The sequence below is a fragment of the Chelmon rostratus genome, chromosome 17 (assembly GCF_017976325.1).
Source record: "Chelmon rostratus isolate fCheRos1 chromosome 17, fCheRos1.pri, whole genome shotgun sequence".
Taxonomy (NCBI): Eukaryota; Metazoa; Chordata; class Actinopteri; order Chaetodontiformes; family Chaetodontidae; genus Chelmon; species Chelmon rostratus.
In genome coordinates this window covers 2,549,782-2,693,960 of record NC_055674.1, presented here as the reverse complement: position 1 = coordinate 2,693,960, position 144,179 = coordinate 2,549,782, and the positions used below count along the sequence as shown (strand labels likewise).

The 144,179-nt window shown below is 44.4% G+C and overlaps 1 protein-coding gene across 4 annotated transcripts; it reads left to right on the top strand.

The window, feature by feature from the left end:
• Nucleotides 1-65,539: 65,539 nt before the first annotated feature.
• LOC121621388 (protein shisa-6) lies at nucleotides 65,540-139,940 on the top strand. Of its 4 annotated transcripts, XM_041957828.1 has the most exons (8): nucleotides 65,540-66,099; nucleotides 71,686-71,843; nucleotides 79,565-79,660; nucleotides 80,090-80,158; nucleotides 130,340-130,402; nucleotides 131,569-131,589; nucleotides 133,452-133,610; nucleotides 139,336-139,940. In XM_041957828.1, exons 1-8 carry the CDS (start codon nucleotides 65,540-65,542, stop codon nucleotides 139,938-139,940), a joined length of 1,731 nt encoding a protein of 576 aa, XP_041813762.1. The 4 variants fall into 4 exon arrangements, with proteins under 4 accessions (XP_041813762.1, XP_041813764.1, XP_041813763.1 ...); XM_041957830.1 differs by lacking the exons at nucleotides 79,565-79,660; nucleotides 80,090-80,158; nucleotides 130,340-130,402; nucleotides 131,569-131,589 and adding exons at nucleotides 115,508-115,521; nucleotides 129,966-130,012 and having other exon boundaries at nucleotides 65,543-66,099; nucleotides 133,456-133,610; nucleotides 139,336-139,543; nucleotides 139,577-139,940; XM_041957829.1 differs by lacking the exons at nucleotides 80,090-80,158; nucleotides 130,340-130,402; nucleotides 131,569-131,589 and having other exon boundaries at nucleotides 65,543-66,099.
• The last annotated feature ends 4,239 nt before the right edge of the window (nucleotides 139,941-144,179 follow it).

Here is a 144,179-nt window from a genome sequence, read left to right as displayed (position 1 = left end):
GTGTCACAAACAGCAACAAGAACAACAAGCTAACAAGATCTCTGACAGCCAAACAGAGTCTACAGCCATGCTAGCATGTCTGTGAGCCTGTACTGATAAAGCACAGCAGTGCTTTGAGCTAAATGCTAATGTCAGCATGCTTACACACTCACAGTGACAACACTAATGTCAAGCAGCTAATGTTTACCATAATAACTTAGCATGTTAGCATGCTAATGTTTGTAGCAGGTAATGTTCAACATCTTAACTTAGCATGCTAGCATGCTAACATTTATAGCAGATAATGTTCATCATATTAACTTAGCATGTTAGCATGCTAGCATTGGTAGCAGGTAATGTTCAACATCTTAGCTTAGCATATCAGCCTGCTAGCATTTGTAGCAGGTAATGTTTACCATAATAACTTAGCATACTAGCATGCCAACGCTTGTAGCAGGTAATGTTCAACATCTTAACTTAGCATGTTAGCATGCTAACATTTATAGCAGGTAATGTCCATCATATTAACTTAGCATGTTAGCATGCTAGCGTTTGTAGCAGGTAATGTTCACCATATTAACTTCGCATGTTAGCACGCTAGCGCTTGCAGCAGGTAATGTTCACCATATTAGCTTAGCATGTAGGCATGCTAACGTTTGTAGCAGGTAATGTTCAACATCTTAACTTAGCTTGTTAGCATGCTAACGTTTGTAGCAGGTAATGTTTACCTTACATTTATAATGTTCTATGCTAGCACATAGCACAAAGTCCAGCTGAGGCTGCTGGGATGTGATTAGTTTGCAGGTATTTGGTCGTAAACAAAAGTGTTGGACACACTGATACTTTGACCTGCTGATGGCGCCAGATGAAAAGTTAAAGGATCATCCTGAGGGGGACAAAACCTGGTTCTTGGTGGCGCTAGAAGTAAAGTCAGAGGATCAACCAGCGGCAGCAGGATTCATCCTGTGGGGACCACGACAGTCTGCAAAATATTTGTTTTGCCATAACCACAATCTTTCCCTGACATTGCTGTATTACTGCAGGAAGTGACAGTCACTGAATGTAATGCAGCATTGCGTAAAACCGGTGCTGACGTTCTTGTTCTCGACACGGTTGTGTGATCCGGGTTTCTGGGCTGAAGTGTTTCAGTAAACCGGCTGCTGACGTTCGTAGAGGCCGATTCTGCAGAGCAAAAACAGCTCTGAAAGGAAAACGTGCAGCTGAACAGCTGCTGTTCCAGGCAGCATTCGGACACCACTCACACCTCTGCGAGGTCCCATTTTACTGTGGAGGGTGGGGACAGAGCCGTTCAGGCATGTAAAACTGAATTTGACCTTGTTGCTAACACGGTAAACTCTGTCATAAAGTGGGACTGCGTCGTATGAAAAGCAGCTTCACCACCTGGAAACAGTTTCTCCAGAGAAGCTAAACTCCGGCCGTCGCTGCGCTGCGCTCCTCCACCTTGTTAAATCCATTATACTTGTTGATTATCCACTAATTAGAGAGTAAATGTTGCCTCAGACTCTGAGGCAGTAAATATGGACAGTGGTGCCATGCATGTGGAATTGATTTCCTGCTCTCAGCGTCCAAAGGATAACAGTGACGATGAATTATTCAGAAAGTCCACACCTCTCAACGGATGACTGACCTTTCAGAAGGACTTTAGCTGCGCTTGTTAGTACCTGACTGATAAACTCGCAGCTTTCAGGGATGATTCCCGCCGCGAGGTCGCCCGTCCTCGTCTTCGTACATTCGCTTTGGCAGGTTGCGGAAAACTCAATTTGCAGTGAAAATCCGCATCGGCGCGAGAGACATATCGCATTAGATCCGACTGATTGTAAACTCATTACTTAGATGCAAATTGAGGCAAACGAAATGAGTTTATCATTTCGGCTACGCCTCCGGATCCAGACCGGCAGAATATTCTCACAGATGAAGCCGTCGTTTGTGTTTAGGCCTCCGAACATTGATCCAGTCGTAGAAACTCGTCTCCGCTCGGGGAGAATGTTCCTATAAATTACAGAGTCTGTCTGTGAAAACAAACGCAGCACTTCAGTTCAGACTCATTTGTGCGCTCTTACATTGAAGAGGCTTGTTATTTCATCCCATAAAATCCCTGGCCATGTCAGTATGGATTTTATTGTTCAGCAGCTCCTCCATTACTGCTCTTTCTACCACTTTGCTGCAAAACTCAGCTCTTAAAAACAACAGAAAAGCAATAAAATCGGGGAAATATTGTCTGCCAGAACAGAACAGGAAACTTTCACTTCCCAAGATTTTTAAAACCAGCGGAAATATCTCGTCTGAAAGAAGTTTTGTGCTTGTCAGCGAGGATCAAGCAGGTTTATGACTCTGGAAGTTCTAGTTTCTCTAGTAACTCAGAATAAAGTCTGAGTAAGAAGATATAAAATCTCATTAAGGTAATTAAGGAAAAAACGCTCCAACGTAAAGAAGATGTATCCTGTCAGACAAACAAATAAGCATCTATTGGCTTGATTTCAGATATTTCATCTTAATTAGATTTCACTTAGTGTGTCTCTGTAGATCGCCTCAAGTGCAATATTCCAACCATCAGTGTGAAAGAGAATAAAACATTCGCCCATTGCTCACGCTTCCCTTTCCAAGGACGACTCCCAGACCGCCGCGTGGAGACGTTTCTGCCTTTCATGCATCTCCGAGCGGATGGAAAAGCATCCAAACGGCGGCGATACTTTGATCGTCTGTTTGTTTGTTTGTTTGTTGATTCTCTTCTTTTCCCTCTTTCGCTTTGAATTGATAAACCATCTGCTCCCGTGACACTTCAGAGCGGAGTGTCACCGTGGCAGCGCTCACATTCTCACAGATGCTGCTGTCAGGCTGCCAGCCGGAGATCCAGACGCCCGTCCTGCTGCAGACGCCGCGTGAGTGTTTACCACGAAACCGTCTGTGGCGTCTGACGGGTGGATGCAAAAACCCCGACAAACACAACCTGCGCGCTTCCTCAGGCAGGTTTTAACTTCCTGAAAGGTAATTTATTTCCTGACTTTGTGTGTAAATCTGCTGACACTCTCAACTGTTTTCATCGTCAACAAATCCTCCAAACTAAAATCAGCTGAGTCTTCTAACAAGTGTTGAGTGTGTATCGCTGCCTGGTGGGTCTGAGAGCTCCATTACTGTCCAGAAACACATGAATGAGCCACATGTTCATTCATTACCATGAACACGACGTCCTGCTGCCAAAAATACTCACAAGAGCAGCAGACGTGGATCCATCCGCTGCTGAAAATAGTCCCCAACAAATGCACCATTTCCTGGAAACCATTAATGTTTTTCTAAAAAGTTTATTTGTGAAATGTTCTGGTCTTCGGCAGGAACAAGAGCCACGTTTGTGGTGGCAAAACTGGGACATTTTCCAGCCATGTTGACGGCAACAAACCCGGGTGTCTTAAGCCAAAACAGGATCTTTTCTAACCCGAACCATGTGGCTTTCCTGCCTAAAACTAACCAGCTCTGAAGCACAGCGTTGTAGCAACGTCAAACGTACAGAAATGTAAAGTTTAAAAGTAAAGAAACAAAGTTTGAACTTACAGAAATGTACATTTTCAACATATCGGTAGTTTGCAGAAATGTACAGTTCCAGCATTTATTGTGCCGACTGTGCTTTTATTTTATGAGGTTTGTTGACAGTAAGAGAAGAACAATCTTACAACATCTTCATGTTATTTTTCATGTAAAGTGACCAAAAAGCACAGATACATTTTAAAGGGGAATGTATGTTTAACTCTGTGCTTCTGGAGTAATCCTGCCTTTAGATCTTGTGCACTCACTGCTGCAGTGGTTTGCAATTCTTCCTAAATGTATATTTTTCATTAAAGGGGCCGTACAGGCAGGCGGGGGTTTATTAATTCCTTGGGGAAGTGGCAGCATAACTGCAATCACACATGAGTCACAAAGCAAAGAACATGAGAACACACAAGAGGAAAATAAGAAAACCTAATATTAAAAACATGAATAACTGAAATCTTAAGTAGAAACTGAACTCAAACATAATATTGTGCACCTGGTCAGTGCAAGTCTGCTGCATGCTGTTTATTGCCTTTTATTGGTCCTCCTCACAGGAACTGCATAGTACAGTGCATAGAGTACACAGTTATGTACAGGTACAGTATGTGAAATAAAGGAACGTGTGTACATGTATATAATAAACAGCATTTTACAGCTTCAGATTAGATCAATGAGGATCATCTATAAACAGCAAAAAGCTGCAACAGCCACGAAAAACAGGTGAAAGAAACAGTCGGAAAATGCGACATGTCGTCAGATTGTTGCAGCTGCTGAAGTAATGAATTTAACGAGGCTGTTTTGTTGCATTATTGACAGAACCTGATGTGAAAACAGTCATTTTTTAACGTATTGGGCGTCCAATCAAGGCTGTCAGGTTTGTCCGTCGTTCATTTAATTTGACTGAAGTCAGAGTCTCCGCGCTGTCAGTTTATTACACCTCCTGACACGGAGGAGAGATTTCCAATAGAATATGAGCTCATTTTAATACTTCATGCCGCTCTCTGTGCTTTGCTAATTTCACAGCCTCTTGTGCACACTGAACTCTACACACACACGTATTCTGTAAAGAATAGTCTCGGTTGTGGGTGTTATATTTCCTCAGTCACGGAAGAGGTGAAAAGGGAGAAAGAGGAGAGCCTGCAGCCCTCAGCCTTCCCTCTTGTAGTGTAAATGTTGTCTGAAGTGCTGTTGAGCTGCAGCATGTTTGTTTGAATTGACAAACGCCTGTTTGGATGGAGGAGAGACGGAGTTACATGTTGCAGCGTGCTGCGAGCTGCAGGGTGTTGGGGTGGAGGTGGCTGCTGCGCTCGGGGTTAACTCTGCAGAACACAATAGCTGCGCGGGGAAATCTGCCTCTTCTTCCATTATTCAGCCGCCTTCCTTTGAAATTTGGCTTATGTATGATTGAACAGGGCTTAATTTTAGATTGGATTTTCTGACAAGAGCACTTGCTATTTTAAGTCCCAGCTCCGGTCAGACTGGAGGAATGTATGACGCGGGGGGCGGCAGGTGAATGACATGGTTAATATGCTCTCTGCATGGTCAACCTGAAGAGGAGCGCTGAGGGAACAACGACTGAGCTGCGGGAAGAAGGATCGATCGAAGCGTCAGCTCGTGTAAATATTCATGTCAACGTCGCAGAAACACACTGACGCAGGAGGCTGTACTAGAAACTGTAGCAGGCAGGACAGCGAAGCGTTTGACGTCACGCGGGTATCAATCCAACACGAGGTCGTGGAAACAAAAGTCCACGTTAACTATTTATTTCATCATTCTTACGTTCACAAATCTGTTTTATATACGAGTTTTTATCACTTCTAAAAACAACTAAACCATAACTGATGATTGATTTTGATTTTTTAACTGCAACTTTAAGTCCCAGATTTCTGCCTCCTGAACATACACTTTAAAAATCTTTTAACTTCATAGCATTTAGGAAAAATAAAATGTTTTCAGGCTCGGTTCATCCTCACATGTTTCAGTACAGTCGCAGGACGAGTGCAGATCTCCACCGACCACCATGCAAACCAGCAATTATACACAGGAAATAAATCTGACAAGCCTGGAGGCACGAGGTGTCAGGACTCAAAATACAGGCTCAGACACCACAGCGAGGTTTCAAAATAAAGGAATGATTTATTAACAAAAGGCGCTCAGGATAATAACAACAGCACATACAACATATGGCAGCAAAGTTCAAACAAAAGTCGCTGAGGATAATTTGGTTAATAATGTAAACTCAAAAAGGGCTCAATTGGCTAGAAACAAAGTAACAACAGAATCAAGATTAATGCTAGAAAAATACTAATAATCAACAAGGACTTACGAAAAAGCACTATGAACAACAAGGAGACAAGGATCAAGAATGATGGATAAATCACGGCTTGGTACGAGGACATGGCACGAGACAATCTGGCACAGGACAAAGGGAGACGCGGGCTATATATACACGAGGTAACAAGGAACAGGTGGAGACAATTAGGGCGGGGAAGACAATCAGGCGGGAAACACACCGGGAAGTCAAGGGGCCTGAAACGAGAGGAGAGTTAGGTTTCACAATAAAACAGGAAGTGTAAGCGAAGACATGACGCTCGTGAACAAAAACACTTGACAGATCTGACGAGACATGACAAAATCACTGAAGCGAGCGTGACGTTTCTGATCATGAGGGAAACTGTTGTGCAGCAGTAAGAAATACACATTACCAAAATATAAACAGGTTAATGTGTAATTAATATGTACAATATGAACTCTGAGTGCAGGTAAGTGTATATGTTTAATCACAGTTATGTCCCGTACGTCAGAGGGCTGCTATGATCCAATAATAATAATAATCCAGAGAGAACGAGAGCTTAAACACAATGAATTGGTTGATATTATCAAGACTAAAGTCAAAGGATTACAGAGGAATACGGTCATACACAAATATAATTAAAGACAATCAAGTGGAAAAGGAGGATTTAAAATCTGAAAGTAAGATCAAAACCCTGGAAGCTCAAATCACCCTTGATGGGAAAGTGCTCATCAGCATCCATCATGAAACAGTCCGGCACATCAGAAGGATGTGATCAACGTCAAACACAGCGAGCCTCCGCGCCGGATCTGGATCTGCTGCTGTGTTCCGGCGGGATGAGGAGTCCGAGTCAAGGTTCAGTCTGACGAAGGTGTTTCTTTTAAAAGCCGTGTGCTTCGAACAGATGAGGCTCCAGATCTTTGTCAGTCAGGGACAGAATAAAATGCACCCACTCGCTTTTTTTCTCATGAATGTTTTATAGTGTGATGTTGACGCACAAATGGCAGATTTAAAGCGTTTTGCAAGATAAAAGCAGGTTTATTCATTTGCTTTTGGCCACTCTGAGGCACCACATTAATCTGTTTTACAAAGTTAATTCAGCTAACGTGTTCATGTTAAATCCTCTGTGGGCTGATCACTGCGATTGCACTCTTTTCACGTTACCTGCAGTCATTTGATCCACTGCTGGTGTAAACATATTGACTTGTGCATCCTTAAATATTCATATTTAACCCCTGTGGAGGGGCGCACATCCAGTTCTCGCGCAGTGTTGCAGCAGCAGCAGAAGCCACTTGATTCTTGAGTAAACTCGGGCAGGTTTTCAGAGCTGGTGGAAAACTTTCATCATCGTCATGATTGATTCAGCGTCAAAATGTTTCCTACGCGTAAGAAAACCAAAATGTGAAGGATGAGGAAAGGTGAAGCAATCGGCAGCTTTATCTGCGTAAACAAGGAAATGTTGAGGTCAAGTATTCACACGTTATGACTGAGATCCTTTATTCCCACGAGAGTCTTCTACATTTCATCTAAAGTGGCGTCTTACTGAGACAAACGTCGGTCGCCACAGACCTCAGTGATGGTTTCAGCACATCCCCACACTTCCACTGCTTTCCTCTGATTTCCTCTGCATGTCACAGACATGACTTATTTATGATTTCTCGGCTAAGGAGAGGGAAAGAAAATGAGATTCGAGGCTGAATGCCTCAGAGTTCAGCACACCTGCCTGCAGACGCTCTGCAGAGGGCTTCGAGACGCCGTCTTCCTCCGCACGCTTTCGTGTTTAGCTCCATATTTCTGACCATCGCTGCCTTTATATTAAGAAAAACCCACAGTACATTAATCCTGAGGATTGTTGGCCACCAAGAAATGAAAGGAGGCAAAGGAGGGATTAGAGTAAAAACACACCTGTAGGGTCAAACTGCTGTTTATTAAAATGAGATACAGACATTATGGCTGCTGATACGACTCAGCTCCGTGTGTTGATCCGAGCCTCAGCGGTGTCAGTGGAAGCTGTTGAGCAGAGCTGCTTTTAATGAGCTATTTTCATCAGAGCCGGAGAAAATGCTCACCACATTTCACGTTTGACAGCGAGCCAATAAAAAAAAAGTTTTGCCTGAAAAAGATTTAATTGCTGGATACTAAAACGTATCAAATATCCCAAATGAGAAATTTAGTACGGCATGTGTGTGTGAGCTCCTCACTATCAGCACTTTTAATTCACCCACGGGATTTTATAAACACAGTAAATTTGATGGAAGTCATATTTGGCAAAATGTTCCCGTGCAGCTCCGGTAACCGTTTCCTACAGTTTCTCCCCTGAGCAGAAATTTCAGAGGCTGATTTCAGCAGAATTAACCAGATTAGATTCAGAGAAACATCGCACGGTTTTTACCTGCTGGCTACAAAAAGAAAATAACTGAAACATTTGAGTAAGAAATGAGGACCCGAGTCTTTCAATTACAATCTAATCATCATCGCCCTCATTATAAACAATACTGAGCCTGCATGTGTTGTATTTCCAATGTGCTGAATATGGAGGATTATGTGGACCTGAAGCAGACGATTAAAAGCTTCTGTTGCAGGCGTCGACCGCCGGAGGAGGAAGAGGTGGCAGGAAGGTCTGAGGTCGAGCTTTCAGGAAGCAACTCTGCAGACTTCATCTGTGTCCCGGAATGATTTCTGAACGACCTTCAAACTGGAAAACAAGCCTGCAGTCCAGCGTGATGTTGATCTGTCCCTCTGTGACAGGAAGTGAGGGACAGAGGTCCTCAGACAGATTTGAACAGGGATCTTTTGGTTTGTTGGTGTCCCAACGCTTCACAAAAGATGATTTCTAATGACGCTCTTTACTCCCTGACCTTTAGTCTGACACCACAGTCAGAAGACGTGAAGTTAGATGAAAAAACATCATCGTTTGTGAGTCAGATTGATGTTGAATATGTCTGTATATGTATTTGTGTGTGTGTGTTAGTAATATTTCTGAAGTTGTTGCAGCGAGCAGCAACAAGGACACAATACACATGCATCAAGGGAAAGAAATACCTGTGCAGCACACACACAGTCAAACTCTGTCCTTCATGTGACACGTGTAACACTGCATGTAAAGAGTCTTTCCAGTGTGTTTGGTTTGAAGCAACAAACATCATTATCGATGAAAACGTTGGTGTATTTATTCCACCATGTATTAATTATATTTATTTACAAAAATTGCCTTTTATCATCATATCAAACTTCCAGCAGTGGTAAATTGCAAATTGCTACATTGCTTGTTATTGAGATTTTTGAGATATGAGGTTTTTTTTGTACCAGGCTGTAAACATGTTTATTTCTGCTATGAAGTTGGACATTTTAATATGGACGCCTCAAGTGGCCATTTGAGGAACTGCAGTTTTTGGTACTTGGCGTTGGCTTCAGGTTGCCACTCGTCAAACACGTCAAGCTTTCTCACATCTCTAGCATTGATCCAGAGGTTGAGCAGGTTGCAGACAGTCTTCGCTGCACCAACAACAAATATGTTATAATATAATATTATAAGTTATAATAAAGGATTTGGGCCAGGGGCTTTTGCAGGTTTTCCCGTGTTTGCGTGGGTTTTCCTCCAGGTGGTCTGGTTTCCCCGACACATGTATGTTACTTTAATCCTCCTGTCAGTGCTCTGGACTGAAGCGCTGGCTTAGAACTGGAGTTATTTCCCGGGCGCTGCACTGCTCCTAATACTGAGGCCGGGTTAAATGCAGAGAATGAATTTCAGGGATCAATAGAGGATAAAAACTTAACAGCTTGCACAGACGACGTGTGTTTAACCATTTTGCGGAGAAACACTGAACCGCTGACGTCTTGTTCCTGCTCTGACCTTGTTGGTGGCATGTTCAGAGCTCCCAAACGTTCAGCATTATTACGCCTGATAAGAGCAAATTGTTCTTGTTGACTCAAACTAAGCGACGATGCAATGAGTTAATCACTGCGGGTAAACACACAGCCCGTATCTCTCGATCCAACCTGGCGAATCAGAAAAAAGGGGAAACGCGGCAGGAAGCGCTTTCATTTCAGATAGTCATCGTCCCTCTATTTGAAGAGACCAAAGATTGTCACCTTCATTCTGCGGCCGTCACCTGTCAAACACCTCCTCCACGCCCTCCACGCTGACATCGCCCCTGCTGCGAGGCAGAGACGGGTGACGATGCTGGGTGTTGGTGTTGGTGGTGGTGGTGGGGGTGACGCTTGCTGCTGTCTGGGAGTTATTGTGCGTCTGTGTATTTCTTTTATTTTGGAGGAGTTTGTTGAGCGTCCCCGTCAAATTCTGCCCCCCCCCGGAGGACGCTCGGGCACTGGCGTGTTGACAAGAGCAGCTGCCTCAGTCAACCCTGCGCACTGATAAGAAGCAGCACATCTAAAGACTGAATAATGGCCTGCTGTCCTCACGCCGGCAGATCACTCCCATGCTGCAGGACAGCAGGGGACAGGCAATCAGCGCTCAATCTCTGGATATCGAGAACAGGGGAAAAAAAGGGGGTTCATGCAGGAAGACAGCAGGATGATGTGTTTACAATGACATCCGGGATACATACAGCAGTCTATGTACGCCTGTGGTGCTTTATGTACTGATGAGTTCTCACACATGAACTGCACATGTGCACTTCTCAGGAGTCCACGATAAAACGTTTCATCGCTTCAACTTTTAAATCCACCTGTATCGAAGCATACTTTTTCTTCTTTTGGCAAGAAAGAGTAAACCCCTTATCTCTGTCCTTCAAACGTCTTGCAAACAGGATTTGATGGACTAAAGCTCTCTGGTCCAGGAAGCAGAAGTGTTGCGAGCGCTGATGAGCATCGTTCCTCCTGCCCGGCTGAAGAACTCATCTCTGAAACTCCCTCTCTGCACCAACACGCTCACCCGCCGTCTGCCTGCAAATTATCAGCGGATGACAGTTTTATAATTCTGCAGGGATGATGAGATTATGCTGCACAATCTAAGTTAAAGCTTGTGTGAATATTGCATTCAAATATGTTTGTATCAAAAGTGTCACATTGACTTACAGTTATTTCCTGCCGCCGTTTTCTGGAGTGCAAAGATTTTAGGTTCATTTACTCTGTGGAAATAAATTGTGGAAGATGTCAAGTCTCGATTGGAACCATATCAGACATTATGAGGAGTTCCAGTGAAAGCAGCTTTTGTGGTTGCATGCAGCCGGTTTGTGTCTGTGTTTAAACTGAATTTTCCTCCATAACACAAATCAAGTTCTCTCCTTTCTTTTCACTTTTGTCCTTTCATTGTCCTCCACTGTGGACTCAGATAAACTGGCAAAATGTCAAAACATTTGTCTCTTATAAGATGTACTTTTGGTCACTGCAGTGCTGCAAAATCCCCGTTTAAGAGCTCCAATGCACCAGAGTGACATGATGCTTTTTGTTTTTTGTGCTGAAGGTCATAAAGACCAAGGCTGTTCTTTCTGAATTTTATTCATTTATCTTTTGTGGTCATCAAGGAACAAAACTCCATCATGAAATCCACATAAGAGCTGTTTCCTCAACATCACTTAAAAGTAAACATTTGGGGTATGCTGAGAGAGGAATACATAATGATATGTAATTATTCTGGGAACTGCTACGAGAAAACAAAACATGAAAACTTAAAAGTCTGCAGCCCTGCTCGTGGTCCTGTGAGGCTGTGATGCTCATTAAACAGCAGAAAAACAAACCTGTTAGATGCATGAAAAGCGTGTGATGGAGGGGAAGGAAAGGTCGTGTTAATGGCTGCAACAAAAGGGTTTATCCTCTGGTGAGCTTTTATGTGTTTAGAAATTTGCATTTTAGTCTTACTTTTTGTTTTGAGGAAACAACTAAAATACTCAGTTTCATGGTAATCCACTTATTCTACTGTGAACATCATCAACATCATCTTTTGGAAAAAAACAATGCCACCTAAATCGAAATGGTTCATCCTTTTGGGAGCATGATGTGATATCATGACAATCCATCTTTTATATATTTTGAGATATCTTTCATACAAACTTGAACTAATGCTCACGCTAAGTGAAAGGACATGTCAGGGGGTTCATCCTCTCAGGACCATGATCATAACTGCAATTTTCAGGCTAATGTATTGGGATTATTTTAGTGTTTACAGAAATTATGACCTGAGAATAGAGCAGAAGTCAGGGTGTCCTCAAAATAACTGGAGTTAATCCTCTGGGACCATAAACGTCTGTACATTAAAAAACAGCATCAGGTAGTCCCCAAATGCGCTGATTCTCATATCATTAACTGTTGAAATGCTTCGATTCTCTAAACTCAAAGCAGCCATTATCATTCAGCAGTCCCATTTGTCTCATGTTATCATTTCGGAGATGTGGGTCACGCAGAGGTCAAGGAAACAGCTGCGAGAGTAAACCAATGTTTTATTTAAAGCCCCGTTAGTTCAAGCTGTGAACGTCCTTTTGCTTCCCTGTACAGCACAGAGATAAAACCGAAAGCTAAGAACAATGAGAAGGACTTCTCTCAGTTTGAGCCTCAGCACATTCACAAATGGATTTCCTGGTCTTTAACCCAGCCGCTGTAACTGGTGCCTCACTGACTATTTTATGTGCTTTTTGTGTGCAAGGAAATGTAATTAACTGAGCTGTGAAAGGCCCAGATAGTTTAGAGCAGCCGGGCGAACCTTTACTGAACTGACAGAAACAAGTGTATTGTTTGATGAAGTCTGGCTTGATACAAGTGAGACTATTTCTGAATATCAGCTGCAGGTATTGCATTAATACCTCACAGAATTGTTATTCATGAAGATGAGATATTAAAAAACACCATGTTTTAGCCGAGTTCACATGTTTTGTTCCACTAGCTGCAGGGCTGATGCATGGACATAATGTCCAACTACCCAACACTATGCTCCAAGGGAGATATCTCAGCAACTGCTGCCTTTGATTACATGTTGGGTTCTTGTTGCATTTGACATTTGAATTTAATGTGAGTGAAAAGTTCTGAGGATGGACAGGGTTTGGACACTTTTCTCTGATGCCACATCAAGCCAGAATTCACAGTGTATGACAGAAACGTCAAAATCCAAAATGAAATGCTTGGAAATTTACTGAGCATATTCATGCAACACAGAGGATGAACCCTTTGCATTTTAAAGAGTCTATGAGCCAAAATGTCAATGCAGTACACAAAATAAGTCAAAAAGGCAAATTTCAAGGATGTTTGCTGAGTGTGTTCACATTAGATGGCAGAGCAACCCTGTCGATTTTTATCATTGAGTGTCTTTCCATCTGGCACCGCCCTCCACCCCAAACAAGGCCTGCCAGCTTTTGTCAATGAGATTCAGAGTTCAGTTTTATTTGTCCATTTGCCTTAATCATGTTAAAAGTTGTATTTTGATTGACAGCTCAGTAGTAGATGCCAAATTGCGGAACAAAATGAGAAAGTTGATCTCAATACGTATGAAAGCTTGGATGGCTGTGTCCGTGTGTGCTTCTGCCAAATAAAGCCGAGGCGTTTTGTGCTTCGGCGCTGGTGCTGAAATGTGCCGATAAGCCTATATAACCTACATAGCTGTAAGATAAGAAAAGATCGGATAAGATAATCCTTTATTAATCCCACAGCGGAGGAATGTGCAGTGTTGCAGCACCAAAGGGGAGAGTGCAACAGTAAGAAGGGTCAACATCTGACAAGTAAGTAAACAATAGTTCACATTATTGCACACAGGGATTACTGTGGACTGATGTTGCACATGAGTCAATGAGTCAGTTTGGGCGTGTGTGGTCTACAGGCTGACAGGAGCAGGAAGTAGTTCTCCTTCACACACTGCAGGTGAAGCAGCATGTCACTGCCGGAGGTGTAGTATCTCCCCTTCACACACTGTGGGTGAAGCAGCATGTCACTGCCGGAGGTGTAGTATCTCTCCTTCATACACTGTGGGTGAAGCAGCATGTCACAGACGGAGCTGTAGTATCTCTCCTTCACACACTGTGGGTGAAGCAGCATGTCACTGACGGAGCTGTAGTATCTCTCCTTCACACACTGTGGGTGAAGCAGCATGTCACAGACGGAGCTGTAGTATCTCCCCTTCACACACCGCGGGTGAAGCAGCATGTCACTGACAGAGGTGTAGTATCTCTCCTTCACACGCTGTGGGTGAAGCAGCATGTCACTGATGGAGATGTAGTATCTCCCCTTCACACACCGCGGGTGAAGCAGCATGTCACTGATGGAGCTGTAGTATCTCTCCTTCACACACTGTGGGTGAAGCAGCATGTCACTGACTGAGATGTAGTATCTCCTCTTCACACACCGCAGGTGAAGCACCACGTCACTAAGGGAGCTGCAGTAGTTCTCCTTCACACACGACGAGTGAAGCAGCATGTCACTGAAGGAGATGCCTATGCTGTTAGACAAAGCAGTTAGACTTCATATCCAGCATGTTGTTCTTTCGACACATTTGTATTGTGGGGCCATAATAAACTGTGCAGACCCTAGAAGCTTGCCAGGCTTTAGACCTTAATCCCCTGCTCAGCAGAAAACTGTGTTTTCATTTCCTTTTGGAATTGAAATGACACGATTTGTTGGTCTCCAGTGGTCGTCGGTTCCCAAATCATGAATGGCATCCTGTCACATGTCCAGCGTGTGTGTGTGTCTGCATGACCAGGTGGTTAATCACATGGTGAAGATGTTATTAATCAGAGGCTTCAGATCTTAAAGGGAAGGGCCAGCCCCGAACGACAATATAAAAGAGCTGACTAACGGATTGAAGCTGTAAAAGTTAATCCTCAGGTGATCCCTGCGGAAGGTTCTTGTGGACGAGGTTGACAAAATGTTTGCTCATTACAGGAGGAATTTTACGCTCCGATACAAAGCAAACATTCCCGCCTTCCCACTTCGCTGCGATGCATTTCCTGTGCGGCGTTATCGATGAACTGTCGCTAAGTATCAGTCAGGTACAGAAGACACGATCAAACGCTCGCCACGAAACGACTTGGCCTCTGTGATGATGCATAGCCAGCTGCCACAGTCGCTGTTTATTCCTTATGCATAATTCATTTGAAATGTATGACCCATAATTCATTCTCTAACCATTAATGAGACAATGCTCATTATTTTCCCTCTGCTTATCACGCAGCCTCACAACAAAACAAAATCAATCTGCGTCACCACCTCCTGTTTAGGTCAGGAGAAAAGGGCCAAATATTGCTGAGCTCCGTGTCTTCGCTCTGTGTTTAAAAACCAGACGCCGCCTTCTGTTTGGAGCACAGAAAGAAACCAAGTGATCAATCTGATTTTTAAACAAAGCCAGCCTGTTTGGTAAGTATACGGGGACACTGATCTTCTCTAAAGGCTGGAATGAGGATTCAGATCAATAGCGGATACTAAGAGGCTGCAGCAGCCAAGACAAATGTTGTTTCTTCTGGACGAGTCTCATGCACCATTAAATACTGGAGCGCAAATCGCGGGACTCGTGTTTCATCTGCTGAAAACTGAAAACGCAGAATGTTCTTTTGAAATTGTGGCCCGGCCATCACATCAATGTCCCGCTGACGGTGGAGAGAAAGTTGCATCTGTATTCGGAGGCAAACGCAGCTCATTACACGGGAGCGAGGGACAGACTGTATTTTTCCAAGGGATTTTATTTGGCTTTAGTGTCACTGAGACGCACCAAATATGGCGTGCTCGCGGTGGTGTTTACTGCATGTAACCGCATGCTGCGAGCTGGTCCTATTGCACATTCTGCCCCCGGCGATGCTAAATCTGTTCACAGCAGAACATACAGAATCAATAGACAATCAGGTTATCCAGTTGTTTTCCCTCAGTTTGGTAATTACTACCTTTAATGCCTTGCAAGGCTCCAACATAGGAGTTTTTGTAATCCTCTATATGTCTCTGAGCCAAGAAATAAAACATTAAGACACAGCGATGTTAGTTTTTTCCAGCTTTATATCTGCACAGACTTTTCTGAACTAAAATCTGACCGGAAGATTGGGACCAAATCCCCTTCCTGCGTCTTTGGTGGATAACTTTTCTAGGCTGGGATGCTGACATTTGCAAGACATTTAGGAAAAGTGTCCCCAAATTCCAAACTGTGATGTGTTTTAAGACATTAACGGTGGACTGGGAGGAAATGTGGGGATTTGTGTGGACCATTAGGTGCTATAACAAAACCAGCGAGTGTATCTTTGACAGTCTGTGTGTAATGAACACTTCAAAAGCTCGGACGCTTTGTTAATTTTAATGACTCGCGTCTCAACCTGCCAGGTGGATGCAGAGGAATGAGGGAAAAAAGACTTTTAAGAGCAATTCACTATTGAAGTTAGTTTGGAAAGAACACTGAGGATTAATAAGTAATTCTTCTTCTACTAAATCAATCAGTGCCTTTCAACGACAGCATCGTTTGGTTAACTTTAGCGCCACCATGCTACCAAAACCTCCAACTGCACACATGAAAAGTCAAAATCAACACAACATCTAAACATGTTCTCCAGAGGACGAACCATCTCCATTTTGGATGCAATTCCACCTTAAGAAGTCGGTTTGCACACATGATCTAATCTAATGTGACCAAAACTTACAGAGCAAATGTTTGTTTTTGTATTATTTTAATAATAGCGACAATTTGATGTAGCAGCTGTCGGCTGTACACGAGAGTTTAGAGCTGAAAACATCAGTCAGTTAATCATTTAGGGATGTAAAGAAAGACAATTAAAGGAAAGAAAACCAATCAGCAAATAGTTTAATGTTTGATTAATCATTTTGTTTTTCTACTGATGGTCGGACAAAACGAGCAGTTTGAGGACACCATCTTTAAACTATGATTTCACAATTCTGCAGACCAAACGGCGAGTCAATGACCTGAGAAAATAACTGAGGAGTTTTATGTTTTCATTTATAGAAACTGACACCACACACATTTGGATTTGATGATGTTAGCGACGCTCCTCTCATGCTAAAAACTCAAACTGTCAGAGTGCGCTTCCAGTAACATATGTGCCCCCGTTCCCAGAGCCCTCCTCAGATTTTAACCCCAGCCTGAACCCTCTCTCTGTGGGCTGTGACATCTGCCGTGCCCCGGGCTGCCCGGGGAGGGGGCTGTTTTTGGAGTGATGGCTGATACGGTAGGTTGATCATTTCCCTAACAGGATGTCCTCCACAAAGTCAAGTCACACTTCAGTTTCCAATTTCCCTCCTCGTAAACAAGCGTATGCGCGAGGCCGGCTCTGGCGAGGTGAGCACCGTGATGCAAATGCGGAGTGATGGCGAGGGCACGACGATGTTAATTGAAAGTCAGACTGTGTTTCCAGGCTCTAGAAGGAACCGTCTCATTTCTACTTAACCCTCCCCCGTAACTCAGCCTAACCCCAGTCTTTATCGGGACACTCTTTCAGGTGACCGTCAGGTGGAAAAACAACTTCCTTCTGCTGCCTCTCCAAGGCTGCAGGGACACTCTAACAGCTTTATCAGCACTTTTAGACCTCACAGGTGATGGTAAAGACCACAGCATGTGTTGGAGCGGTTGTGATGGACTGGCAGGACACAGTCTCTCATAGATATTGATGCTAAAAATCATGTCTTGTCTTGATTTCCAGGTGAGAAATTCAAAATAGGAAAACTAGTATTCATTTTGACACAAATAAAGACATCAGAGACTGAAAAAACATAAAAAAAATCTTACTTATTTTATAAATGACACAATAATTATAAGAGGACTCCACTAATATATCATTGTACTGCTATAACATTGTTTGTCAATGCTGCAATCAGTGCGGCAGAACCAGAGGTATCGTCTTTTTTATGCTTCCTTGCCAAAACCTGGTGCCTACATTACCCAGAATGCAACATGAGCACCAACAGTTGGGCCAGACATTTGGTTGCAGCTGCAGCAGAGTTGAGGAGAAGCTGCAGAGCTCCGGAAAACTTTACACCAACAGTTTTATTTATTTTGCATCCGACTCAAGTGACGTCACTTGAGGATATTTTTCAGACGTCACACAGCGCCCTCTGGAGGCGCGAAAGGCTTTACACTTCTTCTTTAGTAACAGTACGCAGTAGTGCTCCCCAACACCTGTAGCAGACTCTGATGTGTGAAATCGGTGCAGTCCCTCTTTAAAATATTTTAAACTCACTGTAAAATCCGACATGTTCAGAATCCAGGCAGGAAGTTTATTATCGGAATATCAATAATGATAAATCAAGTGAGGCAGAGCTCTATATTTTTGCATCCTGCTTTTGGTTTTCATGCATTGCTGCCGAATAATGTAAAGCATCCCATCAAACAGACAACAGCAGCTACAAACTTCACATCTCGTTATGTTGATGCACGCAGAGCAGGAGCTGGTTAAATAAGCCAGTTGATGAAAGTCAATCGCACATTTAAGTTTATTCTCAGATCTCCGTCGACAGCTGTGGATCTCTGTTTGTCTGATTCCTGCTGGGCTGAAATGCTCTCACCGCGCTGGAAGAGGTTTCCATTCAAAAACAAGGTTCAAGACTCAATTACAAACAGAAACTGCATGATAATATGGGAAAGAAATCTTGCAGATCTAGCATCCATCCAGAAATCATCAATCATGGCTGTCTGCCAGCGTCCCCCCCTTCTGCCTCGAGCCCGGCCGTTCTCTCCTCCGGAGGCATCTCGTGGATTCGGCGCCTGATAGGCTGCGGGGCTGTAATGACCGTCCCCAGGTGTTTCACGTAGATCTGTCTCGTATAGTTCTCCTCTGACGGTGCATGTCGTGCACGCAGCTCTTTGATTGAGGCCCGAAATTCTGCCGAGGATGATTATGTCGGAGGGACAGCTGCCAACTGACGGAGCTTTCAGCCATAGAGGCGGCAAATGTGGAAAATAACGATAAAGCTGCTCTCTTCTCCACGTGCACGTGCTAACACTCGTACGCCAGACCTGCCCGAGCATCCCGCAACAGATAACGGCTCCCACAGACGACAGAAAGGCCTCATCGTTCAGGGGAAAAGTCGTGCTTTCACCTCGTTTCATAGAATCCTCATATCAATGTGTAGCTGATTAGTAGAGTTGATTAGTACCAGTCATTCTCACCAGGATGCTGAAACTTCTGGCTTTAAAAACGTGTTTTTCGACTGTGCCAGAAGGAGAACAAATATCCTCTGAAATCCTCAAGATGGACAAGGAAAACAAAGATAAGGAAACAGCTCAGGGTACAAAACAAGCAGACAGTTCGTAGCCTTAAAATCCAGAAGAACTCACAGCGGTTCCAGTCTGTGGTTCACAGTAATCCTGTCAGAGTTTCCAGGAGAAACGACACCTTAATATCTCATGTTGGACAATATTGGCTTTAGATTTGCATTAAATGTGTGTGCTGTCATGTAAATATGGACAGGTGTGTTGATTTGTGAAGATTTTCCTCTTAGACTTGAACTATAATGTATGTTTTGTTTAGTTTAACCTAATAAAAGAGTTTCAAACAAGCTTCTCTCTTCTTAAAGGTCTGTACATCAGTGTTTTTTATCACTGCAGATTTTATTAGGACACGCCCACCATCAGCTTATCGACAGATTTTCTACATTCTACCACATGGCTGCAAACTAGCCAATCAGAAAGAAGCATGAAGTGAGATTTGTGATTCACAGTCTTCTCTGGTTTGAAAGGAGACTCTCACACTTTGATCCATCATATTCTTTGATAAACAGTTGAAGCTGAAGCCTGTTCATAAAAACGATGGTGGAGAAGTGAACTGCGATTCCCATGATGCATCTTGGCAAGAAACATCAAATGACAGAGCTTAAAACTCTGTGATGTGGCGGCTGGAAGATAAAGATTCTGGTTCTGATTCTGAATCCTCAAACTCTCCTTCGCCGGATGCCAGAGGTGATTTATTTATTTCATTGTACTTTTACTCAGTGCTGTACTTCAGTACAACTCGACTTCACTCGAGTGCTCAACTTCGTGCTTCATCTTTGGCGCAAACATTGTACTTTTTACTCCACTACATTTAGTTACCAGTTATATTTTCCATACCTTTCCTGTCCAGTGAAAACCAGGCATCTCCAAATTTGGTGATTTTGAATGTTTGTGATAAATTGAGGGATGAAGTATTCCTTCATTCTCCGACTTCTTAAGATAAATGAACTATTTAAAGATCCAGGTCTCCTCCACAGCGGCGGCCACTACAACTGCCAAACGTCCCTCTCTAGAGCCAAAGTTTGGTTTGTCCTCTCTGGGCTACTGTAGGAACATGGTGGTGCAACATGTCAGAGCTCATTTAAAATTCTCATTTCAAGGTGATTATACACTAATGAAAACAAACTAATGGATGTTATCTTCCATTTCTGACCCCTGAATCCTCCACAATGCACCTTTAAAACCTTTATTTATTTAGTACACAACGTAGTTCACATGAGCTCAACCTGAAACAGCTACAGCAGCAAAATGCAAAAAAAACAAAAAAAAAAACCACACACACATTAATGCAGCAATGCGTTTTTATGCACAAACATCAGATATAATAGAAAAACACTGACAGGGAGGTTTTAAATGCATGACTTTTACTTGCAGCAGAGTATTTTCAAACCATGGTTTTTTTTACTTTTACTTGAGTAAAGGACCTGAATACTTCTTCCATCACTGTGTAGGTGAACCCATCCTTTACAGTCCTCTGCAGAAACCCCTTTAGGGCTCTGCAGCACGAATCTGCAGTAAGAATTCTGCTGCAGCAACATCTGATACCATGCCTGGATTTCTTTTTCATTATTCTTCTAATACGTCTTCCATAATGTGCACTTCAACAGGAAACCTCCAGAAAAATACAGTGCACACGCTTTTCCTCCAAAATGAGGATGTGTGTGTGCAACAGGTTAAATCACCTGAGCCTCAGTGGCGGTGAGAAATTAGGTGAAGGACAAACTGTGAATTGTGATTCATTGCTCGCCCTCACTTCATCCCTGCTTTGAGCCGGCTGAAGAAGTTAAATAAAAAAAGCTCCACTAGCTTTCAGGAGCTTGTTCTTACAGCCCTGGTGTCCTACTTAGAATTCGCTGTCAGTACCCCGGCGCCGGGGCTCCGTGTGCAGTCAGCTGCTGCCGATCCGGTGCCGCCGCGTCAAACACACACTGTGCTAGTCATTAGTGGAACAACGGCTGAGCCTGATGATTAAGCCGAGTTAAGATTTTCAAAGAAATTTCTACAACCGAGAGAGCAGAGAAGCGGTTTCTTGGCTTTATGATTAGACAAGGAGCAGCTCTGTTTGAGTCTGCGTGCCTCCAAAAAGGTAATTAAACTGCGTCGCTGATTAATGTCAAACACAGGCAAGGTGATTTGTGACTGTGATGTTTTTTTTTTAATGCCACAAACTTATTTATCTCTGACAAGCTGTGCACAAAGAATGAGGTGGAGGCAGGTTAAAGAGTCCCTGCGTTAGACTGAGGACTCCTGCATCATGCTGCCACTCTGACTGACCGAGGTTCCCTGAATGCAAAGTTAATAATAAAATGAAAGACCACATTGAAGGTAAAACTTTCTACTCAAAGCTGCACTAATCAATATTTCATATTAACAATGGATTCAGTGACTGTACTTAATGTGAAAGAGGTCGATGGCAGTGACAAACCCACAGAGAGTAATCACTGAACTCTGGAACATTCCAGAGACTTTCAGCTCATTATTTTGGCTCATCTAGAGATTCAAAGCTGCCTATCTTTGCTGCGTGACGTCCACGATTCTCATAAAATATCCACTGTGAAAACGATCTGTTGATCGTCATACCATAACATCATACCAGAGACCAAAAACCGAGCTGTAAGAGAGTGAAGACTTCCATTCATCAGGTGGACACAAGCGTGCATGCTGCTGCAGAACCACTGCGTAAATAAGCAGCCGTTTGCTAACAAGCTCAACATATCGGCTTAAAGTGACTGTGAGTCAATGGTCAACTTTGAGTCAAGTCAGAGTCACAGCACGTGTGAAGGAGTCCTTCGTTTCCTGTACGTTGCAGGAGATCTGCAGCCTTTGCAGCTCATTAAAAGAACTGAAGGTGAAGGTTTAATCTGCGTGAACTGAACCCTGAACCTGCTCTTGTGAACTTGAAAACATTGTTGTGGCTGGTTGATGTGACGTTAACTATTTTTTTTACAGTAGCATAGAAATATTAAAGTGCAAATACATCAAAGCTGTAATTAACCACAGTTCCTAGTTTATTTGGCCTAATTTTGATCTGTTTTTATGTCTGTTCACTCTGTTTACAGTGAACATGTTTTCCAGAAGAGTCTGAGAGCATGTTGTGCAGAGGGAAATTTGTTATTTTAGGTTATATGAGTAAAGTTTACTTGACTTGTGCACTTTAGACACTTATTAAATAAATGTTTTAATGTCCACCTGCAGACCTGAGTCCTAACCTGAACGCTCCGTCACCTCTGCACCGCCTCCTCAGGACTTGTCATACATCTCCATCGTAATAATTACACGACATTTACCGCTGAGCTTCTTACCCCGGATGGGTAACACCAAACACACCGAGTCACATCATTAATTGCAGTAAGATGGCGTCCGGTGAAAGGAGTGACTTTTAAGGTTGGCTGTCTCGGTTACGTCGCCACGCTGTGCCGTGGACTCCTCACATTTTCAGACCTTTCTGTTAGAGGAGCCCCTTCACAAAGTGTCAAAAGATTTCCCAGCTGCGGTGCACTAAAATGAACAAAGTGCTCACCCGCTCCCATTAGCTGAAGAATTTCTGTGAGTCCGTGACCCTCTGGGAGGCCTGTCTGAAGAAGAAATAGCTCTGCTAATTAAGTGAAGGGATAGTACGCCGAGTCAAGAGTAGTGAAGCGAGTGGACATAAACTTTGACTAAAAAATAAAAGATTTTGCTGGGGAAGCACTTTCTTTTATGGAACCCGGGGGTGAAGCAGAGCAGGAGAGTCCCGTAACGTCTTATTGTCAGCCGGCTCGAGTGTCGGTTTGACAGCCACGCAGAGGACCGCGGGGGAACGCTGAGGCGGCCGCTGCGGCGCCTGCAGCTGATTAACTCCAATTGAGGACTCATTAACATTCCTGCCGGATCATCACATGCGCAGTTGTTGATGAAAATCAGTACTGACAAGTCTATAATTATGGGACACTTCTGGATCGGTCTGGATGACCGACTCCTTTCAGGATGAGGGCACGAAGAGAAGAAAACCACCGGCTCGGAGAGATGAGGGCAAAATGACATCTGCCGACTTGGGCCAGTTCCCATTGATTGCTTTGTCAACATGTAATCTCAGTGTGGCGTCGCGAGGGGAAGGTCGTCCAAGTGGGACGGCCCAGGGGAGACTGTGCATAATGCAGATAATGTAATAACGGCGGCGGAGGAAGGGGAGCTATCGCGCTCCTTCGCCGCTCTCCTCCCTCTTCGCGGTCCCGCTCCACTGCCCTTGTCGTCGTGTCTTTTCCCTCTGTGCTCCACCATGTCCCACTTTCACAATGGGCAAGATTTACCACTCTGCAGACGAGGAGAGCACACTTCACCGAGATGAAGGCTATTTATTTTCCCCCTTCAGTGCCTGGCAGATTGAGAGCTTGATATACAGGTTATCACTGGTGTATCTAGGTTTCCTCCGCTGAGGATCACACTTGCAGCCACATACTGTACTCTAGCCCAGTTCTATCTGGGGGTTGCACTGGTGCCTACATTCTGGTGATCACTTGTGTGTGTGCAGGGCTGCAGATGTGGAGCTAGAAAGGAGAAACATGGCAGATAATAAAATATTCAGCCAGAGTGATGGGAGGCAGCGACAGGAGCGTTTTGAAGGCCTGCCATTCGTGTTAACTGGGCAGGAGATATTGTTCATTTGGAGCGCCGTGATGAACAGATGTCCATGCGCAGCCTCCCTGGCAGCGGCTGCTGGAGTCGACAGATGTCCTGGACCTTGTTCCACCTTGGACATCGTGCTCAACACCACCTGTGTGAATCTCACCGCTAATTGAACATCTACATCCCACTAATGGCCTCCGCCGCCGCTGTTAACCAGCTCCTCATGTCTCCTGATGTCGAGCAGGCGCAGGCTGTTCCAGCTGTGGAGCACCTCCAGGAGAAGACAAAACTTCCTGATGCGGCGTGCGGGGGGAGGCGTACCGCAGCGCTGCAGAGCGGGAGGGGGAACCCCCTTGCTGGGGTTTGGCCAATGAATATCACAGGCCAAAGTTACAAAAGGAAAGGGAACACTTTCTGGCTTTTCTGAAGCCGTCTGAGAACTTTACTCTCACTGCTACTGAAACATATTCATCCTTTACTACAAGAGCTAAAACCTACAGAAGAATGTGCTATTAAACATTCCTCAGCTATGAACGGTCACAAGGCATAAAATTCATCTGTTTTGTACAACTAACAGCTTCACTCTCTCAGCATCTTATCATTCTGTTGTGTTCGGGACGTTTCTGGGCTCCAGGTAGCCACCAGGTGCAAGACCATGAGCGGCACACATCCAAGAGGAAGCTGGGAAAATGGCGGACAAAGCGCTGAAACGGCACAAACACAGCGAAGCTCACTGCTAAACGGGAGCGAGTCTGGCGAGCACTGACGGAGAGGATGGGGATGAAGAGCGAGGTGGAGTTGGCCTGTTAGCTTTGTTAGCTTGCAAAAGCATTCAGCTGTTCCATGACATCAAATGTATCGTTCCTGCGGGTGCTAACAACACTAACCTTCCACGTGTTTGCTCACTAATTATTTAATTTGTAATTTCACTACTTTTACTCTATTAGACGCTTTATTTTCTTTTGAAAGAGCTTTTATTGGGGAGTTTTTTTCTTACCCGAATCTCAGGTCGGGGGTCAAACAGTGTCGGATGTTGTACGGGTTGTAAAACTCACCTGCAGTGACCTCAGCACACTCCCCGTCACCTCTGCACCTTCTCCTGGGGACCTGTTGTATATCTCGGCCAATAATCACATGACATTTACAGCTGAGCTTCTTTCACCAGCATGAACACACACACACACACACACACACACACACACACACGCTGCCCGGCAGACAGGAGTGTCTCTTCAGGTTGTCTGCTGAAGTACTGAAGCTGAATCGGATCTAGCAGGATCTGGTCCCTGCCTGATCATTATTGTGAATCAATCTGATGTTTTTTGCAGAGTCTGCATTTATCATCATCCTGCTCGCTTCACAATGAGCGAGCTGCTTGTTATTTCTGCTCTGTAACTCCTCTTGATAAGCAGAGGATTGTTCGACATCCTATTCAGCCGCACAAGGAATGATTTTTATGTAAGAATTCATCTGCCTTATTAAAAAATGGGGTGAATTTCAAACATGTGCCCCCTCCTGCCGTTCGGACCTGCTAACGCATGACATTTTGGGCACGCAAGCTTCCCGTTAGCCACCTACTGTCATCATCTGTCTGACGAACCAGAGAAGTTACCGTTCAATTGGTGACTTTCAATCCCGGTTAGTGAGAAATATGGCAGCAGCCCAGGAGTGGACGTGATTTACGGCGTTGCGGTAGATGATTTGGTGGTGGTGAGCACAGCTTTTATGGAGGATCCGGCCCGGTTTGACAGAAGCGGTACCTCGGGGTGATCTTGTACTTCTGGCAGATCGGCTCAGAGGTGGCAGGGCAGAAATATGAATGTCGTCGTCCGCGGTTGTGCAGCATATCGCATTAATAAACCACCTCGATGCATCATTCTCCGGCCCCCTGGCCTGGACCGCCGCCCAGAACAAAGAGATTGAAAGTCATTTGAATCAGCGGCGCAGAGCAGAACTTACATGAAATGAAAGCTACCGACTGCGCCGCCGGTGAATACCGATCAGGCAGAGAAGGCCGTCACAGCGATTGGTTAAAAAGATGGACACTGAGAGGCGGCTTGTTCAGGTGGAGAAAAAAAAACACGCACATGCAAAATTCATCCTGCAGCTTCTTCACTTTAAACTGTCAGAGTTTAGCTCACGGTGGATTTTTGGGGGATTTGACCCTTTAGTACTTACATTTATGAGCTGAAAGGCGTCTTGTTGAGTTCAGATGTTTATGTTTAGTGTGAAAACCGTTGGCAGGACTGTGTGTGTGTGTGTGTGTGTGTGTGCATGTTGGTCAGCATCTCCACAGTGTGCCTTTAACCCTATAATGCCGTAGGTATCATATTTGATACATGCATTTCTGAAACGTTTTGCATTACCATGTGGTAAAAACTTTGCTCAAAACGATACAAACAAAAAAACATATTTGCAATTTTTTTATTAAAAAAATGTTAAAGGGCCAAATAAAGTCTTCAAATAAAAAAAAATGGAATTTTCTGTCCATTAGGGTTAAGTTCCTAATTTCATTTGCTTTTGTTTTTCTCGCTGCAGGTTCTCGTTTCATCGCGACTTTTATGCTTCGAGACGCTTTAAATGAGCCTGTGTGGCGTTCTGTACACGCTCCACCTCTTTCAGGACCAAACATGCTATCAGACCACATTCACCATTACTCCCTGCAGTTTGAGAAGAATGATTGGCTTTTACATTTTCTTAACTTTCTCTAATGTTTTGCTCTCATGCTCATCTCATTCAAATACTCTTTGTAACGTGGGCCACAAGCCAACACGTATTGATCTCACCATGAAAATATTCTTTATCATTCTTCGTGTTGCTCGAGTCTTGACCTCCTCACGGTGCTGTTTTTCTTAATCATTAGAGAATAAATGGTAAAGTATTACGTTATATTCGTAAAGTGACAGAGACTTTGGAGGATTTATCCAACCAGCAGCCCTTTGATTACTGACACAGTGACATGAAAAATACATTTTCCAACTTGTAACCGTCCCTGTGCATCTGCTCATTCACCTTTTATTACATCGCCTTTATTTATGGCACAAAAAAATCAGCATTTTGATATAAAATCTCAGGCTCAGGAGCAGTTTATTAACATCTCCAATCAAATGTGATTTGGGGTGACGAGCTAACTTCCGTCCCCTGGGTTTAGCTTTTCGTGGCACACGCTCATCTGTTTGTGCTAATAGGCTTTAATTGGCCATTTTAGCACATCCTCATCTGAAACTCGTGTTAAACTGTGCTGGATATCTTAAACAACAGCTGCTGGAGCTCAGACACTCGCGGTTCAAATGCGCCGCACTGTCAAATAAAAACATTATCCTTGTACCCATTGAGTCGGTTAAGTGCACTCCTCGCACTGTTTTTATCTTATCCATCGCGTCGATGACTTCCACAACAACGGCAGAGACGATGAAGTGCGCTGATGCTGTGTTTTTATTCCACAAGTACACTGAAGAGGAAGTAGCTAAAGTCTGAGGAGCTAATTGCTCCGCGAGGTCCAAGAAATAATGACTGCTCCAACACAGCCGGCCTGCAGCTGTAATAGGCTCTTTGATGGACTTCAGGAACAAACACTCATTACATACAGTAGATCAGCTGCACGTATGAGGTGATGAATGTGTGTGTTTTGTATTTAACAAATTATTTTCTCTATGATTTATTCATTATGCATTTTTGCCGCTTCAGTCCTCATCACAGTTGTTTTCGCTGAACACTTTCCTCTGCGCAAGTTCTTAAAGTCGCAGCTCCACATTTAATCGTCTTGGGTTTTCTGTCTTGTCATTTCCTGTTTTATTTTGAAAGTCTAATTCTCCTCTCGTTTCAGAGCGCCAGTGTCACCATTGTGTCCGCCCTGATTACCTGTTGTCTCCACCTGTTCGCCATCACCCTCCATGTGTTCAAATAGTCTGCGTCTCCCTTGTCTTGTGCCAGAGTGTCCTCCAAGCCTGTCTTTGTCCAGAGCCACAGCAATTAACCAAGTCAGCATATTTCCTCTTTGAGAGTGAGTAAGTTTCATAGTTTAGTTCTTGCCTTCTTGTTCTTTGTTTTGTTCGTTTTGTGCCATAGTCCTCCTTGAGAGAGTTTTTTGTTTCTTAGTCATTGTATTGCATAGTTAAGCTTTTGCCTTCTTGTTCTTTATTTTGCTCGTAGTTGTGTCGTAGTCCTTGATTAGCAGTGGCGTGCACAGACTTTTTGAAGGGCAGGGGCGGAAAGGAAATAAAGGGCACATATAGCGTGTTTAGCACGCGTTTTGGCTCCCAAGAGGGCACTTTAGCACGCGTTTTGGAGTCCAAGAGGGCACTTTAGAGCACGTTTTGGCTCCCAGGGGGCACTTTAGCACGCGTTTTGGCTCCCAAGAGGGCACTTAAGCATGCGTTTTGGAGTCCAAGAGGGCACTTTAGCGCGCGTTTTTTAGGCGGTCGCCCCCCCTGCCCTGTCGATGAGAGTGTTTTTTGTTTCTTAGCCATTGTTCTTTAATCTGTTCAGATCCTCTTTTGTTTGTTCTGAGTGAATTTAAGTTTGCTGGTTCTCCAGTCTGATTTCCTCCCTTTTGGAGGGTTTTGTGTTTGATGGCCTTTTGAGCTTCTTCCTCCCTCGGGAGCGATTTTGTTATCTTTATTTTGTAGCTCTAGTAATCTTTTCCTTATCCTCCATTAGGAGCGTTTTTTGTTATCTTTATTTCTTTGCTTTATTTAGTGAGCATATTCTTCCCCAGATAAAGGAATCACAGATTAATTTCATAGCCTGTTTGGTTGTCACTCATCTAAGAGGTCTGGGTCTCGTGATAATAAACTTGTGTGCTGTGAAATCTCTGCATCCGAGTCCTCTATCGAGTCCCGGCCTGACAGCTGAAGCCGAAACGGCTCTCCATCGAGTAAAGTCAGGAAACGTCGATGTCCTCTTTCAAACGAAGCTAAAGTGATTTCAATGACCGAACAGCTCACAACCTCGCTGAATTAACACAAACCCTGTTTACTAAACTCTGATAATCAAACTAAACGAGCTTCTTGGAGTAGCCGTTCGTCACAGACTTAATTAGCGAACGTTACACTTTCAGTGAGCACAGAGCAGCTGGTGAACTATTTATTATCAAATGATTCAATCCAGTGAAATTAAAGCGAGTCAGAAAGGAGCTTGTACTGTTCAGCCGACTTTCAACTTTTCTGTGCTTTAAAAAGTCCTGTTCTGGGCTCCGGTACATGATTCATGTCTCCAAACAGAGCCACAAAAACCTCTTTCAGTGCAGCCAAAATGGCCTGCCGGCGTCAGAGATATTCGGCTCTCGCAGCCCTTCAGCTGATTGCATCTCTGCTTTTTGGTTTCGCAACGCGCTCCTGTTCTGATGTTTCTCAGGCCGCCAGCTGCGCATCCTGCCATGATGTGGTATCTCGCTGAGAGAGGATCCCAAAATTACCAAAGGTTTTATTTTTTTATCCATCCATCCAGCCCTTCTTCCATGCCGCTGCTTTGTTTTCCAAACTGACAAACATATTAGAGCTAATTGAATATGACCCGCTGACAGTTCTCTGAAATAATGAAGCCTCTTTCCCTCACATTTTCTCCCCCAGGATGGCCTCCCTCTCCTGCACTTCGGTCCACATCAAAGTGCCTTATCAGTGTGGAATCTGGGGCTGAAGGAATTATTGATCACACTGAGAGCCCGGGCCTCCGTATTTACTGCTTCTGCAGCGAGAGACGGTGTTATGGAGCCAAAAGCCATGCTTTCAGAGCGAGGAGACAATGATTGGACGATGCACGGGGGGTTTTTTGGTATGTTTTTTTTGTCATTTTACTTCATTTTATCTACAATCAGGGTGCATGAAAGGGACTCCAGAAATCTGCGAGCAGTAATGGAATCCATGCTGGACTGCTTGTAAATATGTTTGATTATTTGGCTCTAAAATAGCCCAAACTGAGCTAATAATTAGCTTCCACCTGCAGCTCGAACATGAGATGAAAGTGAGCCAAGATGTCTGATTTGACTTCTCATACAGCGTATAGTGTGAAAAGTCATCTGGTTTAGTTTTTTGAGACCACTGACAGCTCTTCCTGTGAAGACGCATTTCCACCCAAACTAGCCTGAACTTCATGTCCCAGGAGCTGTTTTTACAGGAACTAAAAGGTTCCTTCAGCCTGTTAGTCTGTTCCAAAACGTCTGAAGCTCCATGAAGACGAGGCAAATTAATCCGCTGACCAATGAAAAAGCAGCGTCCGCTTGTCATTTTTGCATGAGGCAGCAACGATGACGGCCTGGACTTCGGCGTCGGTCCATCTCTTGTAGACTTTCTTCTGTAGCTCCATGTTAATGTGTCAAAGCACAATCAGTTCCTCTTCCCTTAACTTTATTTTGATCCCTGCGATCTTACCACTACTGTTTGTTTTGATATTTTATTATTATGTATATAGTTTTTTACTGCTTGCTATTTCGATATTTTATTATATATAGCTTGTTCTTACAGTCACGGCACACTTTATTTTCACTGTCATTTGCTTTTGATATTCTTATTTTGATATTCATTTAGCATTTGATATTCTTTTTTGTGCAATACTTTTACTACTGTTTACTATTTGGCTATTTTATTATTATGTATATAATCTTTTTACTGTTCGCTATTTTGATATTTTATTACGTATAGTTTGTTCTTTATAGTCTTATTTCACAATTTATCACTTATTTCACTGTGTGTAATGCTGCTGCTGCACTGCAATTTCCCAGCTTGGGATAAATAAAGTCTATCTATCTATCTATCTATCTATCTATCTATCTATCTATCTATCGTTCGTTCCTTTGTTCCTTCCTTCCTTCCTTCCTTCCTTCCTTCCTGCTGTGGAAACGTGGCTTAAATCAGTTGATCCAGAGATTTCATACAGCCAGAAAATAAAACATGGTCCCCAGAGGAAGATCCATGGCTGTGGTTCTGTGAGCTGCAGAAAACAGGCTCCTAATGTGGTTTGTGCAAACCAGCAGACCTCCAACATGAACATCAAGACATCATCATGACCATTTAGCTTCACGTGACGGAGCTAGCATAGCATCAACAGTTTTGTATCTTAAAATCAAACCACATGATTTCTTTTCCTGTTCAGTGACTGTTCATGGTCCCCAGAGGACGAGCCGTTGTCTCTTTGTTGACCTTCCCTCTACGGCCACCACCTTTAACAAACATCTACTTGTTCACCAAAAATATCAAAACGAAACGGGCAAAGTGGAATTTACTGAGCTTCCCAGAGGACGAAACCTTTTCGCTGTGGACAGCCTGCATGATTCCTCCTCTTCACCACCTCCGCTGTCACCCGGAGTGATGAATCTCTGCCTGCATGAGCGGCTCTTTAAGACGCCGTGACCCCCGCCTATACTCTTGGAATTAACTGCTACCTTTAACAGTGGATTTAATTTGCAAAATGTACAAAAGGAAAACTCGATTACTGTCATAGATGAAGAAATATTTCATGGCAGTTTGGGAGAAATCTTTATTACGAGCAGATTTAAAGGCAGAGACGTGCTGTTGGTTATCGGTTTGACTGAAACATCTGCTGCGTGCTTCAGCAGCGTGTTTATAACGATGCCGACTGATGCTTCCACGCGTGCTGGATTCATGTGGTCCACTGCCATTTGTTTATAAGTGCAGGTCGGCAGAAGAGGCCCTTGACACCTCAGAGAGAAATGAAAATGTAAATCTGCAGATGATTAGCCATACTGCCGGCTGACGAGGTATTATAATGGCCGTCAGATCATAATGAGGTTATGGTAATAGACTGCAGTGATATACCTGTCTCTTGCTTTATGATCCTATTAATTTCAGGCACTTCCTGCAGATATAAATAGTTTCAGCTTTGAATATTTTGTGGTTTTACACGTAATATCACACTGTTGGTTATTTCTTCAACGACATGACGAGTGATGTGAAAAGAATCCGTTCAATAGCTTTTCACCATGTGTGGGCTTCAAGACTGAAACTGGCCAAAAGCATCATTTGACAGCCAATAATTGCGTGATATACAGATATTGATTGCTCATCAATACGAGGGCCAATTTGAAAAACTCAAAAATCTAATTATCATGCAGCAACACGGACCTACAACCCGTGAGAGAAGGAGCGGACTCAGGAGGAATCTGCAGAGAAACAAGCTTTTTTTTAATGATTCAGCTGATGTTCGTATCTGAACTCTGTGTATTCTGTGCGAGAGCCGATGTGGCTCAGGATCCCCCGATATGTCAGCTGGTTAAGAAGCAGGGCTGGTAACAGAGAGGGTTGTGGGTAAAATGCTGTCTGCATCTGTAAACAATCTCTTGGACAAAAAGACCAGAGTCCAACTGAAAAACAGGAAAGTGTACTGTGTGCCATGTAATGTTTATATCCAGATTACAGAGGAGCATTTATTTATACGTCCATTGATTCATGCATGTTGTCATCTGTGTTTCGGCATTTGACAAAGAAATCATTTGAAATTTTGTTTATTGCAAAAAAGTCACATTTTGACAAGTTTTTGTTTCTTCCATTTTCATGCCATTTTGTGCAGTTGCACCATCAGATTTAATATAAGCACAGGAACTGAAGGCCTCCACACTCTCTCTTTCTACTACCTACCACCTGTCCGGCTGTGCTTTCTCTCACTTTCTGTGGACAGAACATGTATTTGCATTTTAAGATGTGCTTACGCCATAAAAAATTCATGAGTCCAGACCGACTATTCACACAGAATCCAGGAGGACTTCGGCTCAGACCGGCACTCACAGCCCCGCGGTCCCAGACGTTTTGTCCACAGACGACATCTTTTAATAAGGGATGAGACCCAGATTGGAAACAGTGGATTCAGAGTTAGGAGCATGGTATCAGGGTAAAGCAAGAACGACTTGAGGATGATTCAGAAAATGTCACACACCACCCTGATTTACTTCTGTTGTGGAGAAGTGTAGTATTTGTGGATACTCTGGGCAAGAGAGAAGAAATACGAACTGTTCAGTATCTGTAAAACCTGAGAAATGTCTCGGCCACACAGCAGAAATACTTACAAGACAGTGTCAGAATGAAAAGCAGGCTTCCTCTCACAGGGGCGTTTTCAAAGCTCTGCATCTTGTTTTATTGATTTACAATAAGGCCAATCATTAGTCAATCAACCTGCCCTTCCCGCTGCCCTCGTGGCGCCTGCGCTCAGTAGGACAAACCTCTCATCAATCCGGAGACACGTCAGAAAATATCCTCCTGTTGTCATCGTAGCTCACTTTGCCTTTGACGGCGATTATTTGAACTGTTTTTATTTCAACAGGCGGGAAAGCAGAGAGGCGTGAGCGCTCTCCGGAGCACATGTCTGCAAACATGGCAATGAACTTTAAAAGTAATTTATTCAGCAGACAGGAGCTGCGAAAGATTGATGTTCATATTTCATCCATCAATGGTTTTCATAATTCACCAGCCTGGTGGACGGGTGCTAGTCAGAGCTTGTCAAGCAAGCTGTGGCAAGTACATTCTCAATTCAGCCGGCTTATTGATAATCAAATCTCGCCAGTGAGGATGTCTTGGGTGCATTATGATCAAGCAAACGTTTGTGTCGGGGGGACAGCTGAGGGGAAAAGGCTGCGATGCCAACATGCACTCGGTGACTCTTCTGCAGTCAGACAGGAAGCCTGAGCGCTCGAACTCTGCGAGCATCGATCGCCACGATGTCACGTCTGAGCGACAAATGTCACCAAAGATCAGGCAGAGGTGCGATCGAGTGCATCGATAAATAACACAGGATTGTGAAAATGATCTGAAAAACGTGCATTTAACTCCCAACATTTCCATTTTTCATCAGGATTCCTGCTGGGGGCGCTTCGGCACTGGCTAGGTGATTGTATCTTAAATAATCGGCCGAATCCTTCAAAGGATACGAGACCAGCTGGTGAATCAGTGCAGAGCAGCTCGAAGTGCAGTTCACAGGGATGAACATGAACTAGTTCACGTTCAGTTCTTTTGTGCTGTGTTTTAATGAGCTGCAAAGGGTCTAGTACACATACTGTAGTACTGTGCTTCAGTCCAAGTTGAGGTACTTTATGCAACTTTATACTTTTACCTCGTTGCATCTCAGGGGCAAATTTGTGCTTTTTACTCCATTACATTTGTCTTGCAGCTTTAGTTAGTGGTTACTTTTCAGATTACATGGTTCTTACAGGACAACGACGCTACAAACATATGATGATCTTCTAGGATCTTATATGTACATTTGTCCAAGAGACAAATTAGCAGACACTGTTTGTGCTGGACTTTTAAATGAAAAACAATATTCAGGACGAATTAGTCTGCTATTGTTTAATATTTCTACTTCATTACAAAATTAATGTTATTTTTTAAGTTTATATCAGCGTGAACAGACTCTTAAAAACATGGAAAATCAATAATAATAACTAGAACAAGACAATGCTCCCGGACCTCCACTAAGGAGGCGGTCAGTGATCAATATAAAACCCACAGCTCACCGACCGTCCACTGAACTGCTGAACACAGTGGAGCATTTCGCAGCTTAGGAAGCAGATATTTCTCTTAGGCGTTGGTTGAGACCAAAACAGAGCTAAAACAGAGTGAGTATTGAATTTGCATTCAAGTGTAATGTTTAATGAGTTTAAGGTTAATTCGCACAAAGTTTTGGCTCCTGGATGGTGAATCCTGCTGACTTTGCTGATCAGGCACAGGTTGACAGTTTTGATTTGTTTTTTTTGCAAATCAAATGACATTCCCAGCAGCCTCTGTTGGACTTTGAGCTTTGTGTTATTATTAGCAAGTGCGGGAATGCTAACATGCTCAATCTAAAACAGTGAACATGCTAAACTTTCAGCACAATATCAGGACAGTCTGTGAAATAGTTACAAAATTTAATCTATAAATTTGTGTACATGGAAAATTATTTTTTTGTTTGTTTGTTTTTTTGTGACTTTCAACCTTTTAAGACCGAACATAATTTGAAGAGCAACAAACTCTGCAAACGGAGGAGGCCTGGGTGGTTAAAACAAACGCAAGAAACTATGAGTCAAAACATCATCTTTACTGAAACATAAAAAAGTAGTTTTGGTGCCCAAAACTGACCAAACTGCAACCAGCAGCTGTAAAGTTTCGCATCAGGCTTTTAATTTGAAAGTGTAACTGGATGTTGCATATTGCTAACTTGACTGCAGAATGAGAACGATGGCGAAGAGACTTCCTGTTGAAATACTTTAGTTTGAAAGTTGAGCGTCACGAAAAAAACGTGTCCAAGTTCGAGAATCCCATCAAACTTTGTGACTGTTTCACAAACTGCTATCAGACTGTGCTGAAACATTACACCTGCGTAGCATTAGCATGACCATGTTAACACACTAACATTAGCATTTACTGCTAGCATTTAAGTGCAGCCTCAGCGAGCTGGCTGTTGACTTCTTTTAATCTCAACATGCTCTTTTTGAAAAACAATCTTAAATAAGCATCGATCATTTTATCAATTAGGAAATATTGTAAGAAAACTGGAAAATCTTGTGTGGAAACAGAGATAAACAAAGAAAGCTTGCTCATTTTTTTTGTCGGCATTAATGATTGATTTCGCTCTTATTACTTATTTACTTATTTATGTATTCAATTATACGTTTGACTAATCAGACTGCCAATCAGTGTCACCTCTGGGACTCTGGTACGACCTACAGTGACTTGTCACTCGCAGGTAAAGCTTCCTCCTGGCCTGATATCACTAATTTCAGGTGAATTATGAAGCAATTATAATTCAGAAAACACCAAATTGGTTATTTTCCTGCTTTTTAATTTGCATCAATTGAAATTCTCTGATTGACATTCTGCAGACGGTCTTAACCTGTCGGCCATAAATAATTATATAAAAAACAATAATCAAAATGCAAGGAGGCTCAGGCCTGTCAGTTAATATTTAATGAGCAATATGCAGTTTGCGAAGAGGAAAATGGAATTACTGATGGAATTGTCCCCCCCCCCCCCACTAAACTTCATAAAGGGCAGCGAGGAGACGACGCTTCTCCTCGACTAAACCCGGACGCTGTAAAAATGAGAAAACTTTGCAGGGAAAGTTGGACTTTTTCTCTCTGAGAGAACCGGGGTCACCGTTCAGACTCCAGCTGAAGCAGTCCGGGTTTGAGCGTCACATGTGCACCAACATCCTGTCTGCAGCAACCAGCAGGTCTCCAGCTACCTGGGGATCCTCACGCATGAAGCCGGCTCGATGCGGTTCTCCCTGACGTTACAAATGTTCTGCCCGGACGCTTGTTTCGATTCGTAGCCGGGCAGATGAATTCTCGGCGTTTGGCCGGCTCAGACAGTGCACCGCCTCTCCACGGCCGCGGCTGACAGCTTATCATGGCCCACGAGTTTTGTTTTCCTCATTCTTCACAGCTCTGACAGGGACGGATGTCTCAGTAAGGCTAGGAAGACAAATGTGACAAATCCAGACCATCGAAAATCCTGGAAACTTAACTGCCAAGTACTCTCTGGATTTCCTACTGACGGCTTTTATTTACTGCTGCAGACTGCATCGATATGTTCTCACTTTACTGTTACAAGATGCCGACTTTTAACGACAGAACAAGCGTCCACGTCCTTCACTTAATCAAAAGCATGAGTACATAAATGTGAAAAATACTCCATTACAAGTACTGAAGCACTGTCAGCGAGTAAAAATACTCCAGGCTTGGCAGGAGAACGAGTTTTTCTACATCACATTCAGTTCAGTGGTTCCCAACCTACAGGTCGGGCCCCTCCAAAGGGTCACAAGATAAATCTGAGTGGTCCAGAGGTGATTAATAGGAGAGGAAAGAAGAAGACAATCAGAAATTAGAAATATTTACTGTAAATGTATCTAATCTTTGCATTTTATTCGCTGCATGTTGTAATTTTATGTCTCTTTGGTGGGTTAGCGTTGGGTTGTTCACAGCTCAGACGTCTGAATGTGACAAAAAGCTCTGGATGCTTGTTTCTAAGCTTTTCACATGTTTTTAATGTAAAATCGTGAAAATTAACTTCAACTACAGCTGTCAGATAAATGTGGGATAACAAGGGAGAGATGGTAACACTACAAACAGTGAAGTACAATACTTGAGTAATTGTACCAAATTACTTTCTCTGCTATTGAAAGCTTCTGTCTGTGCCAGTCGTCATGGTGACGGCAACTCTGGTTCTTTCAGAGTAAAACAGTAAAAAGTTCCTCATACTTTTTCTTTCCTTTCCTGACCGGCATTAAAAAGACATTTGTAGTTTTCAGAAGGCGACTTTATCAAAATGTCCAGTTGTTGAACACCAAACGCGTGAAATGTTTAAGTTGGTTTACTAAAGTGAAAGCGGGCTTTTATTTTGACACAGCCTTAATCTTCCACCGGCCGGCTGTGATAACAAAGCAGTTTAAGGCTGAAGGCGTGATGGGCTGCAGCTGCACTGTGACTGTCCTCATGGACAGAGAGCCTCTGTTACAATGCACTCGAGACCATTATGCATTAGACCTGTGAAGGAGGCCTGCAGCAACTTCTCGAAGCTTAATTTGCATATTAATTCTTGCTGACAAGCGTAGAGATATCCGGCATGAAATGACTCAGAAAATTAACCCGGTGAATTTCCTAATAGGCTGCTAGCATGTAAAAATATTACAAGTTAATGGAATTAACCTTAAGTCCCTTTCAGGCATCCCAAACACTTTGGAGCAAATATTAGGACACAGATAATAGCTGCTCAGGATTTTGGTGGTTTACTTTGAGTTCTGCTCGTCTGTGTCTGTGACATACTGGACTTTCACTTAAATTTGTAAAAGTTTGATAGATTTTCTGCCTCTATTTCAAGTTTCGCTCTGTTTTTGGTTGCCAGATTTGATCGCCGTCATGACGACCATCAACAACGCTCAGCTGATCATGGATGTTTTGGTACTTAGCTTAGCTTGCAAGCTAACAGCATACAGGCTAAATGACGCTGTTCCAGAAAAACAGGAGTGGTCCTTGCTCAAGCTCTCCAGAAAACCAGTTCTGTTTTCCTGTAAAGTATTAGCTTTAGCGGCTGTGCTAATGATTGGATCTGAGCGGTGAATGCAAACGAGGGGCGAAGTGTTGCACTGGGTGGACGGGTGGGTGGACGAAGACGAAAGACATGTGTTTGATGGAGCAAAGTTAGAACAGTAATTTCACGTCTTTCTAGACACACACTTAGCTCGGTGGCTGCCGATGCTCGCTAGTTTATGGCTAATTTATAGCTATTCTGGCTGTGGTCCAGTGGTCAAACTAGCACAAGTTTGAGATTTGATGAAACCCTCGGTGGATCCGGTTGCTTGTCCTTTTTGAACCAGTTCCACAACTGTTTTCATAGCTTAAACCAACAAAAGACCAACCTGTGACCTGCAGCAATATAATGTAATTACTGCTTCATAATTAAAGCGTAACGTGGTGTGTTTTGCCCTTTGCTTTTTAAACTGGCACTAATTTATACACTGTGGCAGATATTGTGCAAAGAGCCATTGTATTAGCCGTGCTTATTACGCCCACACATAGCTCATTCATAATTAAGCTGCATATCTTAATAGCTCCAGCTGAATTGTCTCACTTTACTGTGTGGATTTTTTATGGGAGGGAAGTGGAGGTTAAGTGGGTCTTACTTTATGTTTCATCCACATTGGCGTGTTTGATGACTTAGTAGCTGGAATGTGGGTGAACAATCTGTTAACAAGAGTTGTCATGAAATCATAAAAGCTTCATTTGGTTGAATGCAGCCGGCTGTTAAATAAGTCGAGGTGTTTTCCGGGCGATGCAGCGCTCCAACATAAAGCCTCCATTGTAAATATGAGATGTTTTACCGAGCATTACCCAGTGCTTGTTTGTGCATCCTGCAAAGTTACATTAAAGAGGGTCTTTCTCAGCCTGGAAGCTCGAGATGCATCAGCATAGCAGTGGCCCCGCATGTGATTACTATGACTGAACGTTGGAATGGAGTAATAGAGTAGGAGGAGGGGAACAGCCTCTGGGCCTCGTCCCAGCATTCATCTCTCTGCTATCGCTCGGGGAGAGTTGCCCTTCAAAGCTCTCAGAGGGTGAAGCTGAGAAGACACGCCGATGGATAAAGCCGGCGGCTCTATTGCGCCTGTCATCCAGCGCCCGTCGCCGCATGCTTCCTGGAGCAGCGATAAAGATGGATGAGGTTGCCTCGCAAGATTCCAGCCAGCCACATCACAAGTCAGAGTGACGCTGATGGAGAGCTTGTTGAAGAAGATAGTGCTGTCTGTCTTATACAGGTGTGTTTACACCCCCTGTTCTCCATATGGATCCTTCACCAGCCTGACATCAGTACTCAATCTGCAGCTGCTCCTTGATGCAAAAGGCCTGAATGTTGCGTCTGCTGGTAAAACTGCGCTTTCACCACAGCGGGGACCAGTAATATGATGTAATTTAGTCTCCTTTTAAAGATTTCAAGGCACCAAAGGGTCATCTGTGCAAGGCGAAGCTGCACGATGCCAAAAAATGAGTCGTACCTCTCTGTTGCAGCTCCAATTTGGGTGTAATTTCACATAAACGTCTTGACTATTGCGTCCGTAAATGACCACATTATTGTCCTCTTCGTAACGTAGGTGGTTTGATTTCTAAGCGTATTTTGGTCCCCCCTCAGCCAGCCATTGGTTTCCTTTCATTTTGCTGTGATGTGCAGCTAAAGAGTCAAACACTCGGGTGGAATCAGTCATCCGTCGTACTGAACATCACGTCTGCTAATACGGTTTAAAACATCAGCGGCTTCCAGCTGCGTCACTGGACACTGATGTTGTAAGAAAAACATGTGGGGGGGGGGGGGGGGGGGGGGGAAACAAGGTTTTTATGATAAGGCTCCACCTCAGTTCAGTGGAGGTCAACGGAAGTTAATTTGTGGTGTTAATGTACTGAAAAATACAGTCAAAGAAACATATTTCAATAAACAGTAATGTTTTATTTATTTGTGTTTCAGGTGGGCTGAAACAATATTTAAACCTGCAATAACTGATTTATCTCACACAAAACTGATATAACAGCACCTTTTTGTTTATATGTGAGCTTGTCTTTTGCTCATTTTCACATCCAGCTGTTACGGAGCAACAACAATATGAATTTGGAGTTATGTCTGTGTCCATCTGATGAATCTAAGTCCAATATTCACTCTGTTTTTGGTCTCCACCGACTCCTGAGGGAAATATCTGGCTGTTTAGCCTCTAATTGCTCACCGGCTACTCGCTAACTGTCTGCTTGCTGTCTGCAGGTGGTGTTCGGTGGATTCCGGAGCTCCCCGCTGTGCCTGGAAATGATGCTGCGAGAGCGAACTGAAGCAGGAAAGTCGTGGTCTGCAGATTCAGCTGATGATTCTCTGTAATGTATAATTCTCTGTTATTGCTGTTTTAACTTTATGCAGCAGGTTCGTGCCACAGAATTCATTCAGGGGGAAATGCTTTCAACACAACTGACCAAACTCCCTCCACTGAGGAAGACATTGAGACGCAGCTGAAAAAAGCTAGTAAGCAGACTTTATCTTAAGATGTTTGGTTTAGGTTAAACCGCGGCGGTGCGCTCTACGACAGGCTGAACGATTGTTAGTTAGTGGGCTGATTCATAGTGGCTGTAATTCACCGCTTTATCATCTGTAACTGAACTCTTGTGAAATGCCTCTTGCTTTATTTTCCTCTTCCTTCTTTCTTCCTTAATAAAAATAGCATGAGGCTAAATTACACAACAAACTAGTTTTCGCCCAAAGCACCGACGGGGTCCAGAGCAGCTGTAAGTGGCCACTGAGGGAGCTGAAATTTGTATCTGACAGAGACCATTAAAACAACGATTTTAGAACACATTTTTTATGACTTCCTAACTTTTATAGGGAAAGAAAACAGTAGAAAGCAACAAGAAACAGAATAACACAATAACTTCCACGCTGCTCTGCTGGAGCAGTGCCTTGCTCAAAGGCCCCTCAGTGTTGGTAATGAGGAGGGGGTGATGTGTGCGCTGTACTCAGCTTATCAGAGTTGGAATAAGGATGACTGGAAACACTTAATAAGCAGGGTACAGATCATAGACTTCAGTAATGCTGAACTAATGGATAAAGGATATCATGAATTCAACAAATCACTCTGACTTTTTATCACCAGCTAAATAATTTAATCTTGATCTAATTTACTTCAGACATGAATTGATCTGTGATCAAGTTTCAGTTCCATACAAGTTTATTTATATAGCTGTTTTTATGTATTTATGTCTATTATGTTAATGTTGGCATCTGACCATCTTAAATTAAAGAATAGCTTCATGTTTCTCTGGAGGTCTGTTCTGTATCATGAGGGTCTCAGATGAAGTTTCACGTAATTCATTCATTAAATCATCATGAGTGCATTAGTGAAGCATTAAGCATCCGATTTGTGCTCTTATTATAAAGTGTTAGCAATTATTCTTCTCACTTTGTTATTAGAAAAGCAGCCGTGGACACTGACCGAGCAGCTTTATCTGAAACGAGGAGCAGTTTGCTGATTGGATTTCGATGGTTTATTAAAGCTGTTTCTGTAAATATTGTACGAATGGTCGAGATGATTGTTTTCTCTGAAATACAAACTGATCACAGTACTTTAGCACTGCGCTGGCTTGCTGAGAGCGGCTTTGTTTCTGAGTATATCTGTGTGTATACAACACATTCCTGCCTAATAATGAGGGTGCAACATTATTGATAAGCTGCTTTCTGTCCACACAACATCTGGCCTGACCTCGTACTGCAGAGCCAACTAAATAAGACTGAATGATAATGATGTTTTTACTGGCCCCAGCGCCCACATTAATCTCTATGAGCAGGTGCTCACACAGGCAGGCCTGTGTTTACCTTTGGTTTGTTAGCATTGTGCGAGTCATCTAACTGCTGTCTTGGGGGAGGCTTGTTTATTCTCCTCACATAATGCACTGTGTGCTGCACTCCGGAGCAGAGCTACAGACCAGCACTTGAGACGGACAAGAGAAGGCAACAGTCACATGTTTGTGACATGTTTTTCTCCTGTGCAGGCATGCATGCTGTGCTGCAGGCGCAAATGGTAGAAAAGAGAAATAATTGTGTTTTTTTTATATACTGAGGTTTGTAAAATACGTCAGGATGATAAAACATATGTCATTAATTAATCTGTGATATCAAAAACACACCTGGGCTGCAGAGGTTCATGTGTTCAGTGCATGTAATGACTGATACCATAGAAACCTAATGAGTCGTCCACTGCACATTTCAGATGGCTGCAGTTGTTTACTGTGTTTCCATGAACGACAGCTGTTGTGGAAGCATTTCTGTTTGCTCTTCATCCTCTTGTTCCTCTTCCCTCTGATCAGTTTTCTGTCTAGTTAACACACTCCAACAGTAACAAGGCTACTGTTTTGACACTGTAAAAAGATCTCTTTGCACTTCAAGGAGGACAATGAGTTTAGCAAGGACGCACTTAATTAGAATACAGCATCTAAATATGCTTTGATATATTAATGGATACAGGGTTTGTTAGTAAAGGTCTGTGTTAAAAAGACGAGCTGTCAGGGCTTTCTGAGCTCTCACAGCGAGTCCAGAAAGGATCTGAATTAACAGAGAAACTGCTGCTCCATCTGGTCCTGCGGCTTTTTCAGCAGCAAAGAAAGTCAATGGTCAAGTCTGTAGCGTCTGGAGTCCAGAGCGAAGAAGAGAGCAGGGTTTAAAATGCCCTTTTCTTTTAATGCTAATTTCAAACCTTCGTTTCAGCTTCTAGTAGTACTGGCGTAACAGAAATCTAATAAGGAAGAATATTTACTGTGAATATATATTGAAGGATGCAGATAAAAGTCAAACCAACAACCTTTGTGTTATTAAATTGCTGAGCTGGGTTATCTGCAGCAGCGGTCGGGAGCATCCTCTGCATCAGAGTTAGTCTGTAGCTGCTGGAGCCCAAAGTGAAGCCTAAGACGACAAGATCAAACCTGCTGGACAAAACACATAACTATATATATATATAATATATATATAATTAATATGTTTATGGTTCAACCTTTCTGATATCAAACCATCTTCTTCTGCTTCTTAACCAGCTGAAGCATCGGAGCTACTTCAGCTCTCACACAGAAAATAATCACGTGGAGTTCAGCTCGACATGAATGCAGCCTGCGACACTCACATGAGTGTGCGTCAATGTGCGACTGTCATTCTTCAGTTTTAATGTACACTTTCAAACCATCCAGACGTTGTCGTTCATAGTTCTGCTTGTGTTGTCATGGTGACCGCAGAACCGTAAACCTCCAGCCGCTGGAGAGGGGAGGGCAGGGTGGAACTGTGTGCCTGTCCTGGTTCTGCCAGCTCACTGTGACAAGGAGCCACATTAATCAACCCCGTCCAAGTGGACGAGGGGAGAGTCCAAAATTAACATGTCACCAAATTTAGCCCGCTTTCCCCTCGGCAGGAATACCCTGTCCCAAATATCCGTCTCTGCAAGGAGGCGAAGAAACCCTTCACTCGTGTTACAGGTTTAGCTAATAATAATTTCTGGTTTCTGGTTGAATTGGGAAGGTGTTGAGAAGAGGAAACTTAGTTGGAGGGACCTGTGGAATATGGAGGAAGGCCGTATTAAATTTCTGATAGGGGCGACATACGATGTGTTGCCAACCCCGCAGAACCTAAGTCTCTGGGTACAGGGCGATCAATCGTGCCCACTCTGCTCAGGTACAGCAAGTTTAAAGCACATTTTGTCAGGTTGTAGAATTAGCTTATCACAAGGCCGGTATACATGGCAGCATAATCAGGTGCTGAGAAGCTTAGCCGCAGGCATTGAGGAGAGAAGGAAGCAGGTGAATTCTGGAAGTTCTAGAAAGGAGAGGTTAGATGTGCAGTTTGTTCGAGAGGGGGAGAAAAATAGAGCTGCTAAGTCAGGGAGAAAGCAGGGAGGTGGCTGCCTGGTAGGGGCTGATGATTGGCAAATGCAGGTCGACTTGGGAGGACAGCTAGTTGTGCCCCAGGAAATAGTTTATAGTAATCTGAGGCCAGACATTGTCTTATGGTCCATGAGTAAAAAGACTGTGTATTTTATTGAGTTAACAGTCCCTTGGGAAAATTCAGTGGAGGCAGCTTATGAAAGGAAGAAGACTAAGTATGCAGATTTAAAGACAGAATCTGAGCAGAGGGGATGGAAGACCAGGGTCTGTCCGGTTGAAGTGGGGTGTAGAGGTTTTGTTGCAGGGTCAGCTGTTTCACTGTTGAGGGAGCTGGGAGTGCATGGGCAAAATTTAAGAAAGACAGTGAGGGAGATGTCAGATGAGGCTGCTAGGTCTAGTCAGTGGATATGGATCAGGAGAAATAATAGTAGTTGGGGGGTGAAATAGGGACAGTGGGGGGGCAGGCAGAGGACATGCATGCCTAACCCGGCAAGAGAAGAGGTTAAAGTCTGAACAAGACACCTCTCCTCTGCTCTGCTTTCCCCGCCCCATCTTCTCGCTCTGCCAATAGGAAGAGAACCAGGAAGTTTAGATAAGGTGGGGGTGTGGCCAGCTAGAGTCTCTCTTTGGGACCATGCGGCCTGTTCAGGTGAGTTTGCGTGGTAAGACACAGAGTTGGCTTGTTTTTTGATCTTTTTGGTTGTTTTCCTGTTTTGTCTGCTTCTTGAAGGAAATGTTAGGGTTTGTTTTCCTGCTCTGTTTGCTTTTTGAAGGAAATGGTAGGGTTTGCTGCTTCTTGAAGGAAATGTTAGAAGAGGCTGTTAAATCTAGTCTGTGGTTTAGGCCTCCACCTTCAGCACCTTCTAAATTTTCCACCCCCTACCCGAACAAGGGTCTGTATCCAATCCCTACTTTCATCTTTTGACTCTACCTCTTTATTTTCTATCCCCTACCCGAACCAGGGTTTGTATTCCCACCCCGCTTTTTCTTGGTGCAGTTGGTGAGAGGCAGGGGTAGATGATGGTAGTGTGGCAATCGGCAGTTACATGTGGCATCTAGGCCTGTGGTAGCATTGTAGCAGCTAACAATAGCTAAAGCGGTGAGAGTATGATAGTATCTTAGCAGTTAGTATTGGTAGCTAGCAATTAACATTAACAGTATAGGTGAATCTAGCGTTATTGTCTTCTTCTGTTCCTCTTAGCAGGTAGCGGTTAGCACATAACATTAGCTAAATGGTAGCATCGGAACTGTATTGTCTTCTTCTGTTCTTCCTAGCGGTTAGCAGTAGCATTAGCAATAGTTAAATGGTAGCATCGGTACTGGCCACTACCTGGAGCATCTCTGGGTCAGTTGAACGTGGCGGTGCTGTTTGGATTGTGTAGGAGCAGTGTGAACTGGCACTAGGGGGGGTGACTCTGGGACGCCGGAGTTCACTGCCTAACCTCCTGGAGGTGTAGTGGGACTAAGTAGGCGAAACACTGTTGAAAGGAGGTTTCCACCTGATGACCCCCAGAGACGTGTTAGGAATCACTGCTCTTTGGCAGGTATAGAGGCAGATTAGAGCTCCAAGGTTCTTCACTGAGAATGAATCCTCTTTTTGAGCACAAGTATCTTGTGTTTAAATTAACTGGCACAAGAATTGTTTGGGTTACACGTAAAATATAATTGCTGAGCATGTGCTAATATAAGAAGGTCATATTAATTTATGATGAAAAGCTAATTAAACAGACGTTAATCTGCTATAGCTGATGGCTGCGGGCAGGAAAGGTCCACACACCTCTGCAGGAAACAGCCTCTTTTCATACAGGGACACAATGGAGCCCGCTGTATTGATTTGGTATTGCTTCAAGACACAGAAAGATCTCCGCCCTTAGCTTGGTACTTTCTTTTGAGGGGAGAGCACTGCAGCAAATCAGATAACATTGTTAGAGGGTGAGACGGAAGGATTACCCAGTTAGGAGGCAGCAGGGAGGGAGTTTGCGCCGGCGATGCTGTGATTTGGCTCTCATCTGCAGGCCCCTGCTCTCATCCCGCTGCCCGATACAAGATGTAATTTTGTCACACCAGATTGAGCACCTCTCCGTCGACCCTATGGGCGGCCGGCACTCTGTTAGCTACGGTGACAGAGAGTGCTGCCATTTATCAGCCCAGGCGATTTCTTAAATGAGGACATATTGGCAGGTGCCCAAGCAGCATGAGACGTCGCCGGCGGCCAAGAGCGCTGAGGTGACGGCGGACATCGTCTGTGGCTTTAATGGCGGAGGGAGGCTCAGAATCAGTAAATGTATGTTTGCAGAAATTTGCATTCGCTGCATTGTCACAATACTGCACGCTGAATGCATTTAAATTAGACCCAAGAGTGAGGCCCTGAAAAACAGACACTGTAGAAATACAAATGATAAACAAGGACTGTCACGCAGGAATATTTCATCGTCTGTCTGTTCAAATATGATAACAAGACGTTTTTTCTGTATAAATCATTCAAGTTGGCCTGTTATCAATTATAATTCTTTTTGCTAAGGATGCAGTATAGCTGCAGTCAAACAGCATCACCTCGGCCACATAATGAGAGATGGGACAAGCTCGCTGATTAATTTATAACAAAGAGTCAACAAAGGAAGAGCACTGTATATCACCTGGTGCAGACAGGATACGTATGGGGTCTAAATTATATTTGTTGAGGTACAAACATAGATGGATTACCTCTGTTCCCAAACAGTAAATTAAAATGCGGCATGTTCACCTCAGCAGGTGCCTCCTCCTGCTGCAAAAACTTCTTCTTCCTTTAATTTATTTGCTCATTTATTTATTTATTATTTCATTTAAGCAGGCAGCAGGATGGAATAATAAATCGTCCTCTTTGGTGGTTGGTTAAGACTCATTAAAAATCTCTATAAAGCATTGGAGCCAACTGAGACTGTGTACCATGTGAATAGCCTGCAAAATAAATATTGTGCCTCAGCCATATTTTCTTTCAGGGATTTACATTAATAAGATAGTGGGTGTGCAGTAATCAGCTAATGGCAAGCCTGGCCAAGGAGGGCTAATAGCAGCGAGGTTGTGTTACAATTAGCTGGTGATTGCAGGCAACAGCTGAGACACTGGGCTTCTTCGGAAGAGGAGGAGGAGGAGGATTGAGACTTTTGCTTTATATGAGAACCCATTAAAGATTCTTGTGTTTAAATGCAATGCCTCCCCCAATTTGTTAGCAAAACGAAGTACAAGACAGAATTTGCAAATGGAGCATCTGTGATCTCCAACATCTGGATTTCAACAACTCTATGATGGCCGGTGGCGTGCCCAATTGTTGAAAAACGCGTGCTAAAGTGACCCCTGGGAGCCAAAACGCACATTAAAGTGCCCTCTTGGGAGCAAAAACGCGCATTTAAGTGCCCTCTTAGGAGCCAAAACACACGCTAAAGTGCCCTCTTGGACACCAAAACGCGTGCTAAAATGACCTCTTGGACGCCAAAACGCGTGCTGAAGTGTCGCCTGGGAGCCAAAACGCGCACTAAAGTGCCCTTTTGGATGCTAAAACGTGTGCTAAAGTGCCCTCTTCAGTGGCGAGGACATGCTATATGTGCCCTTTTTTCCTTTTTGCCCCTGCCCTTCAAAAAGTCTGTGCACGCCACTGATGATGGCTGAAAACTCGATCCGTCCAGCAGTGAACAAACAGTCTGGACAATAAGTGCACAATAATCTCACGTTGGTTTTGTTTTGTGGATACAGCAGTAAAGAAATGGCCGTTCATTTCCAGACCTGTCACATCCAGGCCTTTTAATACAGCAGTTAAACAGAGAACCTGTGAGCAGAGGACCTGACCTCTATTCAAAAGGACATGTAAGCCCTTGCAATAGAACAGCGAGTAAAAATAGCAGCCTCCTGGTTTAGGAGGTTTTCTTAAAGTCCTCCTCGCACATCGCTGCGTTCCTCCAACACTTCTGACGGAGAAAAGCTGAAGATCTGACCGGATACCCCGGCTGTCTAATGCATTGTAGGTATTCAGAAGTAAAGATAACACTGAATTAATGTTTGCATGCGAGTTGGTCAGGTTGCTGTTCTGTACCCAGTCGTAGCAGAAACACTTAAAGGCTGATACACTGGCAGCTGCCCACCAGTGGTGTCAACATGTCAGGATGCTGTCCTATTTCCCAGAATTTATTAGATGTCTTCGCCACAAAAAAGCAGCAATTTTATCAGATAGCCTGTGTTTAACCTAATTTAACTTAATTTCTAACCATATAGCGGCTCTGTATTTACGCCATCTATCTTCTTATATTTTGTGTATCTATGCTCATATTTAGGCTGTGTGATATATGTTGAATGCATGTCAAACCCTGTGTAATGTCTCTGTTTGCACTGAATTCCTCGGTTTGGTTGTAAGTTGCCGACTGAAGCAGCATATCCTCGTTTTCTGAATTTCTGAAAACCATCGGTCGCAATTAGCTCGATGTTCACACAGCTGCAGACTCTCATTGGCTGTTGTTGGCTGTGGACATGACACGGAAGATCCTAATTGGTCAAGCGAGGCGTCAGTTGAAAGGTCAGCGTGCAGCAGCCGTTTTGAAACCAGCATCACCCACAGGTAGAAGCTTGCTGGAGTTATGACGGAGAAAACGTGGGAGATTAGCTCGTCTGCGGGCTAATTTGAAGTGAAGCAACGTGTTTTCATGGATCAGATAAAGACGATGAATAAAATCAGGGTCTGCAAGTGTGTGAAGAAGAATAAGTGGAGGAAAGGGCAGCGCAGAGAGAGGAGATATGAGCAGGGAAAAGAAATAAGAACTTGTCTTTAAGTGTTTTCCCTCCTTTTTGTGAATGAAAGCTGGAGGCCACAAGGATGTCACAGCTACTTCCTGTCAGCAGGGAGCGAAGCTGATTCCCTTCTTCTCAAACCTTCAGCGTGGCTTTAAAGACCTTTTTGGACCTGACCTCCTTAGACCCCCACATTAATGCGGATCATGAGGATCGCTGAAAAAACCTTTGTGGTCACGCTTTCAATTTAGCCATTAACACAACGAGTGCATAAGAGTGCGTCTTAACGACGATCCGGGCCAGCGGGGCTATAGATTATACAAATCTCTAACCTGGACATCTGCGACACTTTGGCTCTGATTCGTTGATCTTTATTCTCCACAGTAATTGAGGGCAAGACAAAGTCGTCTAATGTCACACCTCCAGCTCACCGGAGTCGAGGCCGGAATGGAATTAAATCTATTATCTTTGCATACATTAATTATTAAACGGTTAAGTTAACTTTGTAATGTTTGATTTTGCTTTATGATGTTTTCCTCCTCGCGCGGCACCAGCGGCTCGGCTCAAATCACCAGCGAGAGTCGAGTCATTGCAGGAGAAGTTTCTCCTGTTTGATCGCTGCTTCCAGTTATGGACGAGGAGACGAAGCGGGGTTAAGACCCACGAACGCCCAGCTGAGCTGAGCCTTTGCCCTCCGCCGGACAGCAGGCGAGGATGTTTCAAAGACTCGTCTTGTTTTGTTGTTGCTGCTCGTCTCTGGACTGTTTTCTCTTCAGTTCCATCTCCAGAGGGCCGTTCCAGAGGTGGAGGAGGTGCGAGCTGCGGTGCCGCACACCCGCCTCACATTAAAAGACAGCGAGCCGTTGAATTTCTCCCACAGCCCCTTTATGGTAGATTAATGATTTATTGCTCTGACTTCTCGCTCTTCTCATCTTACTTGGAGGGGGCCAGTTTAACAAGCTCGCTCTTTTTCTCCCCCGGCCTTCAGATAGTCCTCTCTCACAGAGAAATGTGCCATGGTGCCACTGTGTGCAGCACAGCTGTGACCCAGTTCAGAGACTTTTTCACCAGAGCGGCCTCAGCGGGGGAGCAGCGAAATCCAGCAAGGAAAGCGGACCCGACGGGCACGCTGCTCCAGAACCCCCAGCCCGGCTCCTCTCCACGCTGGTCTGCATGCTGATACCCACACAGGGTAGACGAAATAACGCAAACACAGAAAGGGGTCGTTTAAGGTTGCATGGCAATTACCCCATAGGAGACGGAGCATTTCCTGCACAAACTTTAGGGGGAAAATCGATGATTTTCTCAGCTGTTGTCGACCAGCGGGGGGGGGGGGGGGGGGGGGGGCATCCTCAAACAACTTTCCAGTGTCTGCCCGGAATGACAAAAGGTTTGCCCGGGGCCGAAACCAACATTAAAACCCATTTATTCCACACGCTGTGGCGTTCAGTGCCGCAGGAAGCCATGAGCGAGACAGGTCCAGCAAACAGGAAGTGGAGGGCGGAGAGGTTGACGTTTGTTGGCCGAGCCAACAGGGATTTTCTTTGGTTTAATCTCGAGACCGCTGCACCTGTTGGCCGGTTTCTGACAGGAAAATCTGGATGAGCTGATTTTACAGAAACATTACTACTCCTGTTGGTGTCTTACAACCGTCAAATGCAACTGACTTGCACTCAACCTGATTTAACACCTTTGTACCAGAATTATGGCAATAACTGATGATAAGTAGGACATCTTCTGGGCCAATTAAATTGACCGTATTCCTCCACGTTGTTGCAGAGGCTTTCCTTCTTCAACCTGTGCTGGTTATAAGGTCGACTCTTGACGAGACCATCGCGGTTACCTCCATCCTCCATCTTTGGTCCCGTCACTCAGAGAGAAAACACCGTTTTCTGATCAGAACGCCTGAACTTTTTTCCTCTTCCGAGTCATTTCTCTGATTTTAGAGATATTTAGACTTTAAATACTTCATCTTTTATTTGAATGGCTAAAAAAAAAAAAAAAAGATTTCAGGCCATTTTCTTATGCATATGTATAATAGATGTAAAGACGACACTGAGCCTGCCGCTGCAGCTCATCTTCACACGTTGTATTCGCAGTAGGTGCAGATTGAATTCATCCTGAAAGCTGCTAAATTTTTCCTATTACTAAACTACACATTTAGAGGATTGTGCGACCTTTGGGATGCATTCTCTCTCTCTCTCTCATCGCCGGCTCACCTATATATTTATATGACATTTACTTTATTTATTTACGAGTTGAGGAAAGAACTTTTCAGAGTGCGCGGCGACTTCTGCAGCCATTGTATTAAAGCTGCAATAACCTTCAGGATGTTTCTCGGTGATTATGGGCGCTTTGGTGCTGCACCGGCATCATAGCCATAATCCCAGGGAAGAACATCCTCCTGGGTATTTTTGCTAGAGGCAACAACAAACTCATAATCAATACAGTTTGAGTTTACACCACTTATTTGGCTGTCTGAAGCTAATAGAAGCAAAAAGTGTTTGCATCCGCTTCTAGATATGGCGAGTTTATGTCTCTGTCTCGCCTCTGCAGCCAAATGTGCCAAATTTAATCTGATATAATCTGAGTACAGCACCCTCACATATGCTCGCATTTGTATCCCCTTCCCATCGCGCTATAACTTGAGTTGCATGTAATTTCATTGGAGAGGCAGCAATCATCTGCAGAGCGACAGGTGACAGTATTTGTGTAAAACAATATTTTTTTCATGGTTATTTCTTTGGGCTTTTCATACACTCATGTACAGAAGAAGAAAACCCGTTAGTAGCTTTAGCACACAATTTAAAGGTGCATTTTATGACAGCAGCTGATAGCCATCTTAATCTTTTACTATCATAAGATCTAAATCAATTAGTTCTAAGCGAACCGCCTTCTCTTCCTTTCCAAAGCAGTGAGTCGTTTTAATCTCCTGGATGTTTCACTCTCTCGCGTTCTCTCCTCTCTTTATGCATACAGATGGTTTTTCCTTCACTAATTTATGTTCTGCAGTATTAGACTCTCTGAAATAGCTGTGAAATGGCTTTTTATTAACTTGTTTTATTCACAGCTCGATCTGTTCAACCTGCACAATAACCTTCAGTCTCTGCTGAGTGTAACCACCACAGATCTGAGACTCGACAAAAGTACTTTCACTGTGTCGCAGTCTCAGTTTTGAGCATATGGTGGTTTTTTTGGCAGGTGAACCGTCATCACAGGCCGAAGCGGCGAGATTTTCTCCTCTAAACCTCTCGGATTGTTTCGTGTTTTCGTGTGTGGCTGCTGAAGGTGTGAAGACGTCCGTCCTCAGTCTTCTTTCACAAGATTAAAAACTAAGATTTGGGAAAAGCCAAAAAATTAAACTCTTTTCTTCCCGTCTTTGTCATTAATCATCTCTGGTTGTTTTGACACCTGCAGAGTAGACGGCTTCATTTGATGTGGACCATGGAAACACCGGCTTTTTACTTTTAACCCAGCGGCTGACAGGTAACGAATTCATCGACAGCTTTGATGTGTTTTTGCATCATCAGTCCTGGACTTTAAAGCTGAATTATGACAAATAGGTAGAACAAGAACAAAAAACAGGCATTTTGTACTTTGATAACACGAGATAGTTACTAGTTACTATGACTTCACTCACTTTAAAGGAGGGAACTGAAAAAACACATGAAGGAGCTCAACACACCTCAGTTTTAATTCTCTTTCTGATAGATCAGGAGGAATCCCTGAACTCACACGCTGATGTGCATACGTTACCATGGTTACCCAGCTGATTTGCATAAATACGGACAAACGTTGTTATACTGTGGTTGGTCCATTTGCTTTCAGACCACAATGGAGCCACACCCGAGTCACCTGGTGGTGTATTTTCCTCCTTCAGATGAAACCACACCCATATTGATCTCTATGTTCGCATGGAAACCGCACTCACATGGGTCAAAATCACGTGAAAACCGAATCCCGTGGCACTGAATTTGATGAATTTACTGTCCATCAGACCACAAATGAGACTAGAGTTAGCTAGTTCACCTGCTGTTTCCTGACTGTGTGTTCAGCAGGTGTCAGGTGTTGAGAAACATTAATTCTGACGGTTAACAGTCTGAGTCAAGCCTCGAGGATGTGCAGATGTGCAGATGAATTTACTGTTTATCAAACCACACGTGGGACAAGAATTAACCAGCTGAGGGACTAACATGAACGCAGGCTTTTCATGATGCAGAGGCGGTTTCATGTGACGCTGCCTGGTGCACCGGTGGTTTAGTCCGAACCAGAATACGACTGACGTCTTTAGCACGAGCTCAAACAAACTGCACTGAACAGGCAAACGCACCAGAGCTCGTTTGAAACACATGAAGCAGGCTTTGTGTGATCCTGTGGTTGGGAACCATTAATCCAAACCCCTCTTCTGGGGGGGGACTGTGAAAGTGTTCAAAGTCGCCACTGACACAAAGACCAGATCAGGATCAGTGAGCAGACCCACAGTGTTGTCAGCCCCTGGTTGAATTTCCATTTAATAGAGAAGCACCGTGTTTTTGCCAACAGTACCTGAGTTTTTGGGTTTTTTTTGGCCAGGTGATATTCCACCGGCGCTGTTAGCTCAGCTGAAACAAGCTGGTCAAACACAGAAAAAAGGGCCTCCTCATGCTGATAGACCTGTTTATGAGACTGTCACACGTAGCCAGCCCACCTGGGAGCGATGCCATCAGCGTGGGATGTCCTGGTTAGGATTCTTGTTCAATCACTGCTCTTGGCTGCCGCTCGTGTTGCCCGTGGCATTTTGATTGAATGTTTTCTATTCACACGCAGAACTCCCCTTAATGGCCCTTTTCATGTGACAGTGATCTATATGCAGGTAATTACAATTGGCTATGATGGATAGTGCTGTCCGGTTTACCATGATTATCCTGAGATTAAACATGTTTCAGAAATCCCAAATGTCAAAAACTATTACAAGGTCACAGGAAGAGTTGGCTCTACTGTTCTTCACATTATAATTGGTTTGAAATGATTCGACTGCAGGGCTAACAATGAGTATATGAATTTCCCTTTGCATTAAAGAGGCAAAGCTCCGCATGCCACAGAGCCATGTGTGTTTATGATGATTATATCTCTCATCGTGGCTGTCACGCCGCCGTGAGTGTGAAAATACACTTATTTGATGTTTAGTCAGACAGGTTTCGCAGGCTTATCTGACTGACTGAAGTCTGCCAGAACTGTGACGGATGCTTTTGAGACAGGATGACAAAGCGAGTGATGTGGAGTCATCCGTCAGTGTCTGTGCAGGGAAGGGAAATGGAGAAAAGCATTGCAGCTGTTCCACTGGCTCGTCGGCGTGTACCTCTGCTGTGTGTTGTCTCTTGTTTTAACCCTCAGGAGGCATTTATCTGGACTGTCATCGTGAGTAACAATTCGTTCTTAATTGACCTCCATTGTTAAATAAGGATGATGTAGGACATAAAAAGTTTAAAAAAAAAGCTCAAGGTTGTTCTCTGAAAGCTTGGCTGGGCCTCTGCCAGCCAGCCAGGAGGAAGCCAAAGAGTTTCCTGAACTAAGAGGACATCCGCCAGGAAGACAAGGCCTTAAAGTCTAATTGGTCTGATTAGAGGGACTACTAAGCCAGCACTTCTGATTAAGTGGAGTGATGGAGGCGATAAAGGCCGCCTGGCAGGTGCCGCTGGACCATTAAGTGGGCGAAATGAGGCAAAGTTCACTGCCGGCTGGACGGGGATCCCGTCTTATATTTTGTCCTCTGCGAGCGGTGAAATGTGACCATATCAGTCATCATCCCGTGCCAGCGCCGGCTCCATGCATCTTCCTGCTGCGGCCATTCACAGAGTGACACATGCTGTAAGTGTGAACACAAGCAAGGGCAGAGGCAGGAGCATTTCTGCTCCAAGAGTTTCACATTTTCCTCCTCTGCCGACGTTTAATCGGCTCTTTTTTTCCTCATTTTTTTGCGTTCATGCTGCCGGCTTTTTCTCTGCAATATGCACAATTCAATATCTGTACTTACCGTGTGTGTGTGTGTGTATATATATAATAAGATGATTAGATTTCATTTTCCTTCGGAGACACATCAACAAGTTAAAATTCAGTTTAAAAACAATAACTGGGGAAAGGAGAAAGCAAAGACACGCGTGTAGCTCTGCAGGGCGCGTGCTGTAACCGAGTTTACGAACCACAGGAAAACAGCGGCTTTCTTCCACCTCTGCTGACGTATGGCGGCTCTGTGCTCTGGAGCTTTGACGGATGTGTTCAGGGTTCACTCTGGCTTCCCTCTAAAGGGCACAGCCTCTCTGCAGAGTTCATGCACAGATGTACACAACAGCTGATGTCGTTAAACACGACGGGCGTATTTCTGCGAAAGGTTCGTGCCTGAGCGCTGGAAGCCTCGCGGTGTAATTTTGGGACTCGAGTCTTGATAAGGAATTAGGTCGTTTGCACTGGGCGAGGAATCGTACGCCTGGAAAAGAGAATATTATAACCGCAGAGAAAACTTAATGCTAATCCTCACTCTTCATAAAGCTGGGTTTATCAGTACAGACAAGTGGAAATGCTTCGGCAGGGATTCAACAGGGAGCATCATGTAAAATCACAAAGAGCGACGATGTGATCCCGTCAAACACGGGCCGCGTGTTAACATCCACTTCCTTCATCTCGATGAGCAGTAGTCGGTGCTATTGCTCCAACCAGGCGCCGTTGTAACACAGCAGAAGAAGAGGATGCAACTAGATGATGTCATGACTTTGCTGGACTTCGGCATTTTTTGCTTTCAATAAAATGAAATCTTTCCACAGCTGCCCTGAACTGAGATCACGTTCAGCAGCAGTGCTACAGAAACGTCTGCGAGAGAGCTTCATCATATCAGAGCTTAAAGGATAACTTTCGTTTTTTACAACCTGGACCTTATTTCTAGCATTTAATACGACCATTTACTCACCCAGACAACTTTGGTGGCATTTGGACTCGTTTTGAAGAAATTAGCCCCAGAGGAGCGGCGCGTATATCCGTATAATGCGAGTACTCGGGGCATCCATGCGCAGCCTCTATATAACGCATAATCTGCGGCGAAACTCGTTCATATTCCAATATTTAGTTATGATATGCTGGTGCTATTCCCCTCTGAGCCCGTGGTGGACTCGTGGATCCTCCTTTTAACAAGCTCCTCGTCCGTGTAAATATCAGTCGCAAACTACAGCTAAACTAGCCGACCGCTGCAGAGTCAGCCGTGTTGTGGCTGGTTGCTCGCAGCTCGCGGTATTCGGAAATGACATCATCCACGTCAGAGGTAGTTGCCAAGAGATGCCTGATGTTGATAGCATGCCAGAATACCAGATTATGCGTTATATAGAGGCTGCGCATGGATGCCCCAAGTACTCGATACGCGCCGCTCCTCTGGGGCTAATTTCTTCAAAACGACTCCAAATGCCTCCAAAGTTGTCTGGGGGAGTAAATGGTCATATTCAATGCTACAAATAAGGTCCAGGTTGTAAAAAACTAAAGTTATCCCTTAACTAGACCTCATTGCAAAGGGTTTGTGGGATATTCTGCATGTTTCAGCCAGGAATGACATGTTTGGTCAGCTTGTGTCATGTTGTTATGCCTTTTTTTGTGATTTAAGCTAGTGTGTATAAGGTCATATTCATCCTCAGAACTGACCCATCAGGCTTGCCTTACGCACTCACGCCTGCCTAGACTCACATTATGGTGAGAAAACATCACAAAAACCAGGTGACACAGCTCCACTGCTAAAACCTGAGCCTGGATACAACATCTGTGAATGAAGTCGAAGCAGTGACTCCGATCCTGTTCCTCTTCTTAACAAACGCTGTCCACTAACCAGGAGGAAGAAGAAGGCTGCGGAGACTCCTCTTCTCGAGTCAAGTCCTTATTGCCTCTAGGTTATTAAAAGTAAATGTTATATTGACATTTCAATCACGCAGCCTTATTGCTTTCTGCAAGACAGCGACCGCTTGTATCCGAGGAAATTTTCTTCTTTCGGACTTTGTTTTGGTTACATGCAAAGCTTCTGTTTCCAGAGCAAAGGTCATCCATCGTGTCTCTGAATGGTCTGCAGCCTGTGTAATTAGGTGTTCACGACTTATAGAACTCACACTTTACAGTCTCCGGGGAGATTAGGGCAACCTGCTCTAAAATCTGACTGCACACTCAGTGTTTAGAACAACAATGTGGGCAATTTTTCTTATTTTCTGCCTCTGCACCACATATGAAAGTAAAGGATGATAGTTTAATTGGAAATGTGTCATATTTTTACCAGAATGTATGTGTTTATGAAACCCTCAGCATCTATTCCATCCTTAACAAACCGCCGCTTCCTCTCAGTCTCTGCCCAGTGACAGTTTCCAAAGCTGTGACATTTATATCCAAATGGTAATTGATTCAGAGGAAGCTGTTAGTATGCAGCTACAATTTAACAACTCTCCTCTTGGGGGAGGAGGAGGGATCAAGCCCTGGGAAGGAGAGACAAGACTTTTTTTTTTTTTTCACCGTTGTTGTTGTCTGCTGTGTTTTAGGCAGCCCTGCCCCCCACGAGCTGGGAGAAAAGATCGGAAAAAGAGAGACGGCTTGTTTTCCACGTCTTGCTTACCGACATACACACACACACACACACACACACACACACACACACACCTCGTGCAGTGGGACGCCACTGAGGCTGTTATTGATTGGATGCCACTGACAAAATGGACTCTGTCACAGGCAGGACTCTCCTCTCAGGCTGCAGGCTGTGTTTACTGGTGCGTCTTACCTGCGAAGTCGAGGCACCAACACCGCCGAGGACGACAACGACGACAACAACAACAACAACACGAGGGACCGGGAAGCTGCAGTAATCCTCCCCAGATACTGTCAGGCCTGCTGAACAGAAATAATGGCATCCCATCCAGCCTGCTGACTGCATGCAGGCCAGAGTTGTCACTCATGATTACCGCTGGCGAGCGCCGGCCCTGGACGTTACAATTATGACACGCTGAAGGAGAACAAACGAAGCGATGATTGGCCGTATAACGCGACCTCCAGCGACTGCCGGCAGCGTTCAGCGCGCGTCCTTAATGTGTGTTTTCTTTCAACAGCTGCTAACACGGATGAAGGTAATCACTTATCATGAAAGGTGTTATTAGCAAAACACACCAAAAAAAAAAGCAGCAGAAGAAGAAGAGCAGTCGCTGTGCCCGAGGACTCCTCCGTTCATTACAGCGATCCAGAGCACACAAACAATCGGCGGGCTGCAGCAGAGGTGGAATGAGGTTAGCACCACAATCGTAGCTAAGCAAGACAAATGCACTGTGTTCTACAGTTTACACCCTCTAATCTCGTCTGCCCCCGCCATCATTAGTGTTGCACAAGTGATGAAAAGGAGGAAATGATCGGCTCTCTCGCCGAGGCCTCGGTTTCCTCTGGCATCTTTCATTACACTCGGCACGATCGCGCCGAAGACGTTTCTCCTTTATTACAATCATAACCTTTTATGATATTTTGATTTTATATGTAGAGCAGGAAGATATGAGTGTTCACTCTTAAAACTGCACTTTATTTTCCCACCAGCTCTGACGGCCAGATGTCTTCTCATAAATGCGTGTTTGTTCGTCACAAAACACCTGCGATGGTGTGATGCACTGACACACACACACACACACAGTCTGCTCCTGTTTTGATATTTACTTTGCAATCACCGAGCTCCTCTGAGAAAATCTCTGCAGCTCTTCACTCCTTCCCTCCTGCACTGTGCTGCTCTGCCTTCAGTTCACACCCTGCGCGAATGCAACAGCTCAGAAACACACATTTCAGCGAACAAAGAGGCTAAAAGTTTTAATTTCCCCCGACCCTTCTTTGCATTCTTTAGGAATCCATTAAAGTGCAACTCATCCAGTCACTTAGGTCCAAATTAGAGGTTTAAGTGTAGCTTATAAACATCGTCTATGCATCAAAGAGCAGTGAGGTGTGTCAAATAGGAACAAATTACAGGAAAGAAGGCCAAGAGGTCTCTCTGGCTGCTGAGCTTCACCAGGTTTGATGAAGGCAGACATGAAACTTTTCTTGATCCACTGTCACTCTCAGCAGCTTTGGAGAAGTTTATACAAACATGGAGCTTCTGTTCCTTCAATTCAACTTGAGATATTTAACCTTTAACCCACCACTGTCCCACCCACAGGACTGCTGTTCCACCAACACACACTGTGTAAACCACCAGGTACTGAAGGTATTGAGAGATTAGCTGCTTGTCACGTTGGTCATTTTTAAAACAAGGTCTTAAAAATAACCTCGATACAATCCACTGTTTAGTTGACTGAACCCGTAAACCCAGAAACAGGACTCGGACTCAGGGTAAAAGTTCAGACAAAGGCCGTTCATTATAAAGTAAGAGGAAAGGAAGAGCACTGGACACTGAGGAGGATTAGGGCAAGAAACCAGGAAGACAGGAAAAAATGCACCTGAAGCACAGGCAGCACATGATTAACCAGGTTCAAGGCAGAACAACGATGAAGAGGAGGGTGAAGGACCAGGGTTTAAATACTGCAGGCTTCAGGTGGAGTTGATGAGTGGATTGGCGGCAGGTGTGCAGGTGAGTCGGCGCACCTGGTCGCCACGCCCTGATTGAAAAAGACACACAAACAGGGGACAAACAGGACTCACCATGGAGGAAAAAGCAGCAGAAACACTGGAGATGAGGGAGGAATCCTGCGGGAGGAAGGTTCTCCCCTCCACATCTGACCAGTGTGTGTGAAGTGGGTGTATCTGTTCATACAGCATGTGTACCAGCTGCATCAATCACACCAATTAAACTTCCAACTACCAACAGTTTGGTTGTTTTGGTTGAGTTTTGTCAAAATGACATATTCCCAGCAGGGTGTGAGGAGCACTCTCCATGAAAAAAGGGCCAACAAAGATTGTCATCATTTACATAATATTTTGTAAATAATTCATCAGATTATCAGCATCTCTTCCATGTGGGAATAAAAATCTTGGTGACAGGTGGGTTAACAGAGTAGAACAAGCTCAGTCGGAGTGCACCGCCACCCTGTCATCGCTTAAAATTTTATCAATTAACTGCAATGTTTTGTTCTGCCTCAAGAGAGTCTTGTAATTAATAAAGAACATTTTGAAAGTGAAATTGTCAATCAGAACCTTGTTTTTTTCTCAACAGGGTAAAAAGCTGTTGTAACTCTGGAATAATTAGTGCAGATTTCATGAAAGGAGCCATTACTGATATAAAACTGTTTCTCGCTTCCTGTTTGTGGAACCCACAATTTTAAATACATGAAATTAAAAGAAGCGTGAATAAATTGTGTAAAATAAATAAATGAAGCAATTTTCAACTCATTATTATGAAATGTCACTATATGTCACTGTATTTTTTATACTCTTTTTCTCTTTTTTAATTAGATGCCATTTTTTATGGTGTTGACACGGCTGCCTCACATTTCAGCTAATCACACAACCACTGCGTCTCTTAAGCTAGCCAGCTCAACAACAGCTACCACATTTAGCCAGTTAGCTCCTGATGGCTAGCGCAAGAACGACGCCAAAGCTATTCTGAATCAAGCAGCGGCTGATGTTGTAAATACACACAGCGCACAGACATAAAGTCGATCTTATCTTATCTTATTTTATCAGTAGCTAACAGTAGCTGTAGCTCGTTAACCGACCGGTTTGCGAGCTTGGATTACTGGCCTACTCAGCAAAGTGTTAGCAGTGTTAGCTAGCTCCTGTTAGCTAGATCAACTGGAGACAAAGGCTCTGTCAGTTAAAGTGACTCTGAATTAACTAGCGACTGTTAGCTGCTGCTGTCTCTTCACTGAATGATAAATGACTAATAAACCAAGCTCACAACGCTGCCGAGCTAGTTAGCTATCCAGGTAGATATGTGTAGCCCCGGTTAACACAGACACAGTGAAATGAAATATGAGGTCCCTTTGTTAATTTGTTTAAAAGTTTCTCGTTACATACTGAATATGTGCCAAGAAATTGGTTTTCAGTGTCTTTATATCAAAACACTCTTTTCTTTTCTCTTCCTGTAACATTAAAATGCAAAAATATTTGTATTGACTCCTCTTCAACTCAGGAGTTGGCTAGCATTGCTAACACTGCTAACACTGCCTCTTCACTTTAAAGCTGAGTAAGATGATAAGCCAAGCTAACATACATGTGTTCAATTAAATGTGATTTGGGGTGACAAGCTAACCTTGCCCACCTTATCAGACCGTACTTTATGGTTAGCTAGTGTGGGTAGCTAGCCGAGCAATAGCAGAGTAAGAGGTGTGCATGTTAGCTCTATATTTGCTAATCCAATGCTGAAAAAAACAACATATCCTGAACCACTTCACTTGGAAATTTGTCACACTACGGAGGCTAAAGATGCTCTAACTGCAATTTTCCTGTGCCTTAAAGCTAAATTAACGAAGGGGATGTTTATTTACAGCAGCAGCTATGTATTATTCAGTTACTATCATGTTGTTGTTGTTCTAGTTAATTAACTACCACATTTTACCGACAAAAAGTGGCCCAATCAGAGCCCAGAAGCTGCTTAACTGTCATAGAAGTAGCAGATTATTTATTTTTATTTTCCATTCAATATATATTGTAATAATGTTGAAAACAAGCTTATTTATGAGTATAATTACGTTGAATATGTTTTTCATCTTTGGATAATGTTACATTAAACACTAAAACTCTTATAATGCCTCCGGGCTGAATTTTTTGTTCTATGACATGAAAATTAACTCCTATTAAAACTTGACTCATTATTTTTCATTTCTTAAAAAATGCTAAATTATTGTTTAATTATATCATACACTATTTATCATGTGTGATTGGTTAGTATTTATTTATTTATTGGAAATTGGGTCCTTTATCATCCTCTTTGTCTGTTGCTCATACCTTTAGTTCTGTTGGCATCATAGTGCACTTTACATGCCGCTAACATCAAAACGTGGCTATCTCTGCAGGCCCATGTGCTCAATGCAAAGCAAAGATTATTATGGGACCACTTGAAGTCAAGAGGCACAGTATGGAGGACCCGACATCTACAAGGTCGACAGGATATCAGGCGCGTGGCCCCTTTAGTGATGCACAGTCATACCAAAATGGTGTTAAGATTCACTCTGCATCGAGTGTTGAGCTTTTGAAACATGTTGAGACTGCCTGGCTCATTAACAAAGGCGACGGAGCGGACCCTTGAACAGGGCCGGTGTCAGAGGAGAGCAATTCCCCTCTGCACCAGAACTGGGGCAGACATTTTGGTTGGTGCTCTGAGCTAAACCAAATCAAGACCCACATAAAATCCCTGATTGAAAGACAAAATATAGACCATCTAGATACTAGAGAGAGAATGTGGGGCGAATATCCGTGATACTAATCAACGTGACAATTACAAGGCAAACGCTTTCAAGAGCCTTCCCACGGCGCCGTGAAGAGCTGCATTACTCTCCCTACACCGTTGTTTTGCGCTGTTGGCGTGGAAAGCCGCCTCTGAGCTTGAGATCTCTTTGGTGCCTTTCATTATTTCATTCTTCTGTGGAAATACAGCCTCATTATTCTTCAGCCAATGTCGACCCCGTCGTTACCTGTCAGCGCTTTTTGCTGAGGCTAGCTTCGCGCACTCAGAGCTGTTAAACACTAATGGACAATTCCTCTTCCCTTTGTGCTCAACACGCCATCTGATGTGCCATTTTGACTGACAGAGGAGTGGAGGGCCAATTTGCAAATGCTGACTTCCGGAGCATCCAGTGTGGAAAGACATTCATCAAAAGCTCCGTGCCCTTTTTCTTGTCTCCTTGTCATATTATCTGTTCAGCGCTGTCAGGGGCGCTGTGGAGTTGATCACGCTTTATTTCAGTGGCCTGCATGAGTAGATCACGTGAGCGGAGTAACGTATGGGTGGGCAGTTAGGGTCCACATCCTCTTCTGTCTGGGGTGCCATGAAATTAGCAGCATGAGATCAATTACAAGTGAGGTCCAGAAGTCAAAGGGGAAATCAAGCAGGAATCATTATTGAAATGACTTTTGAATCCCTCTGTATGGTGCAAAGAGTGCAGAAACCTGTGATGTTATGTGCTTTAATGACTTACTCAAGAATTCATAATGTGTACAGTATGTTACTGCTGATATATGAGCTGGAGCTACAGAGAGACGTGGACAGTGATTTAATACAAAGATACAAAGTTAACTGACACGGATCAAAGGTTATATTTCTATGAGCTGGAGCTACTTCAAGCTAGAAAAGAAGCATGAAAAAAGCAAGAAAAAAGCTAAAAAATATCTTTAAAGAAAACTTTTTCATGGTCTGATATAAATGTATGCAGCAGATATGATTGATCACTGCCGTCATTGTTGTTCTCAAGGCTGTAATTATCGTCATCATCATCAGCGTCATCAGTGATGTCACGCCATCATCATCATCATTATGAAATGCAGAGAATTACAGGCTTTTTTAAAAAAAAAATCATGACACATTCTGCCAATTTAATTTCGTGTGTGACAAAATAATCGCAACTCAGTGTCCACTTACTGGCTTTTTCTGAGCTTTAAACCACGTCTCACAGTCTTCGTCAGCTAATGGACGAAACTGATGTGCAAGATATGTAGAAAATGTTGGAACGGTGAATATGTGCATGTTGTGTGTAAAGCTTCTGAGGTCGACACTGTATGATCTGCATGTTCGGGGGAGAGAGATGAAACCTGTGATGACACATTTAACTATTATTTTCGAAACAGATGTGAGGAGCTTTTGAAGAAAAGTCACCCAGTTCGACAGGTAACAGAGGAGAACAGAGGTTTTGTTTGAAGATAAACCTCAAATGACTTCTTCTTACATACAATCGTAATATTTCAAGATTAATTTACCGGCAACAGCTCTGATGAGGTCACGGTTTCTTCGCGGTTCAATAAGAATTAGCTTTGAGGTCACATTAAACAAGTGGTAAAAACACTGTTGTGTATCTTGTGGTAGAACTTAACAATTCATGCTGAGTAATAAAGAATACTTTGATAAAGACTGCTGGTTTGTGGCTATTTAGGACCAGTGCAATAACTTCAATGTAGTTAAATGTTGCAGAGGGCTCCAATGAATATAATCACCTCGGCCCGCTGGGGGCTACATGGAACCTCTCTGCTATAAAAGTAATAACAGCAGACCTTGGTCAAACAGCATTCACCTTGATCAAATAGCACTCAAGCTGGCTAAGACAAATAAATCTTGGCAGTGGTTTTAGTCTGCACACCAGATGGATGAGCTTTGACACGCCGGATAATAACTGAGTGAATGAGGACAGTGGAGTTCAGGCAATGACAGCAAACTATTTGAAAGTCAATTTGATGTGATTTCCGTTCGCTGTCAAATCACCTGTCTGGCTTGTTTTAATGTGGTCATTTTCACCATCTGGTTCATCCAGATTTTACCAGATTGAAACACATTTGTGAATACGATTAATTTTTCTCCTTGCCTCGCCTTTGTGGAGATGGACTGCTGCGTTACGGAAAGCACCGGTAAACTGGACGATGTTGAAGTCGGATGAAGCAAAGGGACGTGTTCAATGTGCTTGTCATCAAAAACACAAAGAAAAAAAAAAGAAAATTAGTTTTCATTTTTAGATAAAAGTTGCTGAAAAAAATATAAGACTGAAGTCACAATTAAATATAAAGTCAAATTTCATCAAAACGTCAAACCTCTGAGGTTTAAGTCAGACTTTTAGAAATGAAGTCTTAATTGTCAGAGTAAAATATATTCAAGACAATAAATTCATAATATTGAAGTCAGACTAAAAGCTATAAATCTCAGATCAAAGTCAGAATAAAGCCAAAGTTTAAAAAACCTCAACAGGCTCACATTTCAGGCGTAGTCATCAGATTTAAGTCATAATCCTGACAGCAAAGTGGATTTGGAAAATAAAGTAAATAATACTTTTTGCTCAATGTCAGAGGTTTTTTTTTTCTCCCCCCATTCAGCCATTAACAAGCATCCAATAATAACTGGTTTTACTTTGAAAGTCAGAATAGAAATTTCCCACTGGTACCAGAAGGCAGCCAAAATCACCCCCACCTCCCCCTGCACTCATATGGCATTTGATTTATAATTCTAAAGTAAACCAACTCAGGCATGCTTTCACATTTGCCTGCACACACACACACACACACACACACACACACACACACACACACACACACACACACACACAGCAACATAGGACGTGATTGGTGACTTGTGAGTGGATGCAGCTTGTGCGCACTGATGCGTAAATGTATACCTCCGCGAGTTATGAGTGAAGCCTGAAGGCATAGGACCAAAGCTGTGTGTGTGTGTGTGTGCGTGTGTTTGGTGGGGGGTGCCGATTGATAATTAACTGAGGTACCTGAATGGTGACGTGGGTGGAGGGGTGGAGAGAGAGGAGAGAGAGAGAGAGAGAGGTGGAGGGGGGCGGGCCGGAGAGGAGAGAGAGGTCTCGCCTCTTGTCTTGCTGAGGCGCTTTGATTCAGTGGCAGCGGCTGAGACAAGCCCGTTACCGGCCACCGTTAACCCGGTAAGTCCTCCTCCTCCTCCTCCTCCTCCTCACCTCTCTCTTCTTCCATCAAATCTTTCTCTCATTAGAAAACAGACTTTAACTTCGGCTCCGTTTCCTCTCACGAAGTCGGGAGAAATAAAGTTTATTTCTTGAATAAAGGCGAAGGAGGTGATCAGTTTTTATTATTATTATTATTTAATCTCTCCGCGACTCAACAACACGGATTAGATCTAATTCTAGTAAAACAGCGCAGTTTTTATGTTTGAAGTGGAATAAAAGCGGAAAAAGGTTGAATTGATTTCACTTGTGGTGCTGAAAGGTGGAAACTTGGGCGCTGTCCGCGGTGCTGAAAGTGTTCGATCAGATCGTCTTCCTGTCTGATCGGCTTATTGATCAAGTTTCTCACGCACACTGAGCCCGACATGAAATCTTATGTTACCGACTGAATGCTTCTTCTCCACAGTGTCACTCCGAGCTTCATCACACTCCGGAGCAACAGCTCATGGTGAAGAGCAGCCAGATTTCCCCGGAGGACGTCAGGTCTCCATCGCGTCTCTGCAGCAGAAATCAAAGAGGACATTGAGCCAAAGCGAACTTTAAGCAGAAGACCGGTTTTGTGCTGGATGACAGCAGAGTCAGAAGATGCCTTGTGTGTCTGCTGAGCGCAAAATCCGCCAGTCAAAGTCCGTGAGTGAAAGCTTGGCACATAAAGGAGTACCTGCGATGAAGAAACCCGCAAGAAGCTCCGCTCGGTAAGAAGTGGAAGAGTGATACTCCGAGAGAAAGACCGACAGAAGAGAGTGGAGGCCGAAGAACCAACACCAGCGCGTCCTCAAATGATGGGGATACAGCACCTTCTGCTTCTTTTCATTTACTTAGACCCGCTGAATGTCCTGTGCGCCGCCACCGCCAATAAAAAGAGCAAAACCCCGCCGAGGAGGAACCCAAAGGTGAAGGAGGTCAACGGCAGCACCACTGCGGTCCCGCTGGCCGCGGTCGTCCCGGGGAGGATCACCCAGGTCCAGGCTCCCTCGGTCCAGCACGACACCTGCCTGGGCTACTACGACGTGAGCGGGCAGTACGACAAAGAGTTCTCCTGCAACAACACCGACCACCGCTTCTGCTGCGGCAGCTGCTTCCTGCGCTTCTGCTGCGCGGACCGGGGGAAGCGGCTGGAGCAGAAGAGCTGCACCAACTACAACACGCCGGACTGGATCAAAACCCAGCCCCCTTCCCCGGCGCCAACAGGTGACACGTACGATCCGGAGCTGGACCAGACCAACACCACGGTGTACATCAGCTGCGGGGTCGTGGCGCTCGTCATCGCCATTGGGATTTCTGCTAAAGTTGCCTATGACAAAGCCACCAAGCCGCCTCAGGAAATGAATGTGCACAGGTAAGATTTCCCTTGAAACTCCAGTCTGTCACACAGATGATGAAAAATAGAATAAAATGTGTCCAGAGCTCATGATTTCACGCCATAAAGGTGTGTCAGCCTTAAGTGGGCAAACAGGATTTGGGTGGAGGCTGTTACCACCCGTATATTCCTGGAGGTGTGTTTCTAGTGCTCACTACACCACAGGCTTATCATTAAAGAAAAAAATATATTGAATCAATCTGGAGTTTAATCAGACTGCTATGAAATGTAGAAGAAGACCTCACAGCACTGACACATCTACTGCTCTGTAAAAACATGACTGACATTTCCCTCCAATGAAAACCAGCTGACTTATATCAGCCTACATAACTTACAGCCTCAGTATCACTGGTTCAATCAAGCTGGTGGCCTTTAAAACACGCTGTTACTGTCCTCCCCAGAGCCCCCCGTCAAAGAGTGTCAGGATACCTTTCTATATTATATTCCCTGTCAATCCCCGGAGGGCGAGTGGGTGGGATTTTATGCCCGTTCAACCCCAGAGGGCTAAACTAAATGCCACTGAAAGCCTTTACGAGTGATCACGTTCACCCTGATGGGAGTGGTCTCCTCTACCATCACAATTTGTTCAAATCCTCAAGGCGCTGACGGTGGTCACTGAATTGCTCAATGAGCGTGAAAGCAAACACAAAAAAATGCATCCTGAGGCCATTTCAGTCACCAGCTGAGCAAACTGATGCCAGGAACAGGCGCACGGTCCCATTTTACCAACGTCAGAACCCCAAGTGATGTTTGAACGCCGAGTTATTTCTGTCACACATGGATCTGCTGAAACATGTACGCTGCCTTCCCTTTGACGCCCCAAAAACAGCTCAAACAATCAGCTCATGGGCGTAACTCAGCATTTAAAGACTGCTGGTGGACATGTTGGTGCTGGGTTACACACTACAAATGGTGGAGATTTCAGTTTTTCCAGAGAGATGTGAGCCGAAGGGTTTCAAGCTTTAAGCTTTGGCTTCAAATCTGAAGTTTGTCTTGATATTGTTGAATATTTGCGACAATCTAAATGTTAAACTCTTGATAAACGTGTGGCCGAGGTTTGATCAGATTTCACTGAGACTGGAACAAATAAGCCCACGACTGTCAACACATTTGGAATCGAATGGCGCTGATTGGTGCGCAGAAGCACATGACGTCACCTTTGTCCACGTGAGCCACGCCCACTTCAGAGTGAAGCAGAGCGAAACATGAGGATCCCGTCATGTGACGAACCGTTCGAACGTCGGCAGGTCATTCAGTGCTCCTGTCAGACCCTTTGCCCCCGAGAGAGAAAATGAGTCATCGGGGTCTTTAAAGGTGCTTTAAAGCTCCTAACTAGAGCTGAAATGATCAGAACATTGATTAATGACAGGAAATCAGTCTGCAACTATTATGAGAATTGATTAGTTGTATTTTTTCAACCAAAAATGACAAACGTTTGGTGCTTTTGCTTTGAAAATCTGAGGATTTGATGCTTTTTCTTATTTTTAACCCAAAGCAAATAATTTAAAGACGTCAGCTTGGGATGTTTTCACTGCTTTCTTAGGTCTCGTAGAGTAAATTATTCATTTATAATAAAATAATTGTCAGTTTCTGGTAGAAAGTTAAGGTTGGTGTATCGTGTGGTAATACCATTATTTTTTGGGGGGCAGCTCAGTCGTCAGGATGCATGTTTTCATCCTGCTTTGCACACAGTTGAAACACACGGAAACCCGACGTACACACACAAGGCACACAAGGCTGGAATAAAACTGTCTTTATCTGTGATGCATGCAGGGACTGAAAATGCATAATAAAGGATAAACGGGCTTTAGTCAGGGTTAGGTCTACATGTGTGTTTTCCACCTGCTGGTACAGAAAAAAATCATCGTCGCTGCTCTGATCAGAGTCACCTCAGTCACCTGCCATTAACCGGATCCACCCTGGACAGAGCAGAGGTTGACGTCCTGCATCGATTCAAAGATATAACGATCAGTGAGCATTGTTATGGCTCGGTCATTAAACTTTGGTGCCTGCTGCTTGGAAAATGTCAGGAGAGATTAGTCAGCTTTCTTGCAAACACGGTGACACAATCCTGGCTGGAAAAAAAAAAAAAAATAAATTCTTGCCCTGACAGCAACACAAAGGAGCTCTTTCAGTAGATCAGTTATAGATTCAATTCAAGCTCCAGTGATCGCCATAAGTGTGTTTTCGAGAGCTGGCACAGTCATCTTTTAATATCCATATGGGCTCAGGAGGCCTGTTTTATGTGAAACAACAGACACAAAAGGAAGAAAAAAAAGCTCCTGATGCAGCTCTTTCTCCATCTCCGCTCTGAGAAATGAGGAGATGCTGAAGTTTATGTCGTCTTAGCGCACTTCTATCCTGGCCACGGGGCGTACTTTCAAGTGGATCTGCTTAATGCCGCCGCTTCAATGTGAGCGGTGGCCGTGAGAGTTTAGAGAGGGGTCGATTAAATGAGGAGGCACGGCTTGCTGGGTGCTCAATAGTGGGCTTTTTCCCTTCCTTTTATGATTTGTTTATTTTCACCGACCATTTGGCACATAGAGCTGTCGTAATGATGTCTGCTGGAATAGACCTCAGAGGCTGGCAGCAGACATTCACGCTGACAGCCGTGACCAAGAAGAAGTAGTGGAACATGGGATTAGCTTTATATTTGGCAAGGGTCCGCTCTCAAAACGTGGGAGCTTCTCCGTTAATTTCCGGTGCTTCTTTAATGTAATTTAGACTCTTACCTCTGCGGCTGAGGCAGGACTGCGAGCAGAATACTGAGCTGCTGGCAGACCTTTGCTGTTCGGTCTGTGACCTTCACCAAAACACAAGAAATGCCGAGTGAGAGCTAAAGCCAGCGACGTGAACAGGCTGTATTGATCACCTTCTGCAGGGCAAACCGAGATGCAATTCATGCCGGCTAGGTGGTGGGAATAATGCTCTGGTCTCCAATTAAAAGGAAAGACGACTTGAGACGACTGAATGAGCACGAATAGCAGCTGAAGAACTCAGAGCTCAATGGAAAAGTGACGGAAAAAGGCTGAAGTTTGTAGAAGAAGTCGGCTTGTGGGATTCAGAGCTGATTTCAACATATCACAGAAATCCTGGTATCAGCAAATATGTTGGACCGTAAAGAACAGCAGTGCAGCAGGGCCGAAGAAACCGTCGTTCCACAGTTTGTCCACTAGAGATCGATGACGAGCGATTAGTTTGGTTTTGGATCAGATCGATCACTCTGTTGTCAGACATCATCTAATCTTACAGGCTGCTGAAAACAAGAAAGCAACGATGTGTGAGTCCGTGTCTCAGTATTTCCCTCCATTGTCGGCGCCCGTTTGGTTTCTGCTGAAAATACAAGGTTTAATTTTCTAAATTTCCTGTTTTTTGAGTTGTTTTCTAGCTGGGATCTGTAGTTTTTGTAAATGTTGATCAAACAGGAGGAAAAAGTGCATTTGTTAGGGACTATTTCAGCAGCAGATGAATCCACACCTGGTGCTCTAGTGATCATAGACTGTGTAAAACATGGACGTAGTGACGTCACCCACAGGTTTCTGAAGAGCCATCGTGAAGTTCAGTGACAGTCGCCGTGTTTCCACCTATTGTCAAAATAAATGTAAGTGAAATTTTGAAACATTGCAAAAAAAAAAAAAACTAAGAAAATGTGAATTAGGCGTATTTCCATAAACTGGATTGGAGTGAATAAACAAGACTATTCAAAGTGTAGTTTCGTCAGAAGTTGGTGGTATAAGTTACGTTTCGCAGATGATGAAGATGAAGAGCGTTATAGGAATATCCAGGAAGACGACAACAGTGGAAACAGCTTCTTCTTCTTCCTTCTCCTCTTTGGCTCTTGTGCTTTTGCAGCAGAAACTGCTGATCAGTCATGTGAGCTACGTTGGCTACGTCAGAACTTCTTCGGTGAAGGTGGAAAAACCAGCTCAAGTGAGCGCAAAGACTTTTTCTGGAAATCGAGGAAGTTTTTTTTGAATGCAGCCCTTTCAGTCAAGCTTTTTTTTGAATGCAACGTTTCCAAATGTGCATAAAAACACCTTCATGGAAACACGGCTAGTGACGGCAGACGCCATCATTGGCTGAGGCGGGCCAAATGAAGCCTGGTTGCTGAAACCTAGCGGCTAGCTGTCACTCAAAGCAGCCATTCCCATAATCATGCAGAACTTTAAAGCATAATATAATTTAAAAGAGTGAGTTATATAAAAATTCATCTCTGTAAAATTGTCATGAACAGAGACCAAACCCGTGTTTTGTTCCGGGCTGTAAAGTTGTTCATTTTAACATGGAGGTCTATGGGGACTGACTCACTTTTGGCCCCAGTGGCCATTCGAGGAACTGCGGTAGCAGCAGGATGATGTGTGTATGATAATGTATAGGACTGAGAATAGAATAAACTACAGTGCAATGCAACAATGTGACTCACTGATGAGTTTTTAATAGTTTTTGGCCCATTGTTGTTTTCACTTTACGAGCTCCCCCTGAGCCACTTTATACCTCTTTGGTTCTGCATTCACTTTAAAATCTCATTGCTGCCTTTCGAGGCAATAAATGTTTTTTATTCACCAGAATATATGACAGATTTGTTGACTCCTTGTGTTCCTGTGCTTATTCGTTGGTCTCAGCTCAGGACGAGGGGGTGACCAAATGGTCTCCAGCTGATTTTAAATGACTTCTTATTAAAACATTGTCTTATAAAACTGCGTTTGTTTCTAAAGATAATATAAGATAAAAAAAAATAAGATAAATTAATTTATAATGAGTTAAGAGAACTGGCCGATATCTTTTCTGCATCAGTACCGTTCATAATCGATCGAGCTCTATTAGGATTGTCCTGCTTCTGACTTGATCGCATGCAGAAGTCTTTTGTACCGCTGTAGTTGTGTTTCCCAGCCCAGATTCTTCCTTAAAAAAAACATATGTTAAAAGTCGGGCCTGTTCCTGCAAACTACTATAGCTGCTGCCGCTGCACTCGACGCCAGCCAACTGGGACAACACAAAATCAGGTCGCCTCTGTCTGCGTAAAAGAAACGGCTAAAGTGTGCTCATCCTGGAAGGGAAATGCTATTAATACACTGTATATCTCCCAAAGTCACAGAGTTATGGAAAAGTGGACTGTGTGGTTGCTTTAGGTTGACATTGACACAGTTAAGTTGCCCTTTCATTTCCTTTAAGGAAACGGCGGTCCGCCTCACACTGTCACAGAGCCTCCAAAGGCTGGAAGTGGTGTTGGTGAAATATCGCTTTTATTTTGTGGCTTCAAACAGGAGACACTGACTTAACTCTTAATAAATGGGCCGTGAGCTTGAGTCCGGCACACATAATAGGACTTGTCTGTACCTTGTGTACCGCGCTATTGAAACTCCCTAACTCCCCTGTGACTCTGCGTGTAATTAGGATTTCCTCTCCGCTTTGCTCCAAACGTCTATGATTCAAATTGGAGCTGTTGCTAAATAAATTAGGAAGACCTTTGAGGGGGGGTTTGGCGAGGAGGGAAAAAATGTTGGTAATTGGAAAAGAAAAACGTTTCAGTTTAAGCATTTTTTTTCTTCACTTGTGTGATTTCAGAGCCCTGGCAGACATTCTGAGGCAACAAGGACCAGTTCCAATATCTCAGTACGAGCATGAAAACATGGCAGCGATTGATGGGTCGCCCAAAGACGAGACGCCGGTCAGAACCTCGAAGAATCATTACACACCTGTCCACGCCAAGGCGTCAAACCACGGTAGGTGACCAGGCATGTTTGAAGGACTGGTTTCATGTGTTGCTTTCACTGCATGTCCACTTAAAAGAATCCAACTTTATATTACTACGATGGTGTCAAGCTTAAGAGACCCCCTGCGCTTTCATAAATCTGCCACAACATTTGACTGACACCCACTGAAATAGATGGACGGGCTGTTAATCTTCAGCTTTTCCCCTCATGAGGAGATATATATTGAATTACATAAGACCCTGGCTGAGTCTCCCCCACGCCGTCCCGTAAGCCTACTCAGCGTTGCCTCAGAATTGAGATGCAAATTATCAAGTTCTGCGCGAGACGCAAGCTTTTTGTCCGGAGATAATTCTGTCGTGCAACGCTTCTTCCTCCTACTTTTATCCAGTCGGTCTCCAGATCCCTGCTCCAGGGATCAGCTCGTTTGCTAACTGCCCTAGTATGGTGTCCCAGATTTGTGTCACCCTGCCTCCACCCCTCTCTCCACCACCACCACCACCACCACCACCACCCAACATGGAGGAAATGTGTCAGAGGAGAGCTGAGACTGCTCTCAGCTGCAGGATGTGAGCTGATTTTCTCACTTTTCTGCAGCAGAATGGCTATTTAACTGGTTTTTAACCAAAATTCTTGTTCTACGTCCCCCTTATTACTCTCTATTAGCAGCTTGCTGATGTTTTCACACTCAACTTTGAACTTTGTCAAGTTTTAAAACATCACCTGAGAGCTTGGAGGGTTTTGGGTTGCAGTTAGATTTTGCAACTAAATCAGCGAGGTTGTCCTTAACGTTACGATCCCCAACGTAAATTCCTCCGAGTTTTAGATAGAATCTTTAATTATCCATCACCTGTAACGCAGCAGTAATTCAGTCTGAAACATACAGCGTGTGTGGGATTCAGTTCAATTCAGAAAATCCAGAATCTACAAGGTTTATCAAAGTTTACTGAAGACTGAAAGCAAAAGAGGGACGAGAAGAGTAGCTAGCTGCAGAAGTAAAAAGCCACTGGAGCTAAAGAGAGAAAATAGTGCCACTAAAACTGCATTATCACCTGGGCAAAATGGGCCCCAGGGCCCCAAACCTTCAAGAGACCCCAGCTCTCCATGTTCACCGTGTGGTAATTGAATTTATTTTATTTTTCCTGCATGCACCACTGAGAGAATATTTTACCACGATATATTGTGATTAGAAATAACGCCGTCAGTTTGAGGCCACAGCTCATTTGTGCCCCGAAGGCCAGCTAATGTGTTAATCTGGTCCTGAGCGCCACCTGAAGGAACTTAAACTTCATCTGCAGAAAGCACAAGAAAGACATGTCACCGTACTCGCCAAACTGACTAACGTCTTGTTGAAGCAGCACACGAACACCAAAGCAAACTCCAAACCGATTCCAAATAAAATGCAACAGGTTTTAAAATCTATCCACATAAATCACATTTCTGAAAAGTACATCATGAAGTATGACAACACTGAACAGGATCTGGCCTTTTAGATAGTTGGAAATAGGACTTTTCATTAAAGACACTTTAAAAAATGCAACAATGGGAGCTAATAGTGGCTTAGCCTGGTGCTAACTGCTGTGCACTCATAGCTTCCATAGAGCACACTGCCTCTGTTTCACAGAGCAAACACAGAGCAAAGATTATTCCTCTGTGTGAGTCACACACTCACACACTGTTATGTTGTCCGTCCTCTGATAACGCCCACGGAAAAGATGTCTTAATTGTCCAACCTGTGTCATATTAGCCCCCTATTGTTTGCTGGGTGAACAGTACCAGGACACCACAGTGCCAGGGTGAATGCTTTTGGATGGAGAAGGCTTCAGAGAGGAGGGTGGAGGTTGTCCAAGCGGGGATGGAGGCACTCCAGGGAAGGCGTGACTCAGATTTCATGACAAATTTATGACAACAGTGATGTGAATTTAAAAAAAAGAAAAAGGAGTGTAGAAATGGTCAAAGCTCATATTTATAATGCGACTTCTGGTTGTTATACACATTTAGCTCAAGCTATGACTGCTACTACAGCGTGTGAGTCTGTGATTGCTTCATGTCCCCTGAGCTTTTGTGTGCATGTGTCTGTAATCAGACATTTTGCTCGTCTCTGAGCCTTACTTCTATGAAGACCTATTTAGGTTATAGACTCACATTTTGTTTTTCTTCTTCAGAGAGCTGATTAAGGGTTAAAACTTGGTTTATAGAATTAAGTTTATAAAAAGGTTAAGGGTTCACGACTAAAGAAAAGGTTTTGTTAAATCACCCTCCCTTATAAAAGAATTATTGTAGATATGCAATATGCAGATGATGCCTCTGTTTTTATGAAAGGTCAGCTGAGTAGACAAATTGCATACAAGTTTGACCTTTAGAGTTTATTTTGTGTTTATGATTTTATTTAAAGGGCCTTCTTTTTCTATATTATAGGAGTACAACTTCCTTTTCATTTTATATCAGCCTTTATTTATTTTAATAAATAAAAATTCATGAGCTAGATAGTTGACTGCTTACCGAACAAAAACAGACATGAGTTTTTGTACTTCAAGGATAATTCAAGGTTTCATGCTTTCAGAGGTCTCGAGGTCCTGATATGAATGAATAAAGGTTCATATAAAAACCCGTTTCCAGTCCATATTGTTTGTTCATGTCCTTTTCTGAAAGATGCAGTCCACCTATCTGGCAAAAGCGAGCGTCTTTTTCTTATAAATTCTCCTCTTTGACCTCATGATGTTTCCCATTAGGGACAGGATAGTGGGTCAGAGATAAGAGGTTGGGAAGAGAAAATGAACCACTTCAGCTTTTTAAGGCGGCTCTTATGAGGGCAGCCAGCAGCTTCACCACTTCTTCGGTCTGAAACCATCTTGTGGTTCGGATCTGAGAGTAACAACAGATTTTAGTAGAGTTTTTGTGGAACACAGATGTAGCAGCGTAAAAGAAAATATACTGGTGTTGCTCATTTCCTCTTTTTAATCGTTTTTATGACACCTTTGATACACACTTTCAGTGATAAAAACTGACCTTGACAACATAAGAGGCAGATGATGGTGGATTTCTGGATTTTAAATCAAACTCGTCCCACTCGATGTTCCAGAACAGATCTTATACCTCGATGTGTTGCTGATGAAATGTGTCTTGCGGCGTGGATGGCACTTGTCCAGAATTGTCCTAGAGCGAGCACTATCACTTCAATTTCCCAGAGTCCTGTCGTGTTCTCTCGTTTTGTGCTTTAAAGGTTTTACAACGCTGTGAAAACAGGTGACAAATGTCTTCCACACTTTGCAGACAGAATGGAATCATTTCTGGAGGACACTCACAGCCACCGGGTTCATTTTGACGCTTAAAACCCTGCAGAAGTTCACTAGAAAATGACATGAGGCCAATTTTCAGGTGACATTTTCAAAGGATGATGTCATGTTGGTGATGATAATGGGTCTGGATGTCAGTGTGCATGTAGAGACAGCTTGTGTCTGAATTTACTCCCCTGAAAGCTGTTACAACCATTTCCCTCCATTGTGGAAATAAAAGAGAAGTTACACTACATGGCCAAAAGTATGTGGACACCCACACATTATACCTATATGTGTTTGCTGAAGCATGTGCATTAAACTGCTGCTTCAACAGCCGCCACTCTTCTCAAAAACTTTCCACCGGACTTTGGAACCTTTCTGCAGGGCTTTGCTCTCTTTCAGCCACAAGCGCATCAGTGAGGTCCCACACTGACGCTGGGAGATCAGGTCTGGCTCACGGGGAGGTACACCCTGACTCGCAGTCAGCATTCCAGTTCATCCTTAAAGGCGATGGATGGGGTTGAGGTCAGAGCTCTGTGCAGGCTGGTTGCTATTGCCACAAAGCTGAAGGAAAAGTATCTAAAATCTTATCATATGCTGTTGCATTAGAGGAGTAGTTCTACATTTTTTGGAGTAAGATAAGATTATTTTCAACTGTTTCCAGGCTGGGTGGAGCTGCTTTTCTTGTCATCACAGTAAGGTTGTAGTTCCTCACATAAACCTTATAAAACATCAGTTTCACACTTCTTGCACAGTGTCTTAAACAATCGAGATAAAACATGTCTGTTAGTGAACTTTGCTGCGTGTTCAGACAGAATGTGAAGCTAATTCAATGTAAAGTCAGTGGAAAGACGAGACAATTAGATGCAAAATTTGCAGATGATGTTGCAAATTAAGGATGTGGAAGCATCCGCAGGACGCGAAAATGTTTCCACTTAAGTGTGAAATTAGTGTGAGTCCCGGGGCTTTGTGGATCTGCTTAATAAACATTGAAAGGCGGGAGGACAAAGGAGGGAAATAACAGACGGAGTTTCTGAGTTGAGTCAGAGGCCGAGCTGAGCACAAACACAGACAGAGTCGGTACGTCTGTGGCTTGATGGCTTCCAGCTATCAAATCAACACAAACTGTCTGCCAATCAGTTCACACAAATGATTCATGATGTGGATTTTGTTACTGTTGTACAGAACCAGGTTAGCTGTTCCCCCTGTTTTCAGTCATTATGCTAAGCTAAGCTAACTGTTTGCTGGCTCTATTTTAATATTTGTCCAACAGACGTGAGTGATATTGATCACCTCATCCAACTCTCAGCAGGAATGTGAAGAATTTTAGTTTATAATGTCAAATTATTCTTATTGGAACTAATGGGACACCAGACCAACTGTTTGATCTGCAGATGAAGACAGTGAATGTGGTTGAAAGCCCTGGAAAAAAGCATATTTAGCAGAGCTCAAGTCTTAAGATAAACCTTTTGTGTTTAATACATGACCCCGTTTGACATCAACTCCTTTCCTGCATGACTGGAGTGCAGAAATCCACAAGCTTGAGTCACTAATTTGATGACTGTTTAGTTTTCTTTAAAGGTCAATTCAAAGATTACTGTGTAAATTTCCAGGAGATGTGACTTTTTTTTAAATCTCTGAAATAAAACACTTTGCCCTTCATTCATGAATGTGTGATGAAAACCTTTAATAGTGTGGTTATTCTAAATGAAAGGTTAGATCTTGTTTCATTATGCGGTGAAGATGAAGCAATTTTGAAGACCATTTCCAGGGATAATAAGGGGCTATAGGTTTGTACTGCCACATGGGAGCAATTTATATCACAGTCAGCATCTCCAGCTACCTGATTTCAGCTCCACGGCGTCGTCCTTGGAGCATGTGGAGGTTATGAATCATCAGCAGTTCACCCTGGGAGACATCACACAGATATACTCTACCGTATCGTCGGCATAGATACAGCACTCTGCTGCTGAGACTGAGCACGTGCAAAGAAATGTGTGAATTCCTCTTCTTCGGATATTTGGCTCTTCGAAGGTCCCAAACGAGCAGTGTCGGTCAGAGTGCGTCAGTAATCAGTTTATACTCATCCTCTGGGTTTGATAAAAAGAAACAAATGAGCTGCTGAAGCTTCGGTGCCAAACACCAGTGTGATGAAGACCGGGCCTAAAGGTCCCAGGTGTTTCTCCTCATTATGATAATTTGAAATGCTGTTCGATCTTGGGTTCCCGAGGCCCAAAGGTCTGAGTGATGTTATTGACTTTGAAGTGTATCCTTGGAGAAAGAGGCATTTAACTGTTCACTAGTTAATTTAGAGAGCGACTAACAGAGAGAAAGAGAGCTGGGACGAACGGGGAAGAGGCTTGATAAACCACTTCTTCATTCTTTTCTTTCTCTGGAAGACTTTCTGTGACTGACGGGACAATTGAAGGTCGTCAGGGTGCGAGCAGCCACCTTGTCCTGCTCCTTTGTGCTCAGGCTGCACTCTCAATTACAGCACTGGTTCGGAGCAGTGTTAGCAGTGATGTGGTACAAATTGAATAACGGAGTGATCTCTTAACACACCGTGTATACTTGGGGCATCCAGGGAAAGGGGCTTAAAGCTATTCTAAAATCCTCGCCCAAATGTACATGGATATTTTCAAAAACGTGGCTTTTTTTATGGGTTTTGGCCTTTTGTCCACATGCTATCAGTGTGTTGTGCCACTGAAAATGATGCTTTTGGAAAATGCCTTTCAGGGTGAAGATAATTAAAAGTTTGCAGAGTTGACGTGCAGACAGGGAAAATGGAGGTTTCGGTTTGTGACGGCGGAGTGTGCAGCAATTTGTGCAGTTGCGAGCATGGCCAAAATAGTGCTTGTGCTAACCTTGCTAACAGGATGTTTTACATGGCTGGTCCTGGACGAGAACCAGTGGCGAAGGCCGGTCATGCCTTCTTCAAAGTAGGATTCATAATTTAACGATCAGACCTCGTGTTGCAGGTAGGCTATCGGCTTTTTTTCAGGCTTCTGATTGGCCAACATGGCTTTAGGGTTAGGGTTATATCGCCCCCTGGTAGTTTGGCACACTCGTGAAAGCTCTTCATTTGTGTGTTTGCGTTTTCAAACCCCAGACTTCTTAGCTTTGAACAACCGAAAGCATTTCTAGTTAAATCTAATATCTCACTTGCTGCGGAGAAAGAGAAGGAGTGTTTGATAAATGGATCGTATGAAACCTGCAGATTGGATCTCTGGCATCCTCAAGCGGTACATATTGACGAGCTGATCCCACCTGACAGTCGGTTTTGTCAGTTATGCCATTTCAGCGCTGTTTAGTATTCCCGTCATCTGTGGCTACTCCTTCATAAAAGACAGGCGATGACTGGGGAATTGAGTCCAGAGACTCCTCAGTATTAAGGTCCACTCACAACGGCATTTAAAATGGTGAAATCTGGCCGTGAATTAAATTCAATGGGATGACCACAGCCAGTGGATTTGCTCACGGGGATGAAACAAAAATCCATTTTTGGTGTGAGTTCAGCCTTTAGCCATCGACCAATAGCAAAGTTTCCTGACAGTGTTGACCTTTGAGGGAACGGAGAGCCGGAGAATCCAAAATGGCCCGAGTTATTGTAGCATATGGAGTATGGAGCTGCAGGCTCAGGGGGTGCGAGTCACTTCACACACAAACACAGAACTTACTTGTCTGTAATTTTGACATAAATGGTCTAAATACAACATGCCCATGTTGACGCCAATCAGTTTGTGATCATAACAAGGCGTTGTAGTTGCTTAATTCTTCCAAACTTGAAGCAAATCGGTTTAAGCTGCAGTTTTTTAACACCAGAATCTTTTTCTTGGACCCGCCGTTAGTGGTGCACGTCACAGGGAAGCTCAGTGATTGGATGTTTCATGCTGAAATGCACCATGGGAGTTGTAGGTAACTCCTCCCGTCAGGTTTTACGTAATTTTACGTACGTACAGATTTTATGTACTCAGGTTTGTACGTTGGAATATAACCTGCTCTACAAAAGAGACATAGTTTTCAGACAGTTATGAGTTAATGGTATAAATATGTCTGTTGGATCGACTACAGTAACTTATAATCCTGTTAGCAATTAACTTGGCTAACGGACAGTTAGCAAAATGAGCCTTTTTTCTTTTGTCTTTATCATTTACTGAATAAAATTATGTACAAGCCTGAAAGCTAAACCCTGTGGCAGGTAAACAACCTATAGACCAGAGAAAATACAAAGTATCTCAAGAGCTATTGTGGCTGACTAGCGCTAACATGTTCCTAGCTACATGCTGCTAGCGTGTTAGCCGCTGGCTCACCAGCGCCTGGGTGAAGTCTATGCGACCAAGCCTCTCGAACATGAATGAGCTTTTCTGCGCCGCTTCCTGCTGTGGCGCCTTTAGACAATAAGAGCATCAATGTTGCCCTCAAATATTTTAAATATTGTCCACATTTTCTTTCCAGGCCACTATGGGAAAGAAAACCTGCGCAGCGGCGGCCAAGACATGCACAACTTCATCTCGTCCGGGTTTGTGACGCTCGGGCGCAGCCACTTGAAAGGTAAAGTCCATCCTCATTATTGGTTTTTCACTTCACAGCATCCCTGAAAACCGAGTTCAGAATAATAATGATTTCGCTCTCAAAGCCACTGTGTCATGCTGTCGTTCTCCTTCTGCCAAACGAGTAAAAAAACAAACCAAACAATGTGACTGTGACTTTTGTTTCAGCTCGGTGGAAGTTGGACATCGCAAGATGTCACTTCAAGCCATTATGTCTTGTAAAGTCCACGCACACATTTATTATCTATGATTAAATCCACACCTCCAATGACAAAGTAACACTTCCGCACTTGGTAGGCAGCCAGTGTGAGTGCAGCACGGCACAGTCGTAGATTTCCCCGCCGTTGTCTTCCTTTGGAGTTTTAATAAATCCGAAGCAGAGCTGGAGTGAGAACGAGCTGTAAACAAGAGGCCTGTTGTGTCGTTACAGCGCAGCACTCCATCGACGAGTCGGGGCAGATGTCCTGGCAGGGCGATCTGGACATCCCCCTCTCCTACGGTACGTTCTCACACTGTTCTGCTCTCTGCCGGAGAATAAGCCACACGGCCCGCTTTCTGCTCGCACCTGATAAGAGAAGTCACTCACACTCCACACGGGCCGGTCCGGCGCCCTTGGCCGATAATCACAGCGCCGTCATCGGTTATTTTTTTTTCAGCTGGTGGTTTTGTGAGGCAGAACATTTCCACTGGTGGTTGTTCTGCAGCAGGTTTGAACGAATTGAAGGTCGCGGTTTTGTTTGATGGTGCAGGTGAGGGTGTCGGACAGTCATTAACAGTCTAGAGAGCTGATGTCTGTGAGAGCAGGTGTCTGGAAGGTAAGTGAAAGTTTGATTTAGACTCGACTCGAAGCGTTTTCCTCTGATGGAGAGCGGCCATCTGATTGAATTTATGGGTCATTTATGGTGCCTTTGCTCTGTATTCTGCATCAATCACGCTACGAGTTTGATGCTGATGATATTTGAGCTTATATAGCTTCTGCTCAGCCTTGGTGACAGTGCTGCTTATGCTCACCACTAAATTATTGTTTGCTGTAGCGGTCCTCACTCTGGGCTGCATTTAGAAAACATTTCACTGAATCTGAATCCAGATTTAACTCTTTGTTTTTCACGAGCCGCCTGATCCAAATCCTGCAGGTACGGACAGACAAAAATCATCAGGACGTAGCTTGAAAACGTAGCACCGCTGACATAAGTGACATAAACCTCCAGAGGAGGTGTTCCTCTGTAGGAAACTGTTGTGGCAGGAGGTGTATTTTACTGAACCGCTGATTGCAACCCGACAGCTTTACTGTAGAGTCTTTGTGATAAAGAGCGTCGATCGCTGTGGGCAGAAGTTTCATAGCTAAACACAAAATATGTGTGGTTTTACTGAGCGGGAGAAGATTTCTGAACCTTTCTTCAGCTTCCTCCGTCACTCACAGCAGTAAACACAAGCAGCTCAAACTGAGAAGTTCTCATCATCTGCACGTGAACCTCCAAAATGTTTGTTATTTACAGGTGAGAAGATCATTAAAATCAGGCTGAATTTGGATGAAATCACAGTAGATACATGCAAAGATGCACATAACCATTCCCCAGCATTTCAGCTACTTTTCTCCAAAGTTTAATAAAGAACATGAACGTGACTTCATACAGTATTCTGTGTTTGTTATCTCAAAAACTGAAGCTGTTAAGTGACAGGATGTTGTTTTAGTGGAAAACCTGAGCTCACCTGCTGCACCGCTGCTGATGAGCTCACTGACACTGATTGTTGGCGACAGGTGAAAACGACGACTGCTGCTCTGCCAGTATAATCCCACGAGTTAAACAAACAGGGTTCCCCGTTTGGAAAAGCAGACGGTAACCATGGCCACTACATTTTCACCAGGACCCTGACCCTAACCAAAACCTAACCTAAACCTAGCCTTGACCTTAATCTAAACCTAACCTAACCCTAACCTTAACCCTAAACTTGACCCTAATCTAAACCTAAACCTAAACCTAATCCATGTCTTTACCTTAAATTTAATGACTTACATTATGGGGACTTGATGATTGAAGATGAGTAATGCATGTCCACACACACATAGTTGGCTTATTATAGCTCATATTTGTGAGAACTAGCAGTGGTGGTAAGTACTCAGATCTCTTACTTTAGATCTAAATTATTGGCATCAAAATATAGTTAAAGTACCAAGAGTAAAAGTACTCATTAAGCAGAGCAGGAATTTTTGTATTGCTTTAATATTGCAGCTGCTAAAGGTGAAGTTAATTTGAGCTCTAAACTGCAGGGTGATTTAATAATACAAATAATATTTGAGTCTGCAATGAAGTAGTGGAGTAGAAATATGAAGTACAAGCTAAAGTACCTTTAAGTACAGCACTCGGGTGACTGCTCTTTCCACCACCGAGGACTCGATGTGTGTTTGAGCAGCTTCAGACAAAGACTAATATTTAAGAGGCAGTGACCCCCCTCTGACTGTACCTGCCGCCCCCCTCGCCGCACCTATTAGGTGACACGCTTTAGCGGCCTGATGGCGGTAGCTGTCACTTCAAAGCGGCGGTCCTGTCAGCCGCCGTCGTGCATGTCTCAGTTTAACAGCTGGCTGTCGGCGAACTCCGCGTCCACCCCCCCCTCGCAGACCTCCTGTCAGGAGGAAGCAGACTGACAGATGCGCTGACTGCTTCCTGCCCCCGCTGCTGTGCAAACACCTCATATCTCATCTCGGTGCAGATCTGCAGCGAACACATCTGCACAGGTCATGTGACTCACCTGCCCCCAGGGTCCGCAATTCTGCTCTAATGTCAAGAGGATGAACGTTTACTCAGCTACTGACTACGTTACTGGAGTATTTTCATTTTGAGGGAGCTGATGGACACTTCTCTCATTCTTTTCTTCTGCTCTTTTTATTCTTCCTTCATTCCTTTTAAATATTTGTACTTTTCACTCCATCATTATCTGATAGCTGCGTTATTTCCTTCCTTCCCTTTTCTCTTGCATTCCACTACCGTCCTTCCTACATTTGCTTCCTTCTCTTTGTTCCTTTCTTTACTCTTTTCCTTTCTTGCCTTTTAAATTCCTCCGTCTCCGCCTTGCATGGTTCCTTCTCTCATCCTTACTTTTTTTCTGCCTCCCTCTTCCTCTTTTATATTTTGGTCTTTCCCTCTTTCTTTTCAACCTTTTTTCTTCCTTTGATACCTCATTCTTACATATTTCCTTCTTTCTTTCATCTCCTTCTCACCTCCTGTCCTCGCTTCTGTCCTTCCTGCCTTCCTTCCCTCCTTTCCTTTCCTTTTCTCCTTGCTGCTGCTCAGAAAGCCTACACTCTTAATCGTCAGTTTTTTTTTATGTTTGCTACAGGAACTCTGTTAACTGTTGATATTTGTTGATCAAATGTTTGATTTCAGCCTGCTATGGCTGCTTTTATTTGCATTTCAAACGTCCGACGCTTTGGACAAACAGAACATTAACGATAATTCCCTGAAAATCCTCCGCTTTCCAGGACGGAGCCTCGTCTGAGCGTGAACTCAGCTGTGTGTGTAACGTTGCATTGTTTGCGTGGGCGCGTCGTAGTGATAGGAACAGTACAAACAGTGCGGATTTGAATGTACGTCAGGGCTAACAAGCTGCTAAACAAAGCTCCGAGTAATGTTGTCATTAATATTCATGCAGCACTCTGAGGTTTGTGTGGATCCACACAGACGCAGAAGCATCGCCGTCTACCTGCTCGAGTGTTTGACTGAGTGTTGCTGGTGGTGCGTTCACTGTCCGTCTCTTTTCCCCTCTGATGGATTGTCTGTAGTGATGTGGCCATTTAACAGCTCTGGACCACAGTTTGAAGCAGCTGTCGCCAGAGATGCACTGATACCACTTACATTTGGGTACTTGCTGATACCGAATACCGATACTCAATACTTCCATTGTAGTTCTAACTTGCAGCAACAGAGCAGGTTATTTTCATGCCAGTGACGCGTCTCTTGATGGCCGCGTTTGTTCGTTGGGTCAAAAGTCTCTGAAGCTCAGACTCAGATCTGATGCCGAAGCATTGGAGGAGCTCACTTTTCGGGTTAGCTCCTCAAACGTAGCCACAACAGAGTGTTTCCAGAAGCCTCCGCTGATGAGACTGTCGGATTCAGATTGAAATATTCCCAGAGCCCGCCTCAGCTTGGCACGGGCTGTTTGGTAATACGCTTACTGTGATGTGCTGAAAGTTGAGAGTCCTGGGTAAGAGCCTATTAATGTCTCTGGACACCTTCTCTCGCTTCTCCAGCGTTTGCTGCAAAGTCGGTGGTTGCTGTTTCCCGCTGCTAGCGTTAGCAAACTCCTTTAACTCTGCTCGGTGTTGTGTTTTTAAATATTTTTTATCAAACTGCTGGTTAACCTTTTCATCCCTCCTCTTGACAATTTAGCAGCACATAGTTTGCAGTCTGCTCTACTTTTGTCATCGTCACTTATTTTAAACGATAAACCAACCACCTCCACCTTCCTGCTCAGCTGACCAGACGTTAACACCACGTCGCTGTAAAGTCGAGTACTTGTGGCAGCAGGTTGCTGAATGTGGCAGTCAAGTGTGTACAATAGTATCAGTACTTGGTTGCAGCTGTTATTAATCCATCAGTGTCTTTATTAATGCTTTGTCTCTAATTGGTCAGACATGAAAACAGCAGCGTGTCCTCACACCAACAGCCCACCTCCTGGTGTAATGTGAGGAATTACCGTCCTCTTTCAGAAGCCAAGACTGAGGTAGCGTAATGTTGGACTTACTCCAAAACTGACCAGGAAACGTGCAGCGGACGCCGAGCTGCTGGCCGTCTGCCAAAGCAGATGTGCTCACACATGTTTGCTGATGCTCGCGCTCTGCGTATCACCGGCACAGCCGTCGTTTGGCTGCGCAGACACTTAGAAAGAAATTTGAGCTACGTCCGTCGTCTATCAGCCAGTGTTGGTTTCTTCAAAGCTTCACTGAGAGTTTAACCTTTCATTTTTTCTCAGGGGGTGTGTGTTCGTCTTTGTCTGGTCAAACAGGTTCACAACAGGTCTAGAATCAGATCCTCGCGTTTGAGAAGTTGGTACCAGGTGACGAAATGGGGCAGCATTTAACTGCATTTCCCGTTTTTTACAGACAAACACGCCGTGCGCCCACAAATGTCCGAGGTTAAACGATCCCGTTGTGTGCGTTCAGCCCCCAGACGCCTTGTGTACAAACATTCCCGTCGTCCTGGGGGCTTTTTCGTCTCTCTCCTTGCCTTCTCCGCCTGTGGCATCCACTGATGTGCATCCTGCTTAATTACTTTTTCATGAGTTGCTCCCTGTTTTCGTCCCGAGGGAATTGCTCTCCCTCCTCATCCCAATCCACTTAAGGTGACCTTGTCTTTTTGGGACGCACTGCTGCAGTACTCCCACCTCCCCGTGCCGTAATCCCCCCAGGCCTACAGTGTGTCTGTGCACGGCCGCGTAGCTGAGTGCAAACCGAGGGGAGCCGCAGTGTGCCAAGTAGGTATCGCTTCCCCGGTCCGCCTCCATTATGTCTCCGTCTTTAAGGCTGCGGTGGCTCTGAACCCGAGCGGCAGGTAACTGAAATCTTTGATCTTGAGAATCGTGGATCGATAAATCATGTACTGTGACATCATCAGCACGCTGCGCACTCATGTTTACCAACCTGGCTGTGACGCTTTGTATTGATTCAGAGGGATCGAACGGTGGCGAGTCAAGCGTCTTCTCGCTCGCCGCTGCAGCTTCAAATCCTCTCGAAGGTTCAGCTCGGCTCGGATCTGCGCGGATCAGAGAGTCTTTCAAATTGCAGCAACTCTCTATCATTTGTAATTACTTTTAATATCTGGTCTTGCACAGCTCCATGCTGCTTTCATTGTCCTGCTCAGATTTTATGTTGTCACACAAATCTGTTGAATGACCGCCGGCACCAGGCTGAACTGGGATGTGATCTCGCTGCGATAGCTGACTGTGGAGAAATGACATGATGCATGGCACGCAGCAAAGGTTCCCGGCTGGACAAGAACCAGCGACATTGTGGTTGATGGTCCTGAGCTGTTAGACCACCAGGGTGCCCCCTCCTTCGCTCAGTGGACGCAACCTGCACCTGAAGCCACGCCTCTTTCCCACCCTTCTGCCTGTGACTCTGAATGCTAATGGTGCATCCACAGAGGATTCACGGTGGGATTCGTGGTCACATTTATCATCAGGAGATGCTTTTGGACGCTTCTTTAAACCTGTTGGGACGTATTCAGTCCAGAATTAAACCATGAAATCTTCTTCAGGTCCTGAAATCAGTGTAAGGCTCAGAGGAAATCTACTGCTGAGGCAGAAAAGCCTTCGCTAGTCCTGCTGCGTTCTGGAGGACGATGCCGGTGTTGTTTTGTTTTGAACAGGGCTCGTCTTCCTCACATTTAGCCGTGCTGCACCAGTGTTAATCAGGCGGCACGGCTGATCCCACAGCGGGCCGCATCCATATGGCACAACATAACAGAACAAACAAAATGGCGGCCGCGGGGCGGGATCGAGGCGTGGACACAAAACCGCAGCTTCAAGTCTTGAGACAATCAAAGTATGCACCGGGCTTAGACTCAAAGACAGCACATGAGACAGAGTGAAGGCTTTAGCCCTGCAGCTTCCTCTCACAGAGCTGTGAACTTTTCCTCCTGCTGATTTGTGACAGTGGAGGCTCGCCGTGGCCCACGCCGGGCCAGACACGAGCCGGACGCACGCAAAGCTCGTAATGCTGAGCGTTTTGACCGGACGACGCAACTCTCAGATTTAACTACAGAAGAAGTTTTTTTTTCCACCGGGGGCTGAAAAACAAAGAGGAGGGTCTGAAATATTTATCGAGTCATCGGGGTCGAACAGCAGAGGAGGCATTCGTGCAGCTGTTCACTGAGATTAAAGGAGCAGGTGACAACAAGGTTAAACGAGACACTTCTGTGCCACTGCACAAAAATTAATGTATATTTATTCCAAACAGTAATTGGTTTATTTGCATAAAGTTGGAATTTCATTTTCATAGAAAATCCAGTTTTAAAAGCAAAAGTTGCTCCTGAATTAGCAGCATTAGCCTCAAATATGACCAGAAGCAGCTTTAATGACTGAATTATGTTTCCTCTGACAAACATCACACCTAATGAATAAATGCATCCATGTGTTGCATTAAAGTGTCGGATAGAGGAATAAAATATCAATCAGGGGTTGAATTTGGGTCGAGAATAATTGAAAGTCTGGTTGATGTGAGGTTTAACAATTCTGCTGAAACAAAATCACTCTATTAAAAAACATATTTTACCACAATATGACGAATATATGAAAATTTACATTTAAAAAAAAGCTGAAAATGATCATCAGTCAAATAACTGTGCTCCACTTTCACACCTGCTCAGGTGTTTCGAGTTGCTGATTAGACCTCAGACTGACATTCCCTGGGTTAACTGTCAAGTCACATGACCGAAGTCCATGAGCGAGTCATAAAGGCTGAACAGAAAGTGAACGTGGGGGGGTCTGCAGGCCCACACAGTCACATTCACTTCAGTCAGTTCAGTCTGCAGCCAGCAGCAACCTTTCCAGTTAACAAAATGTTGATTTTTACACCTTCGCTGTGTAACAACAGAAGACGAGCAGGACGATGACAGACGATCTTAATACTTGTTAACTTGTTAAAAATTGTTAGCCCACTGGCTATGCTAGCTCCCACATTATTTATCTGTCTCAGCACGTGAGTGAATTTCTAAGCGCACCTTGAAAAGAGGCCTAATCATGCAGAGAGAGTGGAAACAGCTGTGTACGGTGGCTCCATGGGCTCAAAACTCTTTGTATGCACCCTTTGTAACTGTATGAACGTATGATCACGTTTTAATTCCACTGAAAGCTGATGGTCAGCCAGTTTGGGCCGGTAGTTTGAGTTAAAGCTGGATCCGTCCACGAGCTCCTGGATGTGAGAGAAATCTTTTGTGTTTCAGTTCCATTGATATGATTTATGCTTCATGTAATCCAGAAGTTCAACATGACTGAGACTCAAACCAAACTCGAGAAGAAGTTTAACCTGATGTGGCTCCAAACCTTCGTTCTGTCTCTGGGCAGCTTCAGCACTCTGACTGTTCTTTATCAGGTCATTTTGAGTCAGCGCGGCGTTCACTGAACTGGTAATTTCCGCTTCTTTCTCAATGAGCATGATTCGGAACAGCGGGGAGACGGTCCCCTCGCAGCGCCCAGATCTGCGCCCGCCAACAGCACAATATGAATTGATTCCTCTCCTCATCCCGCCTGTCCATTAAATAGGAAGCTAATGAACCTGATTAGGTCGGTTCGATGAAACTCACACCCTGAGATACCCACAAGCCTCCCCACCACATGGTCACTGAGATTCATACGCCGTGTCCTCACACACACACAGAGATAGCCTCTTCACACCTCCTCTGATCCAGCCTCTCCTCATGCATTATGTAGCGCGTGTTTGTACACTGAAATCATCTGAGGAGCTGACCAGACGTCACCTGTGCTATCTCACATTCGAGCAGCGCTTACCTTCTCCAAACAGTCTTTATCTCAGGTTGGAAATGTGTGTTGTCCTTCTTCTATTTTCACATCCAGGCCTTCACATATCTGTCTGTATATATTTGTGTCCGCCTCTCAGAATATCTTCTTCTGATTCTTGTTAATTCATTTATTATTTAGGTGATTTGACTCCGGACTGAACTCTCCTAAATATGAGCTGCAGAGGTTTATTTGTCCAAGTCGCCGCTGATCTGCGAGATCCTTGAGTTTGTTTTACTGAAGAGATCATCTCTTAGTCTGGCCAGCGCCGTCTCCATCTTCACATTTTGAAGCCGTAATTTTTTGATGTTGCATTAGATTGCGTTAGATTGCATTTCACCCTTCACTGAACCGGCATCTCTCTGACACAGCGTAAAAAAAACTGCAACAGGAAAAGCAAGGTCCATTTATTTATACTGCATTCAAACAGAAGGCAGCCTCAAAGTGCTTTACATGCATTTAAAGGAAGTGAAAACAGGGTGAAGCGAAGTTCATGTGAACTTATATATACGCACAAATCAGACATGCAAATATCCAGGTGCAATCCTGACTTTGAAATGAAATTAAAGATTTTATAGAAAAATAAAGTGACAACAACATGATATTTATTTCATGACCTCTTTCTTTCATCCTCTGTGGTCGTCTTTAAATATCTGCATATCTGTTTAACAAAAGTTAGAACCACAGTAAACAGACGTAAAAGACATTTGATCAAAAACTCAGACACTCAAAAGGTAAAAGTGAAGTTAACTGTGCTGTTTTTCAAAGCAGAGTTTCATGAAAGGCTCGAACCGGCAGGCAAATGTCCTAAAAGGCAGGAGCTCTGACGGCACATAGATAATCATGCAATGGTTTAGCGGCAGGTAAATACACCAGCTGAAGGCTGCAGGTGTGCAGGTGGGTGTGGAGGTCAGGTGATGTTATGAGCTGCCACTTTAAAATCCAGAAATCTGCAGAACTCACGATAGAGCCTTCCTCAGCAAACTTTAAATGCAGTTTGAGCCTTATCACTGAAGTCCCATCATTATTTTTCGGTCAAAATAGCATTTTTATCCCTCTTGTTCATTGATTAAATCTATCACTGGCGCGGTTTAGCGATATTTATTTTTCATCATCTTTGTTAACGTGACAATGGGGCCAGATGCTGAGTCTAAACCGCATTAGTTCACCTGCTCAGCTGCAGCTCAGACAGCAAACCCGCCGACGAGTCGGGCTCTGCTTTCACATCCTTCCCTCTGAAGGCCGTGGGCTGTGCCACCGTGAAATGCCATTAGCGGCACAACACGGTTGTGAATTGAACGTGGCAGCGATGAAAAAGCACTATATGACATGTGAAATCCTGTTAGGATGCAGATTAGCGTTATCTGCGCCGCACCTGTCAATATCTATTATAGGTGGAGGGCAAGGACGGGGCCGGACATGGAACGCTTCTGTCAGCACAGTGGCCGCCACCAAAGAGCAATACTTAAAAGAGGACAGCTCGTATTGGTATGCAGAGAACGAGCTCTGATACAGTAGGAAGGCCAGCCCGAGGCAGCGTTGTTTTCATCACAGGGAAAATATTCTCCCTTTCCAACGAGGAGGGATTGCATTCAAACCAGGAAGCTGCCAGAACGATAGAATAATTTTAAAAAAAGGCTGACAAACAAGGACGGAGCGAAGCCTTGGCGTGGTGAGAAGAGGCTCGGTGTTAATGGCTGCGTGCTGAAGGACAATGTCCTCATTTGGAAAACAGATTCAGAGCGCTCGCTTAAATGCACAACCGGACGGCGCTCACACACAGACTGAAACTTTACTCGCAGATTTTCATCTAAAGCTGAAGCAAAAGCCGCTTTTACCTTGAAAACACACCCTTCACCACCAGCACCTCCTCCACCCTCTCAGATTCTTTCTCACCCCGTTAAAACCAGAGTTACCTGCACCTCCTGAGTCTCCACCTGTACCAGCAGCAGCAGTAGCAGAGCAGGTACTGCAGTATTTCTACTACTGCTACTCTCACTTGCACCAATTAATCTTGCTGACAGTGACCTGCAGTGACGTGCCTGATCATAGATTTTCCACTGGTTTTGACGGTAGCGTGGACTGAATGTGTTTTTCTCTGGGAAAAGGGAAATAACGTGTAAACACTGTCACATGGGACCAGGACCAGCGACTGCATGTGTAATTAAAAAGTTGATTTAGTTCCCCTCTAACCAAACAAACCATTTTAAACCCCACCAGACCGTCTGGAAAGTTCATCGTCACAAAGCTTAAAACTGGGCTGGTTGTCTTCGTGGATTGTCTCGCTTCAGGACAGAACGCAGCCTTTGTTGACTCTAGCGTGCACGTTCAAGGACAACGATGTAATCTGGAGCGCTCACACGTCTGCAGTCTGAACGCACTCGAACGCACCACACAAAGGGCTCGGTAAAGACACAATGAGCTCATCAGAGGGGCAGAAAACTGCCGCACAAACAAATCAGCGCCCAGTCGGGTGGGGATGTGGGTTTTGTTCCACATCAAACCTCCCACTCCTCTCCACACAGCGCTGCTGCTGCTGCTGCTGCTGCACTCAGGGCACAAATGGCTGGTAATTGTATGCAAAATTGCATCAGAAATCACAACTGCAACCCATCTGCAGGTTGACGACAGCGCCAGAGTTTTCTCCTCGAAATGCTTCATTAGTCATCGCCTCTGAATGTTTCCTGTGAACGGGAGAAGACGAGCGCTCCCCCGCCAGCCGCCGCCCACCGGTTTCCTGCGACCCTTCGGGCAGACCTGCGATCGCTCGAGTGATGCATCCCACGCACACCGGGCTTCATTCATGAATCTCGCTCTTTAAAACAGCGCAGATATGAAGGAGCCCTCGTCTGCGCTAATGTGAAAAATTCAGCATCCGCGCGGCGCCACGCTGTGACGGGCGGATCTGTGGAGTAAGACAGAGGGTGAGGAGCAGTGATAGGCCCGTGATTGGCACCAGCAACCGGCCGGCGCTGCCCTGCCCGGTGAGGAAGCCGGAGGGGCAGCAGGTTCAGTTCTTAAGGTTTGGATATTCTCATTCCCACCCGTAATGTGAAACATCTGTCAGAGATGTTTCAACGAGCTGTGTGGCCACTTTTCTTCAGCGCTCATTAAGAGACGCAACCAGCTGGGTGCCTGCAGAGAAGCATGATGGGTCATTACAATATTTACCCATTTCGCTGTCATTCATCACTGGGTATAATGTGGTTTGCAGAGAGCCGTCAGCGGTAGGTGTTGTTATGAGAGCGTTCCACCGAGCTCGCAGCATTAAGGTCCTGGAGTCAGAGAGCTGGATTGTCTCTGGCTTCCTCTCCTTCTGCAGCCGAAATGCAGGTTGATGAATTAGAGACTCGTGCATGATGGGCTAGAGTCCCGTCCAGGGTTCGTGCTGCTTCTCTCCCAGTGCATCCTGGGACAATGCTATTGAACAGGAGAAGCAGTGTAGAAAGATGCGTGACTGCACACACCAGAAGTTTTGAGGCCACATCTGCATTTTTTTTTTTTTCCCAGCCAGCATTAAAGGTTTGCAAAGCAGAAGTGGAACCAGGTCACCCTTGAAACAAAGTCAGTCTCAAGTCGAAGGCTCGCACTGAAGAAGGTCGACATTTATATCATGCAAATCTTCTGTCATGACACATTTCTGCCAAATCTGAGCCTGGCTTTGTATGCATGTAAATGACCATAAAACGTACCTAACAGCAAAGCAAAGCACATGAAGGGCTCTGAGGCAAACAGCGGCACTTCAGGGGCCGATCGGGTTTCTGCTGGGGCCAGCCTGCATGATGGGCATGTTAAAAAGGGTTATGGACACGTGACCCATTGATTTCCAAAGTGGCTTACGTTTGCTAGCTCCGTTTCGGTAGCGACACCAGTATTTTGCAATCACTGAGTAGGAAGCCAATCAGCGTTGGCTGTTAAATCTGATGAAAGCAGGTCCAAGCAGTCACTCGTCAGGCCTCTGTTTTACTCTCTGGCTCGTTTCTTGTCTGCAGTTTACTCATCACACACTCGCTAATCTTTCTGGCAGAGTACAGAATCCCAAACAGTGTAGACGGTGATTACATGAGCAGTGGAGCTATTGGACAATTTTAATCCCGTTTCCCTGTTCAAGGATGATTGTCTTGCATCATCTGTTGCACGTTTGCTAATAGTTTTTTCGGGGCTGAGGGTCAACAAAGGAAGAAGCACTGATGGGTTGATAGAGATTGAGGTGTTAGTGCTTTATGCAGACCTGTTGTATAGAATACTAACCAGCAGTTCCTGCTATCAGAGCCTTTGGGCTCAAAATAATAAAAAGGATGTTTGAAAGTGTAGTTTTTCTCATATGCTCAGTGATGGTGTGTTTAATTAGCCTGATCTCTCTGAAAAGCAGTAAAACAGAGCTTCTGAAAGTGTTTTATTATTATTACTAAGCCAGTACACCTCTGCACACCTGCTGATTCACAGTGTGATACCAGTCCGACGGAGTATTTTCAAAGTAAATCAGCCTGTAAAAATAAAATGCAAGGTGAGGCCGGAGTATTGAGATGTTCTGGGTCTTTCGAGTGCTGCTACTCCAGTTTGTGTCTGAAACGAGTCAGTATTCGACTGAGAAGGTGAGTCTGTGTCCAGGGAATACGCTCTGCATTTAACTCAGTCATGTGGAGCTGAATTGGACTTCAGCTCGCGTCTGCTTTATTTATTTGCGTTCGAGACTACGTCCAGCTGACGTGATTGATCTGCAGGCCGTCAATTAGCTCGGCGCTTTAATGAGCTGCGGCTCAGATAAAAAATGTCTGTTGAGTGAGATGGAAAAGCGTCGTCTTTATGAAGCAGTAATGATGCGTGCGGCCGCCTCGTCTCTCCCTTATCGTCACGACGTGCGCTTTAATATGCTGCAGAGCCGTGGCCCTATCAGATCACATGTGGCTCCGGGCGAGTGGAGCCTTCATGGGTGGAGGGGATGGAGGCGAGGAGGAGGAGGAGGAGGAGGGGGCGATCATATTCTTCCCATTTCTGTCCAGTTCCAGTCAACAGGCCCCGGCAAAATGACTGTGGGTTCCTCCAACTGTGAAATTAATTGAACTTGTGATCCGAGGGGTAGAGACCAGCATCCGGCCCGAGGAGGCGAGCGTGCATCCGGACTTACATTAGCTCACGACAAAGAACAGCCGAGCCCAGAGGCGCAGACCGGATCCGCGGTCAGTTTCCTCGACAAGATGTCTCCGGACGTGGCCGAGCTCGGCTTGACTCGCGTGACATTGCGGCAGAGTGTGTGAGACGTGCCGTCACGCCGCTGGCTCTCGTTAGAGCCGTTATTTTGGAGAGAAATGGGATTTGTCCACAGATCCATCTTGTCAAGCTGATGATGGGTCTGTCGATAATGATTCTGTGCTCAGGGCAGGTTTTCTGGCCGGGGATTAAGGCCAGTTAGCCAAGATCCAGAGTGGGGTCTTAAAGTGTCAGTCTCGAAGATTTCAGTCCTGGTTGATTTGGCTTCACGTGTAAACGCTGGTGGTAACAGCAAGAGTGGTTTAAGACTACAGGTCACAGAATTCTGAGGCAAAACAAACTATTGTCATACAGTAATTCGCCTTTTTTCCATCATTCTGTGAAGTTATACTGCAGACAGCTTGAGTCTGCAGACAGCAGCAGACTGTGAAACTGGAAGGAGTTTGTTACCTGTCTGAGAAGTTGGAGGTGTGCAGCCTGCAGCTCTTCATCAGCTCACTGTGGCTCCATCTTGTTCCATCACCTCCTGTAATATTTCAAACTGATTTTTTCATCTTTGAGAAATGACAGTGGTAAACACATTGCATTTCCTGTGACCACTTCATAATAAAAGTCAACTTCATGCTTTTAATGTGAAGTTGCAGCAATGTGAAATGTTAGTGCGGCATTTTTCCAAGAATGTCACCACTTTCAGATCAGAGGGCCGTTGTGCTTGCTCATTAGGTGATGGTGACTTTATTTAAATTAAATCTCCAAGATTATAACTTTAAAGGATGAGCCAGTTTATGCACAGTAGTTTTGCCCATTAATTCTACCTGCAATGATAAAAAAATGCATTGAAATCGCCTAAAACATGTTTAGAAAACAGGAGTGATTGCAGAAGATGTGAACAAACCTCCAGGTTAGTCAAACTTATTTAGAATATAAAACCAAAGGGACTGTGTACCAGCGCTTCAGGTGAGCTCACTTTCAGTTTCGCCTCCAGAGAGGTGGTTTAGGTTCGTGTTTTTTTCTCGTGGCTCTTCTAACAGCAGTCTGGATCTGGAGACCTGCAGGATGTTCTTCTTTGTGTTTGTTGTGACGCGTGATTGTACGACCAACCTCGTCCAAAACTCGCTGAAAGCCTTCGATTTATCCTTTATCTGAAATTATGTGATCTAATTTCCTTAATGAACATGAGAGGTCTAAATCATGGCTTAGTTAAATCCTTAACTTCAGATTTTCAGATTAATGCTGTCTGCCAGTGGAATTATCATGAATTATTTGGACTATGTTAATGAAGACTTATAAGAAACTCCGTGGTTCAGCACTCTGACAGAGGCTGTAAGCGCCTGATGAAACAGACGGCTTCCACACAGCAGCAGCACTGCACACTTGCACTGATGTTTGTACTTGCTTGTGTTACTATTTGAAGCTTTTGATACTGTTGTTTTTCGGCTTTTTGTGATGTCCTCCAGCTCGTGTTTGCAGCCTGAGGCTCAGAGCCGTGTGCATGCACTCTCACTAACGAGCACCAGCACAGGTGGAGGGAATTCATTTCAATTAACTCCAAGAAGTAACACAACAAACGTGTGATATTTTTCTGAAGGCGAGTCTTTAACTCTTATCTATACAAGCCACTTTTGCGATGGATTAACTATTGAAGCCTGATTTAATTAGCTCATAATCACAATCTTTGCCAAAGGGGTAAAGTAAACCAGTGGAAACATGAGAAATATACAGGTGCTTCAAAACGCTGTCATCTACGAGTCTGTCTGATGAAATTTAATCAGCAGGGAGTAAAAGAATCAATTACATTTCTCTAATTGTCCTTTTGGCCTGCGACCAGAGGCAGCGCTGAACAGACTGGAGGCTCTCGGAGTGAAGACGAGAGTAGGCCATCTCTATCAGGGCTCTGCTTTAAGCAGTTTGCGTCCCTGAAGTTTCCTCAGCTCGGCGCTCCCCGGCCCCGTGGATACAATGCAATCTGCGCTGCCCCACATTAGATAAGTGTCCTCCAGCCCTCATCCAGGTCACACTGCACCGCAGAGTGCAGCAGGGCTTCCAGGACCCTGCTGCCGCTGCTCAGGTGGAGGAAACACAGCGTACGTGACAAAGAGCCTGTTGGTCAAAGAGCTTCAGGTCAGCGGAGTCACACGGTGGCTCCAAATGGATCTGGGTCCACCACGAGGTCGTCTTTAAACTTTATTTCATTAAAAATTACTTACAAGTCTGGTAAAATGTGATGAAGGTTCCTCCTTCCTGCCAAAGAAATGATTCTGCTTCGCTAAAATGTTCTTCTCTTGTTCTTTAATGACGTTTCAACAATATAATGTTCCTGAATCAACGTCATTAACATGAAATTATCGTATTCTAGTCAGTCCCCAAGTCCAAGCCAGTTCTCAAGTTCAAGTCAAGTCTCAAATCTTAAAAGGATAACTTTCGTTTTTTACAACCTGGACCTTATTTGTAGCATTAAATACGACCATTTACTCACCCAGACAACTTTGGTGGCATTTGGAGTCGTTTTGAAGAAATTAGCCCCAGAGGAGCGGCGCGTATATCCGTATAATGCGAGTACTCGGAGCATCCATCGTTCATATTCCAATATTTTGTTATGATATGCTGGTGCTATTCCCCTCTGAGCCCGTGGTGGCATGTTATCAACATCCGGCGTCTCTAGGCAACTACCTCTGACGTGGATGATGTCATTACCGAACGCCGCGCGCTGCAAGCAGCCAGCAACAACACGGCTAACTCTGCGGCGGTCGGCTACAAATACGCAATAACGAACCATAGCTGTGCCAAACTACAGCTAAACTAGCCGACCGCCGGCTCAGAGGGGAATAGCACCAGCATATCAGAACAAAATATTGGAATATGAACGAGTTTCTGCAGATTATGCATTTATAGAGGCTGCGCATGGATGCCCCGAGTACTCACATTATACGGATATACGCGCCGCTCCTCTGGGGCTAATTTCTTCAAAACGACTCCAAATGCCACCAAAGTTGTCTGGGTGAGTAAATGGTCGTATTTAATGCTACAAATAAGGTCCAGGTTGTAAAAAACGAAAGTTATCCTTTAAGGATAAGTCTTGAGTCTTGTTATGCAAAGTCAAAATCAAGTCAAGTGTCAATTTTAATGGAACAAGTCTCGAGTCCAAGTCAAGTCTCGAGACCACTTGAAGCTGCAGTGACATCACACGTAGCCGAGTCCACTCGAAAGCTTCATATTTAAGCACGTCAGCAGAGACGCTCTGAAGGCCTCCAGCTGTTTGGTTTATCCTTTTGGGACAATGGGTAATGTTTTTGAGGAGTCAAATCAAACCTTCACTTGTGTCACTCAAATATGACTCGAGTTCATGTCTCAGCTGCTCAGAAACATCCAAAGAAGCCAGGAAATGTTCTGCTCAGCGTCAAACTAAAGACCGAACTAGAGCTGAAACATGTAGAAAAACAACATGATTACAGAAAGTCACACAAAGAGGTTAGAAATCTAAAACATCAGAAACTTTAATTTAGTTTTACAGGAGCAGAACATAAAGTTTGTGTCATGAACACTGAAAACCTCAACGCATCTCACAAAGGATCTGAGATTCAGGTCAAAAGCCACAAATCTCCCACCGTTCCAGATCTAAATATAGCTGGTGCATTGATCACACGCTGAGGAAACAACATGTAGCTGTTTGCTTTTCAGTGATGAACTCCAGCGTGACATTCATTTATTTATAGAAGCCATAGTGATATTTAATTAGAACTCTTTGAATATGTGGTTGAAATATCACAACCTTTAAGAAAACAGCCTCCTTTGTCACAGAGCGCCCTGGCTGCCTGCTCGCCTCAATCAATTAAGCGCGTAAGCTTTTAAGCTCATTCCTCTCGATATGTGTGATATGCATAATAATGACCTCATTACTGGAGGCGTCGGCATTGTGTTTGGGAGATCGGATGCAAAACGCACTTTTGTCATTTGTAATTTATCCTTCGGAGGGAGTGAAGAGAGGGGGCTGCGGCGGAGAGATCGGACCCTGAGTCATTCCAGGCGTGGACACACATCCAACCACATGTGGCATTCGCACCACCTGGCCATGGTCGGCGGCGAGGTGCGTGAACGGTCACATGTCCTCCCTCGGCATCTCCGAACAAAGCCGGGTGTCAGAAGGAGAGAGAAAACACGAGGCCTCGGCTGTGTGCTTTTTCTACCTCTGTTGTTTCCTCAGACTCAGTTTTCAAGGTTTATCTCTTAACGGGAACTCTTCCTGTTTTTTTGGGGTAATTGGTCGGCTCTGTGGTCCGAGCCTTGAACAACGCTCCCTTTTTTTTCTTTCTAGAAACGTCTTATCCAGATTTCAGCACAATAATGCAGACAAGAAATATATTTTGAGAAGAATGAGCTCTGTTTCCCGTGAAGTGACGACTTGTTACGTGTCTTGTCTTGCATTTGGAGGCTTTTTGCAGATAACTAATTCATGCTTTTTGTCATTTTTCTCCGTCTGAATGTCAAACAGAGGTGTGAACAGAGTGGATTTAAAAGAAAAGAACGCCGCTCCACATTCAATCCAGTCGTCTGTTATCCTAAAGAGCCAGTTAGTTCTGGTGTCAGACTGAAACTTTAAAACCAGATCAACTCGAACACGTCTTCACAGGCACGGAGCAGATCGGAGGCGGGTGTAGATTCAGATCACTGTGGTCTGTCAGCGGGCAGGTGTGGATTATTATTTCACAGTTTAATCTAAGAGCGACACAGATTATGATTTGATGACTCAGACTGACTCACAAGTGTCAAAAACAAAACCGCAAATGGACAGATGAAGGCGCTCGGACGTGCCGTCTGATGCCGTCTTTGATCTCATCGTTAAATGCATCTGTTTGAAATGAGTCAAACGCTGTGCATTATGGGGGAAATGGCGCCTGCGTTACGTTTCATATCAGACAAAATGTTTATTCTGAACGTGTCTGCAATGACTCATTAAATGCATTTGCAAAACATTCGCTGTCAACATTTCTCTGTTTTTGACTCCCACATTATGAATGTGTGACATCCTCATGCTGATTCAGTTCAGATGACTGAAGCCCTTTGATCAAACCGCGGACACACCGTGGTCAAGTTGCAGATTAGAAATGTCTGCAGTGTGAGATGTGATGTTAAAGCTGATGTTCATGCAGATTCTCCTCCTTAAATCAGTTTCTCAGTGTGTGCCAGTGTTGTTGACGGTGAAGGCATCATGTCCTTTATTTGTTCTTCTTCTTTGCTTCCTGCGATATCACCCAGCGATGAGCTTGAAGCGATCCGTTCCAGCTGTTACGAGCAGCCTCAGGACGATGCAGCGTGCAGCAACTCTCGCTAACGAGGACCGACTCAGGGTCTTTCAGATTAATCTCCTTTAACTTAGTTCCGAGCTCCTTCGTCAAGTTTATTTATATGTCCAGAAGCTGCAGGAGGAGCAGCGCAGGAGAACTGCAAAGCTCCCTATATCAAAATTTAGGATATTTACAATTTTGCATGATCAAGTTAAAGAGTGTCAGAAGTGTCAGAAGTGAAGACCACAAGCCAGTATTTCAAACTGACATGTAAAGAAACAATGAACCTTTATGACACAGTTAATGTTGAACTGCTCCAACATTCTGGCTTTAAGAGAGGAATCACTGTCTGCGCTGTCAGCCTTCATTGACAGGAGACGAGACATGGACGACACGTCTCTGTGGACTGTTCATACCTTCAGCTGAATGTCAGCGTGGTCACGGAGGAGCAGCGTCACGCCGCCGACACGTCAGCAGCCGCCTTTAAAGACAATCAAGTATCCCCGCAGGGATCGTTAGCAAGCTCCTCCCCTTCAGAGGATTTTCACCTCAGCTCCGTCCTCCAATCAACAACAGACTGACCCAACAGCTCCGGTTCCTGGGCGGACGCTCGGTTAAGTGCTCGTGCTGGAGCTCGACAGCGATGCTGATGCGAAGACGCTCGCCCTTCGTCGTTTGGTCCTGTCGTTCTGACTTCAGTCTGGCTCCCCCAGCTGAACTCTCTTTGCTGCATGCTGCTTTGTTTTTCACCCTCCAACCAAAAGTCTGCACAGTCTGTCAGACGCTGAACTTTGTTCTTGCTGGCATTTCTGGAAACGCAGGACAAAACATTTCTTCACCTTTCGCAAAGCTCGAGGCGTGAAGCTAGCTGCTCAAATATTGATACACAGATTACAGCTGTATTTTGTCATTATGTCTCTGATCAGTGTATTTCTGCACTTTTAGAAAGAAATCGTGAGGCGAACTTCTGATCAGCTGACAGATTTCTGATGAGACGTCAAACTTTTAATTTCTGTAGAAAACTAAGTTCAAATAAAGTTCGTTGATCTGTGGAAATGTTCAGAACTGTCAGGAGCTGCTGAACAAAATCTTCTATATATGAATAATATAAATGTTTGCTGCAGCACTTTTTTCAAAGCATAAGCAAAAATGTTCCTCTTTCATGTAAAACTCGCTAAATTCTCCAAAAAGCAGTAAAATGCAGAGTGTTTCTCCTCTCCACGCATCGATTAAACCCACAAAAGTAGATATATAAGTAGATATTTAACCATTTTAATAAATCCCTTCTTGCCTTACACTGGCTTTGATGTAGCTCTACACCTTTGCCTTCATGCAGGTGTGGATCTAAACAGTCATCTCCTCTATCTCCGCCCACCCCTCCGCCGCTCACCTGCAGCTCATCACACAAACGAACGGCTCTTGGATTTTCAGAAAACGCACCGTCTGTCCTTTTGCAACTTTGCAGCGTCTCTGTCATAGATAGATAGATAGATAGATAGACTTTATTTATCCTAAGCTGGGAAATTGCAGTGCAGCAGCAGCATTACACACAGTGAAATAAGTGATAAATTGTGAAATAAGACTATAAAGAGCAAACTATACGTAATAAAATATCAAAATAGCGAGCAGTAAAAAATTATATACATAATAATAAAATAGCAAAATAGCAAACAGTAGTAATGAAAAGTATTGCACAAGAAAGAATATCTGCAAATGGCAGTGTGTAGAAAATAAAAGTGTACTGTGACTGTAAGCAGACACACAGTGGAAAAAGTGAAAATTTGTGAAATAGGACTATAAAGAACAAACTATATATAATGAAATATCAAAATAGCAAGCAGTAAAAATTATATACATAATAATAAAATATCAAAAGTAGCGTAGTAGTGATAAGAAGTATTGTACAAAAGAGATTTTTTTTTAGCTGTTATTGTACAGTGTAATGGCATGTGGCAGGACAGATTTCCTGTATCTGTCCCTTCAGCAGCCTGTGGGAGAAGGTGCTCCGCTGTCATCATTTTGAAAATAGTGGTACTTGGCTTATAAAACACTGACATGTAGCTACACCTGGTTTCTCCGCCGATAGCCCTCGTTTCACGGAGCTCCAGTCTGAATCTGGAGGGGGTCTTCAGATTCTTCCTCCACTGTTGCTGTCCGTTGTTGTTGTGGCTTCACAGATCTTGATGTGATCCCGACGGTCGCAGCAGGTCCTCACTGCCTCACAGTTTCCTCTCTGTTCCACCATCACATCCTTGTTGGTAGAAGTTTTTATTTCCACCTGCTCGTTCTGCTGCAGCCTGACAGGTTGAACGCAGACGAACACTGTGGCTCCTTTATTAACCTCGGCTATTAAATTCTCCTCAGTCATGAGGGGGGGGGCAGTGGGCTGATGAGGGGCAGCGCTCTGGTTAATGAGAGTTTTAAAAGAGGCGTGAAGTTTTGTTGGTGGAGAGGAACTTCAGACCTGAGATAAAGTTCAGACTCGCGGGATATTAATGCTGCTGCTTCTTCTGGCGAACACGAGAGCTGAAAACATCGGCGGTGCTCAACGAAAGCAACCATGATACCGAGCTGATTGTTCCCTTGGAACAAGTTTAAAACTGCACCAGTGCAGCGCGATAATTCTAGCTAATGTTAAAAATGCCTTAAAATCAGCATGATTTCTATAGAAGTCTGGTTCACGCTGTTTGCACTCAAATCGAAGGAATCACACTTGATTCTGGAAAATATCGAATAAAACGATTTGTGTTCAAAACATTCGGACTCAGTCGATATGAAGGCTTGTTGTGCTTGTTTTAGTTTGTGCTTTTAGCAGCCTGAAATCATCAAACTCAAGTCAAAATAAAAAAAAAAGACTTGATGAAGTGTTTAAAACACAGCCGGCCCTCTGGAGCCACTGTTCGGTTTGTCCATTCTGGGCTCCTGTGGAAACGTGGTGGACTCTGTGGACCCTGACCTGCTCCTTCTGTACATACAAAGAGCTCATTCTGAGGGGATGAAAACACTTATGTCATTAAATGTGCTGAAAGCTGCATAATGACAGGCATGTCAAACTGATTCCATAAAGGGCCGTGTGGCTGCAGGTTTTAGTTCCAACCAAGGAGGAGCAAACCAGGCGGGAATCAATTAATCAGCTGATCTCAGTCTTCAGCTGATAACTAAGTGATCCCTTGATGTTGATTGGTTGGCCTGGTGTGCTCCTCCTTGGTTGGAACAAAAACCTGCAGCCACACGGCCCTTTATGGAATCAGTTTGACATGCCTGACTTAGGACCTTTGGCTGGATTCAAGATTGTAAAAGTACAGAAGTATTAGCATCAAAATATACTAAAATTATCCAAAGTGCTCATGATCCAGAGTGGCTTATTTTAAATGACTTATAAACTATTGGATTCTAATTGTTGATGCACGAACGATCTCATCACTTAAATGTTGCAGCAGGTAAAAGTGGAGCTAATTTTAATGACTTCATATTCTGCAGGGTGGCTCGTCAATTTCTCCCCAATAATGTTTGAGGAGTAATAAATCAGAGTACACAGAAACTAAAGTTATCAAATAAATGCAGTATAAAATAGCATGAAGTGGAAATACTTGAATTCAAGCAACTCAAAACTCTACTTCTTTACAGTACTTGTGTAAATGTGATCCTAAATGTGACTCACATTCCTTGTGTGGACTCTTCAGAGGCTGAACAGAGCTCTGAGCTCCTAGCATGAGGTAAAATGTGTGTACTGAACAACAGACGGCGTCCTCCAGATACTGTAAACCTATCAGGTGTAAATCAGGCAGACTTGCAGTCGTTTCCACGGAGGGAAATGCAATTAGCCGAGCAGTCAGCGGGGGATCCTCGGCGGAAAGTCACGTTTCTGATGAGTTCGTTAGATTTCAGGGGAACGCGCTGCGACGGCGGAGGAACCCTTCGGCAAACAACTGGTGTACATTCAGCTTAACAAAACAAAACTGGCAGCTTCAAACACATTTGAAGAGGGGATTAGAGAAGGTTGACAGATGCTCTGCCGGGTTTTACGGGATCAGCCGAACACTTCATTTTGTATTAGCGACTCACATGTTCATGTTGTCAGAAAGAAAAACGGCCTCCTGATTCCGCCCGTTTGGAAGAGAAACCCTGTGCCGCTTTAACGGCACATTCGTAGTTTGTTTACCGATGACTTTGATGTTCTTGCGTCATGATTAAAATGACTTACGATGATCTGCTGGCAGTGTTTCCACTCAGCAGCTCCTGCAGCAATTAAAATGTCACAGGAAGAGAGAGAGAGAGGAAAAAAAAGACTTGAGCACATCAGAGAGAAGAAGAGAGGAAATGAAATTCACGCTGAAGGGCGGCATATTTAACACTTGACCCCATTATGGAGAGCGGGCACAGAGGTGCCGCTCTGCTTTATTGGCCTTTGCACTGACGATGTTCATTTCAGAAAATTACACGATCTTTGGTTGGGATTCACGGCCTATTTTCTGCTGTGATATCCACACTGTCAAGATCAGACCCCGAATTAATAACTCCAGTATATCGCTACTCTCTAACTCTCCGCCTTCTCTCATATTAACTCTTTTTTTTATATTCTTACCTCTTCTCAAGTGCAGCCTCAACCTCCATAAGCTCTGATCACCTGAGAAGAATTTAAGATTATATTCTTTAAAAAGCATCATGAACATCTTCCTTTCTCATAAAACTGAAGCTTTTAAGGTTTTACTCAGTCCATGTGTCATAATTAGACCAAACACATCGTTCTGGAGGATCGAGCACCACCAACCTCAACATAAACATAAATAATAAAGGTCTTGAATCTAGATTTTCAGCTCGTCGACAGGAGTCCAAACATGCAGCTGATACTGCAGGAGCTGCTTTTTCAGCTTTCGTGGAGTCGGCCCCTGATCCGCTCCTGCAGCTTTGCATGCTGGGAGGTAATGATCTGCAGACATCTGTATCTCTGCAGATAAATAGAGACCTAGCTCTGTAAATCAATCAGTTTGAACTTTAAACTGCATTTATTGATGTTTTAAAACACAACATCTGAAATGATCGCCTTATTTAGTCGATATTGCAAACATGTTAGCAAACGTTTGCCCACGTACACGTTCAGCAAACCCATCGTAATATTGGCATTAATTTGCAGGAAGCCTTTTCACGTTGCATGCAGTCGTTTCATCCATTGTTCATATAGAAATATTCATCAGTGCAGCTTTGAGATATCTGTCAAACTTGTGTGTTTTTTTTATTCTAAAGGATTGTAGACGACAAAAAAAAATCAAATGCCGCTTTACACTTCACGAGAAGTGCTGGCATGCTGCTCTGTATGTGGTAACCATGGCAACATGCCTTTTTGTAAAAGGAGTTGCCCGTAGTGCTCGGGACCGGAGGGAGGTCAGACGCGGTGCACACACGGTGCGATGTGGACGTAAGGCTCGGACTCTCAGCGCATGCTAATGTCCGGCCCCGGCTGGAGACGCTAAGCGGCCCCGAGGCAGAGTCTGTTGACGGGCTTCCTGTCGGGAGCGGCTGTCAGACTCTTGTGAAAGGCTGGGGAAAATAATCGCTCCACGCTCAGTGGTTTTCGGCTGTTTGTGGCTGGATTTACCTGGTCAGGGGGGGAAAATCACAGCGTACGGCGTGAATCGCTGAGCAAGCCGTTGTCCTCTGAGGAGACTCTGGCTGGCTGAAAGGGTTTAGTGTGTGAAAAATACCCTCATTACCTCTGGGTTAAAGGGGCATTAAATGATCTTGACTTCAAAGACACAAATACGTTTGATCCAGCACCGAAGTCTGGCACTTCGAGCGCTCTGATCCGAATCTGGCCTTCGAAACTGGTCCAAGCCCGGCCTGAGTGCTGCTAATTAGAGCTGCTTCTCCGCCTAAACTGGCCCAAGTCTGCACCCCCGGTGACAGAACTAAATGTGGCATACAGGAACACCCAGAAGCTAGCTCAGTTTAGGTCCTCTGATGCCACAACTCCACTGATTACCTGAAAGCTTTTGACCTGCCTCCTCTTAGATGTCTGTAATCTGTGAGTGGTGCATTGTGCATTCAGGACAGAAGGCGCCTCTGTTGGCTCCACCTCTACAAACACCAAACATGTTTCAAACCAGAACTGCCTTTGAAACTCGAGTCGAGATCCCAGAGTTTCCAAATATACCAAACATATCAGGCCCAAGATCAGGGAAATGGTTTTTAAAGTGTTGCACGAGACATCTGGAGTATTTTCATCTGATGGGACGATACAGCTCCCAAATGTGTTGAGTTTGAATGTTTCACTCAGTGTTCATCTCATCAGTGAAGAGATAAGAGAGTAAGCTGATACGCTGTGATAGAGTCTGAGGATGAGGAGAAGTATGTGCTCTATCTCCTCCTCCTCCTCCTCCTCCTGGGTCTCCTCTGAGGAACAATGCACCACCAACACCTCCTGCTGTCATGGACTCACTGTCACACTGTCGGCCACAACTTCAGCCCCGATTCTTAGCCTATATTTATCCACATATTCGCAGATGAACACCATTAAACATGCAGAATTAGCTATGAGCAGCTCCGAAAGCACAGACAACAATCAAGGAACATTTTAGACACTGAAGCAAACTTCAAAATGTGATGATTCTCAGCCAAGTTCTGGAGTTAAACGGTCGTATTTCTGTGATTTCTCAGCAGATTTATGGATGTTGGTTTACGGTGCACATCAGAGGTAAAGATATCCTCAGAAAGTCACACTGAATCCAAGCGTATGTAGATCATGTCTGATTTGACTGAGTGTGAACACCTGATAGCTTACATGAGCTCTGAGTCACACCTATCTCGCCACTCATTACTGGTTACCTGGACCCCTGCGCAGGTGTCGTCACTGGTCTGATTGGGCCTTAAAGCTGTAAACTAACAGCGAATTAAAGTTCCAGTTTGAAGTTTTGATTTAAAGAAAATTAATGAGGAAATTTAAAGAGGAAATCCAGAGTTTAAGAAGTTAATTGAAGATAGAGCGAGAAACCAAACACTGTGATGTGTTTTCCATTGGCTGAACGAGGCGGCAGCTTTGCCAGTGATTCAGTTGCTGGGCAAGAACAATTCCATTTAAAGTCTCCAATTAGTTGAATTGATTCCATGTTAAGCTCAGTCACCAGAGACAACAGCACAAATAGAAAAGGAGGTGATTCAGTCTTAAATATTTGGGTCAGCCTCGACTCAGAAATAAAACTTAGGAAGAAGTCGTCTTTTTGCCGGGTTACTGTCTTAACTCTTGTACTTTTACTCCTCCTAAAATAATATGAATGCTTCAGCGGTGTGATGCGGCAGAGCATCAAGGTGACGTGAGAGGGAATAGCTGGTGTTGCATTGTATAATGCAGACCATTACCTGGGCCTATCGGAGCCACAGAGACTATCATGACTCACATTAGATTAGACCAGGCTTCTTTCATTGTTCCCCAGGGCCACATAAATCTTGTGGCAGTCACCAAATATTGACTGTAATGGTGACAAATGTGGTCTGCATAGTACAACACTTTACAGCTTATATTGTGCTCTCCTGTATAAGGCCAGTTCATTACTGGAATTCATTATATGTGCAGGACAGACTGGGTAATGCTGCGAGAATTGAAAGGCACCAATTTACTTTTAACAATATGCAAGGCTCCCCTAATCCCTCGCTATAGACCTCGTCAGTGGAACGGATGGCTGTGAATATGGAGCCCATGAATCTTTAACCACCGCCGCTCCGTTCGCTTGTTTTAAAGCGCCCCGGCTGTGGAAGTTGCTTCGCTGACGGTGTTAAAATTCAAAGGTGAAGCTCCAGAGTTAATCCCCGAGTCGGCGTGCTGTACCTGCGCAGTCATCTGAGTCTCTGTGCAGCAGGTGAGATGATGACATTTCAATCCTGATCCAGGGCCTCAGCATCAGGACCTCCGGGTTCGCAGGATGGTGGTTTATGTAACTCGTGTCCCCCCTGCGTGGACAGGTCCTCCGTGCAGCGTGCTACACCCCGAGCCTCGTGTGCTGCCCTACTTAACGGGGTATTTTAAGAGTTCCCACACGGGTTTGTTTGCCCTCGTCTCCTTCTGTTCAGCCTTTTTCCTTCTGAGGGATCCAAGACTGTCGTTACACCATCATCATGCTACAGTGAACGACGCCGTGCATGTGAGAATATGTTTAAAATATATAAAAACGTGTTTGCTGGAATAACTCTGATCCAACAAGTCTTCAAATCTTCAAATCTTGTTAATCTGTTACAAACGGTTCAGGTGACTGTTCTCTGATCTGCCACCTGGTTTCTGCAACTAAAACTAAAACATTGTTAAAGAGAAAGTTTATCCAGCTTTGTTAAACTTCCCTCCGTGTTGCCTTCATCCACAGCTTGCTGCTCATTCGACCACTTTTCCAGCCGCGTCGCTGCTGTTCGAGCGCCAGATGCTTAATAAACTCAAACAGAAAACTCCTTAAATCGTCCTTTCCCTGTACTGCTTCAGCCGTCAAATTTCTGTCCGTTACATGCATGAAAACAAAACTTCCGTGATCGCGTTTCAAAATAAAAGCATCGTAAGGTAAAACGACCTTAACAAAATAAAACCAAAAGAAAGTTTCACCTTAATAACTGCACTTGACAGGATTCATTTACAACAGACACGGTCGGATCGAGAAAACCCAAATCAAACTGTGACCCGAGGGAGTATGTTGGGATGGGAGGCTGTGGCTAATAACACAGAAAGTCACTGGTTGATGCACATTGACCTGTAAACTGTCACGTAGGATGATGCTGCATCTCGACTCTTCGTCGAAAGTTGGGAGGTGAATCCATTCAGGTTGTAGTTCTCAGATTAAGAGACTTCACAAAGTGCTTCACAATAAAAGATTAAACGATCACAGAGGAAATTACAAAACTAAGGGAAACGCCCGCAGCAGGAGAGATAAAAAGGATAATAAAAAATGAAACCAGCCAATAAAATTTGACAGCTATGATTTGCATTGCTGGACTAAAAGGCCATATTTTCCATTTATTGACTGTTTGACACCGTACACATGATGAGGTGCCTGTGTCCTATTTTTAAATGACTTTGGTGTTAGATATAGATAATAATATTAGACATCTCTTTAACAAAGACCAGTTCACGTGCAGAGAGTGTGCACCATGTGTCGGTATGTATATATACCAAATATATCTGTTTGGGATCATGTCTGTTCCTGTATGTGTGCAGACTTCTAGCTTTCAGACCAGCTTTGTGCTGTGTAAGAAGTGACGCATTCACTCCTTCAGAGCAGGGAGACACTGATTAAATGATGTGACCCAGCAGCGGCTCACATTTAATTTTCTTCTCTTATCACCATTTTTATCTTTTGATGTGCTGCAGATGAATGCAATTTCAATAACGCTCCCCTCAAACAGCACTGGAGTCATTTTAATGGCTTTTGCCCGACTTTTGGAGAAATTTAATTAGCGGGATATTATTTGAAATCGTCTTTCCCGCTGCGCTTTGTTATTTGTGCTCCTCTCATTGACCCGATGTAACGACTCGCGCTCCTTCCTCAGACCGGCTTCTCTCAAACGACGATCTCCCGTCTGGCTTCATTCATCAAACGCAGCGCAACCGGAAATGAATTATGAATTTGAAATGTTTGTGCTCGATTGTTTTAATCTGCCAAGGTGATGATAGGTTTCTAACAGTGTCAGCAGTAACCGAGGTGCCTGCCAGTTCATAATGGAGGCTCATTACTTCACAAACTCCAGATCAGCGTTTCTGGAAAGTTGGTGGAGACCTTTTGTAATTAGATTTAAATCTCGTCCGCCGACGATTATTTGAAGAGCTTCAGATTTGTCAACCAGTTCATTTTAAAGTTAATCTATGACCTCTATCGACCTCTACAACGCTAATTACAACATCTCTGACGGAGCCAGCTGATATAAATAATTTACCAGTGTAGAAGAATGAATTGACTCTGTTTTACAGCAGAGATCCCCAAAAAATAAGGAAATAAAAAACGTCCAAAACACAGATTTTTCACCAGGTTTCACACGTTTCAATAATAATCTGAAGGATTCACTAATGTAGCAGCAGTCATTTGTCTTCTGCCTCCACTCAGTTTGTGAAATGTTTGCATCACATGCAAGAAAATGGAGACATGCTGCTATAACTCAAGTTACCATAAAACTACATTCAGCTGGTCAGTTATCAGATTTTCCCTCATCCACAACCTAACTTTGAAAGCCTTGCATATATGTGATGCAAGAAGCTGCTCCCTTTCACTTAATTTGTCCTTTTTTTGGAGCATTTGGACTGACGATCTGCATCTTTTCCACAGAAACGTTCAGCTGAAACTTCTCTCTGTTCGTTTGGGTTGAAGTGATGAATCGTTATATTCACCTCCTGTGACGATGTACACATGCACTGTAACACCCTGCTGCCGCTATCACACCCATACAGCCGAAGGCTGACAGGAACAGGGGGGCTGAGGTTAGCATGCTGAATATCTCACTGAATTTACACTACATGGCCATAAGTATGTGGACACCTCAAAATCACACATATGTGATTGTTGCATATGAACCATTAATGAGCTGCGTGATCAGCCTTCTGGTTTCAGGCTTTCCACCAGAGTTTGGAGTTTTCTCCCATTCAGGTCCAGCACTGATGCTGGGTGATAACTTGAAAGGAGGGGTGGGGTCCTCCCACACAAAAAAGCCCCTGATGAGAAGTACATGGACAAGGGTTTTTTTTTTTGCATACGTGTGGCCACATTTATCTTCATGGCTGAAACAAACCAGCGTGCTGCTCACTCATAGCACTTCCTGTCATCAGGGATGAAAACGCTAGATGCTGGCAGAGATTCATTCCTATCAGATGCTTCTTTTATGGTCTATATATTTTGTTCTGTGGTGCAGCACATCGCTACATCCTGTCCAATTTAAAGGCGCTAGCTCGCTTATCTTCAGCCTCTCCCTGCCATCCTCGAAAGCTCCTGCTTCGACATCATGTTTCCTTGTCAGGAGCGACAGCCGACACAGACGGGAGCCAGAACCGCTGCACGGATTCCAGTCATGCAATGCCCACTAGGATTTCATCTCCAAGCAGTCACAACCCCTGCGAACCCGCAGACTGATGTGTCTGGCACCCGAAATGAACAGAAACAGCAAGAGGTGGAAAAACGAGCTGCTCTGAGGGCTTGTTAGTGCATCACTCTGTCTTGTGAGAAGTGCCTGGATGTTGTTTGTTCCCGTAGTCGCAGAGGTGTGTTTTTGTTTTTTTTTTTTACCCCCCCTGCACCTTACTTCCTTCAGCCTTTTCATCTCTCACTTTTGCAAGGTTCAGTTTTTTATTGTGTTTCCATCTATCTGGTCATAAAAGTGCAATTTCCTGTTTTTCTTAATATATATATAAAGCTCTGTCTGTGTGATCGTCAGCGTAATAGCCACAGGCCCACATTTGCAGGAAACACACTGAGAATTCTTGCCTCGGTTAATGCAATCTTCAGATTTAATCATGTGTTTTAGGTTCAAGTAAAATAAAAAAAATACAAAAAAATGCAGCAGCCGCTTCCTGGGTCTAATTAAAAGTGAGATATGTTTGGTTGGAGGGGAGGAAAGTAGTGAGCGACATGAAAGCAAACATCAAAATGTGAGTGGTGGTGGCTCACCGACAGCAGGGGTCTTCAGATGGAAGACAAGAGGTAGCAGGAGCTTCATTTACTCCAACATGTGAGACACTCGAAGGCACAACGAGGCTCCCAGCAAATCAGTCTCTCACATTGTTGTTTGATTTCTCATCTTCATCTCCAGCTGTAAATGAACGCCCTGAGGTCCTCCAGCCTGCATCCTCTGCATACCGAGGAATGCAAATCACAAGTAGCATTTTTCTTTGTTGTAGAGCTTTCACCAACATTTAAGGCTTTTTTGTGACTGTGTGATACCTGCAGGGTGCCTGATCTCGTGCAGCGATAGCCGGAGCTATCAAGGGCTTTGGGAGGCTGAAACTTTAATATTGACTCGGCACATCGGGTATTTAAAGTGCAGAAAGAAAGCAGCTTTTCTGAGGTGAGAGGAGTGAAGGTGGCAGGTCTTAGTAATGGCATTACAAATGTCATTGCAGCAGGAGGTGTAAATGTTATTCACCACAGCACAGGAAAACAAGACCTCGGAGGGATTTGGTGTTTATCGATTGCAGTGATGGAGCAACTAAAAATGGAAATTTTACTGAAACGGTTAAAGTGAACTGTAGCTTGTTGTCATGTTTTGATTTTGCTGGTGAGGAAAACAAACAAACACAACCTCGATGCCAAAAAAGTCTGTTAAATAAATAAAACCAGAATCAGTCATTAACCTTCAAACTGTGTTTCCTGACAGCAGCTTCCTGAAGTGTTCCTGAGTCCAGGTATTAATCTCCTTTATCCAATCACGTGTTCGCAAAGTGTTGACCCTCGCTCCATCCTCGCTGTGAACCACTGAGCCTTTCAATCATGACACTCTCACCTGTTACCAATCAACCTGTTTACCTGTGGAATGATCCAAACAGGTGTTTTTGGAGCGTTCCAGCGTACGAGGAACTTTTGAGGTCTGTAGGTGAAACTTTAAAACAAGCTGTCTGAACAAATCTTGGCCTCTGGACATTTTTGGCTTTGAAAAACACTGCAGGGAAATCTGAAGTATCAAAGAGATGAACACTTTGGTTGGAGATGGTTCTGGTCATTTCATTGGATTCGTTGCCAAAAAGAAAACTACGATGCTGGAACGAAGAATTTTATTTCTCACTTTGGTGTCGCCTGTGATGATACTAAGAAGAGACTGTGGCAGACGACACTGCGACACCTTCTCTCCGCGCTGCAGCAACACTCTGGGATTGTCTCATTTCTTATGTTTCTCATTCAATCCCGTCAATATGTCTGGATTAAAAACTGCGTGTGGTGGCTTTTTGAAACAGAGTCTCTGGTCTCATAGAACAGGCTGGTGTTTGGCTCCTTCTTGCTCTTCATCGTCTTGAGCCCTTTGATGTTGCCTCGGTAAGAAAATGTCTCGATCCCTTGGACGGCTGCATCCATCCTCTACTCCGGTCTGTGTTTGGCATTCCCTTTGTTTGGCGGGGTGGGACTTCCTCACCTGTGACCCATGACAGAGCACCTATTCTGCCTTATCAGTTCAGCGCCCTCTCCTTTTGTACCGAGCAGACGGCTCTTCAAAAGCTCTGACACAAAAGCCCGACAATCACTTCACTGTTTCATACACATTCATTCTCTTTCAGTCCTCTCTCTCATCTCCCGTCTCTCACCTGCTCCTTATCTCCCCTTGTTTCCCTCGCTCCCAGAGTCTGAATGGTTGAATCAGAAAGATTGGGATCATTGAGGAAGCAAAGTATTTTCTTGATTCCTTATGTAGCCCCCAAACCATTTTCTCATCGGTATTCATTAGAATAAATCCTCCCCCCTGTTGTGATGATCTGATTTCGGCTCGCCTCTTTTTAAGATACAACACAGCATCATCTTCAACACCCACCTGCCTTAAGTCGATATCGCATTTCAAGCAAAAGATGGTGCAAAAGCAACACAAGTGCATTTCCGAAGAGAAAGTTCACAGTGCGCTTCCCTGCTGTTGTATAATTAGTAGTCACTCCTGCAGGCGGGATCATGGGGGGGTGCTTTGAGCTCCAGGTAGACAACCAACAACTGTGGACACACAGCGAGTACAAAAAGACCTCCCTGAGAAACAAGTCAATTAACTCGCTTCCTAAAAGGACTGCAGTGTAGTTTCGTGTCATTGTGAACTACAAACACTGAGCACAGGGAGTAGAGACATGTGGGTCTGTATGTAATGTGATGATACACTCCTGACTCCTCTGTGGAGCATCGCATCGATGGAGCTAATGCTATAAACCTAATCCTATTGTTGCGACCTGGTAGGAGCCGGTTTGGTTGCTACCAAATATTAAGGATAGTTATTTGTGACGGCGGGTGCAGAGAGAGACCCAGGAGCGGAAACGGAGAAGGTTAACAAAAGTTTATTTTGCAACAACAGGCAATAACTGAAACAATCGCTGGCAGCGTGAAGTCCAAACAAAACACGAACTCAGAGAGGTCCAGAGAGTGCTGGGCTGTGTGGGCAAGGGAGGCACTGGAACAAAAAGAGAAGAGACAAACAATTAATCAAAAAGGTTCAGCAAGCTATCAAAACGTACTATACCACAGGAGACTGAGACCAACTGATACCACGGTACGTGGAAGTATACTCTGGCGTCGAGGAGTCACTCCGCAGAGGTTAAATAGGCGTCCTAATCTCCTGAAGTGAACTCAGGTGTGCCCAAACACTCCTCGACGCATCGGGGGGGAGGGGAGCCTCAGGAAAACAAAACGTAAAGTTACAGCCCACAAAACAGAACACAGGAAATGGACCTTCAAAATAACAGCACAGACAATACCAACCGCCACAGTACCCCCCCCTCAACGAACGCCTCCAGGCGTTCTACCCGGCTTGTCCGGGTGAGCGGCATAAAAGTCCCGAAGGAGAGAGTCATCCAGAATGAGTCCCCTGGAGACCCAGGAACGCTCCTCTGGACCGTAACCCTCCCAATCCACCAAGAACTGGAAACCACGGCCGCGTGGACGGACATCCAAGATCCGTGACACCGTGTAGGCGGGATGACCATCAATGAGGCGGGGGGGAGGTGGGGCGGCGGCCGGCGGGCTGAGCTCGCTGGAATGCACCGGCTTCAACAGGGAAACATGGAAGGTGGGGTGGACCTTCATAGAGTCTGGTAGCTTGAGCCTGACGGCAGACGGATTAATGATCTTCAACACCTCGAAAGGACCGACAAAACGGGGAGAGAGCTTACGTGACTCGACATCCAACGGAAGATCCCGTGACGACAACCACACCTGCTGACCCGGTCGGTACTCGGGGGCGGAGACGCGGCGAGCGTCGGCCAGCCGTCGGTTCCTCTCCGTGGAGCGGGTGAGAGCAGCTCTGGCAGACTGCCATACCTCCTTAATCCTCCGGAGGTGCTCCTTCACAGAAGGGACGGATACCGCAGTCTCCTGCTCGGGAAACAAGGGAGGTTGATAACCCAAACAGCACTGAAACGGTGACATACCTGTGGCCGAACAGGAGAGGGAGTTGTGGGCATATTCTATCCAAGGCAGGTGTGTACTCCAAGAGACGGGATGATGAGCAGCCACGCAGCGAAGAGCGGACTCCAGATGTTGGTTAGCTCGCTCTGTCTGGCCGTTACTCTGGGGATGGTAACCAGAGGACAGACTTGCCGTGGCCCCCACCGCCTTACAGAACTCCTGCCACACCTGGGAAGCGAACTGTGGACCCCGGTCCGAGACCACGTCGAGGGGAATTCCGTGAAGCTTGAACACATGAGTCACGAGTAGACTAGCAGTCTCGAGGGCAGAAGGCAGTTTAGGCAGAGGAACATAATGCACAGACTTGGAAAAGCGATCAATAATAGTTAAGATGACAGTGTTACCTTCAGATGGAGGAAGACCAGTAACAAAGTCCACGGCGATGTGAGACCATGGGCGGCTTGGGACGGGCAAGGGGTGCAGTAACCCCGCAGGGGGATGATGAGAAGCTTTTCCCCTGGCACAGACAGAGCAAGCGGCAATAAATGCACGGGTGTCGCGGTACATCCTCGGCCACCAGAAGCTCTGACGGAGGAACTGGAGGGTGCGGTGGAAACCAGGGTGACAGGTAAGTCTAGAGGAGTGAGCCCACTGGAGAACTTGCGACCGGACCGAATCCGGGACAAACTTGCGATCGGGGGGACCGGAACCAGGGTCCGGTTGTTGCTTCTGCGCCTGGAGCACGAGGGATTCGATCTCCCATGTAGCCATACCCACGATGCAAGCCGGCGGGAGGATGACATCCTGATGTTCCGAGTCCAGGGGAGGGGCATAGAGACGGGACAGGGCGTCGGGCTTAGTGTTACGGGAGCCGGGGCGATAGGAGAGGGTGAAATTGAACCGGCTCAAAAACAGAGCCCATCTGGCTTGGCGGGGATTAAGCCTCTTCGCGGTGCGTAAGTAGGCGAGGTTTTTATGATCAGTCCAGATCAAAAAGGGAACCGTAGCGCCCTCCAGCCAGTGCCTCCATTCTTGAAGCGCCCAAACCACAGCCAGCAACTCTCTATTCCCGACGTCGTAATTCCGCTCGGCCTGGGATAAGCGGCGGGAAAAGAAAGCACAGGGATGCAGTTTGTGAGTCTGAGGGTCTCTCTGGGAGAGGATGGCACCAGCACCGGAGTCGGAAGCGTCCACCTCGACCACGAACTGACGAGTGGGATCGGGGTGTTTGAGCACCGGGGCAGAGGTAAACAGTGCTTTAAGCTGGGCGAAAGCCTGTTGGGAATCGGGAGACCACTGGAAGGGGATTTTCACAGAAGTAAGTCTAGTGAGGGGAAGAGCTACCTTACTGTAGTCACGGATAAATCTGCGGTAGAAGTTAGCGAAGCCGAGAAACCTCTGCAACTCCTTCCGGGTGGTGGGAACGGGCCAATCCGTGACAGCTTGGATCTTGGCAGGATCGGGTCTTAGCTGACCCTTGGCGATGATATAGCCGAGGAAACCCACTGAGTCAGAGTGAAACTCGCACTTCTCCGCTTTAACAAACAATTTATTCTCAAGAAGTCTCTGAAGCACGAGTCTTACATGCTGTCTATGTTCCTCTAGATCTCGAGAGAAAATCAATATGTCATCTAAATAAACGAAAACAAACCGGTTTAACATGTCTCTGAGGACATCGTTAATGAGAGCCTGGAAGACAGCGGGGGCGTTGGTGAGACCAAAAGGCATGACTAAATATTCGAAATGACCTAACGGTGTGTTGAAAGCTGTCTTCCACTCATCACCCTCCTTTATCCGGACGAGGTGATAAGCGTTACGCAGATCAAGCTTGGAGAAGATGGTGGCGGAGCAGAGTGGTTCGAAGGAGGGGTCGATGAGAGGGAGAGCGTACCTGTTCTTAACGGTGATGTCGTTAAGTCCACGGAAGTCGATGCAGGGGCGAAGGGAGGCGTCCTTCTTCTTAACAAAAAAGAAGCCAGCCCCTAACGGAGAGGATGAGGGGCGGATGAGTCCAGAGGCTAGAGAATCCTGGATGTATGTCTCCATGGCTTCCCTCTCGGGGCGTGACAGGTTATACAGCCGACTAGAAGGGAGAGGAGCACCAGGGAGGAGGTCTATGGAGCAATCGTAGGGGCGATGAGGAGGCAGGGACAGGGCTAACTCTTTACTGAACACAGGGGCTAGGTCATGGTACTCGGGAGGCACGGAGGTAAGGACAGGGGGCGTGGGAGGTGGTGGAGAAACACGGGAAGAAAAGGGGTTGGCCGAACGAAGACAGTGGGCATGACAGAATGGGCTCCAGGTGGAGATACTAGCTGTAGTCCAGTCTATCTGGGGGTTATGTTTAAGCAACCAGGGGAGGCCCAACACCAGGGGAATCTGAGGGGAAGGAATGACGAAGAATTGGATGTCTTCTCTATGATTCCCAGAGATTATGAGCGTGACCGGGACCGTACGTTGAGTGACCTGAGCTATACGTCGGCCGTCTAAGGCGGTTACATTTCTGGGCACCGGGAGGGATTCAAGGGGGAGCTTAAGCTGGGAGGCTAGTTCGGTGTGGATGAAGCTCTCGTCTGCCCCTGAGTCAATCAGAACCCTCATGGGAAGCGATTCACGACCCCAAAGCAGACAGGAGGGCACGGTAATACGGGAGGGAGAGCTGGGATTAGGGGATGTCTGACTCACCAGTGCGCTCTCCGTCACGGGTGAGCCTGCCCTTTTGGCGTCTGAGGGCAGTTAGCGAGAAAATGACCTCCCTGGCCACAGTAGATACAGAGCCGCTGGCTGAAACGTCGCTGCCGCTCGCTGGGGTGGAGACGGGTCCGACCCAACTGCATGGGCTCCGATGGGTGAGAGGAGGACGTGGAGGGAGCAGCGGAGTGGCCGGAGGATCCGCCACTGGCTGAGGGGGGAGCGAGGGAAGCTGGCTCGTGAACATGAGAGAGGCGAGTCTGGGCTTTCTCTCTCTGTCTTTCTCTCAAGCGGTTATCTATGCGTATGGCGAGGGAGATTAATGACTCTAAGGAATCGGGTTCATCTCTGGAAGCTAATTCGTCCTTTAACTCACTAGAAAGACTCCGTAAGAAAACACCTCGTAGCTCTAACTCCCCCCACCCGCTCTCTGAAGCTGCGATACGGAAGTCAATAGAGTAATCTGCCACTGATCTCGCTCCCTGCGCCAAGGAGAATAGGCGTTTAGCAGTTTCCTGCCCCTGTCGTGAATGATCAAAAATACGACTAAGTTCCCTCGAGAAACTGTCGAAAGACGAGAGAATGGGGGAGTGCTGTTCCCATAACGCTGTAGCCCACTGCGCTGCCCTGCCCCGTAACAAATTAACTGTATAAGCTATCTTAGCTCTATCAGAAGGATAACTAAGGGGTTGTTGATCAAATACTAGTGAACAGCGCAAGATAAACCCCCCAGCATTACCAACTTCACCTGAAAAGGGTTCGGGGGCCGGCACATACGGCTCACGCTGAGAGACAGACAGAGAGGTAGATTGGGCTGCAGCGGTTGCCGGTGGGGGTGGCGCTGGTGTGGGACTTGGGGAGGAAGGAGAGCCACGGGTGTCCGTGCGGCTGAGGTAAGCGGTGAGGTCACGGACTTGGACGCTGAGACCTTGTACTGCCTCCATTACTCCCCGCAGCATGTCCTCGTGCTGGCCGAGACGTAGTCCTTGATGGGCGAGCGCCGCTCGAAAGGGGTCCGAATCCGCTGGGTCCATGTTAGGCCAGAGTATTCTGTGACGGCGGGTGCAGAGAGAGACCCAGGAGCGGAAACGGAGAAGGTTAACAAAAGTTTATTTTGCAACAACAGGCAATAACTGAAACAATCGCTGGCAGCGTGAAGTCCAAACAAAACACGAACTCAGAGAGGTCCAGAGAGTGCTGGGCTGTGTGGGCAAGGGAGGCACTGGAACAAAAAGAGAAGAGACAAACAATTAATCAAAAAGGTTCAGCAAGCTATCAAAACGTACTATACCACAGGAGACTGAGACCAACTGATACCACGGTACGTGGAAGTATACTCTGGCGTCGAGGAGTCACTCCGCAGAGGTTAAATAGGCGTCCTAATCTCCTGAAGTGAACTCAGGTGTGCCCAAACACTCCTCGACGCATCGGGGGGGAGGGGAGCCTCAGGAAAACAAAACGTAAAGTTACAGCCCACAAAACAGAACACAGGAAATGGACCTTCAAAATAACAGCACAGACAATACCAACCGCCACAGTTATTGATACCAATTACTGGATTAAAATCAATGCAAATAAGATGATTTAATAATGAGGGGACCAATAGCCAAACCATGGATACAGTATCACAGAAGAGGCAGGTGAACAGTGAATCCGAGCACTGACCCTCGCATCCAGCTGTTACTATAACACACCTGCACCGATAATCACTGACAACTGCTCTTTAAATGTACAGCACAATTTGTTTAACTTCATCAGTACCGATCAGCAATCAATAATCTTTCAGATAGATCAGTAAACAGCTATTGTCCAACTACAACTACAACACAAACTGCTGTAACACAAGCGCAGGGCAGCAAGCAAGCATGTTTCCCATGCCACAAGATGGCAAAGCAGCGCTGAGTTATACTACCACTATCTCCACCTTAAGGTGTGTGTGTGTGTTTGTGTGAATGCCTGTGGATGTCTGTGGGTTAGTAGAAGAGAGAGAGAGAAAGGCGCTCAAAGCACAAAAGATCCTAATTGTGAAAGAAAGACACAAAAACTGTCTCTTACTCACACAGAAACCCGACATGTGGACTCAGCTCAGAGTGTGGATCTGGTCTTTTAACGGATAAAGTGCAGCTTTCCAGCTTATCAGCAGAAAATAGCACAATACATCCCTGGGAAGGACTGTTAGCAAGGCTAATTAAAGTACAAGTACAAATGTTTAATGAGCAATGATACACCTCCTGTATCAGCTTCACATTGCAGTGGAAGGCGAGGTGGAGCAGGGCACATTGATTTTGGTATTCTCACTGGTTTGTGTCAGCAAATCAGAAACCCGGATTTGGACTCAAACAGATTCTTGTTGGCGCTATTTTTTGTTTTGAGTTCTTTGTTCAGGATTTTGGTTGTACATGCAGGCCTGTCTTTGTTTGTAGTGAAGTCCCAACACTATTATGGATGTGTGTTGATGGTGGGAAATTAAAGCAAAAACACTGAGGAAGAATAAAAGCAGGCAGTCCTCGAACAGCACGGGGCAAAGGGGTGACCCCTGGGGGGACAGCAGGTGTCCACGTCCTGTTCGAGTAGCCTGACTGGAACCACTGCGGGGTGACATCCAACCCAGTTCATCAGAAGTGCAGAGAAGGTCATTACTTCTTAAACTGGGACAGCTTCTGTGTGACGCTCCTGTTTTCAGATGTTTAGTCGCGGCACAGAACTGCAGCTCGCCCCCAGAGAGGTGACAGCAGTGGATTAAAACAAGCATTTATTTTCCTGACATGTTAGCGTGTGATGTTGTCGTGTTGCAGAACATCTTTGGGAGGAGGTCGGGGTGAAAGGTTAGGTGTACAAAACATGTGATGTCACCAAAGAGTGCTGGCAGAAGCCATTAAACAAGGTCACCTTTAAGCTTTAGGTGCTTAAACAAACCTCAGTCTTGGTGGGGGGGCACTTTGCAGAACTTTTTCAGTGCTGTAATTCCTATAAAAAAAACAACCAATAAAAGCAAAATCCTGCTGATGTTCTGTCAGTGCACATTTGTCCTCTATAACATTACGAAACATCAAAATAATCTCACTGTCTCCTTGAAAAATGACATTTCTAAACCACATTGCTACAGCAAATATGTTCTGGAGGAAACTGGACTGGATTATAGTGCATATATATATAATAAAGATACGCATTGTCAGGATTGTCAGTTACTGTTTGCAAAAACATCATTCAGCGTCCCAACAACAGCAAAATAAAATAAAATAAGAAAATGGAGGCAGAGGGTCCCTGCAGATAAATTCACCACCAGATACGAATCTATACATTGTTTTTTAGGAAAATCCTGAATACTATGGCTTCAGCATCAACATAGAGTAATGATAATTGTTAATTAAAGTATCTGGCAAGTCACAAAAATGCTGATACTAAGAGTATCCGTGAAAAGTTCATGGACAACATGTTTCATTTACCAAATATTTGATCTTGGAGCACAAGATCTGCTCACATTGACTCTTTTTCATGGTTATGTTCAGACATGGCAGAAGACGTCTTTCATTTGCCTAAAAATGAAGCGCAGCCGGGACTCGGGATGCGAACCCTGGTCTCTGGTGTTGAATCCAAACGTTGCCTCTGAACATCACCCAGGTGATGACTTACATTTGTCAACACATCATGAGCAGAAAAGCAATTTAGTAAAACATAAATGTAATTTCTAGGAGGCTGTGTTGCACCGTGACATGTGGCGCCTCTTGAAAGGTCGCGGCGTCACGCCACTACACAGCGTGTAGCGTGAGCGAAAGTGTGTCAGGATTATTGCCGTATGTCAGAGGAAACGGAGGCTCGGTCTGACCTGGGGTCAAACCGCCGACCACACACCTTTTGGCAAACGCTTTCCACCTGCAGCCCACCAGCAGGCGTCGGAGACGTTACCGGTTCAAAAGAAGCCCGAGGCTCTTTGGGCTTGAAGCCAAAGTTTTAATAAGCAGTCTGACGGTGTACCTGTTGAGGCGCAACCTGACTGCGGGGCATGTTTGACACAAGGCTACACAGGGTGAGCAAATGTTCTTAACACCTTCACCCAGGGGCTCCAGGCAGCGCCAATAAAAATTAAAAAGCACAGCAGGTAGAAGGAACAGGAACTTGATTATATCTTCAATTTATGAATACACAATCAAGACACTGTTGCTAGTTGGATTCATGGCATCTATTTCAAAAGGTCCTCCTGTTTTAAAACCATTTGGGTTTGTCTTGACATTTCCAAAAGTCCCACTGTGCACAAATTTTAACGAGAGCTGGCATTATCACCCGAGTGCTCATTTGAGATTCTTATGAGGGCGGTCGATATTCGGGATGACAGCACCTAATCAATTAGGCCCGCGGCCTCTCAGACAGTGCGCTGCTGCTGTCGCTCCATCTCCGCTGCTGGGAAAAACAGATCTTCCTCCGTCTCCTTATGAAGTCGTATTAATCATAAGTCCCCTAATAAACACCATTAGACGAATGCAATAGTTGCGTCTCTCAACACGTAGCGGCTCACAGTGTTCAGCCATCATTAATTAGCATCATCATCCCCAATTGTTTACTTGTTGCGAATGATCATTTAATTAGGTAACTTCAGATGGAGGATCCAAATATTATGGATAGATTATAATAAGATCAGTGGCAAACGGCTCCTGCAGCGGCTTAAGGAAGCTTAACTCTGTAGGACAAGTATCAATCACATTTATATGTAAATAGATGCAATTATCTGTTGTAATCATCACACATTACTCATGAGGCAGGAGAGAGAAGGGCGCTCGTCGCTTTAATTCTGTGAAAGTGGCAGAAGTGTGAAGGAGACAAAGCCACTCAAAGACACGCAGCACCGAGCCAAGAAACGCTCCGCTGACGGAAGCGGCGGTGAAATAACACCCACCTACTCAAAGACGTCCTGATAAAAGATTCTCTGAGCAGTCACTAAAAGGCGAGACACCGATGCTGTTTCCTTTTTGTTTCTCTCTGGGAACACCGAGGTTGCATTAGCCGGATTTAGAAAGAGAAGTCTCCAAATTAATCACAGTTAAACAAACTCTGTTCAGCTTCCTGTGTTTTCTCATTAATTCACGGATGAGAAAATAAAAATGATCTTTTCAAGCCTTTCTGTCTGTAATTTGAGGTGTTTTAAGTCGTTTGCAGTTCAGTTTGTGGTTTTATGCACAGAAAAATGCATTGATGTACTAAGATAAAGAGAAATTCTCTGTCTGGTGCAGGATTTTAGAACATGTTGAAGTTTACAGAAAATACAACCAAAAGCAGCACTGATCAGTATTTTTCTATTAACAATGAAACACACCACTCGTGGTGATTCATCACGAAACTCTGCAGCTCCTCTCAGCTCTATGGAGCATTTTAGCGTCTTTCAGCTCACTGTTTTGGTTTTCACTCTCTCTCTCTCTCACTAGCGAGATATTTCCCTTTAGGAGTAGGTGGAGACCAAAAACAGAGCTTAATCAATCAATCAACTCTTTTCACACATCCACCAGTTCTTTGCTCACCAGTTTAGCAAATATCAACGTTTAAGGTCAATGTTATGTTCATAGCTTGTTTTGCTGCTTTCAAGTGACTCCGAAATACAAAGAACTGTCTACAGGCATGAGTGTTTCAACTTGTCTCGACTATTTTAGATTTTTTTGCTGCAGCAGCTCGCCTTTTTCATCCCTGTTTCTGCACTGAGTTAAGTTGATTTCTATTGGAAACAGCTTGCTGCTCCATAAACTATCAAAATACTCTTACTGCATTGGCAGATTTTCTTCCAATAAGCATCCAAAGCTCAAAACACCCACTCAGGAACATGATTCCACTTGACCAGATGACCATCCAAGACCTGGATTGAAGACTTGTCCCACAAAGGAAGCAGGACAAAGAGAAACTGCTTTAAAGACTTGATTATAAACAAAGATTTAATAAGGTCAGTTACAGAGATCATACGCCCTTGATTTCTTTCGTTGCCCTCCAAGCTCATTTATCGCTGCCGTTTGGTCCGCAGGCTCCGGAGAGCTCCGGAGTTTGTCTGCAGGAATTTTGTGTTTTTGTTAAGGAGTCACAAGGTCAGCCTGAGGGGGAAAACAACAAGCTGTGCCTCCTCCTGACTGGAAAAAGCATGTCAGGGGCGCACAATGTGCCCGGGAGCTGCGACACACAATCCCTAATCGATGGAGGAGAAATGAAGATCCTTGGCCTCAGGGGCCCCTGGTGGGAAGTCGTCATGTGTAATGCCGAGCCGGTCGCCTCGGTTCTTCTGTCTCTGTTCCAAACAACACTGATCTGTCTGAGTTGCAGATACAAACAGGAGTATTTGAAGTGGAAAGAACCTCCCCTCTCCCCTCTGTGGCGTTGTGTGCACATCGGAGGCTAAACGAGGACTCATTCGTTCAGGGTGAACTTCTAGTTAACTGTGAATTTTACATGAAGCACGACTGCACAATCGCGTCTGATCACCGCGTGAACTGGCGTGAACTCAAATTAGCCGCATCTCAGCTGGAACGCTTCCCCAAGCCGAAGCGAAAGACGCAAACTTCTAGAATTAGCATTCTGTCCGCTCTCTGTTAAATGCCAACAAGCATCTGAGCTCGGCTCATAATTGCAAAGTCATTAAAAGATCTCGGTGGTAATTTTCCAGTGCGTGGTGTCCTCACAAACACTTCCTCTTCTCCTTTATTTAATCTTTTCATCATCCTGCTTATCAACAGTTCCTTTGTGCCGAACTACCAGCGTAATTACGGGAAAACACGGAATGTAATTCTGGAAAATAACTTAGAGGATAATTCATTTGTGGAAGACTCTGCTGCCTTTACTTCACACCAAACAAGATAAGAAAGTTTGAAAATGCTTGGTTTGTCTTCACTTAATTACTCCTGCCGTACACTGTCTTGTGTTTGTGCCATGAGTCTTATTAAATTCTGCTTTCCAGCTTTGAAGCATCAAAGGTTCATCATGAAAACTGTTTTCAAGCAGAACTGTCTCCGGCAGATGTCCTCAAAGTCCAAGAAGAGCGGATGCAAACTAAAAACTACTTTCAGTCTTTGTCGTTTGAGTTCAACAAACAGTTTTAATTTGTGGCTCGGAAGAAGTTGTGGCCATAAGTATGTGGACACCCGCAAATTACAGCCACAGGTGATGAAGACTGACACCTGATGTTTGAACCCGGCTGCAGGGATTTGTTCCCATTCAGCCACAAAGAGCATTAGTGAGGTCCAACACTGATGTTTACAACCGTCTGTCTACAATATCTAAAGTCAGGGAAAGATCACGGTAATGTAAACAAGCTATTGTTATGCTAACTAAATGAAACACTCGGCAAAGATTAGGAAAACGCCGCGGTTTGTCGGGATACTGGTCTGCCTCAGAATGAAGAAGCTGTGAAGAAAACACATTTCCAGCCCAGACTCGACTTGAACGTGGTGTTGTCTCAGGTGTGAACGCCCCTGAAAGCCTGGCCGGCAGTCAGTGGTCCGGGGTGTTGGATGGGCTCTGCCTCGGCCAGTCCAGGTCTGACTGGGAACAGCATTTCTGTATGAGGCAGGCTTTGACATTTCAACACGTCAAACTGCTGCCTCAAAGCTGGAAGCGCACTGTTAGCATTGAATGTTGCAGCATTAAGATCGAAGCCATGACCCCAAACTTTTGCCATACAGAGTACTTTGTATTGTAAGCCAGGCTATTTATAATTTAATTGTCATGCATGTTTGATTTTAAGTCTGATTTAGATTTTTGTCACAGCGCAGGTTTTCTCAGACGTCACTCAGCCTCAGCTCTCCTCTTGGATCCTTCAGCCTCGTCTCTGTTTCCTGCCTCTTTCTTCACGAGTCCTATATTCCACGGCAAGGATAACGGCAGCTTTGTGTGATGTTACTTCTGACATATCGAAGAAGACATCAGATAAATCTGTGCTTATCCTTGTTAGTAATTCACAGAGACTCCGAGAAGAAGCTCCGAGGCGCCGTCGGCCCGGCTGGTGACGCCGTGTGGGTAACGCAGAGACGCTTTGTGCTCGTGCGGACCGACGCTTTCGCTTGTGAAAACGACAGAAGATGCTTTTCCAGCAGTAACATGAGCAGAAAGAGCGACTTTCACCGCTGCAGCGCCTGAGATGGAAGACTGATTCATCGCCAGCAGAGGATGTCACCCAGTTTTTAGACTTCAGGAAGACGAGGTTCATTTACAGAGTCACTCATGTGCAGAGAGAAATACCATAACAGAGCTGAGTGCACAAAGTGGAAAATGCTGCTGGGAAAGTGTGAATATTTCAAACACCCAGTACAGAGACGTGCCATTAAGAGGCTCAGGGGTGTTTTACTGAAGAAAAACAGAGATGTGGCGTCAACAAGTCCTGACGTACATTTGTTTTCCTTCATTTGCTCTTTGACTCTTGATGCCTTAAACAGAACAGGAAGTTTCAGAAAGTGCATTTCCAACTCCTAATTAAGAACAGAAACATCAATTAATTTTCATTAAACTTGCATGGAAACCAGACTATAGACGTCTCAATAAACATTTGTGTTCAACTTCAGACTATCCGATGCAAAATAACCAGGACACACTGCTACTTTACACATTGATTGATTTTCAAATTTCCCGTCACCTCTGTAAGATCAGCCTGATAATTAGACTGACATTAAATTTTCTTTAATTTCTTTCATTAATTCTGCTCCTCTTTGAGTTTGTTTACTTCTGTAAGTCGACTTAAGCAAACTGCTTCCATCTCATCAGACGCCTCCATCCTTAATCCTGCCTGCTAGAGTTTGATAATATGTCAATATTTACCATGAAATGATGCAACTTCAACCATGAGAGATTTTTCTATGTCATTCAGACTGTGGTAACCTTTAATATCTCTTATTACTTCGAGCAGCAGGGCTCTAAGGCAGGCTTGGATTTACAGAACTTTTGCATAAATGTGTGGAAGAACCTGGAGTTTTCAGACATGCTTTCACTGGAAAAAACAAAAACAGACCTTCCTATATGGACATTTTATCTGTTATCAGTTTCCCAATTGACTTATTAGAAAGTACCATATAACATGTCAATATGGCTAATTGTTTCTCCAACTGGGAGAATCAGCCACGATGAGCCGAAGACCTCATGAGCATCAGAAACAAAAGCAGCTGTTTAGAGACCAGGCTACTGTAAACTCTCCTCTCTGAACTCTCATCACTGCACATTAATCTGTTCAGATTTGATTGATTTCTCTCTGGAGCCTCTCGTTTCAGGGACGATTTGGTCGGAGAGGTCTGTAAGGCGTCACTTCACAGTAACGGTGATGACTCGTAGCAGATTTAAAGCGTCTATTCGTCAGATAATGATGTCATCTCCTCAGATCATCAGATTGTAAATTGTCATCATTCTAGTGTACCTTCAGATTTTGGTATTTCAGGTGTAAATATTTGATGCCTGTCGCAGCTCCATTAACATCCTGAGTAGTTTGAAGGTGGAGCAAGCGCTCGTCCTCTCTCTCTCCTGCTTCCCCTCTATGTCACTCGACCGCTCCCTCACACACATGCATATATGCACAAGGGCAAAACGAGGTGATCTGTCCCAGCAGCTCCACATGGCGCTTCACACTCTGCCAGCATAATGACATAGCACGGGCTCTCTCTGTCGCCGGCGTCTGTCCGTCAGCTTCCCCAGAGCGAGGCGTTTAAAATGGATCTGGGTCACAGTGGGATCCCCTCTGTCCGCCCGCTGGAACCTGGAAGCACTCGATTCATTCGTGACAGAGCTGCAGCCAATCCGTGTGACACACTTCACCGTCGCTGAGAGCTGCTGCATTATGCATTAACACTTAGCAGGTATGTTATCCCCCGTATACTTCACATAGTGCCGAGCTCTGTGTCAGCTGGATGTCAGCGTCTCAGCGTGAACGATGAAGCTGATAGAAGAAGAAGAAGAAGAGGAAGGATTCCCCTGACGTTTAGTCCGCTGTCGGTCAGTTCTGCTTTTACCGTTTTTAAAGCTGAAACATCAGCTGCTGCAAAGAAAATCAGGGATTTAGCTCCTGATATGTCTTTTTTTTTTTACTTTTGTTGTAACATTTTAATAGCATACTTTACACATCTGCATATATCACAAAAGGTGATATTCTGTATTTTTCTAATTGTCAACAGATCTCATGAAGAACCAACACTGAATATATCTACTGACAAGTATTGTGTGTGTATCACAGCCTGATGGAGCTTCTTCCTCTGAGCCACAGAGCTTCATTAAAGCACATCAGTGACCCTCAATGTTGCTCTGACTGACATGTTCCTTCATCACCATGAACACACACACACACACACCGTCCTACTGCCACAAACACTCACTGCAGCACCAAATGTGGATTAATCCGCAGCTGAAAATAGTCCCCAACAGATATTTCCTCCCACTTGGGCAACACTTGTGATGTATTAACACATTCTATGTCTGTAATGTCTTGGAAGGCTGTTTGTGATGCAGCTCTTTCTGATATTTAGGAAATGACGTGCTTCAAACTGTTTGGTGTTTGGTGCACAAATCCAGGCGCATAGAGAAAATGTGCTCCTGGGCGCTCTGAAGGGTGAAGGCACGTTCAGTATATCTGCGACCGTATCACCCAACATCAGTGCTGGACCTCACTGATGCTGATGTGGCTGAATGGAAGCAAAACCCAGCAGCAGGTTCAGCATCTGAGCCTGAAACCAGAAGAGAGGAGCCTGTTATATGAGCAGATTTTGGAAATATTTACCCCTTAATGCCGATTGTCATGAATTCGCATCACACCGCTTCAATTCACACTGCAGCCAAATCACGCATGCGTTCCTCTAATGCAGGTTTGTGCATATTCAACGCACACCTAGGAACCTTTGCAAACACTGGTTTCACGTCAGTCCGGTCAAAGTGAAAAGTGAAAAACATAAAATAACACAAAATATGTAAGTAACGCCTGTTGTCGCTAATTTGCATCATACCTAAATATGTGCTACAGAAAAATGAACAAACTCCTCTTAATTTAGGATCAATTTGAAAACAAACACAAAGAATTCATTTTTTAATATAATTCTAAATAATTTCAGGCGTCAAGGGGTTAACAATCAAATATGGGTGTAACGTTCTGGTGTCCACACACACGCTCTGTCGGGTTAACTGCGCATGAAACTGCAGAGTGACACTCTGGAAACTGGAGACTGCATCCATCAGATTGTAGTTTATTGCAACAGCAGTGGACTCAATTTCATTGACTCACCTGCCATCAGACCCACTCGGGTTGAGTTTGTGTTGGTTGTCTGAGCAGATCAGCATCTGGCAGCTGTGACTTCACACCACGTCTTTGTGTTTGGTGTAATTTTCCCATTTCAACAGAGAAATGTCACTATGACACTCATAACTCCTGATCGTCGGTTCCTTTCAGCTGCTCGGGTCACTGCAGCACAGACGTTTTCAGGCGTCTTGCTGCGGTTTCTTTGGTTCCACTTGAGTTCAGGTGACGTTGTTCTGCACTCACCGAACCGAACTGGAACACTCCAGCCTCAGAAATATCTGTATTTAGTGTGAATGTGTTCTCTGTGACTGCTCTGGCTTGTGTGATTGGTCACTTTCTGGGGCTGATTCATGCTTCACTCCATCATCGAGTGCTGGGACCAGACTCTTCAGTGAAATTTACCCTCCACATAAAAAAAAAACACAATATATTTCTTCTTTTTACAACGTGTGCTCGGTTTGGCATCAGAGTGGCTGTGCAATACGAGCAATAACAGTCACATATCTCTCATAAAGGGGATAACTGGATCACAGGAATGTAAACCCGGAACCAGAGATTACCTCCATGAAGAACCATCCACGCAGCGCGATAAACTTTTGAACCTTGCTTAAACACTTGTGGTACATTTTAATGTGTGAAATTTATGAGGCAGTTGGTTTCTCTGCTGTGGAAGGAGAAAAAAAACAGTTTTCACAATTACACAGATAGTAAAAGGTTGTTATTTATTTGGTGCAAAAGTGCTTTGATTTCAAGTTCACGGCAACGTAATTTAGCTGAGCCTTCTGTGGCTGTTATAATTGGTCCCTTGATCAAACCTGTGTGATTGGAAAGCAGAGTACAGCTGCAGGGAGAACGGGCCAAATAACGCTTGTTTTCTAATTATGGCACACAGCTACTTAAAACCGTTTAACTGGAGTCTTTATGCTCCTTGTTTTTCTGCACTGAATATCAGTTTCACAAGAAATTCTAACACAGCATTTAAATCTGTGAGATTAATCTTTGTGTTGGTTTAGCAAAAGTAGAACATTTGTGAGAAATGTCACATCCACCCGCTGGGAAAGCATCATGACTGAAATACAGACACTGATCTTTAACAAACGCAGAACACAACCCCCCCTCCCATCGTCAGTTCAAAGCTTTCTGACGCTCATATATGTAGTTTGAAGCTATCAGAGCTGGGTTTGTGTTGTCTTTAGCACTCTCATAGGATGATAGATGAACATATTTAAATGCAAATAAGGTACAACCATCACATATTCATGCTTTGTGTGCTCTGCTGTTCAAAAACACCAGACGTAATTGAATAAAAGCAATATTTTCACTCTGAAATTATGTGAACTCCCATCGCTGCTCGGCGATGGAGCTCTCAGATGACGCCGCTTTGTTCTTTAACCACTCAAACAACACATAACAATATTAGCGCAACATCAAACGGCTCACTCGCAGCAAAGATGGATCGCCACGAGGTGTAGCTGCTTCCATGTTCCCGCGCAAAGAGGCTGTAATCAATCATTTTGGCAAAGCAGCGGTGAGCTGTGGGGGGATTCTGTCAAACGGGAGAAACCCTCTCAGTCCCACAACCGAGCCGTGACAGTTTACCGCTGGTTTGAGACACGGCGAACAAATCAAAGCCCTCACATCAGGAGGAACAGCAAACACTGAGTGGACGGGGAGGAAAAGCCGACGCACACTTGAGTTTTGCTTGTGTTGAACTCACACAGGGACTATCTTTAAAGGTGGGGTCATTCTGGAGAAAGATTGATGCTTGAAATACTGGTCAGCGATCCCTCAGAAGCTGCGTCCTCCAAATTCATAGACGTGCAGCTAACGAGCAGAAAGGACCAGTTTGCAGCAGCCACCAGCTCCAGACTCGACTGTGCTGCTACTGGAGCTAGCATCACAGCAGCAGCATATCTCAGTAAACTACAGAGTTTCCCATGCACAGAGCCAGGCCTGTGTTCGAACCCGGGCTTTTATTTTACAGCACACACACAGAACGGACGGCTAGCAGGCTATAAGGAGATAACTGCTGAATTTGACAGGAAGTGCATTGGATTAGAATGACTCAGCCACCTTTAAAAAAGGTCCAAATCCCAAAACACATTTGTTACCCACTTGCACAATGTGTGATGATTACTAAGGCAAGACAAGGTTGTTTATTTAGCACATTGGGGCACCTATGTCTGTGAAGATCCTCATTGATCCAGGTCTTGGTACTTCTAAGTGCTTTCCAAAGATAACTGCTCTTGCTTGTGGTTTTAGAAGATGTTTTGCCTCTCATCCAAGACGCTTCAGTTCTAACTGACCGGTGGGGACTCCCAGGCATTTATCCTCTTGCAGAATCATTGGCCCACCCAGTCATCTTGTGAGTCGTCAGGATCACATGAGTCATGACACCAGTCAGTTAGAACTGAAGAAGCCTCTTAGATGAGAGGGGAAACATCTTCTAGAACCACGAGCAAGTCCAGTCCAGAGAACTTAAAATTACAGTACCTACAAATGGTCAATTCAAGCTGTTTGAATCAAGCGGACTGCTGTGGTGTCGGGGTTGCAGAATCTCAAAGATAGATGGTGTGGCCAGATACCACAAAGGTCACCAGGTAAAATACGTTTCTGTTGATTTGCACTAAACGCAGCCTGACGACATGTCTGAGTTTCTTCTTGTCACTTCAGCTCACCGTGTTGAAATGAACTCTGTGTTCTTCTCACAATAGGAAACCACCACCATGACTACCAGCACAGCCACCTGGATCTGACCGCGCTCACACCTAAGATGGGTAAGAAAACACAGTAATGTAGCTTAAAGGTCCAGTGTGGAGGATTTAGGGGGATCTATTGGCACAATTATGGTTTCATCTGTGTTGAATTAAGCGTTTTTACATTGAAGTGAAAGCCGCTATAGGTTCTCCTACAGGTTTGGAAAGGGAGGGTGAGGCAGGGGGGTTCAGCTGTTTGCAATCTGCAAAATCACTGCACTAAATCCCACACACTGGACCTTTAAGATGTGACGTGTAGTGCCTGTGCAAACCTGCAATGAAAACAAACATTTGAAATTGCCAGAAGAACACCAAAATCTGACCTCGCTGCGTCTTTTCAACGCTAAATTAAAGCACAATCTAAGTCACTCTGATTTAAACACGATAATTGACCTGACTTGACTTTCCCAAACGATCTGCTTTATTATCTGCCTCCAAATGAAAGTAAGCCAAACAGTTCTTGCGACAGACTATTTCCAAATCCAAGGACAAAGTATATCTTTCGCAGGGAAATTAAAATCTGAGGAGCCGATAACGAAGTCCTCTGAGAAAATGAAAAGCAAAAAGTGTATGATAATCAAAAGATCATCTGAGCAGTTTGCTGAAGTTATTGAAAGCTCAATTACTGTTACTGCATTCCATCTATTTCGCTAAATGTAATTTTCTGTGAAAGGAGAGCAGCTCTGAGTGTAGAATTACTGAATGCTCCTGCGTCTGTAATGAAATGAAACACTGTGTGATTAAAGAGGGAATCTGGCCTCACTTTATACAAAAAACACCCTCTGTGATATTCCAAAAACTGCCGAGGTCGATGTTTTTTGTCGGTGTTTGCAGCTTAAAGCTGAGAGATCATCATTGAGTCATTGTACAAACTTTACCACCATTAATGGAGAGCTGCGGTCCACATTCTGCTCGTCTGCCTCTTAAACAGGGCGGCCTTTTCGCTGGGAAAATGGGTTTCAAAAGTACTTTCAGCACCAGAAAAACTCTTCAAACAGCGCTTTTGAAGTCTATTTAGCTTCCGACGAGGGTCATGGCGGTTCTGCATAATTCAAGAGTTTCCGGTTTGGACTTTGTGTTAACACAAAATGCTGGCTTTGAGCAGCCTCCAGTATGGGAGGTTTGGTTGAAACGTACTGTGCACATTGATTGTTATTGATCCTTTCTTTCTCACTTGGATTTGTTAGCCCACAGACAAATGAGATATGGTAAGTAATACACATACACATGGTGCTTATGTGTATTTTCTCCTCACCTTTTCTTCCACGTATATCATGTAGAGATCAAGTTTTTTTACCTGCACACTGGGGGTCATTTCTTATTCTCCTTTTTCTCGCTTGTGTATTTTTTGCAGTCACAAAACTTCACGCCGCTGCATTACAACCCATGACCTTTGGTCCAGTCGTAAAATCTGTTCTTCACATATTATTTTTCCTATTTCACTTCACCTATCCGGCTCTATCTTCCCCAAACACACGCCGACACACTCTTTCCAACTCAGTGAATGTCTCCCCTCTACACCATATGTTCCTTGGTGTTGTGTGTCCCTGTCCTCCCTGCTGCTGCAGCAGTCGCTATTTTTAAATCCAGCACCAGAGTCCCTGCCCGAATCCCAGCCCTCCCCACCCGCTGCGCCTCCTGACCCATGACTGGGCGTCCCAAATACTGAAGCCACAGGAGCTCCACGCAGTGCAGGGAGCCACGCATATCACTGATACCAGAAACCGACCTGCTAAAGGTTTTTCACAGCGAAGCGTCACAGCTGCTTCGACGACGTTAGCAGGTGCAGTTTGCAGCTGGCTCAGAATGTGTGAAGCCAAAGAAGCACAGATTAGCACATTTTATTGATGCTACAAGTCTCAACATCCAGTAAACCGTAACCTTGAAATGCGGGAGAGTCACCGGATTCAAAAATTAAGAATTTTACTGTTTACTTTTTCAACGTTAGGGTGTTTCTGGATCGGTTCATTCCAGCATGTTACCTCTCACTTTAAACACTTTTCATACATTTAAGTCAAAGATAAATAGAATACCTAAAAAAGCAAGGCTGTTGAGATGGCTCCATGTTGATGCCTCAAAGACGCCTCCTGGTGGCTGATGGCGTGTCACACTGAGGCTAAATTTTGTTTCTGCGAACGTACACGTAAACGTCGAGGCGGAAACAGAACACCAGAACCCAACTGGTCACATGAGTGGGTTATCAAAGACAACCGCTACGAGAACGTCTCCAAACGACTCCAGAGTACGTTTGCTCATGTCGAAGCAGAAAAGCATCTTCCAGCCTTGACTCTGAACTTAAGATGCAGTAAAGTTGCGCACAAAGTCAGCGAAAGGACACAACAGAGCGTGAGCAGATGGGGATGTGACTTAGTCAGCACAAATTTAGGGGGAAGACGTCCTCACATTAGTTGGACTCCTTAAAACTTTCGACTTACATTGTTTAATGACTGGATTTTATAAATGTACAAACAGAGTAAAAAGGGACGGGAGGTGAGACAAAAACAACGCGATGAAGAGGCTGTGACCTTCCTCGCAATAATACATGAAGCAAACATAAATACATGTCCATCATGTTTCCTGCATTTAATGACGTCATCTCATTGTGTCCTCTTCTTCTGCTGCGGTGCTTTTAATGGCACCATCAACTCACTGAACCAATGTCTTATAATGGTAGCGGACACAAACATTGTATTATTATTGAAGTATTTATTGTAGTTATAGGTCAGAGTTTTCTTCACATGTGGTCTGAACACACCTGTAGAGGTAAATGCTGATGATATCCTGCAGCAGTGCCTTTTTAAAGCCCCAACACGCTACTGTCCACTTTGAAACAAATCAACTCAAACTGTCCCGCATCTTTACGCCTTTTTAGCCGTTGTTTCCCAAAACCCAAAGACCTCCAGCGCCTCCACCAAAGAGTGTCACCTGAACACCTGTCACTACATCACAGCCTGCCTTCTCTATCCGCCTCCCTTTCTCTCCTCCAGTAAAGACTCCCAGTGTATAACCCATCTTTTTGACTGACTGTACACTGACTGCAGCGCACCGCTTCCTCCCCTGTCCCCTGTAGAGAGACCCCAGCGGATGAACAACATCCTGACCTCAGCCACGGAGCCCTACGACCTGTCCCTCTCCAGATCCTTCCAGAACCTCAGCCATCTGCCGCCCTCCTACGAGCTGGCCCTCAAGTCTGACTTAAGTAAATACTCCTCTTCCCTCCACAGATTAAGTAGGTGCTCCTTCATTCGTCCTTCGCCGCCGTGTTCTGCCTGATGCACAAAAAAAAAGACGGGGAATGACGTCACCCTCGTGCCCCGTGCATTAAAGGGTCGCCGCATTCACCACGTCTGGCCTGATGAAACATCTGAATGTCCATTACAGAGACATACATCATGATAAGTATCTCCAGATGTTTGGTGGCTCATCATGCAGATCGTCCTCTCGCTTTTTCACCTTTTTAGGGAAATAAACTTCTTAAAATGCACGACAACGCGCCGGAGCCTCCATACCCATTCCCATCGACCCATCCATCGGCCCATCGACTGACATCTAATTGGCGTGTAATTTGGCTCCAGCTGCAGCCCATGTCATGTTGCTAATGTCTCTTAATGACATATTAAGAGCAGGGTTTTTTTTCCCAGCAATGCTACAGTTCATTATCTTTGCTGTGACATTTTCAGCTCGATGATGACGTGGATGCATGCCTCGTATGCTTTCGATTAGCTGCATGTTTCCTGTGTTCATTCAGATTTCCTTTTATTGATTTATGCTTTATTAAACCAGAGAGTCTCTTGAGATATTTTACGAAAGAAACACAGAAATGCATTATAGAAACAACCACACTTTAATTAATTTACAACATCCACACCCAGCACAGTGGGAACACAAGTTTATCTTAAGGAAGGAAGGGCCCTATAACCGGCATACGTATTTATGCAAGCTTTGGTAACTATGGTAACGTGTATGTGCGTCACTAAGAGCTACTTCAGCAGCTCCTCATTAAAAGGAAGTGAAGCACAGCGGCCGCACGTTAACCATCAAACTGACCTCCAACCCGAAGTACTTTGTTTTTGTCCTGTTTCGTCAGTTCATCATTAGTCGTACGCTAAAAGTTTTCATTAATAATCGTCCAGCAGAGAACGTAAATAGCATTAAAGTGCTGCTCGGCTCACTGTCAGTCACCAGAATTTGACCTATCAGCAGCCCGCATTGCTTCCTGTTTGCTCCTCTCCTGTTTCGTGAAAAGCTGATGTGAACACAAGCCGACCAGAACTAGAAAGCAACGATGAGTCTTTTCTTTTCTCACAGACAAAATGTTCCATCGTAGGGAAATTGAATTTGTCATCCTGCCAAGATTTATTTTTAAAAGAGTGACGTTTAACCTTTGCTTTTGTACAGAATGGACATTATTTAAAAGGTTATAAATTCATTTTTTAAACGTTTAAGGTTTAGATTTAATTATTAAAATGAAAAGCGAAGAGTCATCTTGGAGAACAGTGATGGATGCAGTCGGCCTGTCGTGTCCTGCTCTGCAGTAAAAGCAGTGAAAGATTTAAAATATCCTCCATCTGAATGCTCTGTTTGGATAATACGAAGGTGTTTCAAACTGATGTCGAGCTCTGGAGGATTTTGCAAACGTCCGGGAAACAAAACAGAAATACTTTCTATAAAATCCACCATTTTTAGTTGACTACCTCCACTTCAGAGCCTCCACCTGAGACCACCCGTTTCTCACGCGTCGGGTTTTGAGACGAGCTGCTCTCAGGTGAGCTTAAAATGTGGAGTGATGAGCTGATCGGAAACGGCACATTTTCACCTTCAGACTGCTTTTAACACACTCAGGTAAGCAGACGTTGAATATGCGCTGCTTAGTGTGCCGTCATATTGCCTATTTGTCAGCCGAGTGAAGGCGCGACAGTGGAAACAGCTCGCTAGTGTATTATGTTGTGAGTTATCACATTTAACAGATTTGTTGACAGTAAATCTTTTCTAAAAGCATTTCCTGTTGCCTCCAGGAGCTGTTCTGGGCTTACATTGATTTATCAGTGAAAACACTGCAGAAGCTGTTATCCAGAGAACTCGTGTTGGACTTTTTCTTCAAAGCATTATGTGCAGGAATGAGTTCAGTGCACAGCAGATTTTCAAATTGCAATGCAGTTGCAGTGAACAGGAGAACACCGAGTGCATCATTCACTGTCCTTGGCTCTTAAGAGAGGTTAGACGCTAAGAGAAAGCCATTTTCAGTAAATGCGTTATTGGTTGTGTGATAGAGAAACATGCATCGGTGCAACTCCTTTCAGCGCACTCAACATTCTTCTTTTATGCGTTTGCCTTTTCTCTCCCTTATCAACGCCGGGCTTCGCTCTTATCTTGCTGGAGCCTCGTGCACACACGGAAAATCACAGAGATGAATCACGGCCAACTACAAAGAGGCTTTTTCGAATTTGAGACAGGAGCCCTGCGGAATTTGTCAAATGAGCAAGCAAAGTCGTCCCTTGAAGAAAGCCCTTCCACTCTGGGAAAAAAAAAAAAATCAAATTAAATCGTAGGTTCGAGCATGAGTGAGGTCTTTGGAAACAAGCCTAAAAGTAATATAATTACTTACTATTTTAATTAAACCATCTGGAGAGATGATGACGACTAAATTGAATTAGTAGGGTTTATTTAAATGGCGGCGTGTGTGCGTAGAGTGTGTGTGTGACTCCTCTTCCATCCCGCCGTCCTTCGGCGATGTCAGTGAGGCGGAGATTGAGGACGCTGCTCTGAAGTAACCTCCTCAGCTCCTCCAAGGAGGAGAAACACATCCCATTCAGCTCTGTTGTGTCTCACCTCATTCGCCCAGAAAGGCATCAAAACACTCTTCAGAACAAACAAGCCACCATTAATCTTCGCCAGAAAGGAAGAAAGCAAATGATGTTACTGCATTTACCCCTTTGACGTCACCGCTCCTGCTCCAAACCTCCCTAAAGATCACTTTATAATTGATGTTCCTCCAGTTTCACAGGTTTTAGTGCATTATATGATTACAGGCTTCAATGATCAATAGCTGACACATAAATATACTGGCTGTATTGAATCTAATCTAGCAGAGTGGGAGCTGGGGTTTAATTAGCCGTTGTTAGCAATTTCCTGTGTTTGTAGCTCCGCTCCACGTTTGGGACCCTTTAGCCTCCTGCAATCATGTTAATTGTGAAGTGCTGCATTTTATCAGCGGCGCAGGGATGAGATCGAGCAATGTGCATCGGCCCTGTTAAATCATTTCAGTCACTTAAAGTGTAAACAGTGTAACAAGTGTACACTCGTAAAACGCAGGTCTTAAATCAAGACGTGGTAAAGGCAGTTCTGGAGGAGGAGGAAGGGCGTTTGCAGGCCTCTCTTTGGGATTCACCGGTACAGAGTTTATTATGAAATTCTAAATACATGTTAGTATATTTTAGACAGAGGCCTCCCTGTTTCCTGATCTGCAGCTGTTTTGATTTGCTGCTGATCATACTGCAGCTCTGTTTCTGTTAGTACAGCAGCAGAGTCATGTCATACTCACCACTCTTTGGCTCAAGTGTCTCCTTTTAACAGAAACTCTGTTTTCATTCAGTACTCACGTCCAGTGGCTTGTAGTTTACTGCTTCTGCACAGATGTTTCACATTAAAAGCCTTCCAGCAGCTCAGTAGCATAAAATGTGCTGTTCCTAAGCTTTTATTTTGTAGAAAATGGAGAGGTTGCCTGCACGTTGACTTTTGCGAGCTCTCAAACATTTCCTGAAGTATTTGTGAGCAAAAAGCAGGTGCACAGAAAAGGACTTGCAAAGGACTTCTAAGCTTTTAATTTGAAACATTTGCAAGCGTTTAGGTTGATATCAGTAAAACTGTGCGACACTTGGTCTTTATTTGTTTGTGTCAGCCACAACTTTTTATCTGAGTTCGCTTTTTATTTAAGAAATCCCTGTATGTCTTTTCTTATCGCAGCAGGACATAATAGAGTCCTGCCACATTAACATTTGAGTCTACAATCACTGCAGATCTCTCACAGTGTCTGGACTCTGCAGTTTGACCTATGAATGGAGCTATGGGCCACGGCTCGTCGATTGTATACTTGTAGCCTCTGGATGAGTTTGGTTGACATTTTCTGCCATAATGTCACATCTAACCCAACCCTTCAGGGAAAAATGCTGGAGCACATCGCCACGGGCCAGAGTTGGGCCCCCTTCATTAGAGATGCGCACAGCAGTGGACATGAAACCCCTCATGGAGGGACAATAAGGTGACCTTCTGTATCCAGGCATGACATCTCTCCCAGCGAGTCAGGCATCCAGACAAACAATTCCCATCATCCCTCTTCTCCACGAGTCGCTGAAGCACGGGATGGTCCTCAAACGGCCATTCGGCCTCTGCGTTCTGCAGTAATTAACTGCTGCAGAGGTAATGACCCCTCAGCCACAACAGTTAATCAGAGAGCTTCAGTGGCGGCACCCCCCAGTGTGCCAGCGCTGCCAGAAACAGGTAGATAAAAGTCTGCGGAGCGCTGATCGCCGCCTGTGGTTAATACAGCCGTAAATGACTTCACCATTAGGAGAGACCGACCTGCTTTCTGGTCGCCCGTTCAGGCACAGCCGGCTCATGAACTGTCGAGGCAGGCTGATGAGTCCTCCACGCTGAAGGACAACCACGCTGATGAGGTGTTGTCCTGTTTTTCATGAGGAAAAAGGACAAAACAATTCAAAGCAGACTGAACAGGACTACTGTGTTGATTACTATTATCATCGCATCTCTTCAACAGCAGCCAGCAGGTGGAGGATGAATATAATGAATATAATGGATAATAATGTGTCAACATTTTCCTCTCTAATGCTTTTCAGCCACACGTGTTGAGTCAGTGTGTTTAGATATGAGGACGACTCTGTCTATCAATTGATAAATGTCTCAACAGTCGGCTTGTACTTGTACAAACGTGGATATTCCCACTTGCTTCCATTGCCATTCGGATCGCAGGTGTCTCTTTTTCATATTACAGTCAGGACGTGTCACTGTGACTTCCTGACATCACTAGGGAGACTCTGGTTCTGCAGGTGTTTGGCCTCTCATTCATCCGAATGTATGCGGATGTGTTAAAGCGGTGAAAGCTGCTGCGCCCATTCCTGCTGGGCTATTGTGTGACGTGAACGCCACATTTCTACGTCAGGATGGAAGATAAAATAGCTGCCACAGTCATGTCTGTATTACAAACCTTTGTGCTGTGTTTTGGCATCTGATAAGCCTTAAAACACATCAGTCTGTGCTCAAAGTGGATTTCCTGGATCACATTTCATTGTCTCACCTTGAACAGCACGTCCCCATCAACCCAGCCAGTGAGCTGCTTTAACACAGGGCTGTAGACTGGCTGGCAGAGGCCTTTCAGTAATGGGTTGGGATTTCCACTTGATCATCGTGTGAGACAAACTTTGATGTTGCCTGAGTCTACAAACCACATTGTGCCCAATGAGGAGCTTCCTCCCAGCTGGGCATGGAGAGTATGTGTGCCAGTGGAGATGGAAAAGAAAAAGTACTGAGCTTCTGAATTTGTTCTTTATCCTCTTCTGGAAGACAGAATTTGAACTTAACACAAAAAAATCCCTCCAAAACCTTGTGTTCCTGTAGAGCCCATTTAAAACCAGTGACTGTGAGCACTTGAGAATTAAAATAGTGACATCACTTGTCTCAAATAAAAGTCCCACAGAGGTCTTGCATGCTAATGCAGTTTGTTTCGATTAGTGAAATGCATCCAGGTTAGCAGGAGATAAAAATCTCGCTGCTGCAAATTTGCAACTTGAATGCTGCAAATTTGGTTAAATGTGCTCCTGGAACCCCACTGAGACAAAAACATCTCCACGTCTATGCTTGTTCTGAATGCACCAGTTTTTTTTTTGGACATGCAGGAATTGCTAACTCTCTCTGATTACCTTTATCCTCTTACTCCTCAGGTGATAAGGACATCGATGAGTACTACACGAGGAAGCATCATCATTCTGACTTTGGCGGCCAGGGTCCGACCCACATGGTGAAGCTGAACGCAGATCACCAGCAGCACCAGCAGCGGCAGCGTCCCCGCCGAGTCCAGAGGGCCATGTCCCAGGACCACGTCCTGTCTCCTCCCAGGACACCACGCCGCGGGGACTACGGTTTATCTTCGTATGGAGTCATGGCGGCCGCTGTGTACAGCAGCAGCCGGCACCTCTCAGAGGAGCAGCTGCTGTCAGCGGACCGCCTCCACTCCCAGGATCCCTTGCTGTCTCCGGCGATGAGGCGTGACAAGTTCCGGGAGAAGGCGATGGCACGGGCGATGTCTCACGCCGACATGCTGATGCCCATCACGCCCGTGATGGACCGCCACAAGATGACCAAGATGCACTCTCAGCCCAGTGCCTCTAACGACTCCTACAACACGCTGACGGTCAACCACCAAGCGACGACGTCTAAGAGGCAGGCGTTTGCCTCCCGACGAACACACACGGTGGACCACCTACAGTACATTCCCGGCCACCACCACACATACCGCACTGCCAGTAAGAACGAGGTAACTGTTTAGCCGCGGAGTGGTTGGCCGAAGGATTCCTGAGCAACACCGCGGACGTCGACAGAAAACTCCAAAATCAGCAAGTCTCCTCAGCAGAGGTGTTCTGTCTCCGTCATAAAACAACCTCCTACATTAAAACTCTTCCTGCTTCTCAGCACAAGCTTCCTGTGTCATCCAGACTTCGGGTCACTAGGATCAACCCCGGCAAAGACGTTTCTCTCTTAGAGCATCATAAGGGCTTTGCGCGTTGACACAAAGACGGATCCTTCATGCCAGACATTTCACAGCGTGAAGAAAATATTTTTTAAACTGGACATGTGACTGGAAGGGAATTGTATTAACTTTATAAATATATAAATATACTATATTTACTATTTGTATTTTCAGTCCTTGTTATAGCTTTAGAGATTCTCATTGACTGATGTAAGCACTTCAAGTGGTGCCTCTTAAAATTGTCCCATTTCAAAGATGAAGTGGATTTGTGGGTTAAAAAGCACAATTAATGAATTCCCTTTTTTTCGTTCGGTTTATTTTACTCTTCTTCTTTGGTAAACGGCCAGAACATATCAGCTTATTAGTGAAAACAGAGGCTATTTCTGTTGCATACAATAGATGATTGTAAATAGGCTATATTAGCAGCATTAAAACAAGAGAAGCTGGCCCTTTGGCAGTCTGTTTTGTTGTGTTTTTCTCCCACCTGGAATCCATCATGGATTCCCAGTTAGTAATTTTAATTTTAGATAAGGCAAAGATCCCATGTTAATATTATTTCCACAGATGTCTGCAAAATATGTGGATGTAATATGCATATGGGGTGTTTTTTTTTTCTTTTCTTTTTTTTAAACTGTGCTCGTAGCATAGACTGATTGCGTATGAAACCACTGACGATTGGCAGCTTCGGTCTGCAGACGTAAATCCCACAGGTGAAACTGGAGCCTGATGGCTGTTTGAATTAGCTTCATTTATGTTCACACGCTTCCTTGACCCTCCCCCGCCCACCCTGCTCGGGTAGTGATTGGTCAGCTGCTTCCATCCTTTACATATCAGGTACTGCGTGTCGGAGCTGAGGAGTGTACAGGTGGAGTCGCAGTGTTGACTGAAACAATCAGTACTAAAAAAGGACGTCGTAATCGCTAATCAATCAAGCATTAATTAAAACTGTGAGCTGTTTGTCCAGATGTTTTCATTAAAGCAATGCCTTACTGTATGGAATCCCATATGCTTTTGATTGAACAATCATGCTTTAGTTACACGTCTTGCTGTCTCAGCTTTTTTGTGCAATATTATTGATTTACCAGCAGTAAAAACCTGTACAGTGATATATGATACAGTACTTATACCTCAAAACGACTAAATTCTGAAGGAGTGTCAAACTTTTAAAGGAAAACAATCAGTATGTACTAGATGGTATTTCTATTGGAAATCTGTAAACATGAATTAGCTTTCTTTAAGGTTTATGGACTCGTAAGTATATACAGTGCTTTTGTTTTTAGCTGTTCAATCAGATGACCTGGAGAGTCTTCAAGGGTTCACTTCAGACACAAACCAGGACCTGTCCTGGAGTTAAAGTCCAGTCTGCTTGGGTTTGGTGGGTCCCACTGTATTGCTTGGGTCTTGGGTCTGATGGTCAGTATGTCAGGACAATTCAGCCCCAAGTCAAGTCCAAAGACCACGAAGATCCATGTTTTTTTGTTTTTGAAGAATTGATCTGGTTTGGGTAGATTTCCCATTTCAAATTGTGTCCACAATGTTGGACCCATGAAGACGTGAGAGTCCAAATGTCTTGATAAAATTTACCTTTATTGTCAACAGCTTGATGGTCAAAAACAGTCTTCAGGATGAAAATCTTTATATTTCCGTAGACCCGTACATCTCGTGACTTCCCTAAACGCCAAGAATTCTGAAATTGTGGGTCTCTTTAGTGACAACATTCATTCATCGGATTACAACTTGACCTTATTGTACAGCTAAAGAATCAGGAGCAGTCACGTTTCTGCGATCAGACGTTTAAGTTGTTTGCTACTGTATGTAAAGACTTGAATACGATGTTGTTTGTCCTTTTTCAGTGGCAGGAAAGCAACATCTCATAACACACAAATCCATGATTGTGTTGCAATGCGCTCATGTCTTGTTGTTTTTCTTAAGCTGAAAGTCTTATTCGTTTCTAATAACGATGAAATAATGATTGATGACTTTGTAGGGAAGTATTGGCCATTTTTAAATTGATGTGCTACTTTCATTTTTTATGCCAGACTGTGTTAAATGATGTCAATTAGAGATGGTATTTTTTTTCCTAAATTATTGTCTCTGTACATATGTTTTCTTTCTTTTTTTGGAGAGTTCTTGCAGGTTGTGAAGTATATTTGATAGCTATGGGTGAGGGGAGTGTTAACTGTTCAGTAGACTGCTTCAGACAGATATCTGTACCCTTTCACCTCGCTTAACTAGCCTTCACCAACGTCTGCTCCTTCTTTTCACTTAATTAATAATGATGTCATCCCAAGAGCCTTTTTATCTATGTGCAATATTTCCTGTTCATGCAGCATCGCTCTATAGCCACTCGCTCTTTTTGAAATGTTGTGAGGTTCATTTGCTGCCATAAAGGCTTTGTAGTCCTTTTCCTTTAGGACTGTTGTCTTTCATAGTCAAAGAGGAGTTTTTTATATAATACAGCTAAATGTGGTATGAATGAAAAAGGTGTCTGTGTAATTGCACAAATAACTGGAGACTAATTTAAAGGCTTCAAAACAACAAAATATGACTGTTCTTGTGCATTTTCTGTTTGTTTACGAACTATTAAAGCACATCATGTGTGTTGTATACATCGATTAATTACTTCTGCTCCTTCATATTTGTGGTATCAAATCAGATTTTGCAATCAGCTCACAGATTTATCAACCTTCACGGGCACGTTTGCCCAAAAGGTCAGTGGAGCTAGCTTAAGTTGTTATTAGCCTGGGTAAGATATGTTATAGTTTAGCTAAAGTAAGCTAAAGAGAAGTTCAGGAGCCGTCAGAAAAGACCACCAGGACACATAAAAGTGACTTTAGAGGAACATTGTTGAAAACACAGAGACCCAGAACAGGTCCTGGTTATTTTCTGAAAGCCAAGTTGACTACAGACCTAGTTTCACAAGGTAAGACCTGATTTTCTCAGCTGGCTTGTGCTGATTATTTTTGTTCTATTTACTTGTGATGTGTTAAGATGGCTATGCGCTGTACAGTAGGAAGATATATAGAGGTTAAATGGCTTGGGAGTGTTTGTTACTCCCAAAATATCTCTCTGGCAACGCCTGGGACACATTAGCATCAGCACTAGCTAGCTAGCATTACTCAGCACATTACGCAGTGACTCTCCTCACAGTGACAAACCCACAATCAACATTTATTTCATCTGTCTTTTTGAAGAATGAAGCAGGTTCATGAGTTTTACTTTGAGCATCCACCACAGCGCCTTCATGATTTCACCAATGATTATGACCATGTGGCTGTAGATCTCAAAGTCTGGGCTGACTGGCCCAGTCAATCCAGGCCAAATCCGTCCCACAAAATATTAATGAATTCACAAAATGCTCACAGCTAACATTACTCGGCAGTACAAGAGGACCATTAAGCCACGACCCTGATCAGCAACGAGCCAAAAAGTCCCTCATTCATAAGTTCATCTGCTCTATAGAAATATTGTCCAGTCTTCTCTACTCTGTGGGCCCCCATCAGACCGCCCTGCTCCTGGGCCGTTCATCCCTCCAGCTGAGGGTGCACACAGGCCGGATAAAAGAGTTGAAACAGGAGGCGTCACTTGGCTTTACTTTCATTGACCAACGATTATTTTGAGTCTTAAACTGAATATTTCTGATTGCTCCCTGGATCCTGAAGAGGAGTTTTTTTTGCTAAGGACTCATTCATTAGTTGGGTTTTGTACCGAGCACTGACTGCCTCCTTGGTGGAAGTCTGAGAACAATAATAGGCTAATTAGGCCTATATATATAGATAAAAACATTGAATGCACAGTGAAGCTGGAGACCATTCACAGAGTTCCTGTCTCCAGATGAATGTGGTTTTAATGTGGCTGATTTGGCTGCTGTTGCTGCCGAGTTCACATATTAAAGTTGCACCAGAGAATTTCCCACCAGCTTCTGAATGGCTGCAGATACAGAACGTGTCTCCTCTGCTCTGGACTAACCGTCTGAGCCCGGTTCACGCCAGCCCAATTAGAAATGTGTTTGTAATGTGTAATGTGTAATTAATTGAT

Bases quoted from the DNA above. Each gene is read 5' to 3' on its own strand.
- LOC121621388 (XM_041957828.1), top strand. From the start codon at position 65,540: ATGATGGGGATACAGCACCTTCTGCTTCTTTTCATTTACTTAGACCCG. The intron at 80,159-130,339 runs GTACGTTCTCAC...TTCTCACAATAG, and splicing joins GGACATCCCCCTCTCCTACG to GAAACCACCACCATGACTAC. The intron at 131,590-133,451 runs GTAAGTAATACA...TGTCCCCTGTAG, and splicing joins CCACAGACAAATGAGATATG to AGAGACCCCAGCGGATGAAC.